This window comes from Camellia sinensis, chromosome 7, assembly GCF_055761805.1.
Source record: "Camellia sinensis isolate YWXY chromosome 7, ASM5576180v1, whole genome shotgun sequence".
In the NCBI taxonomy this organism is placed as follows: domain Eukaryota; kingdom Viridiplantae; phylum Streptophyta; class Magnoliopsida; order Ericales; family Theaceae; genus Camellia; species Camellia sinensis.
In genome coordinates this window covers 70722049-70866227 of record NC_138967.1, presented here as the reverse complement: position 1 = coordinate 70866227, position 144179 = coordinate 70722049, and the positions used below count along the sequence as shown (strand labels likewise).

General features: G+C 37.5%; 5 protein-coding genes across 7 annotated transcripts; 2 read left to right on the top strand and 3 right to left on the bottom strand.

Moving 5' to 3' along the window:
* The first annotated feature begins 6623 nt into the window (after positions 1-6623).
* Positions 6624-7145, top strand: LOC145795884 (uncharacterized). Its single transcript, XM_082880812.1, has one exon. The coding sequence runs from the start codon at positions 6624-6626 to the stop codon at positions 7143-7145; it is 522 nt and encodes a 173-aa protein (XP_082736938.1).
* Positions 7146-14387: 7242 nt separating this feature from the next.
* LOC114279077 (uncharacterized) lies at positions 14388-21947 on the bottom strand. Its single transcript, XM_028221254.2, has 3 exons — positions 21617-21947; positions 16156-17473; positions 14388-15253 (listed from the first exon to the last, which is right to left on the bottom strand). The coding sequence occupies exons 2-3, from the start codon at positions 17340-17342 to the stop codon at positions 15139-15141; spliced, it is 1302 nt and encodes a 433-aa protein (XP_028077055.2). The 5' UTR covers positions 17343-17473; positions 21617-21947; the 3' UTR covers positions 14388-15138.
* A 57983-nt stretch (positions 21948-79930) lies between these two features.
* LOC114318024 (protein ILITYHIA) lies at positions 79931-91353 on the bottom strand. 3 transcript variants are annotated; one of them, XR_014335483.1, is made up of 6 exons: positions 90521-91353; positions 86316-86404; positions 85906-86002; positions 85642-85824; positions 80423-81117; positions 79931-80306 (listed from the first exon to the last, which is right to left on the bottom strand). XR_014335483.1 is itself a non-coding variant. In XM_028264851.2 (5 exons), the coding sequence occupies exons 2-5, from the start codon at positions 86329-86331 to the stop codon at positions 80959-80961; spliced, it is 525 nt and encodes a 174-aa protein (XP_028120652.2). In that variant the 5' UTR covers positions 86332-86404; positions 90521-91335; the 3' UTR covers positions 79931-80958. The 3 variants fall into 3 exon arrangements, 1 of the variants encoding a protein (XP_028120652.2); XR_014335482.1 differs by having other exon boundaries at positions 86246-86404; positions 90521-91335; XM_028264851.2 differs by having other exon boundaries at positions 79931-81117; positions 86246-86404; positions 90521-91335.
* Positions 91354-93055: 1702 nt separating this feature from the next.
* LOC114318026 (DEA(D/H)-box RNA helicase family protein) lies at positions 93056-117877 on the top strand. Its single transcript, XM_028264854.2, has 8 exons — positions 93056-93274; positions 95780-96420; positions 97131-97325; positions 114631-114818; positions 115815-116028; positions 116796-116927; positions 117028-117203; positions 117335-117877. Exons 1-8 carry the CDS (start codon positions 93220-93222, stop codon positions 117561-117563), a joined length of 1830 nt encoding a protein of 609 aa, XP_028120655.2. The 5' UTR covers positions 93056-93219; the 3' UTR covers positions 117564-117877.
* A 4563-nt stretch (positions 117878-122440) lies between these two features.
* On the bottom strand, positions 122441-131054 carry LOC145795883 (uncharacterized). The gene is made up of 7 exons (XM_082880811.1): positions 130867-131054; positions 128346-128681; positions 125813-126141; positions 124974-124989; positions 123301-123646; positions 122601-122603; positions 122441-122461 (listed from the first exon to the last, which is right to left on the bottom strand). The coding sequence occupies exons 1-7, from the start codon at positions 131052-131054 to the stop codon at positions 122441-122443; spliced, it is 1239 nt and encodes a 412-aa protein (XP_082736937.1).
* Positions 131055-144179: the final 13125 nt, after the last annotated feature.

The following is a 144179-nucleotide window of genomic DNA, read 5'->3' as shown; positions in this document are numbered from 1 at the left end:
TCTCATATTCTGACTCTCTTCCAAAAACAACGATCAAGCCATTTTGCACTGTGATTTGTGTGGGTGATACTCATTTTGTAGTATCACTCCACTGCTGGGTTCGTTGACTGATCAGATTTTGGAAGCATGTGATTTACCCACGAGGTTGTGTCATTAAGGTATGATCCGAATTATTTTTATCCGCTGCGTTAATTTGTAATGCTTTATGATTTACACTTTTGAACTAAATTGTATGGGTCGAAACCCTCTTTTTATAACAAGGTTTTAAACCTTGAAAGTTGTAAGCTCATAGGACATTTTACTTGCTCTTTACATTGTTGTATTAGCTATTCACATACTATAGATTCAGGACAATGTATTAATGCATGTGGATCTTTTGGGAAATTCTCATATTTCAAATGATGAAATGGGGAGCTTCTATTTACACATCCACCTTCCCCTCTTTGCACACACTTCATAAAAATTATTTTTATTATAAATTTTTTTTCAAGTGAAATTACTATTATAGACATCAAATAAACACATTCGGAAGTTGAGTGTCGAAAAAATAATAAAAATTCGAAAGTCTACTTCCGAACCAATTGTTTATTTTCAGAAAGCAATTTCCGAACCAATTATTTATTTTCGAAAATCTACTTCCGAACCAATTATTTATTGAAAAAGATGTGTAAAGAGGGGAATGGGTGTGTGTAAATAGAAGCTCCCGATGAAATGTAATGGAGAAGAAGTTTATTTTGTTTGCAACGAAACTTGCTGAATGTTGAGTATTACATTGACTTTAGTATGTACATATATAATAAATATGTTGAAAAATGATGATTATGGACTTAATTAATGTTATTAAAGACCATGAAAACTGGGGCGTCATAGGTGAGGGGTTGTCAGTGGCTGCGGTAGCAAGGGTTGAAGAGAGATAGTGAGGTTTACAGGAGGGGAAGAGATGGCCATTAGCTGCCAATGATTTGCACTGCCAGTGAGTTAGGGCTTCGCTAGAGAAGATGAAGGGTGATTTGGTATTATTTGAAAAATTAGTGTATATTAAGACAAAATCAAAATTTTTAATTTAAATGTAGTGTGAATGGGAGTGTTTATACTTTTTAATTTTTTATTTAAAAAAATACCAAAAAAAATAATTGTATGTTTGAAATAATTTTTGATTTATTTTACAAAAAAAACATAATATAAAATAATGGGTAGAAATGTAAGATTACTATTACACCCGTACTTTTTGACCAACAAAGTTGCAAGATTTGTCATGAGACTTTAATTTTTTTTTCCTGCCACGGTTGAGCAGTTGCCACCTATTGCCATAATTGCACATCTTACAGTCATGACACGCAAGAAATTGTGAAGGCGCAATAAACAACCCTTTGTCTACTTGCACTCAGGAATCTCTGCCAATGGAGTACATCTTTGTTTTTTTTTTTTTTTTGCTTTTGATGTTGAAATTTTTGTTTTTTTTTTTTTTTTTTTTTTGTAGCGGCTTGTTTTATTTTGGAATCACCATTTTGATCAAAAAAAATTCGCAATTCTTTTCGAAACACATAACCAAACTAAAATTTTAAAATTCAAAAAATCTTTTAAGAACTAGTTTCAAAACTCCTAATCAAACTCTTTTGCAAAACACTTAAAAAAAAAATCATTTGTTTATTTTTTATTCTATAAAAAAAGAAATAATTAGAAAAATTTTATCTAAAATAACTAAATTATTTAAACATTTAACAAAAAAAAAAAAAAAAACCCAACACAAATTTTATCATTTGTACAGATCAAATTTTTTTTTTTTTTATGTTGAAAATATTTTTGTAGCGTTTAGGATGACGATTTTGATCACAAAATTTCACAATTCTTTTCAAAACTCATAAGCAAACCAAAGTTGTCAAATTCAAAAACTCTTTAAACAACATATTTTGAAAACTCATAATCAAACTCTTTTTGGATAGAAATAAATTTAACAAAGAATATTTCATGAAAAGCATAAATTTCACAACATGAAATAACTCCCAATTCAGAGCATACTTGTTTCTACAACCAACACCTCGACGTTGCACAGATATCGGCTACAAATGTATCATATATAAAGAGAGAAATAAACTAATCTACTTCAACAAGCAAAGGTGTACAAATACTGGCCCCCATCCACAAAGCTAGTGTGCTTGCGCGTGCTGCCAACGCGTATGCAATACTCACCATCAAATTCGCCATTTCAATGCCTTCATCTTCCGGCATCATTATATCTCTAATCATTGTCATGGGAGGATGATTGGGAAGTTTCGACGCTTCGTAATCCTCGATATTTTTTATATTTTGCACTACTTCATCAATCATGCTATTTCATCTTATGAAATTATGTAAGGACATTGATGCTGCAACTAGGGAAACTTGTACTGTCCGAAAATCAAAGTTCATCATCTTGCTCAAGATACCCCACCATGATTTATGCGCTCCAAACGTCCTCTCGATGCAACTACGCAACGATGAGTGCGCCCTGTTAAATCGTTCGTAACCATCCCATAGTTGTTGGTTGCGATAAGACGGTTGGTGATACTGATAACCCCTAAATGGTGCCAAAAACCATTTTTTATTATTATACCCACTGTCAACCAAGTAGTATTTACCTGCAAAAAATGTGTCATATAATGTCGCGCAACAAATTTATAAAACAAGAAATTTATACAAAAAATGTGTGCATTATATATGAAATAATTAATCGCAACAATTTTATCAAAAAGTATCATATATTACCCCATATACTTGGTTTTTTCCGAACTTAATTGTTTTTTCCAAAATTCATTTTTAGTATTGATATTAACAATAAACTTTTACCTAGTTTAGGATGAGGGAATTGATGCATGTCATTACTTGTAACGTAGTGCAAAACGCTACTATCGTGCATGCTTCCATCCCAGCCACGAGAAACAAATGTGAAGCATAAATCAAAGTAACAGACCACAATAATATTTTGTGTTGGAATTGTGACACCCAAATTTTTTTAATTTAATTCAATACCATGTTAATATCAATTAATCATGAGTAGAAGAAAAATATATATATTTATAATTAGTAAATAAATAGAAATCCCCATTATATCAAAAACGTGCATAGTGGAAGTTTATGGTTTAAAAAGTTAAAAATTTACTTTGGTTAAGGAGATAGATTGTGGGACACCGCACTTTTAGAATACTGAATATTTTAGTAAGTAGCAAGTGATATTTTATAGTTTGGTGATAATGTCTCTAAACCTAACTTATAATCATACATAATGTTAGGAATCATTACCTTTAGAATTGAAATAAAATAATAATAAATAAATAAAATAAAATAAATAAATAAAAAAGGCAAGTAAGATTTCTGTGAGCCCAAGGTTAATATGGCTCTTGGTGAATTCATGGGGATTAAAACCAAAGGTCAAAAACAGGTGGCAGAATGAGGGAGCTTTTACGTGTACATGTCTTAGCTTGGGCCTCACACATTGGGTAGGTATAAATAGTGAGAGTGCTCAAGTAGAATGGGGAAGCAACGAACGAAGTAAAGTGTAAGGAGGAGGAGCGCAACAAGAAGAGATTTGGAGCAAAGGGAAAATAGGGGTAACTTATTAATAAAAGTGGGTTATATTATATATTGAGTTATCATAAAATATTTTACATATATCTTGAGTTATTACAAGTTATTTTATGCCATTCATGTTTTATGCATTATATTAATATTTCAATTACGTTAATTATTTTCTGAACTCTATTTGCTTAAATTGAAACCCATGGATATGATTGTTTAAAATTTAGAAATTATTTGACAATAATTTTATAAATATTTATTTTTGTAAGTACTACCACGGGAGTCCCATGCCTTGAGGGACTTAAATAACCATTGACTTCTAATTGGTCACTTTGTGGCCTCTGTTTGTCATGGATCCATTGACCTATGTTCTGATTGTCACTTCAGTAACCTCTATTCCGTTCTATTTTGTACCGTGGCTATGATTATTTTTCTTATATAACTTCGGAATTAAAATTTTATAGTTTTAAGTGATTTATTTATTCAAACTAAATTGTTCACTATTTTGGCCTAAATAATTATCTATGGTGATTTATGTATCCTCATACTCACTGCATAATATTTCTCACTCTACCATGTACTTATAGTTGTTATCCCCTTTCAAGTGATAAGATTTAGTGGGATCAAGTTGGGAATAAATCGCAGTATTTTTTTTTATTTTACTAGCTGTAATTTTGATCGGACTTGTGTAATAAAATAGAGCCCAAATGACTATCTTCTTTTTAAATCAACTTTTTGGTACCCATTTATTTTATTTTGCTTTATTTGCTTGCGCTACTAATTCAGAAATTTTAGAATTATTTTATATTTTATTGTCTTGTTGCGACACCAAACTTTTGGGTATCGGGTTTGGGTCATGACAAAAGTGGTATCAGAGCAATGGTTTTTGGTTTACAAAAAAAAAAAAAAAAAAAAAAAAAAAAAAAAAAAAACCTTACTTTGTCTAACATGATTAAATCGTTTTATAAATATTTCTAGGCTAAGTTTTCCTATGTTGTAGGGAATGGCAAATCTGATGGAGTTATTCTGGTTCGAGCTCCCAGGAGCCCATCTTGTCCCGAATCTACTAGATGCTTGGGAAGATTTAGAGAGTCTTTTCAAGCAAGCCCACCCAACACTTGACCAGCTCATGGGGAGACCTATATACTTACAGGTTGATCCCGATGAGGATTTCTGGTTTTGAAGACTTAGCTGAGGCAGCACACGTGAGAGATACATTGGGCCGACCCACGTTGTTGGTCTTGCTCCGAATCTAGAACAGTTGCACTTTTTGGTTGCACCTTTGTCCATGGGCTTTGCTGAGAAGAGAGGACACGTGTACTCCAGCAGCCACATACACACCACAACACATTATCCATGTCCTAGCTGTAGATTTCACTGATAGTGCGTCATAGTTGGAGGTACCTGTACGGATTACCGGGTGGGAGTTCTAGGGATATGATCATGGTGTTTCTGCCTATATAGTCCAGATTGTATGGCGTTGTTTTGGAATAGAGCACAGCGGTTGGGAGTTTGAGTCCCTCATGCAAAGTGAGTTTGCAGGGTTGTTCCATGGCCCAATTTTTTAGAGCCAGTTCTCGTGGTAGCCTAACAGTCCATTTTAGACATTCGACTAGGAAATTTTTATGACCTGACCATGATTAGTCTGATCCTTATGTTTTGTATTAATAGAATTAGACACTAACTCTTGACTATTATCTAAGTATTTTGTACTAACATCTTTTCTCTTGCATAAGTAACACAAGTGACGTGTAAATTATATATGTGTTGTTACAGTAATATTGTGATGATTAAATACGTACTAATTGGTTCAAAAAAAGAAAAGAGACTATTTCACTAACTGTTTTCACCCTGTAGTAATGGCTAACGACGGAAATGGAACCGGATCGTCGGTTAACGATGTCGACCTAATAGAGCAAATCATGGAAAGAGCAGTTACCAATTTTCTATGAGCCCTACAAACCAACATGAATACTAGAATGCCCCGAACAGCGAGAAAAACCAGTTACAATAAAACAGTTCCAGGATTTGAAACCCACCACATTCACTAGCAGTTCAAACCCACTGGTAGTAGAAGCTTGGGTTAAAAACATGGAGAAGATTTTCCGTGCGTTACCATGTATAGAACGACAAAAGGTAACCTTCACCACATTCACCTTCAAAGACGATGCACAGGAATGGTGGCTTCTTACCTTGGAAAAAGAAGAAATCGTGACCTGGGCAAGATTCTTGAAAGTGTTTTACGAAAAATACTTCCCGGATTCGTTACGGGAACAAAAGGCGTCGAAATTCATACATCTAAAGTAAGGAACCATGACGATGGCCAAATACAAAAGCAAGTTCTCGCTCGATTTGTGACATATGTCATCCCCACCGAAGCCCGAAAAACAAAGAAATTCAAAGCATGATCGGATGCTGAAATCAAAGATAGGCTTGAGGTTTTGCAACTACCAACCTATGTGAAAGTGGTAGACCGAGCCTACATTGCGGAAAAATGGATTAAAGCCTCGCGCTCTGGGGAACTAAGCCAAAAAAAATGATTTGGGAAAAAGACAATAGAAGACTTAGTGTTGTGCCCCCAAAGAAGGTAAATACGGGCTCAACTAGTTCAGGCAATCAAGGTCCTACTAACCCCAGAGGTGGCACCATTCCAAATTGCCTTACTTGTGGGAGAACTCATTGGGGATGATGCCATCGAGACATGGGAGCATGCTTTAAATGCAGTCAAGTTGGCCACTTGCTGAGAGATTGTCCAAAGCTTACCAATCCTACAGCCGGCCCCTCTGGACCAGCCCCAAAACCCGCAGTACCTGGAGGAGTGAGGAAGGACCAAAAACACCAAGGAAGAGCTTTTGCCTTGGTACCTAGAAATCCTGGAAGTTACCGAGAACGTTGTGTCATGTACACTTTCTATCTGTGGTCACTTAGTTCATGTTCTCTTTGACTCTGGTTCCACTAATTCTTTTGTTGCACCACACTTTGCTTCTAAGTTCACATCAACCCCTGAACCCTTAGGATATATATTGTCTATGTCTTTTCCTTTTGGTAATTCTGCCCTTGGTACAAACATGTACAAATCTTGTACTATATCCTTAAAAGGCGAAAACTTACACGTAGCCTTGATTCCCCTCTGCATTAGTACCTTTGATGTGATCCTAGGAATTAATTGGTTGGCTGCCAACCACGCCTATATTGACTGTAAAGCCAAAAAGGTCTCCCTCTTGTCACCAAACCAGCTAGAGCTTGTCTTTGATGGAACTAGAGTATCCACCCCTCCATGTGTTATATCCTTCATAATAGCCCAACGACTTCTAAGAAAGGGTTGTTGTAGTTGTATTTGTTATGTGATCGATACTCAACAAGAGGCCCCCACACTTGATGCAATCCCTGTGGTTCGAGAATTCCTAGATGTATTTCCTAAAGACCTACCTAGTACCCTAGTTGATCGAGAAATCGAATTCACCATTGAAACTCAACCTGGTACACAACCAATATCCAAAGCTCCTTATCGCATGTCAATGACAGAATTGAAAGAACTAAAAACCCAACTCTTGGACAAGGGCTTCATCCGACCAAGTACCTCACCATAGGAGCTCCAGTACTGTTCGAAAAGAAAAAACATGGCACGATCAGGCTATGCGTTGATTATCGGGAGCTAAACAAAGTCACCATCAAGAATCGATACCATCTACCACGAATCAATGACTTGTTTGATCAACTTCAAGGCGCCCAAGTATTCTCGAACATCGACTTGCGTTTCGGCTATCATCAACTAAAAGTCAAAATGGAAAGCATCGAAAAGACTGCCTTCAGAACACGTTACAGGCACTACGAGTTCCTTGTCATGCCATTTGGCGTCACAAATGCTCTAGTAGCCTTTATGGACCTCATGAATCGAGTGTTGAAACCCTATCTTGATGGTTTCATCATTGTCTTTATTGACGACATTCTCATATATTCTAAATCACCAATGGACCACGAGCAACACTTGCGAACGGTTCTACAAACACTACGTGATCACAAACTTTATGCCAAGTTGAAGAAATGCAAATTTTGGATAACTAGTGTATACTTCCCCGGTCACGTCATTAACAAAGATGGCATCTCGGTTGACCCCCAAAAAGTTGCAGCAATCGTGGATTGGCCACGACCTACTAACGTGTTCGAGATTTGAAGCTTCTTGGGTTTAGCAGGCTATTACCGGTGCTTCGTGCAAGATTTCTCGAAAATAACATCACCCTTGACCCAACTAACTTAGAAGAACACACCCTTTGAATGAACGGACAAGTAGGAATGTTGCTTCCAAGAATTGAAAAACAGACTTATGACAGCTCCTATACTAGCACTCCCTGCGGGAATAGATAGGTTCATAATTTTTAATGATGTCTCATATAATGGTTTGGGTTGCGTTCTTATGCAAAACAGAAAAGTCATTGCTTATGCGTCACGCCAACTAAAGAATCATGAGAGAAATAACCCAACCCATCATCTAGAATTGGCTGCGGTGATCTTTGCCCTCAAGATCTGGCGTCATTATCTTTTATGGTGCAACCTGCGAGATTTACATTAATCACAAGAGCCTTAAATATCTGTTTACACAGAAGGAACTGAATATAAGGCAACGGCAGTAGCTAGAATTTATAAAAGATTATGATGTAAAGATCCATCACCATCCAGACAAAGCTAAGGTGGTGGCAGATGCACTGAGCCAAAAGATGACCAAGTTTGGCATGCACTCTCGTTACCTGCCAAATCAATGGATTGCTCACCAACATAACCGTGAAACCCACCTTGATTGAAGAAATTAGAACACGCCAATGTGAAGATAAACTTTTGAAGAAAAAGTATGAGGAGCAAAGAAGTCTGCCCGATCCTAACTTCACTCTAAGCAATAGGATACTAAAATTTTGAAATCGAATCTGCGTACCCGACCTTCCAGAACTCAAGAAGAAGATATTGGTAGAAACTTATAGCTCGAGGTTTGCGGTCCACCCTGGCAATACGAAGATGTATCACGATCTGAAGGAACACTACTGGTGGATAGGAATGAAAAGAGACATAGCAAGCCACATCTCCAAATGCATGCATTGTCAACGAGTTAAAGCAAAACATCAGAGATCGGCGGGAATGTTGCAACCACTCCCTATTCATGAATGGAAATAGGAGCACATTACTATGGACTTCGTGGTCGGGCTACTGCAATCAGTCTTGAAGAATGATGTAACATGGGTTATAGTAGATCGATTAACAAAGTCGGCGTATTTTCTACCAATTAGGATCACGTACTCCCTTACCAAGTTCACCACTCTATACATTAAGGAAATCATTTGCTTGTACGGTACCCTAGTTTCAATCATGTCTGACCCAGACCCCTGCTTCGTGTTTCACTTCTGGAACAAATTACAAGAAGGTTTGGGAACAACACTGAAGTTTAGCACTGCTTATCAGCCGTAAACCGATGGACAATTCGAAAGAACAATCTAGACTTTAAAGGATATATTAAGTGTCTGCGTGCTAGACCTCAAAGGCGATTGGGATGAGCACCTACCTTTAGTGGAATTCGCTTATAACAACAATTACTAAGCGAGCATTGGAATGGTACCATATGAAACGTTGTATGGAAGGAGATGTCGATCACCTCTATGTTGAACGGAAGTCGGAGATAGGAAATTATTAGGTCGTGAAATCGTGCAAATAACGAGTGATAAAATTCAACTCATCTAACAGCGAATTAGCATTGCCCAGAGCAGCCAGAAAAGCTATGCAGATACACGAAGATGGGACTTAGAATTTCAAATAGGAGATCATGTGTTCCTAAAGATCTTACCAACAAAAGGGGTTATTCGATTTGGAAATCGAGGAAGGTTAAACCCACGTTACATCGGGCCATTTGAGATACTAGAAAGGATTAGTCTTGTGACATATCGCCTTACACTGCCACTTGAATTGTCCAATGTCCACAATGCGTTTCACATTTTGATGCTTCAACGATATCTTCGAGATCCAGAGCATATTGTCGATTATGCGAACCTAGAAGTTCAAGAAGATCTCTCTTATGAAGAACAATCAGTGCAGATTCTTGATCATCGTGATCAAGTCCTCTGAAATAAGACTATACCCCTTGTAAAAGTTTTATAAAGAAATCATCGAGTTGAAGAAGCGAAATGAGAAACTAAAAGCCAAATGCGCATCAAATACCCACACCTCTTCGAAAACCAAGGTATGGCAAGTTTGAGGACAAACTTCTTTTAAGGAGGAGAGAAATGTGACACCTGAATTTTTTTTATTTAATTCAATACCATGTTAATATCAATTAATCATGAGTAGAAAAAAAAAAAATATATATATATATATGTTTATATATATAATTAGCAAATAAATAGAATTCCTCATTATATCAAAAACATGCATAGTGAAAGTTTATGGTTTAAAAAGTTAGAAATTTACTTTGGTTAAGGAGATATATTGTGAGCCACCGCACTTTTAGAATACTAAATATTTTAGTAAGCAATAAGTGATGCTTTATAGTTTGGTAGTAAGGTTTCTAAACCTAACTTATAATCATACATAATGTTAGGAATCATAATCTTTTGAATTAAAATAAAATAATAATAAACAAATAGAAAAAAAAAATGGAAGACGAAGAAGAAGAAGAAGCCAAGTAAGATTTCTATGAGTCAAGGGTTAATATGGCTCTTGGTGAATTCATGGGGATTAAAACCAAAAGTAAAAAACTGGTGGCAGAATGAGGGAGCTTTTACGTGTACATGTCTTAGCTTGGGCCTCACACATTGGGTAGGTATAAATAGTGAGGGTGTTGAAGTAGAATGGGGAAGCAACGAACGAATTAAGGGTGTGTTTGATTGGACGGACTGGATAGGATAAATGAACAAAAGATTATTTTACCCTTTTTCAATTGTTTATTATGTAATAGCAATATTAAACATATCTTTAATATTTTAATTATTTTTAGTAAACATTAAACATACTAATGGTTAAATTTTGTTTAAAGATATTTAAACATACTAATATTGATAAAAAAATTTGACTGGTATAGATTATTTTTATTTAAACAAATAAAAATTTATTTTTGAAATTAAACATACTAATGGTTAAATGTTTAAATTTTTATTTAAACAATTAACATTGAAATTATTTTGATGTACAGATTATGTTTAAACAATTAACAATTAACAATTAAATAAATGTTGATGTATAGATTATGTTTAAACAATTAACAAATGTTGATGTAATTAACAATTAACAAATGTAGATGTAATCAAATGTTGACGTATTAAAACATAATTTAATAGATGTTAAATAAATATACATGTTGATGTACAGATATTGAAATAATTTAATAAACATGTTGATGTACAAATGTTTAAATGTTTAAATAAAACATAATTTAAATAAATGAAATTATTTATTGTTGAAATTAAACATTTAATTGTTTAAATAAAACATCTATTAAAACATCTATTAAATTTAAACAATGAAATTAAATAAAACATAAACAAAATTTTAAAATAAAACATCAATAAAATATCTATAAAAAATTATTTTAAAAAATTAAATAAATAAAACATTAATAAAAAGTTAAATAAAATTATTTTATTTTTAAATTGAGACATTTAAATTTTATTGAATTTTATTAAATATAATACATAATTACATAGTAGAGGGTCAAAATGGTCATTTTCGCATATAATCCAAACAGTGATTAGTCCCCCACTTTCTGTCCCACCCCCCCCAGGACAGGATAGTCCCCCATATGGGGGACATGGAGTCCGGCCGGACATGGAGTCCGCCGGACTAAAAAAAAATCAAACGACGGATAAGGTGCACTATTTGGATTACAATCCAAATAGTGGATAGTCCCCCCTCCTAATCCCCCCAATCAAACACACCCTAGGGGTGTGTTTGATTGGACGGACTGGAAAATGGGGGATTAGAATCCATCGGACTTGAGTCCTGGGACTGTGAATCCCCCGGACTATTTGGTCGGATTGGATATGTATCCTGTGTTTGTTTTTTCATGGGATTAGATGTCTGGATAGGACTATTTTCAGTGAATCCAATGTTTGGTTGGACGGACTGGATAGGATAAATGAACAAAAGACTATTTTACCCTTTTCAATTGTTTACTAAGTAATAGCAATATTAAACATATCTTTAATATTTTAATTATTTTTAATTAAATAAATTCGTTTTTTTTAAATTAAATAAATAAATAAATAAAATATCAATAAAATTTGTTTATTTACACAATTAAACATTAAACATACTAATGGTTAAATTTTGTTTAAAGATATTTAAACATACTAATATTGATAAAAAAATTTGACTGGTATAGATTATTTTTATTTAAACAAATAAAAATTTATTGTTGAAATTAAACATACTAATGGTTAAATGTTTAAATTTTTATTTAAACAATTAACATTGAAATTATTTTGATGTACAGATTATGTTTAAACAATTAACAATTAACAATTAAATAAATGTTGATGTATAGATTATGTTTAAATAATTAACAAATGTTGATGTAATTAACAATTAACAAATGTAGATGTAATCAAATGTTGACGTATTAAAACATAATTTAATAGATGTTAAATAAACATGTTGATGTACAAATGTTTAAATGTTTAAATAAAACATAATTTAAATAAATGAAATTATTTATTGTTGAAATTAAACATTTAATTGTTTAAATAAAACATCTATTAAAACATCTATTAAATTTAAACAATGAAATTAAATAAAACATAAACAAAATTTTAAAATAAAACATCAATAAAATATCTATAAAAAATTATTTTAAAAAATTAAATAAATAAAACATTAATAAAAATTTAAATAAAATTATTTTATTTTTAAATTGAGACATTTAAATTTTATTGAATTTTATTAAATATAATACATAATTAAATAGTAGAGGGTCAAAATGGTCATTTTCGCACATAATCCAAACAGTGATTAGTCCCCCACTTTCTGTCCCACCCCCCCCCCAGGACAGGATAGTCCCCCATATGGGGGACATGGAGTCCGGCCGGACATGGAGTCCGCCGGACTAAAAAAAAATCAAACGACGGATAAGGTGCACTATTTGGATTACAATCCAAATAGTGGATAGTCCCCCCTCCTAATCCCCCCAATCAAACACACCAGTGTAAGGAGAAGGAGCACAGCAAGAGGAGGTTCCGAGCAGAGGGAGAACAGGGGTAACTTATTAATAAAAGTGAATTATATTATACCTTGAGTTATTATAAAATATTTTACGTATATATTGAGTTACCTATAATTTATTTTATGTCATTTATGTTTTATGCATTATATTAATATTTCAATTACGTTAATTATTTTCTGAACTATATTTTTTCAAATTGAAACCCATGGATATGATTGTTTAAATTTTAGAAATTATTTCACAATAGTTTTATAAATATTTATTTTTGTAAGTACCACCACGGGAGTCTCATGGGGGACTTAAATAACCATTGATTTCTGATTGGTCACTTTATAGCCCTTTGTTTATCATGGATTCATTGACCTCTATTCTGATTGTTACTTCAGTGACCTCTGTTCCGTTCTGTACCATGGCTATGATTATTTTGCTTATATAACTTCTGAATTAAAATTTTATAGTTTTAAGTAATTTATTTATTCAAATTGAATTGTTTACTATTTTGATCTAAATAATTATCTATGGTAATTTATGTATCCTCATACTCACTATATAATATTTCTCACCTTGTCATCTGCTTATAGCTGTTATCCCCTTTCAGATGATGATATTTAGCGGGATCAAGTTGGGAATAAATCGCGGTATTTTTTAAATTATTTTACTAGTTGTAATTCTGATCAAACTCGTATAATAAAATAAAGCCCAAATGACTATTTTCCTTTTAAATCAACTTTTTGGTACCCATTTATTTTATTTTATTTTATCCGCTTGCGCTACTAATTCAGAAATTTTAAAATTATTTTATATTTTATTGTTTTATTGCAACGCCAAACCTTTGAGTACTAAGTTTGGATCGTTCTAGAAATTCCTTTGCGGCCATAGTATAGACCTACGTCTAACTATTTGATTTGTGCTATGTGTGTGCCGTCTAAAGTACCAATGCAATCTTATTTGAAAAATGTTAGAGGTCCCAAATTTTCTACCAAATAAATGACCAAATGTCTCACATGGGTGTGGGGCCCACAAAATTGTGAACCCCACACCCATATGAAACATTTGACCATTTATTTAGTAGAAAATTTGATATCCCTAACATTACTCATCTTATTTTACACTTGTGTGGTAATAGCGAGTTATGTTACACATTTTTTGGAAATGTAAACTTATTTTAGTGCACGTGCTGAAGAAAAAAGATATTGATTGCACCTACAACGACAAATATTGCGCTTGCAAACGTACATATAGGTGGCGACAGTGATGCACAGCCATCGGGTCTAAATTTCTACTATGAACTGCAGTACACTTTATCTTTTTGAGGTTTCATCATCTTTTTATTTTTTCACATATATTTTTATAAAAAAATTAAAAAATATATTTATTTAAATCATACCAAAATCTAATTTATACTTTGATTCTTTAAATACTTATTTATGTTCGTTATATCATTGAAATGATGAATGACAATGTCAAAATGCTAAAATATTTGTATAGCATACTTTTCTCTTTCACAAACATATATAAAATACTAAAAATATTTATGGAAAAGAACTACTACACGTCATTACCAAAATAAAATTATATTGAAATAAGATTCCAATATTTTTTTTTTTTTTGGTACTCCGGAAAGGAAATAAGATTCCAATTGATGAATCTTTAAATGAGACATGTCTAATCATAATATGGGGAAAATTATTACATCCATAGTCATTGCTTTCATAGCTCTTACTAATAATAAATAAATAAATAAATTACATGAATATAACTTTGAGAGCCCAATTCCCTCTAGTTGGTAAAGTCAATTAAACTCTGAAATTTAACATCTTTTTCTATTGGTATTATTTTATTAAATACCAACCGTTGATGTCGTCAGGTCCAGGTAGCATTATATGGAGCTCATCTCACTGGATAATCCAGTAATCTCATTGCTTCTTTAAATATCAAGCAGTTGAGTAGAATCCATCCCATTGGCAGGTTCTACGTGACTTTTATCATCTCTTTTACGTTAAAATATATATTTTATAAAAAAATAATAATTCATTTAATCTGTCTTCAGACCATGCATTCCTTCCCATGCCATTTGGTACCTTTTAACCAATCATAAATTATCTAATCCCCTCATGTTCCCAAGTACCTAACATAAATATAATAGGTCCTACAATCTAAACTAATACAAATAAAGGAAGGCATCAAGTGGTACTGTCACGTTTCCTTTATTCTCATTAGTTTAGATTGTAAGACCTATTATATTTATGTTAGATACTTGAAAAACATATTACTATTACACATTAATAGGGCTAACAAAGTAAAAGCCTATATCCAATTAAAAAACAACATAGAGAAAGGAAGTTAAGGACTTCAATGGGTGCTTTGACAGCAAAAGAAACATTTTCGCTTCACCGAGAATCCCAATCCTTGAGCTTCTTGCTTCCTTTGGGTTTTGCTATAGGGGCGTTCATTCCTGCCATTTTAGCATTATACTTGGCCCGAAGAGGATCATTGTATGTCCACCTGTATAACCAACCAAGGAATAATTAAGAAAAAAAAGTTCGCATAAACATGATCCTACAAACAAAAATTTAACAGCATACCCCAAACATAAAAACAACCAAGAAGGCAACCTCGCTGATCAAGCCAAGCTGTGAATCAAAGTAGGTCTCTAATACCAAAATTGTGTAGAAACAAAGAATACAACAATTTCCTCATTTGTAGGACATTTTGTGCGAGATGATCTGATCTGATCTCATGAGTTGACACAGCAATTTCTAGTCATCTCACAATGCAGTTGTAATTTATAGTTATTATCATTTTTTTTCCTAAGGCTTGAAATTCCAAGTTAATCAGCTAGTTCAAATCAGAATTGATTTGATTTGAACCCTTAATCCAATGTAATTTTTGTTTATTTTACTACATGCATATTTATATAATTCACTCCATTATGCATAAATTTCCAAGATGTGAGCTGCTGTGTGATTTTTTCAAAGGTGCCAGCGGATTTTGGTGTTACATTACATATCAGTGTCCTCTACTACATAAAATTAGACAGCCTGAAAATACTCTGCCTATTTTGGGAATGCTACATTTTAGCCAAAAAAACACAACAAAAAAGTCAACTCTTCTTTCTACTTTTTTGCACAATTTTTTCATAAAAAAGCCAAAAAGCCACTAAAAAAAACAATTTCCAATACAACATACTAGAACAATTTTTGGGGTAAGGTACAACCAAAAAAAAAATCTAGAGCCAAATTAACTATCATAGAACCAACCAATATATAAACAAATCACGAAACTACTCTTAATCAGTAGGCCGGCAGATGAATATTTTTTTAAAAAGAGTAAATAATTAGAGAACAGCTATATTAAGTGAGAAAAAGAAGAAAAAAAAAAGGTAGTAACAGAAAAATTGTACTTACGGATTGTTCCAATCAGTTGTATCCTCGCCAACAAGATGGGTCCATTTCGTCCTCCCACTACGACCAAAGTGTTTGACTTGCATGACTTTAGGTAGTATGGTCTTGTCCATCTTATCTTCTCCAGTTGGAGCAGAGAAATCACGTCTGTATATATCATCTGACCCAGCAGTTGCAGCATGGTCATCCGCATCTGACTGAAAGAAAGCACCCTTATGGTAGTATTTCTGCATGAACCTCCACTTCTGCTTGGACTGGGGTGCAGGTTTTGGATTCTTCCTCTCCCACTCCCTCCTCTCTTCCTCGGTCATGTTCCTCACCTTTTCAATCTCTTCCTTCTCCTTCAACATTGCCTCTCGGGCCTCCCTATCCCTCTTGATCCTTGCAATCTCTCTGGCCTTCCACGCCTCATATTCCTCTGCCTCATTGACTTCATCATCAGTATCTACATCAGCAGCATTAGCCTCCAAATCCAAATTCTTCTGAATTTCTTCATCCTTTCGAATCTCCTCAACCACTATTTGCTTTGTCTCCACCCTTCTTTCTTCTAATCGCTTCTTAACTAATTCCTCAAGAGCTCGTTCTTCTGCCTCAAGCCTCTCACGCTCAGCTATGGTGTCTCTTTCTGATTTTGGAACGAAGACAGGCTTCACCAATGCCGGACCCGTTAGTTCATCCTCTGAATCAGTCTCGTATTCAGACTCCTCTTCCTCCTCATCCTCTATTTCATCCTCTTCTTCGTCTGGAAGAAGTGCAGCTTCTTCCTGCTGCCTCTGAAGCAACTTCTCCCTAAGTCTCCTCCTCCTTTCCTCCAAAGCATTTTCATCCTCTTCCTCTAAATCTAATCCTTCTTGTCTTTTGGTTTCCTCTTCTATTGTCGAAACAATCTCAGCTTGTCGAATGCGCCTATGGTCAGCTCTAATTTCTTCGCGATTATCTATCCTACTCTCAGCCAGACGACGCAGCCTAGGATCATCCCGCCTCACAGTGCCAGAATCTTCCTGACTAGGGAAAGCTTTCTCCAATGCAACTACCCTGGCCACTCTAATATCCCCATCTTCATCGACATCATCAGCCCATTCAGGAGCTTTACCAGGCCAATACCTTTTGACTTTTGTTTGGCCAATTTTTCCTCTAAGTTTATCCCTAATGGCAATAACAGTATCACTAACACCTGCTGTTACAGACATCCTTATAAGCAATATATATGCCCCTTTGAACAATGAGAGTGAAAGAAAGAAGCAAACCAACAAGTACTTCTGTACTGTAAACAGAGAGTTGTATTGTAGAAAAAGTCAACAACAGAATCACTGTTCAAACCCTGTAACCCAAAGAAAAGGATAGGTTATGAAGGATTTAGACAGACGTACTCATTTTGATCAATATCAATACAATACTACTGCAAAGCAAAGTGTCTCTAGAGATGTAAAACATTTTTAGGAAGTAAATAGTGACAACAACAGTATCCTCCATAGATCCGACACATTGCTATAAATGAAGATTAACAAATATTTCTAATTAACAGTTTTCACATATCATGATTATTCTGAAAATAAAGGGTACAATTTAATTCAATCTCATATAATTTGTTAGTGTGTTAGCTTTATGTTAGTGGTTTAGACTTTATGTATAGTGCAATGTTAATGTGTTAGCTTTATGTTAGTGGTTTAGACTTTATGTATACTGCAATGTTAGTGCTTTAGGTTTTCATCATTACAATTTGTAAATCGTCTCCTATATAAGGAGCCCCTAACCATATGAATAAATACAATCTATTCTACCTCTCTATACATTATTCTAACATGGTATTAAAGCTAGGTTAACAACCTAGTAATTTCGCTTCACCGGCGGGCGGCAACCTCGCCTTGGCCGCCCGCTTTTAGTTGATCGGGATCAAGATGTTGTAATACAGAGTGCTGTGCAGGACTCTATGGAGGATTCCTCCGGTTCAAGCAAAGTGGAATTGATCCATAAAGATGGTTCTGCACATGAAGCATCTGAAAATGAAGATTTTGGTTTGGATGATGACAGAGTTGTCCACTATTTTGGTAGTGGCAGTGGAGATGAATTGTCCAGGGAATTTTCAGAAGAGAATGTCAAAAGATCAAGCAGACATTTTCCCAAAAGGTGTTCCCAAGTAACAAATCCATCTAACCCAGTGTCAGTGGATTCAGATATTCATGGGAGTGATCGGATCTCTAACGTGAATGGGCATTTCCATCGAAAGGTAACTGGTTCTAGTTCCGTAGGAAATGCTGAAGCAATGGAAACTTCAAATAACATAGTGATTGTTCTCCGATGAGCGTCCATTGGACTGAGGCTGCGGCGGAGATGTGCAGAGGACAGTGGTGGTGGTGGTAGTTGTTGTTGAATCTGCAATGAAAGAAGAAATTAAGGAAATTTGGGTTTGTCCGGCGGGCAGCCAAGGCGAGGTTGCCTTGGCTTGCATCAGCATTTCCTACGGAACTAGAACCAGTAACCTTTCGATGGAAATGCCCATTCACGTCAGAGATCCGATCACTCCCATGAATATCTGAATCCACAGACACTGGATTAGATAGATTTGTTACTTGAGAACACCTTTTGGGATAAAGTCTGCCTGATCTTTTGACATTCTCTTCTGAAAAATACTTGGACAATTCATCTCCACTGCCACTACCAAAATGGTGGACAACTCTGTCATCATCCAAACCAAAATCTTCATTTTCAGATGCCTCATGTGCAGAACCATCTTTATGGGTCAATTCCACTTTGCCTGAGGAATCCTCCATAGAGTCCTGCACAGCACTCTGTATTACAATATCTGGATCCCGATCAACTAAACGCCTTACATCCATGGAGGGTTGTCATTCAAGAATGTTGTCTTCAACCCGAATTACTCTACCTTTGGGCACTTCAAGCTACTTCGTTTCTCTATAAGAAATTTTTTATGCTGGAGTAACAGCCCGTAGAGAGAGAGAGAGAGAGAGAGAGAGAGAGAGAAGATCGAGTCTGCCCATGGTGGAGGCACAGTCATGGACCACTTGCAAGGGCAGCAACCCGACGTTGGAATCATCTGCGGCCGACCAAGTCCTCGACATTCCGGCTACTCCCACTGGTGACCTACGCAACAATAACAACAACAACGCCATTGGATCAATTCTCTCTCCCAACGTATTAACGGCTGTGGTATCTCTCCAACATCGGTGTCCTCCTCCTCAACAAGTACCTCCTCAGCATCTACGGCTACCGTTACCCGATCTTCCTCACCATGCTCCACATGCTATCCTGCACCATCTACAGCTAATCCCCCCCCCCATAATTGTCTTCAGCACCCACCACTCCCACTCGACTTTCTTTTCTTTTTTTATATTTATTTTACTCCACCTTTTACATTCCCCACTCTCCCCTCTCTATCTTCCATCATCATTTTCTTTTCAATTATTCACCTGATACATACATGGGGGATACCACATTTATACAGCTACACACCATCCACCATATATATTTTTTTTTATTTATTTTTATTCTCATCTATTATAATATTTTCATTTTGGTTTGATTTGTGCTTTGCCTGCCCAGTTTGGGACTTGGTTATTTTTCTTTATCACCATACTCATCATCACCATACTCATCCTTTCATCAATTGAACACAAAAATCCCTCCACTGCCGCTGCATATATTTACATTGTCATTACAGTCCTTACATTTTTCAGTTCCACATTCCAAAAAAAAAAAAAAAACACCACCAACAACAACCCACAACCACCAAAAACACCGACCTTACTTTTTCGCCTCTGTCGCCAGTCTCTTCCTTTTGCCTTCCTCTTGGGCGCCTTTTGCCGGCCCTGCCTCCGTGCTTCCCAAGCCGCCAAGCAAGTTGCCTCCCCGCTGCTCCTCCCACGCAGCATATGGCGGACCTCCGAAACGGAACATGACAGTGGCCTTTCGTTTCAACTCCTTGTTTTCCGCCTTCAATACACATATCTCTGCTCAGGCATCCTTATACATGCGTTGGAGCAGAGCCAGTTGGGCATTTAACTGTTGTACTTCACTTGTCCCATTATGAAGCCGGTGCGACAAGTTCGTGACCGCCGTCATGGTCTCCACACATAATTTCAACGTATAATGGTTGGCCTCAATATCCGATTGCGCTGCCATTATTTGCTCCACTGACAGCATCGGAAAGTTCAACGGCGCAAAAACAGGGCGCTTGGTCCAGGGGCGCTTCAAGAGTGACAGAACCGGTTATCTCTATTGTGGACTCATTCAAGTTTGGAAAAAGGGTGAGCGGACCACAGGAAGAAGAGGCCATTTATTGTTAGGGGTTGCTGAGTGTTTCAGGGTTTGCAGCTCTCAGCGAACAACGAGGTTTCAGACTGGTTTGTTTTGCACAGCCTCAGCTTCACCCTCTCCCTCGGTTTAAATAGCCAATGCAGGGACGAAGAGTCCAAAACAGGATCACGCGCATCGCGTGCCGCTCGACGCCACAGTATTGGGCGCGACTTTTGAGGGCGCGATATATATATATATATGTATATCTTTTGGGCAACCTATATACACGATCTTATAGTGTATTTACCAACGATCTGACACGACCACACAGTGTCTGTTACATCGGTCCGGAATGACCTCGTAAACTGTCCCGTCATTGATTCTAGTTAGCTCCTACAACGGTACGACACGACCACACAGTGTCTTCACCAACGGTCTGACACGACCATACAGTGTTTGCTACAACAGTCTGACACGACCACACAGTGTCTTCTACAACGGTCTGACACGAGTATACAGTGTCTCCTATCCTATTTTATTTTGTTTGTAGTTTATTTTCCCGTTTTGTTACTCTCTCCAAACTCAAGTTGGTTAGTTCCTATCCTCCTTGAGTTTGAGAGGGGCTGTTAGTGTGTTGGCTTTATGTTAGTGGTTTAGACTTTATGTATAGTGCAATGTTAGTGCTTTAGATTTTCATCATTACAATTTGTAAATCGTCTCCTGTAAAAGGAGCCCCTAACCATATGAATAAATACAATCTATTCTCCCTCTCTATACATTATTCTAACATAATTAACTCCCCCAAAAATATAAAATATAAAAAATAAGAGCACTACTTTAACCAACAATCAACCGAGAAGCAGCACTACTTTAACCATTGTATTTTGCTTGCCATACCCCAGCAACATAGCATCAAAGTAAGCAAAAACACAGCAGCAACATTGCATCCAATAAAATTAAAAATAAAAACAGCTTATGAAGAACAGAGCAATGCATGAACTCTACCTCAACCAATTTATGTTACCAGGAAAAAAAAAAAAATTACAAGGACACATATGAAGAAGGACATCAGAGATAGAAATTTAATTAATAAATGAAACATATGAAGAAGGACAGTATCACAAACAAACAAGAACAAAGAAAATATTTTATCAATAATAAGAAAAGTAACGTAAGATTGAAGAAGAAAATTAAGGAATAGAAAACTTACCACAAAGGATTGAAGAGAAGATTTTATCTTCTGGCCAGAACAAAGAAAAAAACGTTGATAGATATTCAGCACACTACTTGGTTCGATTCGATTTTTGAACCCTAGCCCCAAAATCTGCCTATGGGGAGATGAGATGAGACCAAATCTCTTGAAATGGAAATGAAAAATAAGAAAACAAAGAACAAGGAAGGTGTAGCAGACAAGGGTTGTAGAACAACCCCTCTCTCTCTCTCCGTCTCTCTCTCTCTGTTATTCGAGTCAGGAAAAAAATTGAGTAGAGCAAAGATGATAAAATAAAAAATTATTGCAAAGGGTGTGAAGATAAAAGGTCAAAAAATTATTGCAAAGGGTGTGAAGATAAAAGGTAAACAAAATAAAGGCCAAGTTTGTTTATTACAAAATAATTTATCTTTTTATCTTTTTTTATCACATTATTTTTTTTATTTTTTTATATATCTTTTCGTAAAAAGACAAAAAATACACTTATTTAGGTCATTCCAAACAATTTCAAAATATATATTTTAGTATATAAGAGATAAAAATAATTATTTTATATACGTGATTAATGAATTATTAATAAAAATTGAGTGAAGTGTTATTTAAATTAAAATTTTAGAATAGTTCAATATACTTATATCAAATTTATGTAAGTTAATATATTTTAATATGTGTTTGCTTATGACTACTTGTGCTATTGTCTAAATGCATATCAACTTCAAATATTCACCAAACTAATTATTCAATAATTTTTTTATTTTATATAAATGTCTTTCGGGTTAATTCATTTTGGCATTCAATACTTATTCGATACGGTGAGTTTTCAGTTCACTGAAATAAAGTAGAATGGAATGATCAATTAAAATGTTAATTCTCATATATGATGAAAGATGTATTAAAAATGGATTCTTATTCATTATTATAAGGAAACGGTCATCCTATTTGAAGATTACTGAATGATCATTTAACTTTCATTAATTGCGATTTATGGTTTTGAAACTCACATGTCACCTCTTTAAATTTTTAATCGCATAACAAATAACTAATTTTATTAATTAACTAATAAGGCAGTTAATAATTTTGAATGATATCATAAATATATTTTAATTACCAGTTCTGATGATTTTATTATTGTATAGAAGAATAATTAGAAGTTTTATTTTTTCTGTTAAGTTTGATAATTGTTACACATCCAATGATATAAAACCTAACTCTCTCATCACATTGTTTGAAAATGTTTGAGACCTCCAAAAACTCACAAAATTCGATTTACAAGTATGTGGTATGATATGTATCATTTTTTGATTTATTATACGTGATGCACACTCCAATTCTATTATCATATTGTTAGTAAAAATTATGTTGGGGCTAGATCGACAGCAACCAAGCAATAATCTTAAACTAGACAATTAAACAGGAACAATCAAGCAATTGTGGTACTGGTTCGAATGCCTCAAAAGGATGAGGGCTTCTTTGAATCAATTGATGGTAACAAAGTAAACAAGAAGAAAACAAACTGCCTTATATCAACTGAAAGTTACAAAGTAAACAAAGCAAATAGCAAGTACTTCCAAGATGAAATTACTAAAGTTCAGAACAGTTTACAAGGATCCAAATTAGAGAAGAAACTACTCCTAAACTAAGAAAGCTACTCATAGATTATGCTAAGTCTAAAACTAAGTTGTTATGCTATTGATGATGTCCTCTCTCTTTGCAAATTTCTGGCCTTTATACTTCTTCTTTCCCACGCCTCCATGATCTCCTCAATCTGCAACTACAATTGTGTAACTGCTGCAACTACTTTTTGACTCCTAGGCTGTCAGACTTCTCCAATCTTTCACTTCTGTCTGTTGAAACACCTCTCCTTCATGTTGCCACATGTCCCTCAGTATTTTGGACCTTCCATCGACAGATAAAAACTTACATCCTGCACATGCCCTTTTTTGCAAATCACCCACTAAGTTCATGACCTGGCCTGATAACTGCCCCATCATTGGAGCCATCAAATGCATGTGATTAACCTCTCTAATGCCACTTGTCACTTTTTCACAACTGTTAAACCCTCACTTAATTTTGTCACATGTCGTATCCCAACTGGTCTACCTGTCAACAAAAACCAGCAAAAACGAGTGCAAACAATGCTCCCCTTGTTTAAGTTGAATAAATATCAAGTGTTTTCAACTTAAACAAACCTGCTTATTTGGGCCAAAAAATAAAAACCTGCTCTGCCTTTATATGAAATGTATTGCCTTATATGCACTTGTCAACTTCCTTTAAAAGTCACCCACATGGTTGGATAATATCTCTTAAGATACTTCCCATTTATGTTCCTTCTATGTGGTTGCCCCTCCAAAGATTTTAATTGATATGCACCTCCATTAAGGACCTTATGGATCCTAAAGGGGCCTTCCCAATTTAGTGACCACTTGCCAAACTCAGGGTCTTTTATTCCCAATGGCAAGATAGTTTTCCACACTAAATCACCTTCTCCAAAAAGTTTTAACTTGACTTTCTTGTTATAAACTCTCTCAACCTTGTATTTCTGAGCCATCATACAATCAAAGGCATCAATCCTTTTGCACTCTACATCTTGCAACTCCATAAACATGGCCTCTACATACTTATCAACAGGAGTATCATAATGCTTAGCCACCCTACTAGACTTTACTGCCACCTCTAAGGATAGAACTGTAGCATGACCATAAACTAACTCATAAGGAGATGCTTGAATGCTATCCCTCTTTGAATTCCTATAGGCCCACAAAACCTCAGATAATAACTCATGCCAATCCCTTGGATTGTCTCCTATCACTTTATTTAATGTTACTTTGATTATTTTGCTTGATGACTCTGCTTGCCCATTTGCTTGGGCATAATATGGAGAACATTTGAATGCCATACTCTTTGGCAAACCCCATCACTTCATCACCATTAAACACTGTCCCTTAATCAACAGTAATTGTTTGTGGCAAGCCAAACCTATGCACTATGTGCTTCTTGATAAAATCAATCACATGAGATTGATTCACCACTTTTAATGGGACTGCTTCTACCCATTTAGTAAAATAATCTATGCCTATTAACATGAATGCATGTTGTTTTGAGGATGGTGGAAATATCTAGCCAATTAAATCCATTGCACAACCCCTAAATGGCCAAGGTTTGACAATTGAATGCAAATCCCTAACTGGCACTTTTTGCACATTACCATGCCTTTGGCACTACTAGCATCCCTTTGCATAATCAATGCAATCTTTCCTTATAAAGGGCCAAAAATACCCATGTCTTTTGATCAACCACCTCATCTTCTCACATGCTTGGTGGGCACCACAAATGCCCTCATGGACTTCTGCCATGACTTGCATTTGTTCTAACCCTCCAATACATAACAATGTCAACCCATTTGGGTTCTTCTGAACAAGTCATCTCCCATAATGACATAATTCATAGCTTGATATTTTATCATTCTATCTACTTTTGTTTCTGGGTCACTCAAATTCTTGATCAAAGCTAACCTCCAATCATCCTCTAACACTTCCAAAGTCAATATTGACAAGCCTTACAACTGTTGACACCTAACACAAGGCATTGTTCTCTTCTAAATCCTAACTATTCTTTCCTAGAAACCCTCTGGAATTCTCAAACCAGAGGCTGCCTGGGCCATCTTATTGGCCTCCTTATTCTTAAGTCTAAACATGTGGTTGTAGACACGCTATTTTTGACCGTCCTTAAGCCTTGGACGTCACTGCTTGAACACTCGGTGATCATCCATGTTCGTGTTTGTTTTGAGTTCCCGGAGGTCTTGGCTATGCGCCTTGCCTCAGGATCTCTCAACTTGCTTGTTCTGTGCTTGGTTTTACACCAAGGACTTGTTTGTTTTTTGCACCTGAGGGTAGAGAGCAGCTTGCTAGCTACCCCTGATACCCACCAGCCATGGGTTGAGGCCACTGGCCATGTTTTGAGGCTACCGGTCATTGGTGAAATTTTCCATTGGCCGGTCGGCACTTGGTGTGGTCGGCCGACCATCTGTTTGGCCGATGGCCTCCTTTCTGGCCGATACCACCTTTTTGCCTTTTTTAGGCATAATGCATGCCGGCTGTGCCAGCTGGAATGCACGGACCCTACCCCCCATGCACGGGTGTGGCTGTTTTGAACCTTTGCACCCTTTTAGTCCAAGCTTCTTAAAGAAGATTGCACCCTTTGCTCAAGCTTCTTGAGGAAGCTTGACCCTCTGTCATAGCTTCCTCAAGAAGCTTGCACCCTTAGCTTAGCTTCCCTTGGAAGCCTTGACCCTTTTTGAATAGCTTCCCTTGAAAGCTTAGTCTTTGCATTGTCTATATAAGAGACCCCTCTTCTCCTTTGATTGGGTTGAGCAAAAAACCAGAGAAAAATACATATATATATATATATATATCTGATATACACTTTCTCTCTCTATATCTCCCTCTCTCTCTTCATTTGTGTGGGTTTGAGAGCCTAAATGTGTGCTTTGTTCTTACTTTTGCACTAAGACACACACCATTACACCATACTTCGACTTGGGAGGCCTTGAGGGTTTGTTCTTGAAGTTTTGGATCAGTTTTAATCAGAAGAAGAGGGTTGAGCTTGCTGTTCTTAGAGTGTTCTTCAAGGGTAACATTATTTACTTTATATTCCCCAATCTTGCACTAGTCTTTAGCCTATCCTGCTTACTGTTTTAGACTTTGTGTATAACTAAAAAAAGTCTTGTATTTGCATGCTTAAGATACTTCATTAAGGTTGTTTTGGTATTGGGGGTCAACCTCCTCCTCTTAGGCCTTGTTTGGCCCTTTTTGTGCTTTCTTTGTTGAGCCTTGGTTATCTCTGCGTATTGGCCTTCTCACCACTGAAAATCCGCTGGATTTCAGTGGTGAAGAAGAGGTTTTGAGGTCTTGTATAGGGGAGAGACACCCCTCTCCCATTGTCTCTCTTTTGTCCTTGTTTTTGGCTCATAAGGGTAGCATGCATGATTAGTTGTTCTTGACTTCATTTCAGAGGTTTTTGGGTGTTGTTAGGTCATATTATGCCTCTATTTTTGGTCGGATTAATGGCCCCTTTCATGTTCAATATACTTGCTTTGCATTCCTCTCTTTGGCCTAGAAGTGCATCATGCATTTAACCAACTATGCTCTCATGTTTTGGCCTAACTTTGTGAAGTTCTTAGCCATGTCTTACCATGCTTAAGGTCTGTTGGGAGCTTATTTGATCATATCTACCATGTTTGGTATAGCCCCTTTGTATTTTGGCTTGTGAGCCTTGAGGGTGTGAGTCATGAGCATGTTTTAGTTGGGTTGTTTCAATGATTTGAAGTCATTTCACATGCCATGTCAATCCCTAATCCATGTTCCTATGCTTGCATCCATCACCCTTTTCATGCCTTGAAGAGGTGTCCTTTTGTGCCTTGAAATGAGCATTGTGCATGCTTATGTATTTAAGTCTTTGGGGTTGCCATATCAGTGGGTTTTGGGGCATATTTTGATGCATAAAAACTCTGTTTTGGGTTGCTTAGCTCATGCCATGTTTGCTTGGGGTAGGTGTTGAGCAATGCTCTCTTTTGTGGCCTTGAATGCCTTCTATTTTGCATCCATTCCCTAGCATATCTTGGTGTCATCTTTTGCATGCTTTTCAGAGTTTAACATGAGTGTTTAATGTCCAAACATATTGCCTTTAAGTAGGCTTAGGGTTATCCCCTTTCATGCTTAGGTGATAGGCCTTGGTGTGTGCATGCTTGCATACATAAGTTGTGCCATTTTTTACTCTTTTGGCCACTGTTTTAGGATGTGGTTGAGGCCTCCCATTTCAGTCTAAGTCCATTCTTGTACATAGTTGTATGTTTGACTTGTTGCCTCTCGTTGCATGCTCGCATTGTACCATGTTTGCATCACATGTTAAATTGTATTGTATTGCCCCTCGCATGATTAGCACATTGCATGCTTGCATAATAGATTGCATTGCATTTGGCATGTTTTGCATCTTAGCCTCATGTTACATTCTCGAGCCATGTTCATATACATGCATTGCATTGCTTGGTTTGGGGTGTCAAACCAAGCATGAGGGTCGAGAGCGTTCGTACTCCAAGTGACGTAACACGTCTCAATCCTCGGTCGTCGACGCCCTTGATCTCAATATGATAGGGTGTTGGCATTCATCTCTTTTGTTGCACGCATTTTTACATTGAATGGCAAACTTGGCCTCTTAGGCCATCACGTATCAAAATGCATAATTGATGGCCCGAGGGTCGAGGGTCATGCTCCCTTGAGTCCATTGCACGATGGGGAGTGTGGTCATTCTCACATTTGCTTGAAAATTCCATGCCATACACTGCCTACCCTCTGCTGCTGTCAACTGCAGGATTTTGCAAGAAGAAATAGGCAGCCGGCTACTTCGAGTGCCGACCGACCAAATACAATTAGCCGGTGGCTCAACCAATGGTCGATGACCATTCCCTTCGGCCGGTGGTGTTCCCACTTGGTCGGTGATGCTCCCCAGTGTTCAGAGAAGCCTCCTTGGGACTTGTGCAATTTTCAGAGGAGCAGGGCAGTGTAAACAGAAGCAACAGTGCTATGGCAGCGAGTTTCCAAGCGGGGCGAGTCAAGCATGCATCATTCGCGCATTCTGAGGCAGAGCTGCGGTAGTCTCTTTAGCTTCACATTTAAATTATTTTTGTGATTAATTTGTTTATTAATTAAGAGGGTCTGTAATAATTAATTAGCTAGGATAGTTGATTCATTATTCGGACTGTATTATTCTTTCGGACCCTCCGAGCGAGGGCAACTGTGTAATAAGTGTGTGTGAGTGTGTGTATGTTTTCCAACCCCCACTTCTTTCTTCCCTTTTATTTACTAGCTTTCGATGGTTAGTATTAGGACATATTTAAATTAGCATACCTTATGTTATGCATGCGTGCATTCATACATTTGTCTTGCATGCACCGGGCTCGGTGCATCATACTAACTGCATTTGTATTTCAATTCTAAATTGAATACGTGTTAGCTGTAACATATCATTCTTAGAATAGTCGAGCCTATTTTTAGTTGCATTTTGCATTTATTGCATTAGCCATTCTAACATGAACTAGGATCATGCATGATTACTAACTAGTTTCTTGTTTTGGCTAGGAGTACTCGGTAAGCTTTTATGCTTTAGCATCCTTGCATGCGTGTGAGTGTTACCATGATAGCATGCTTTACCATGAGGCTATGTGCTTATATGATATATCTGCCTGAATGCCTGTGGGTGAAGGTTGTATTATCTGAATTGGAATAATACATTGACTGTGAGTTTTATGCCCACTGGATAGTGGCAAAACCATCTTTTCTAAGCCCACCTGAAGGTGGCAAAACCTGCATTTTTTAGCCTACTTATGAGTAGCAAACCGCTTTCAAAAACAAACATGAAATGTTTTTATTCCAATTCAGGTGATTCAGTCTATACTTGTATGTTGCGCGCATCACATAGTAAGTCTAGGCTAATAACCAGAATAAGAACGCATAATGTTTTCAAAACAAGATATCATGGTTAGTAGAGGCCGATCTTCGGATCGGGCGAGCGGGGGTGCTCATAGCTGATCTTCCCCAATCGTACCCAAGTTCCCGAGCCAAGGCAACTTTGGTAATGACGGACACGTGGCCTTAGGCAAACGAGTAAGGGTTTCCTAAATTTTCCCATAAAAAATATTTAGGTGGCGACTCTGTATCTGGCAAAGCAGTCCATGTTTGGCACTTCTTTCTAAAAATCTATTTTCTCAAAACGATTTGCCGGATTTGGACTCTTTGGTTCAGATTTAGAACCGTGACAATTTGAGAGTCCGAACTGTAGTGGGCCCAAATGAACAGAACGGGATTTTTCCTCCCGGGGCGTTCGGGGACGTCTACAGTTTCTAGCGACTCTGCTGAGGAGTTTAGAGAACTTGACTCGAACTCGTGATATCTTGTTTTGACTACACTTATGTGTTTCTTTGCATTGCATGTGCATTGGTGCGTCTAGGACACCGTGGTTGCCATTTGCTATTCCTGAGCGGTTTGCTGGAGGCTTGACTTTGTCAAAGCATGCCATAAGGCTAACCGGTTGCGGGCTCTGCCAGTATGGGAACACAAACCCCGATTTTACCGGGGCATCCTTTTTGACCATTCGACCTAGTGCATATTCGGAATCCATAGTGACCATTCCAAACTAGGAAAGGTTGCTTACCCGATATAGGTTGTTTGAAACCGCTGCGTGCGTAGTGAAACCCTAGCTCCTGACAAAATAGGACAGGGAAACCCTACCCCAACATAGGGGTGTTTTGGCTCTCACTTATCTGCTATGTGCTTTAGAGTGAGTCTCTACAGGAAGGCGTATATCAGTTTGCAAGTTTGGGCATCAGGCCTACAGGCATCAATGTTTTTCGGGAATCAGTTATCTGCTGGTATCAGATTCAGACTTGGGGGCAATGATTTGGAAACAGTGATCAGTGATTGAGGAACAGTGTATTCAGCTTATCAACAGTGTGTTGTGATACCCAATTGTATGTTGTGTGTTTATTTTACGCTGTTATGCTGTCCGATTGTCTGGTTATTTGTTTCCTTATTATTGTTTTATTTATCTTCTTACTAGGGATAGTTTAGCACAATTGGTTCCGACCCAGTAGATATTCCCCAAGCACTCTGGACTAGAGGTCGCCGACTCAATCGATCTGAGGATCTGGTCGACGGACAACCAGTGTTTTATTCCTTACCCCCGGTTATCAGACGGAGGTCAAGAAGACGCAGTGTGTCGGTACCGAGATTGCCAGATCAGTGGTCTTTGAACAGTCAGCTTGAGATTTCCGAACCTACTGCAGAGGCAGATACACCGGCAGTTCGGATAAATCAGGGTAGTATGTCAGGGGTGGAAGATATGGTGCGCCAACTCCAGGAAAGCATGAAAGCCATGCAAGAAGACGTTGTTTGTCAAGTAGAATTCGCCAAACAGCAAGCTATTGTGAATGGCCCAACAGGCAGAGCTAATTAGCCGGTTACAGCAGCAAACCGGGGCATCTACTTCACACCAGGTTCCTCCCCCAACAAGAGTCCCAATACCTGAAGAGACGACAAATATCCAGGATGCCCAAGAAGATACAGACATCCCAACGGGGTCGGCTCCGCCCCCGATTCTACCACAACTATCCAAGGCACCCACGCCTATCAATGCACCGGATTCTCCCTTTGAGTTCAAAGTGGATCCCACGGCATTAAAGCTGAGCAAGCTGGAAAAGATGTTTAAGAAATCCCAAGGAGTCAAGACCATCCCTGATATTGAGGACGGGTATACCGACGCAGCCGTGACGCTGCCGGACCGATTCAAGATGCCACACATTGACCAATTTGATGGGTCTGGGGACCCCATGGTGCACCTGAGGTTGTTTTCAGATATCTTAAGGCCGATGGGCCTCACCAGACTGCAGAAGCTATCTTTGTTCGGCCGGACCCTGTCGGGTGTGGCGGCCATCTGGTATGCAAAATTAGAAGATGATGTCAAGAGAAACTGGGATGAGATGGCCGAGGCATTCATTGCACAGTACTCTTATAATACGCAGATCGAGATTACGACCCGTGATCTTGAGACAACAAGACAGGAGCCTAAGGAGAGCTTTTCGGAGTTCATGACCAGATGGAGGGCCAAGGCCTCGATGATGACGCTAAGGCCCACAGATAAAGATCAGATCAGGATGATTGTGCGCAATCTCCAGCCTAAGCTGATGCAGAAAATGATCGTGCTCCTCTTCCTTGCCTTTTCAGATCTACATGAGATGGGAGTATAGATCGAGGATGCCTTGAAGCAGGGCTTAATTGATAATGACCGGGAGCAACCCAGAAGAACTTTTAATCGCAACAACAATGCAGGCCCGAGCGGCGCTACAATTACAAGAGCCTCCGAAGTGAGCATGGTCACCACCAACCCCCCTCCAAGACCCATGGCAGCTACGCCATTCTCCGGTGCGTCCGGAAGCCATACACAAACAGCCAAATACCCACCCAAAAACCAAAGAACCTTCACTCCACTGTATATGCCCCTGTCCAAAGCTCTGGGGGTTTTAATCAGAAAAGGGCACTTGAAGCCCCTAGAGCCGCGACCATTACCGGAAAGACTTCCCCCTACCTACAACCCAGCCAAATATTGCGCATTTCACCAACAGCACGGTCATGACATCGATCAATGCTTCCGATTACGTCATGAGGTTCAAGATCTCATCGATAACGGGGTGATTTTACCTCCCGAGAAACCCAATGTTACAACAAACCCTCTCCCACTGCACAACCAAGCTCCACCTCCCAAAAGAATCAACTTTATCCAGACTGGGGTCGTGGCTTACGATCCTAGCATATATATCACTCTTTCCCACCTACCTAAGCCGGAGGTGTTCCTACCTGACTGCACTGACTTGTGCATGTTGGACATCTCTAGAACCCAACTTGAACCAACGGTGGTGACTGTCGAAGACAGAACAAGGGAAGTTTCAGAGGAGAATGGGGTTGTTGAGCCAGAATTAGAAGAATCTGAGAGTTTCGTTGAAAAGGTATACAGTCCGAGTGACTACATTTTGTCAGTAGGCCAGGATAGATCAAGTGTGGAAATTCCGACAGGGGCAGAGCTGTGTGTGATCCAAGGGGATGGATTTGGACAGAGGACAGATGGTTTGACGGCTATGGAAGAGGACCTTGCCGGCCTACAGTTTTTCAATGACCAAGATCCAGGGGACGCAGCAGTCAACTGGTTTGATTATGAGGAATCAGCGGAGGCTACCGGGTGGTTGGATGATCAACCGGATGTTGTGGAAGAGTTCTAACCAGAACGAGGCCCGGTAGGGAGGAGAATGTCAGTGACGGCCGGAAGGGCCGAAAAGCAGAGTACATCGCCGGAGAGCGCCAGTGTCAACAATTCCGCTTAGGATTGGAGCATTTTGAATACAGGAATTATTGAACAGTCAACTGTACTGACACAGTTGGAACATGAAAGGTTTGAGGATTCTGAGAGAATCAGGAAAGCTAAAGCCCATGAGGGGACTGAAACTGCTATATACACAGAAACAGAGAATGTTGGGAGCATATGGATGGAGGGTACTGCGAGTATGAGAGCAATCATACCGGAGCCGGACAGGTGTCTGTCAGCTGCCGATGGAATATGGTGGGAAGATGACGATCTATATCTTGCCCACACGGATGAGGATTGGGGAAGTAACCAGCCAGACGACACCTGGTACATCGGTGAGGTCGATCATATGATAAGGAGTGGACGGTATTTCAAGCCTCCGCATCTAGATCAGCCAAAGGCGTCTGGGAAGGATAAGGAAGCTGAAAAATAGAAAGAGAAGCAACTCGAAGAAGAAGTTGTACTGAAGCAGCTGAAAAAGATACAAGCATACATCTCCATCTGGGGACTGCTTATGGCATTGCGGGTGCATCGACAAGCTGTCTTATCGGCCATAGACAAAGCCAAGCTCTCAATAGAAACCACGCCAGAGCAGCTGGTGGGATTAGTTTTTTCGGGAGGAGCTACCCCGATGCTGACTTTTTTCGACAAGGAATTGCCACCTGAGGGGGCGAACCACAAAAAGCCACTCTACGTTTCGATGGAATGTAGAAACAAATGGATCCCGGTGGTTCTTGTTGATACCGGATCCGCCATCAACGTCTGCCCGGCAAGGACAACGTATGCAATCGGTTTAAAAATCGCAGACTTTGTGCCGACAACCCAGGTGATTCGGGCATATGACAACACGAGCAGAGAAGTCATGGGGATAGTGAAATTCAGACCAAGGTTAGGCCGGGACAGCATGAGATAGATTTCCATGTCTTAGAGGTTCCTGCAGCTTTCAACCTGCTTTTGGGGCGGCCGTGGCTGCATCAGGTGAAGGCAGTATCATCCACCTTGCATCAGATGGTGAAATACCCCCATGGGAAGGGAGTAGCCATTATTTTTTAGAATTCGTCGATCCATCCACCACCAGAAGTATCCACGCTAGTTTTGGAAATTGTGCACGGTATGGAGGATGTGTTCATGTCAGGTTTTACCTTAGCTGAGGCTCAAGTTGTGCGAAATATCATGGCGGCTAATGAGGAGGTGTATGTCAGTGCTCAAGCAGTATACCTCATGAACAAGCTCCAACACATCCCCGGGATGGGATTGGAAAAGAGTGGCCGGAAGGGCGCCGCAGCATTGGCCGAAGTGCCACACAACCCACATACCTTTGGCTTGGGTTATCTACCCACCAAAGAGGATTGGATAAGGAAAGGCAAGGAGATGGCTGGGAGAGCCAGAGCAAAGCAGGCAGGGAAGCCTTTTGAGTTAATGCACCGGCCCATCCAGGGTACCCTAAACGGACGCTTCGTCCGGGAGGGAGAGGACTTTTCATTTTGTGGCTTCCCAGAGCCATGGTTGAACGCGGAGAGGAAGCGCGTGCCGGGGTTTGAGATCTTCTTCGACCTACAGTTATCTGGGGATGACGTTGCCGAAGAGCAGATGGACCCATTAGCTGAGGCTGAGTAGAGCAAGAAAGTGGAGTCTGAGGACTTTGAAATTGAAATGGGGGTAGCGTTGGCTTGTTTACTTTCAGATCCTCCGATCGAACAGAAGTGCTTGGGGGATAACTTCTCGGTGTCCATGATCGGGAATGAAACGGCAGCGGGCCTACCAGCAAACATTTTGGATGCCTCCATCGCACCCTCCCTCATTTGGTAGTACGAGGAGGGATTTTTGTCAAGCAGCACCGAGTCAGGTAGTGAGCCGGAATCTGATTCCACCGAGTCTTGTGAGTCGGAATCAGGTTCCAGCTTGACTGAGTCTGAGTTCGGTATTCCTGGGGTTGATAACCTGGATGCCACAGTCCTGTCTAGGTCGTCTTTTTCTTTTTCTTTCGAGTCTGTTGTAACAGAAGAATCGGACGGTTTGGATGTGCTTAATGAGAATGATATGGATGTGATTTCTGAGTACCTTTTTGTACCTTTGATTTATTGTCTGAATCAGGACTTTCAAAATTTTGATGAAAACGACGAGGAAGAAATTTCTGTGGTTTTGCAACGCTTAATTGAACAAGAGCAAGAAAGATTTGTTAAACCTTTAGTTGATAAAATCACTACTGTAAATGTTGGTACTGAGAAGGACCCGCGGCTAGTCCAGATCGGGTCCACGTTGTCTTCGGAGGAACGCGAGCGCTTAGTCGCTTTATTAAAAGATTTCAAAGATGTTTTCGCGTGGTCCTACGAAGACATGCCTAGAATCGATCCTGAGATTGTACAGCACCGGATCCCTCTTGACCCCGAGGCCTGACCCATCAAGCAGAAACTCAGAAAGATCCACCCGGACTGGGCCCTCAAGATTAAGGAAGAGGTCACCAAGCAAATCGACACAGGCTTCCTGCTGGTTTCCGAATACCCGACTTGGTTGGCCAACATCGTTCCGATGCCGAAGAAGGATGGCAGGATCAGTGTATGCGTGGATTTCAGGGATTTGAACAGAGCTAGTCCGAAGGACGACTTTCCCTTACAGCATATCGATGAGTTGGTGGACTTCACAGCAGGTTTGCTTTCGTTCATGGATGGCTTCTCAGGCTACAATCAGATAGTGATGGCACCTGAAGATCGAGAGAAGACTGCTTTCACTACCCCGTGGGGGACATACTACTACAGAGTAATGCCGTTTGGGTTGAAGAATACTGGAGCTACATATCAACGGGCCGCGACCACGATATTACATGACATGATCCACAAAGAGGTTGAGGTGTACGTGGACGACATGATTGTCAAGTCCAAAGAAAGAGAGGGCCACTACACCGCCTTACAAAAGTTCTTGCAATGGATCAGAGAATTTCGGTTGCGGCTGAATCCTCAAACGTGTACATTTGGTGTTACAGCGAGAAAAATGTTGGGGTTTCTGATTACACAGAGAGGTATCAAAGTCGACCCTTCCAAAATCAAGGCCATCTTAGAAATGCCACCACCAAGGACTGAAAAGGAGGTGCGAGGCTTTCTGGATAAAGTGCAATTCATAAGACGGTTTATCTCAAAATTAACCTTGACTTGTGAACCACTTTTTGGCCTCCTGAAGAAAGGAAAGAAATTCCAATGGGACGGCCGATGCCAAGCTGCTTTTGAACAGATCAAGAAATACTTACAGAACCCACCCGTGTTGTCACCACCAGAGCCGGGGAGACCGTTGATTTTGTATCTTTTAGTAACTAAGACTACAATGGGTTGTATACTCGCGCAAGAATTAGAGGACAATGTGGAGAAGGCTGTCTACTATCTGAGCAAGAAGATGCTAGAGTATGAGACTCGCTACACACCGTTGGAAAAGGCTTGCTTAGCCTTGGTATAGGCTACCAGGAAGCTGCGGCACTGCCTGTTAGCTCATTCTGTAATGTTGGTTTCAATATTAGATCCCATCAAATATCTTTTCGAGAAACCGGCACTTACAGGTAGGCTAGCTCGTTGGTTGCTGTTGCTCTCTGAATTCGATCTAAAATATGTGACACGCAAGTCAGTCAAGGGAAGAGCAATAGCAGAATTCTTAGCCGATCGTCCAGTGGAAGGGGGTGAAGCAGTTGAGTACTTATTCCCAGATGAGGTCATTTTGCATATTGACGATGAAACTTGGACGATGTACTTTGACGGAGCGTCAAACCAGTACGGGTATGGGATAGGGGTGTTGCTGATAGCACCCGACAATTCTCGTATCCCTCTAGCCTTCAAACTCCGATTCAAAGTCTCAAAAAACAAAGCAGAATATGAGGCGTGCATTGCCGGTCTAAAAGTAGCCCTGGAACTAGGGGCAAAACGGTTGGACATTATCGAGGACTCGAACCTTGTTGTGTCTCAAGCAAAAGGAGATTGGAAAGTCAAAGAAAAAAAGATGATAATGTACCACCAGACCTTGGACTTGTTGATTTCTCGGTTTGAGAAGTTAAACTTTGCTCATCTAGTAAGAGAGAACAACAGGTTCGCAGACTCACTAGCAACTCTATCTTTCATGATAGACATCCCGTTTGGAGTCTGGATGCGTCCAGTTATTATTGACCAGAAATTTGCGCCAGCCTACGAGTCGATTGCTGCTATAGATAAGGTTCAGGACGAGAACCCCTGGTATTACAACATTTGGAACTTCTTGGAGAAGGAGGCGTATCCACCAGGGGCAAATGCCAAAGATAAAAGGGCAATCAGAAGAATGGCCGTTCAATTCATCATTTATGGGGGTAAGCTGTATAAGAGAGGTCATCTGGGAATGCATAAGCTGTGCGTTGAAGCCGAAGAATTGAAGCGCTTGATGGGGGCCATCCATAGAGGGGAATGCGGTGCACATATGAACGGGGTAATGCTAGCCAGGAAGATCCTCAGACAGGGTTACTACTGGTCCACCATGGAGGAAGATTGTATCGGCTTTGTTCGGCGATGCCACAAATGTCAGATCCATGCAAACCGCATGAACATCCCGCCGTCAAAGCTGTACAACATAACTTCGCCGTGGCCATTTTCAGTTTGGGGAAACGATGTGATCGGGGCTGTCACCCCGAAGGGGTCAAACGGGCATGAGTTCATCCTGGTTGCGATAGATTACTTTACAAAGTGGGTTGAGGCCTAATCCTATGCGGTGTTGAAGGCCTCACATGTTGCGAAGTTCATCAGAAACAACATCATCTGTCGCTATGGGGTCCCGAACGAGATTATTTCAGACAATGGTTCCCACTTCAAGAAGGAGGTGATTGATTTGTTGGAGAAGTACAACGTGGCTTTTCATAAGTCATCCACGTATCGGCCGCAGACCAACGGAGCAGTTGAGGCCGCCAACAAGAATATCAAACACATTTTACAGAAGATAGTGGAAACCTACCGGGATTGGCCAGATAAGCTGTCGTTCGCTCTATGGGGCTACCGGACTTCAATTAGAACTTCTACAGGGGTGACTCTGTACTCATTGGTTTATGGGATGTAGGCTGTTCTACCTGTTGAAATTGAGGTTCCGTCTTTGAGAGTGCTGGCTGAGTGTCAGATAGCCGAGGCAGATTGACAGCAGAGCAGATTTGAAGAACTCATGCTCTTTGATGAGAGAAGACTGAAAGCACTGTACCATGTTCAAGGTTATCAGCGTAGAATTGTTCGGGCTTTTAACAAGAAAGTTAAGTCCAGGAATCTAAAATAAGGAGATTTGGTGCTCAAGGACAACCGAGCTCCCATCCATGACCCGAGAGGCAAGTTCAGGCCCAATTGGACTGGTCCCTACATCATTAAGTCGATCTGGTAAAGTGGGGTTGTGGTTCTGATGGATCTAGATGGCCTAGAGTTCTCGCAACCGATCAACATGGACAAGTTGAAGAAATATTATCTCTGAGAGGCTCGCTAGGCCGAAAACCCAGAAGGACGACCTGGGCAAAAGTTAGAGCACAAAAAATTAGAAAATATAAAAACTGAGCTCGCAAGGTTGAAAACCCGCAAAGGGCGGCCTTGGCAAAAGTTAGAGCGCAAAAGAAGAGTGAAAATACTCGAGTGAACCCAAGCCTGAACTACATAAGGCTTGATTCCCATCTTTGGGATACGTAGGCAACTTCATCCTAAAGTTCAGTCATAAACTTTTCCCCGATCAACTTTGTCCATTTGATCATCTCGGTCATCTTTGTCTATTCAGCATTCAAGAGTTCGGTTATGATCTTCGATACAGTGCTTCTCAGACTAGGGGAAACTTTTCGTTGTTGTGCAGTGCCGCAGTACTATTTAGACTAGGGGCAACTTTCCAGTTGCTGGGATCTGGGGTTGTGCATCTCAGTGACGGATCTCAGGCGTGTCCAGTTCCGATCCATATCGAAAATGGTTTTGAACAGTTTTGATAAAAGTTGACTTTGTTCAAATTAATCTTTTTACAACTTAGACCATTTTTTGACCAAAGTAGAAAATTTTCAGTACCCACAACCTTCAATTTCATTGATTTCAATACAGAGTTCTCATGCTCTTGCATACAAATTGAAGTTGCTTTTTATTACAATCATAAAGAAAACTTGAAAGTACGAATAAAGCAATAAATCTGGGGCATAGCTAAGTCAGGTGTTCCTGCGCCCCCTCCCAGAGCTGATCGAAGCCTCTGATACCAAAGTGGGCCTGACCTGTGCCTCTTCATTAAGTCAATCCAAGCACTCATCAGACAAAGTGCAACTAAAAGTGGAAGCGGGGGCCAGGAGTTCTCTCATCCTCCATGACGTGGCATACCGGGCTCTATCCCCTCTCGTGGACAAGTTTGATCATGACCGAACTGGCGTCGGATCCGAAACGAAAAATAGAAGACACAGTGTGTCATGCCAATCAATTGAATCCCAGGTCGACGGGTCATGCTGTAGCTCATCACCGGTAGGTTGAGCCAAGGGCACCGCCAAGCAATGCGGTCTGCGGACAAGCTGCACATCCAATCAAACCACCATCCCTCATCAAGGGCATCAATTAGGTGTTACCGAAAGAAGTAGCCGCGAGCTGAGTATGCTGGGCAAGAGTCCACAACCTGCAACTTGTCCATCAACCACACCTGGGAAGGGATTAAAAATGAAAGAATAAAGAATAGAGAGATGTACGACGTGAGAAAAGTGAGAAAAGGGTTTTGTGAGAAAAATCGAGCTTGAGGGCCGAGTGGTGTAAGCAATACAAATGTGAGATTGGGTGGGAAATATTACCTGCAGCAGTAGTGGACTCCCCGCAAATCTGGTTGTCTCTCGGCGATAAAAGGCATCCAAGCCCATCAACGTCTCAGCCAGAGTCATGGCAATGCAGCCCTTGCCCTCCTTCAAGCCTTGGGCAACCTCAATCAACCGAACGTTAGATCCTCCGAAGCCCGAGGCAAACAAGAAATGGGATAGCATGCACAAACAAAGAGCATGTCGTCGGAAGCCTTGCCAATGATGGTCACCGCGGTCACCGGCATCAGAAAATCGGCAAATTAAACTCAGAACATCCAACGTCCCATCACAAATCAAAAAACAAGCGTCGGGTATTGAAAGCCCACACATTTGTCCTAAGGCTTGGGTGTGGCCGAAGTGAAGTTGGGGCAAGATTTCCTCGCCGCGCTCAGACTCCATTAAAGCTTGGAAATCTTCGAAGGTAGGACATACCTCTTGCCCGCTAAAGCTAAAGACATGTGTTACCGGATTCCAAAACCTTGCCGCGGCGTGAAGAAACAGAAAGTGCAGCGGAGTGCGACTCAGAGTAAATAGTGCATTTATGCCGAAATCCCGGAAGTTCAGCTTTCTGAGCCGTCCAAGTTGGCAATCCAAGCTGTGAGATTTTGGGCAAGAAACTCTTCCATTTGAAGCAAATCAGCGTGGAATTGAGAAAAACTACGAAGCTGAAGCCTTTTGTAGGGGATAAGGTTGAGTGGAGGACAGATGTCAGCATTTTGCTGGTCTCTGCCATTTATGGTCGGCTGGCCAAATATAGTGCCGACCGACCACCACTTTTGGCCGATTGATCAGATCTGCTGGCCGATGGCCATTTCATGAGGCCGAAGGATTTCTCTGGTGGACGATCGTCTTCCTTCTTGTTCCCTAAGCTGTTTATATAATTGAACATGCTGAGAATTTGGGGAATGCCACCACTTCCAATGCCCTCCGATGATGATTTTTGCAACGTCACGCCTATTTGCTTATCGAGTTGTTGTAAATTTGCTTATCGAGTTGTATTTCACTCTCTTTAAGTCTTTGATTCTTTTATCGAGTTGTTCTCGCACTTGGTTAGCTTATCGAGTTTCTTTGTTTTGCTTATCGAGTTGTTAGTTGGTTCACTACCTGATTATTACGATGCAAATGCTTAATTTTCAAACGAATGTCAATTTCATTCACATTGTTATGTGATACCACGCAATGCGATGCATAGAACGTACAAATATAACACCTTTTTGAACAAACTGGCTGTTTCATTCCCGTCATATATTTTGCAAAGAGTACACAGTTTTGAAAAAGAAAAAGTAAAACCTGCCTGAGGCAGTGCAATGTGCTTAAACTACAAGTAAAAAGAAAAGTAAAGTAAAAGAATAGCAGGGCAGTAGAGTATCGGAATTGATACCGGTAACCTCCCCTTGCGGTCAATGCACCTCCCGCGCCCTTGTTCGAGTTAACTATGTTGTTCGGCTCCATCATTACTCGAGACAGTGAAAGGAAGTGCACTTTTGGAACATTAGTAGACCTTCGAGTTGACCTCAGGCCATGACTTCTGTGAGCGATGCCCGGTGCGTGCGAAGAGCACCCCTCCCCGTATCCTTTTTGTCTCTTGCGAATTCCGCAAGTCGCTTCAATTATACTGTGTTGCAGTGCTTTGCATTTCAACATCATGAATACCATGTCTTTACCATGCTTCAAGCTGAATCTGCCCCTCTTTTCCTTCCTACACATTGCATACGTTGTCGCGTTATGCTTTACTTACATGTGTTCAAGTTCCTTTTACACACATTGCATGCGTTGTCGCGTTATGCTTTACTTATATGTGTTCAAGTTCTTTTTTACACACATTGCTTGCGTTGTCGCGTTATGCTTTACTTACATGTGTTCAAGTTCCTTTTTATACACATTGCATGCATACGTGCATTGCTTTACTTACATGTGTTCAAGTTCTTCTTATACACATTGCATGCGTACTTGCATTGCTTTACTTACATGTGTTCAAGTTCCTTTTATACATATTGCATATGTTGTCGCGTTATGCTTTACTTACATGTGTTCAAGTTCTTCTTATACACATTGCATGCGTACTCGCATTGCTTTACTTACATGTGTTCAAGTTCCTTTTATACACATTGCATACGTTGTTGCGTTATGCTTTACTTACATGTGTTCAAGTTCCTTTTACACACATTGCATGCGTTCTCGCGTTATGCTTTACTTACATGTGTTCAAGTTCCTTTTACACACACTGCATGCGTTGTCGCGTTATGCTTTACTTACATGTGTTCAAGTTCTTTTTTACACACATTGTTTGCGTTGTCGCGTTATGCTTTACTTACATGTGTTCAAGTTCCTTTTTATACACATTGCATGCATTGTCGCGTTATGCTTTACTTACATGTGTTCAAGTTCTTCTTATACACATTGCATCCGTACTCGCATTGCTTTACTTACATGTGTTCAAGTTCCTTTTACACACATTGCATGCGTTGTCGCGTTATGCTTTACTTACATGTGTTCAAGTTCTTTTTTACACACATTGCTTGCATTGTCGCATTATGCTTTACTTACATGTGTTCAAGTTCCTTTTTATACACATTGCATGCGTTGTCGCGTTATGCTTTACTTACATGTGTTCAAGTTCTTCTTATACACATTGCATGCGTACTCGCATTGCTTTACTTACATGTGTTCAAGTTCTTTCTATACACATTGCATGCGTTGTTGCGTTATGCTTTACTTACATGTGTTTACCTTCATAGCATTGTTATGCTTGTTTCAAATCGTATTGTCGTGCGTTCTATTCGACTTGCGTTGTCATGCACTTTCAATTGCATTGTTATGCATATTGCTAACGATATTGTACCTGTTAAGTTTTCTTTCTCTTTCAAGCACGATATTGTATGTACGGTTCATTTGAGGCTGGTGCAACCAGACGAATCGGGCAGGTATTGTATTCTCCGAGTGAGACGTATCGAGAATTACATAATTCTCTTACATCCTTTCTGCATTGTAATGTAGTTGAATTTGTGTTTGATTGCTTAAAACTGTCGCATGATATGCTTCGTTACAGCTTTCTTTGCATGATCATAAGTTATGTTCGGCTTCTTGCGTTGTCAGTTGCATTTTGCCCCTGCCCTCGGGCGCATATCTTATCTATAGCTTGTATGTTTGTCTCAGTCTTCGGCCTTGTCAAAAATGGGTCGTCTCTGAGCTTTGACACTCACTCCCGTCATTGTTATGACTTTTGAGTTCTGTCAAAGAGGGGCAACTGTAGACACCCCATTTTTGACCATCCTCAAGACTTGGACGTCACCGCTTGAACACTCGGTGATCATCCATGTTCGTGTTTGTTTTGAGTTCCCGGAGGTCTTGGCTATGCGCCTTGCCTCAGGATCTCTCGACTTGCTTGTTCTGTGCTTGGTTTTACACCAAGGACTTGTTTGTTTTTTGCACTTGAGGGTAGAGAGTAGCTTGCTAGCTACCCCTCATAGCCACCGGCCATGGCTTGAGGCCACCGGCCGTGTTTTGAGGCTACCGGTCATTGGTGAAATTATCCATTGGCCGGTCGGCACTTGGTGTGGTCGGCCGACCATCTGTTTGGCTGATGGCCTCCTTTCTGGCCGATACCGCCTTTTTTCCTTTTTTAGGCATAATGCATGCCAGCTGTGCCAGCTGGAATGTACGGACCCTGCCCCCCATGCACGGGTGTGGCTGTTTTGAATCTTTGTACTCTTTTGGTCCAAGCTTCTTAAAGAAGATTGCACCCTTTGCTCAAGCTTCTTGAGGAAGCTTGACCCTTTGTCATAGCTTCCTCAAGAAGCTTGCACCCTTAGCTTAGCTTCCCTTGGAAGCCTTGACCCTTTTTGAATAGCTTCCCTTGGAAGCTTAGTCTTTGCATTGTCTATATAAGAGACCCCTCTTCTCCTTTGATTGGGTTGAGCAAAAAACTAGAGAAAAATGCATATATATATATATATATATATATATCTGATATACACTTTCTCTCTCTAGTCTTTAGCCTATCTTTCTTACTGTTTTAGACTTTGTGTATAATTAAAAAAAGTCTTGTATTTGCATGCTTAAGATACTTCATTAAGGTTATTTTTGTATTGGGGGTTGACCTCCCCCTCTTAGGCCTTGTTTGGCCCTTTTTGTGCTTTCTTTGTTGAGCCTTGGTTATCTCTGCGTATTGGCCTTCTCACCACTGAAATCTAGCGAATTTTCAGTGGTGAAGAAGAGGTTTTGAGGTCTTGTATAGGGGAGAGACACCCCTCTCCCATTGTCTCTCTTTTGTCCTTGTTTTTGGCTCATAAGGGTAGCATGCATGATTAGTTGTTCTTGACTTCATTTCAGAGGTTTTTGGGTGTTGTTGGATCATATTATGCCTCTGTTTTTGGTCGGATTAATGGCCCCTTTCATGTTCAATTTACTTGCTTTGCATTCCTCTCTTTGGCCTAAAAGTGCATCATGCATTTAACCTACTATGCTCTCATGTTTTGGCCTAACTTTGTGAAGTTCTTAGCCATGTCTTACCATGCTTAAGGTCTGTTGGGAGCTTATTTGATCATATCTACCATGTTTGGTATAGCCCCTTTGTATTTTGGCTTGTGAGCCTTGAGGGTGTGAGCCATGAGCATGTTTTAGTTGGGTTGTTTCAATGATTTGGAGTCATTTCACATGCCATGTCAATCCCTAATCCATGTTCCTATGCTTGCATCCATCACCCTTTTCATGCCTTGAAGAGGTGTCCTTTTGTGCCTTGAAATGAGCATTGTGCATGCTTATGTATTTAAGTCTTTGGGGCTGCCATATCAGTGGGTTTTGGGGCATATTTTGATGCATAAAAACTCTGTTTTGGGTTGCTTAGCTCATGCCATGTTTGCTTGGGGTAAGTGTTAAGCAATGCTCTCTTTTGTGGCCTTGAATGCCTTCTATTTTGCATCCATTCCCTAGCATATCTTGGTGTCATCTTTTGCATGCTTTTTGGTGTGTGCATGCTTGCATGCATAAGTTGTGCCATTTTTTACTCTTTTGGCCACTGTTTTAGGGTGTGGCTGAGGCCTCCCATTTCAGTCTAAGTCCATTCTTGTACATAGTTGTATGTTTGACTTGTTGCCTCTCGTTGCATGCTCGCATTGTACCATGTTTGCATCACATGTTAAATTGCATTGTATTGCCCCTCGCATGATTAGCACATTGCATGCTTGCATAATAGATTGCATTGCATTTGGCATGTTTTGCATCTTAGCCTTATGTTGCATTCTCGAGCCATGTTCGTATACATGCATTACATTGCTTGGTTTGGGGTGTCAAACCAAGCATGAGGGTCGAGAGCGTTCGTACTCCAAGTGACGTAACACGTCTCAATCCTCGGTCGCCGACGCCCTTGATCTCAATATGATAGGGTGTTGGCATTCATCTCTTTTGTTGCATGCATTTTTACATTGAATGGAAAACTTGGCCTCTTAGGCCATCACGCATCAAAATGCATAATTGATGGCCCGAGGGTCGAGGGTCATGCTCCCTTGAGTCCATTGCACGATGGGGAGTGTGGTCATTCTCACATTTGCTTGAAAATTCCATGTCATACACTACATACCCTCTGCTGCTGTCAACTGCAGGATTTTGCAGGAAGAAATAGGCGGCCGGCTACTTGGAGTGCCGACCGACCAAATACAATTAGCTGGTGGCTCAACCAATGGTCGATGACCATTCCCTTCGGCCGGTGGTGTTCCCACTTGGTCGGTGATGCTCCCCATTGTTCAGAGAAGCCTCCTTGGGACTTGTGTAATTTTCAGAGGAGCAAGGCAGTGTAAACAGAAGCAACAGTGCTATGGCAGCGAGTTTCCGAGCGGGGCGAGTCAAGCATGCATCATTCGCGCATTCCGAGACAGAGCTGCGGCAGTCTCTTTAGCTTCACATTTAAATTATTTTTGTGATTAATTTGTTGATTAATTAAGAGGGTCTAAAATAATTAATTAGCTAGGATAGTTGATTCATTATTCGGACTGTATTATTCTTTCGGCCCCTCCGAGCGAGGGCAACTGTGTAATAAGTGTGTGTGAGTGTGTGTATGTTTTCCAACCCCCACTTCTTTCTTCCCTTTTATTTACTAGCTTTCGATGGTTAGTATTAGGACATATTTAAATTAGCATACCTTATGTTATGCATGCGTGCATTCATACATTTGTCTTGCATGCACCGGGCTCGGCGCATCATACTAACTGCATTTGTATTTCAATTCTAAATTGAATACGTGTTAGCTGTAGCATATCATTCTTAGAATAGCCGAGCCTATTTCTAGTTGCATTTTGCATGTGTTGCATTAGCCATTCTAACATGAACTAGGATCATGCATGATTACTAACTAGTTTCTTGTTTTGGCTCGGAGTACTCGGTAAGCTTTTATGCTTTAGCATCCTTGCATGCGTGTGAGTGTTGCCATGATAGCATGCTTTATCATGAGGCTATGTGCTTATATGATATATCTGCTTGAATGCCTGTGGGTAAAGGTTGGATTATCTGAATTGGAATAATGCATTGACTGTTAGTTTTAAGCCCACGGGATAGTGGCAAAACCATCTTTTAAGCTCACCTGAAGGTGGCAAAACCTGCATTTTTTAGCCTACTTACGAGTAGCAAACCGCTTTCAAAAACAAACATGAAATGTTTTTATTCCAATTCAGGCGACTCAGTCTATACTTGTATGCTGCGCGCATCACATGGTAAATCTAGGCTAATAATCGGAATAAGAACGCATGTTTTCAAATCAAGATATCATGGTTAGTAGAGGCCGATCTTCGGATCGGGCGAGCGGGGGTGCTCATAGTTGACCTTCCCCAATCGTACCCAAGTTCCCGAGCCAAGGCAACTTTGGTGATGACGGACACGTGGCCTTAGGCAAACGAGTCAGGGTTTCCTAAATTCCTCCATAAAAAATATTTAGGTGGCGACTCTGTATCTGGCAAAGCAGTCCATGTTTGGCACTTCTTTCTAAAAATCTGTTTTCTCAAAACGATTTGCCGGATTTGGACTCTTTGGTTCAGATTTAGAACCGTGACAATTTGAGAGTCCGAACTGTAGTGGGCCCAAATGAACAGAACGGGATTTTCCCTCCCGGGGCATTCGGGGACGTCTATAGTGTTCAAACTCTACTATCTCAAAACCTTTGACCAGTTATAATACCTACCCCAAATACTCTCTTAGTATTGCACTGTTGCATTTGTACTGGCCTATCACCAGCCTTATCACCAATTGTGAATCCCCAAACACTTTTAAGTGTGGAATTCTTAGTCTTCTGGCCAACTCTAGGCCAATAATCAAGGCTTCATATTCTGCCTGATTATTTGACAACACCTAAATTTCATCTAACTAGTATGAGGACTAAAATACCTGTCTTTGGGGTGAAACCAACACCACTCCAGCACCAACACCTTCTTCAGTCTTTGAGCCATCAAACATTAGCCTCCATGGATTTTTTTTTTCAACCAAAAATACCTCATACAAATCTACCTCAACAGGGCTACATGGATGCTCAGCCAAGAAATCTGTTAGTGCCTGGCCTTTCATATCTTTCCGAGGTATATACTTAAAGCAATATTCAATCAAAGCCAACAACCATTTTCCCTGCCTCCCTCTCAAAACTGGCCTAGATAACATATATTTTACCACATCAGTCTAAGTAATCACATTAACCTCTATAGGCAACATGTAATGCCTCAACTTAATGGTTGCAAATATAAGGCCAAACATAACTTTTCAACATAACTATATCTAATCTTTGCCTTATTCAACTTCCTACTCAAGTAGTAAACAGCTTGTTCACACCCCTCCTCATTATCCTGAGCCAATAAACACACAATCGACTGTTCTCCTGCTGAAATATATAACTTTAAGGGTTTCCCTTTAATAGGTGGCATCAGGACTGGAGGTTTAGACAAATAGTCCTTAATTGCATCAAATGCCCTTTGATGCTCACTTTCCCATCTAAAGTCTTTATCAGACCTCAATTTTAACAAAAGGGAGAAAGCTAAAGTCTTCCCTACTAAATTGGCAATGAATCTCCTTAAAAATTTTATTTGCCCAAGGAAACTTTGCAACTCCTTCTTGTTGGATGGAGGTTGAGCTGCTTTAATAGCTTTAGCCTTGTTTATGTCCACCTCTATCCCCTTCTGACGAACCAAAAAACTCAAAAATTTACCAGCATACACCCCAAAAACACACTTTAAGGGGTTCATTTTCAGCTAGTACTTCCTCATCCTTTGGAACACCTGTCGAAGATTTTCTAAATGCTTTTTAAACTCATCAGACTTGATTGCCACATAATCAATATACACCTCTAAAAATTTTCCAATCAGATCATGAAAGATAAAATTCATAGCCATCTGATAGGTGGTCCCTGCATTCTTAAGCCCAAAAGGCATCACCACCCACTCAAAGGCTCCTAAGGTCCTTGGGCACCTGAATGCAGTCTTATAAGCATCATCTGGGCTAAGAAAGATCGGATTGTATCTAGTATAGCCATCTATGAATGATAAAATCTTATGCCTTGCAGCTGAATCTACTAACAAGTTTGCAACTGGCATGGGATACTCATCATTAGGTGTGCCCAAATTTAAATTCCTAAAATCAATACATACTCTAATCTTTCCATGCTGTTTAAGAACGAAAACTATATTTGACAGCCACTCCACATACCTGGCTGTTCTAATGAAACCGGCGTTTAACAACCCTTCAATTTCATCTTTTACCATAAGAGTGACCTCATTTGTTATCCTCCTTAGAGGTTGCTTATGTGGCACATAATTTGACTTTATTGGCAATTTATGCTGAACCAAGGACCTATCTAGTCCTGGCATTTGACATAACTCTATGCAAAATAATTAGAATAATTTGAAATCAAGCCAACTAGTTTGAATTTACATTTATCAGATAATAAAACATTTACATAAATAGCCCTCTTACAGGCCTCATCTCCTATATTAAACTTGTAACAACCTCAATCTGTAATTAAATACTAATCCATAATTATGAATGCTAACTAAGTGCTTAGAATGGAATTATGTGTTTATTGTGTATTTTGCATGCTATTTGGTTTTCTATCTGTTACTTGTAGAAATATCTGTCTGGAATTCTGCTTTGATCTAAAAATTGAAAGCCTTATTGGCATCCGAAACCGAAATTGGTTACATTAATATGTTATTTGAAATTTTTAGAACACTTTGGAAAGTTTAATTAAAAATTGATTCAGTTTGATTAATTAAGTTTCGTTTGACAAGCTTAATGTTCTAATTATTGTAATAAGCTATTCTACTTGTATATTTGAGCCTTAGGTTCATTTGAGCTCATTTCTTGAACCATACTTGAGAGCAAAAATTTGAGTTTTTACATTCTAGAGAGAGAGAGAGAGACTCCTTTTTAGAGAGAGAAAGTGTAGATTCAAGGTAGAATCTGAAGATTTTGCTAGAGTTCATCAATATAGTGCAAGAATCTAGCTAATTCAAGACCTTTGGTGAGAATTAATCTGTTCAGAGACCTTTGGTAATCCCAAGATTACTGGCCGGTTACGATGCTAAACCTATAGGGGTGGGTTTGGGTCGTGATAGAGTGATATCAGAGCATGAGATACCGCACACACGAGTCTATATAAGCTACAAGATATCCTAGAAAAGAAATAGGGACATTGCATTATCATATGTGAGTGTGTGAACTATTATGAACATATCTTAAATGAAAAGAAAATGAAAATGAAACCTATGAGCATGAATAAAGAAGCTATGTGGAATAACAAGTAATGCTGATTTTGATATTGAATGTGTAATTCATGTGAACATGAACATATGAACGTGAAAGACTACGTAACCTATGTGAATATATTTGAATTGAAACAAAATGACGAACGTGTTTGATATGAAATGAAAATGAAAAATGAAATCAGTGAGAATCTTTCCTATGTTAATAATTACCCTGTTTATGTATAAACAAATGGAAAGGACAAGTAATGTGGACGAATCTGAAACTTCCGATGCTAGAATTAATAGGCTAGAAAGAATGGTTAAAGCCCTAACTGAATCTGTGAGGCAACAACAACAACAAAGGCAAATACCTATACCTCTTCCGTCATCCCCGGTACAACGTGAACCAGTTAATAATGATATGATAACTCTGACACAAAAATATAATAAGATAAAGCCACCAGAATTTGTGAGGAGTATTGAACCATTAAAAGCCGAGGCTTGGGTTTTAGAGACTGAGAAAATTTTTGAAGTATTTTCGTATACTAAGGCATAAAAAGAAGAAGCTAGGAGATGGTGGATGTTAGTTGTAGACACCCCATTTTTTACCGCGTTTAAGACTTGGACACCACTAATTGATCTCCTAATGATGAATGTGCACGCCTATCCAAATGCTTAAATTCCTCAGCAAGAAACGTCAGTTTTGAGCCTAAAAAACCTACAAGCCTTGTGCCTTGTTTTTTGACCAAAACAGTAGTTTTTCAAGCCTGACCATCCCAGTGGCCTGCTGTCCACTATTGGTGGTCGGCCACCCATTATTAGTGGTCGGCCGCCCACTTGTGTAAAATTTCAAATCTTTTTGCCAGCTATGCCAACTGTGTCTATATGGATATTTCTGAGATGGTCTGATATATTTCTATATATAGAGGACTCTCTCTAAAAAATTAGGGTTAGAAAAAATTGGAGAAACAAAAATTTTGGAAAATATTTCTCTTTTGCAACTTCCATACCCTTTGCCTAGACACTCCAAACCAAATCTTGAGGGTTCTTTGCTAAGGTATTTGAGCTTGCATTTTAAGCTCTTGAGGGTGTGAAATTAGTGGTTTGTGATTCAAAGGGTCATTCATCTTCAAGAGGTATAATTCCAAGCTTCTTTTCCTTACTCATTTACCATCATTTATTGCTGTTTTTGTACTGTTTTTCACCTGTATTTATGGGCTGAAACTTGTGGTTTAAGGCCATTAAGGGTAGAGGAGTGGACCACCCCTCTTTGACCGTTGCTTTCTAGGCCTTTACCCTTATGTTTCCCACCTTGTCATCAACATTTTTTGAGCTTTTTACCACTGATTTTCAGAGGTTTTCAGAGGCTAAAAAAAGTGGTTTTGAAGTCCCAAAAATGGAGGGGTTAGCCACCCCTCCCTTGGCTTGTTTACTAGCTTGATTGCTTCATTATTTTAGCTTACTCTTCTAGCTGTTTTTACTTTAATTCCAACACTGTTTTGAGCTAATATAGAAATGTTTTTATGTGTGAGTTTCATTTGTGCTTTGTATCATGCTTGTAGTGTAATAGTCCTCATAGGTTTGGTGTTTTAGGCATTAGACAACAACATATTTGAGTTGATAACATTTCTTTTGTGTTTTTCATACTTATGTTCACCTCTAATCACTTCTGCAACTTCCCTCATTTCTTGGCTTTTTACCTTTTTTTGAGAGTTGTTTCAAACCAATTGTTTGTTTAAGCTTGGGATAGAGATTGGTGTGCTTAATGGTTTAATCTCTTCAGAGATTCATTACCAATGGCATGGCATCTCTCTCATGCCCAAAACAACCTTTGGTTTGACACTCCTCTCCATTAGTGGACTTAATGTTCATTCTTGGAATAAAATGACTAATGAAGGGAAAGGTAATTAAAAGAGGCAATAAAACTTGGACTAAAATGGAACAAGATAATAAAATGGTTTGGGGTTCAATCGGATGTTAATTGAACCCATTGAGTCTTGAGCCGTTTCATACTTGTTAGTGATGCAAACGGTTCAAGAGTCGATGTCAACCACTTCCCTTGATCAATATCATGATAGGGAGGAGGTTCATAAGTCTTTCATTATGCATTTATTGAAATTATATCCCTTGATTCATAGGCCATCATGCAATGAATTTTTATTGATTGATGGCTTGTGAATCGAGTCTACCCCTCCTTTGAGCTATTTGATGATAAGGAGAGGTAGGGTGGACAAACATCCCCTGAGAATACTCTATTTGTGCTCTATTTGTTTTCTGTTGCAGTAGGAGAAACCCAACATTAGTGGCCAGCAGGCCACCTTTGCTGGGCGACAGGCTACTATTAGTGGGCGGCCGGCCACCACTTTTGCCCTGCCGGCCACTTTTTTTTAGCCAGGCAGTTTCCTTTTTCCTGCAGAACAGAGGTGAAAAATAGTGCAATTCTCTAACTGCCAAACAGAAGCATTTTGGCAGCCAAACGGAGGCATTTTCGAGTGGGAATCCGTGTTCATGCATGAGCCATCCCTAGCATTTTTGGCTCAGGACCTGTTACATTTGTTTCTAGTGGTATGTTGTACTTAAAGTAATGAACTTGTAATTAATTACTTAGTTAATTAATTCCGTAATAGTTTAATTAGTTAATTTGTATTAATTAGTTAGAGTGTATTATAATTATTTAATTAGCTAGGATAGTTAGTTAAATTCTGGTACGTTTATTCGGACCCTCTTGCATGAGGGTAAACATGTAATATCATGTATGTCTTCTAATCCTACGTCTTTCTCCATTTTATTTACTTGCTTATAATAGATAGTTTAGAACATCATGTTTCTTTTAGCATTTTCCATGTTTGCATCCATTTGTCTTGCATGAATCGAGGCTCGGTTCGTCATTCTAACAAGCATTGTTGTTTATTACTTCGTTGAATACATGTTTAAACCACATGCTATCAAATTGATTCACATATCATAATTAATGGCCGAGTCTATTAATTGCATTTTTGCATGTGTTGCATTAGGCATTTTTTATTAGTTAGGATCATGCATTTTTCTAACTAGTTTCTCTTTTGGCTCGCCTCGGGAATTAGGGTAAGCTTTTATTTGCTTTAGCATATCGCATGCGTGTGATTGTTGCCATGACAAGCATGATTACCATGAGGCTAAGTGCTTATTTGATATATCTCTTGAATACTTGTGGATGAAGGCTAAATCGCTTAAGTTGGGATGATTTGAATAAATGTACATATGAGATCTCCTTTTTCAAGTGGTACATATTCAAAAACTTTTCAAAACAAACATGAAACCAAAGCGTTTTAACTTTTGTGAATTAGTCTATACTTGTGTGCATCACCTAGTAAAAATAGCATAATAATCGGAACAAGAGCATATATTGTACCTAAAATTCACATCATGATTAGTAGAGGCCGATCTTTGATCGGGCGAGTGGGGTGCTTAATTCATGACCTTTCCCTCTCGTACCTAAGTTCTCGAGCCGAGACATTTTGGTGATGATAGATAAGTGGTATTTGGCACGAGTCTCGAGTTTCCTATATTTCTCAAAAAAAATTAGTTGGCGACTCTGTATCTGGAAAAGCAGTCTATTTTTCGCATTTTGATTCAAAATCGATTTTCCAAAAGATTTGCCAGATTTGGACTCTTTTGTATTTATCTATTTCACATTGCACTTGTGAAATCAGATTCAAAACCACAGGAGTCTGAACTGTAGAGCTGTCGTATCCGAAAGGAGCACGAAAAGCCAGCTACATTAGTACGAAATGATAAAGAGGGTATGACATGGGATAGATTTAAAGAACTCTTCTATGAAAAATATTTTCCCCAATGCATCCGAGATAGGAAGGTATTTAAATTTGAACAACTAAAACAAGGCGATATGACTGTGGCCAAATATAAAGCAAAATTTACTGAACTAACCCAATATGCACCACACATGATAGACACTAACTACAAAAAGGCAAGAAAATTTGAAAGTGGGCTTGACTTTGATGTGTTTGACCGAGTTGGTGTTTTAAAATTGTCAAAGTATGTAGGCGCTCTTGATAGGGCCTTAATGTCTGAGGCAAATATAGCAGCCTTGAAAATATCAAAGTCATCATCATCAACTGAATAGGAGAGTAAGAAACAAAAGAAACAAAAACTTGAACTGACTAGTAATTCGATGACCTCAGTGAATGAAAAATCTAAGGCAAAACTTTTGACAATGTAAGTCAAGGAAGTAATGTAAACAATGATATACCTATCTGTAAAGAATGTAGGAAATAACATTGGGGCATTTGCCGTCTATCTGGAGCCTATTTTAAATGCAGAAAGAAATGACACTTGGCTAAATCGTGCCCACAAGCTCATCCGAACAACAATAGGCCTAATGCTAGTATGGCTGGTTCTATTCCTATACCCAAAACAAATGCAACTTCTATTCCTGATGGGAGCAATCTTAAGCAAGGAAGGGTTTACACCCTAGTTCTAGAAAATGCTGGGAATACTGAAACGACTGACTACTATTTTGATTACGTGTAAATGTATGTGTGAAAAATTAATTTGGGAATTCGTAGAACCTTTGGCATAAGATGAATTGTTAATATGTTGACTGAACCAACTGAATTATTAGAATCATAAGCCTATGCTTCATGCCCTAATTTTTACTGATGTGTGAAATGCTATTAGAACCGATGGGATAAAACTCTAATTATTTAACATTATTGAAACTCTATGGATTTAACAAATTACCTATGCTATAAAAAATGTTTGGACTTGTATATATTGTGGGGGCCGAGAAGAGGGAGTCGTAGAGATTCCGGATAATCGAATCTCGGAGAGTCGAGATTCAAAGCACTCGGCAATTGGCTCGCATGTTCAAATCCAACCCTATTCGGTCAAACAGCCGATTAGGCAATGGGCCGAGTGAGAGTCGGTCTATTATAAGATGTGCCGAATATGAGTTAGAAATGGACCTAATCCCAAGGCCCATGGAAGAAAAGATATAAATAGAAGAACATCAGCCAGAAAGAGGTATATGAGAATTGTAGTGCTTAACTTAGAATATAAGTATTCCTGAGTGTGGTTTCTGACTTGTCCGTCGGAGTGCTAATTTCGACACCCCCGCCGGAGTGTTTTATTCTTTTTCAGGTGACCGGAAGAGGATCACGAGCATTCCCCAGGATCAGAAGAGTATTTCCAAACCACTTCTCCATATATATATATATATATATATGTACATACCTTTGCTTGGAACGTTAATTGATTCAAACTCAACACACTCTTTTGTATCTACTGTATCATGAAATCATTGCCTTAACTATTGTATATGGGGAGATTGTTTTGTGTTCATTCGTACATCGAACTTGTGAATCCGTACTGGGAGTGTTATTAGATTCTAGACATGCACATATATGACTATACTTTTGCTCCGAATGATTTGTCATGCTATTTGTTTTGTTGACTAGACCATCGAGACTATGACTCTAGGATTAGGTAACTAAGGTAGGCACTCCAAATGATGAACTCTATATTCTGTGAGACTGTGTACTATGATTGCTAAAAAATTGACTATACTACTTGACTAGACTAGTGAGCCTATGCTTTAGTGACTGTATGATTGATTTGGAACTTCTACATAATAACTCGCTATTATGTGCCACCGAGGAACTTTGTATGATACATTACTGCGTATCGTATGCCTACATGAAAGACTTATTTGGAAATTGCTATATTGACTATGATACTTACCTCTTGATATGAACAACTGTATGTCTGTGCACCTACATGTGAACTTATTTGGAGAATGCCACATTGTATATGATCTGAAACACTTCGATATGAACTATTATCATACATGACTTTGATATGATTCAAGAACTGATGAACTCAGAACAACTGTGGAACTATTGATTATGCACCTAAGCGAATAGAGTATGAACTATGGAACCACATGTACTTCGTTTGAAAATGATGGAGATAGAACTTTTATCTGATCTAATCTGACAGAACTTTGGTTTGATGAGACCTTTGTTTGAACTGATAGAACTTTCATTTAATGACACGCTCTGAACTTTTGTTTGATCTAGCCGAATAGAACTTTCATCTGATGTGATCCGATAAGACTTTCATTTGATTTGATCTGAAAAGACTTTTACCTAATTGAGAACCCTTATATGATTTGATTACGTTATGGGGGATTATGAATTGCTTATGACCGAATGACCAGATTGTGTTGCTATGGGAACTAATCGACTGAGAACTTGAATCAATTTTGAACACTTATGAAGAATGTGAACTATCAATAGCAGACTATGTGATTATAAATAGCTTTTAACCATATGCCTATAACTGATTGGGAGCACACGTGAATGGGATTATAGAATTTTGTAACTTATACTCTGGCAATATTTAAATACTGTATGTATGATATGTGATTAATTGCTCCGGTATTACCTTTACTACCATGAGATTGTTTGATTTAGAGAATGGTTGTTTTCATGTTACTGTACTTGGAATTTGATGCTATGGGATTGGTTAACAGTAGACTAGTTTGACTGTAAACCCTGACTACTTGGAAGTATATGTAATCAGTATGTTCTGTGAATGACTACTTCTGTATTAACGTGTAATACAATTGAATCTGTGGGAACTGACATTGATGAACAGTATGTGAATGATTACTTTAGAATTGCGTTCACTCCTATGGGGTTAATACATTAATGTGCCTTGTATGCCTGACAACTTTTGAATGACTTTGAATAATTGTGAAGGATTGTTGAATCGGATACCAAATTGAAATGTAAATCATTGTGTGACTAGGAAATGAATCAAATCTCTGTAACAAGCTGAATGGAGAGAAAACCAATCTGATCAGTATCTGATATATGTGGTAATTAAGGTGGGGAGACTATAACAAACCTGATCCGTAATTAACTACTAATCTGTAATTAAGAATGCTAACTAAGTGCTTAGAATGGAATTATGTGTTTATTGTGTATTTTGTATGCTATTTGGCTTTCTATCTGTTACTTGTAGACATATCTGTCAGGAATTTTGCTTTGATCTGAAAATTGAAAGCCTTATTGGCATTCGAAAACGAAATTGGTTACATGAATATGTTATTTGGAATTTTTAGAACACTTTGAAAAATTTAATTAAAAATTGATTCAGTTTGATTAATTAAGTTTCGTTTGGCAAGCTTAATGTTCTAATTATTGTAATAAGATATTCTACTTATATATTTGAGCCTTAGGTCTATTTGAGCTCATTTCTTGAACCATACTTGAGAGCAAAAATTTGTGTTTTTACATTCTAAAGAGAGAGAGAGAGAGACTCTTTTTTAGAGAGAGAAAGTGTAGATTCAAGGTAGAAGTTAAAGATTTTGCTAGAATTCATTAATATAGTGCAAGAATCTAGCTAATTCAAGACCTTTGGTGAGAATCTAACATTTAATCCTTGAAGATTATATGTTTTTATGATGAATTCATGAGCTATATGTAATCAATTGCATGTTTTTAGTTTAAGGAAGCCAAGAAGATAAAGAAACCATACATGCATGTATAGTTTTGTCATGATACATCACTTTTGATCATGAATATGTTGTTTAAGTTGAGTTTTGAAACTAGCTTATACATGCATTCAAGAATTGAGTTGATTGGTACATGCATGTTTGAATTATCATGTTTTGAACCTCAATTTCATGTTTTGGAAAATAATTTCTTACATGCATGGAGCTTATGAGCTCAAATTTGTTAAATTCATGAGTTTTGAAAAAAAGAGCTTGAACGGTTTTACATGCAGAAGTGTTTGAGTTCAATTTGAGTTAAAACAAAGAGATTTTGAGCAAATGGTTTTCAAGGAGTCATATATACATGTTTTATAAAGTAAATCTATGTTTTTTATCAAGCCATGCATGACCCTAAGTTTTGAATTGCATGTTTGGAGCTCAAATTCTGTTATGGAGAACCCAGAAATTCGTAAACCGCTCGAGCGAAGAACGCAAGCTCCCAGAAGTTTTGCAGACATAAACACTACGCTCGAGCGACACAATTTGCGCTCGAGTGACCACCCATATTTTCGATCCTCCACTCAAGCGTAGGAAATTGTGCTCAAGCGTAAAATGAGAGCTCCCAGAAGTTTTACAAAATTTTGCAGACCGCTCGAGCGACCAAAGTTGCGCTCGAGCGAATACACTGTTTTCAGAAATTTTGTTAAGTGTTTCAACTTACATTTTGGCATCCTCATTGTATCCTAGGCGTTCCTAAGCCTTAATTGAACCACAATAATGAGGATATGAATTAGACACACACTAAGAAAAAAATGTAATAAGTTAAAAGATTACAAAGAGTGTGTTTCAATGTCTATGAGCGTGTGATAAAAAAGAATAAGAAGCTAATGTAAAGAAAGCTTAACTATAACGGCCATATGGATGTGTTATGATGAAATATGTTTTGTGATATGTACATTTGTGTTTGTAGGCCAAGGCTCGAAGACTGACCAACCATTTCTGGAAGCCCACTGTGAATAACGTTATTGTAAAGATATGTTCATATGAATTATGTTCCAAACATGATTTGATAAGTTATGATTTCTGAAATGATATTTGTTTATGTAAACGAATGTCCTATGTTTGAAATCTATTATGGTATCCATAGATAATCCCAAGTCATGGGAGGCGACATGTTAATGTGGGTCCATAACATATATGTGATTACGACATCTCTTTAACCACTTGTCAAAGTGGTGATGTGTTTAATCGGTATCCGGAACCAATTACTCTAGTCGGATGACGATGTGATATGTTCTATTGGATGTACCATTATTATGTTCGGATATGAGAATTGATTTAGTTATGATCTATTTTATGAATATGATATGTTCGGAATTCGTTCACTAACCTCTTTACATTAATGTTATTCACTGGGCTTTAGCTCACTGTTTGTATATATATGTAGTGTGTGTGTGCAGGACCAAGCCTAAGGGCTTCTGTTTTGTCAAGCCAACCATCATGCCTCACATGGAGGTTCCTGAAAGTTAATGTGATCCAGATGTTTTGTGATCAAGTTTTAAGCTCTCAATTTATTTTGTTTATTTTGTTTACAGGACTAAGTTTCTTTTTGTTATATCTACATTTGGTTGGCGTAATGATGATGTTATGATATATGTATGTAAATGTTTATAGTTTTCTGTCTCATATAAGTCAGCATAGCTCATTGGACAATTACATTTTTGTATTTGCTTTCGTTAGCCCCTTAATTTTGTTTAATCTGTTCAGAGGCCTTTGGTAATCCCAGGATTACTGGCCGGTTACAATGCTAAACCTATAGGGGCGGGTTTAGGTCATGACAAAACTCCTCTAAAGGGTCTTACACATCAGCCTTGAGATCATCATGCTTTGCAGGAGTTGCCTTCAGATTTTCATATTGCACCTTTTTATAGTCTAGAGGGCTATTATCTACAACACATCCTGCCCAAAAACAATGGGGCAACAAACAACCCAACCTTCTTTCTAAAAAGAAATTAAAAAATGCCTACCAAAAGTATTTCTAATTACATCAGAACTAAATTCACCCTCACTCTTCTTCATTTTCATTGGTAATGTCTTCAATCAGCACTTCATCTGTAATGCCCCAAATTTCTAGGCCAAATGATAATACAACAATCATAGATCTTTCAAAGAAAATCGAATATAAATCTCTAAACTTACATTACATGATACAATAGTTCTTCATGCAACAATACATTAATCCAACAACAAGTAAATAAACAAATAAATACCCCCAAGGGTTTACAAGTTTCCAAGGCTAGAGTCTGGTTACACAAAACGGTTATTCAAACCCACACAAACACAGCCCTTGCCTTACACACCGAGTCACAGTAAAATGAGAGCATTGTACTCCTAACACACATACTTCCACGCCCCTAGTTGGGTGGGATCACCACATCTTTTCCTGTACAAAAATCCTGTAGGGTGAGCACAAAGCCCAGTAAGAAGTTCTTAACAAAGTATATCCATTTTATACAAGTCTCAAGAGATGAAATGCATATGCCATGCTATGCCCTTTTTGAAGATAAATCACATTTTTATCTTTTGAAAATCATCATACTCAATGATATCATGCAATTTCAGCTGTTCAAAAATTAACAATTTATTTCAAGGGCGATAAATACGACTCTAGTAATCCCTAGGTCGGTGTCTGCAAGTAGACTATACAAGTACTACCAAATTGTCATTTTTATCGATATTAACCAGAAGGCTCGACACCTATCCGCGCGGGTTTTCGGTCTTTCACCCCAGACATTCAAGCCAATTTATTCAATATCATCTACACCACCTATTAAGACTTACCAACGTATTTATCCCAAAACCGTTCCATGATTGTTTCTCAACATTCTTTTCTCAATGCAAGTTTTCAAATCAATTTTCAAAGTTTGATCTAATCAAATGATTTGGATATGCCAATTTCACAAGATGAATACAAATACTTTTATTCCAATTCATCATGCAAGAAATAACACAATGTCCTCTTCTCAAGTATCCTCAACAATTAGTTATTTCAAGACTATTTCAACGTTTTGAACAATAATTTCCAAAATGAACAACAATCCTCATATTCTCTGAAATTCATCATTTATATAAATATAAATAAGAAATTTTTCAAACATCCATTTATTTTGACACACAAAATAAATATAACAATTTTATTCATGAATTTTCAGTCTTTTTTTAAAAAATCCCCAAATTCTAGGTTTTCTCACCAAAACTATACAACTCAAATATTTTGAAAGAAAACTTTCCAAAATCATCTTTTCTTTAATCAATGAAGATCAAAACCCATAAGATCATTTTAAAAGAACAAGAGACAAACCCACTTTCAAAATCGCTCAACTTCTCAAATCAACAATCAATTTTCAAAGCTATCGAAAGATGATTTCAAAAATCATATAGATCTTGCAAAAATATATATATATAACTCTAAGAAAATTCCTACCTCAAGTTTTGAAGAAGAAATGAGATAAAACCCCCAAAATCAACGGTGTCGAAACTCGATCTTCACCGCACATAACGAAGCCCTCGAGAAGTTAACCAACTTTGATAAAGAACTTATGGCAGAACTCTAATGGATCTTGAGAAATCAAGGTTTTGATCCAATTTGGCATAAGGAAATGCAGAGAGAAGGGAGAAGAAAGGGTTTTCAGAGAGAGAGAGGGAGATATACAAAAGTGATCTAAAATATAAGATTCACGAACTGATATAACATTGTCCGCTCGAGCGTCAAATACACTTTCTCAGTACTTTTGCAGACAGGTCAAACTTCTGAAACCAAAAATTCTCCGCTCGAGCGGATAAGCAACTTCGAATGCATTTTGTATTTTTGCTTCGGGGGCGCTGCTCCTCAACCTTGCCAGGGCGTTGCCCTAGGACCCGCAAAGGGGCGTTGCCCCCGGGACCCCCGCGAGCTGACCGGCAGGTCGATCCCCGCCAGGGCGCTGCCCTTGGACCCCCGCGAGCTAACCAGGTAGCTCGATCCCTGACATGTTCAGCGAAGTGGCAAAACTGGGATCGCTACAACTAGCATGGCATGTGCATTTCATCTCTTGGGACTTGTATAAAATGTATATACTTTGTTAAGAATTTTTTACTGGGCTTTATACTCACCCTACGAGATTTTTGTGCAGGAAAATATGTGGTGATCCTACCCAACTAGGGGCGTGGAAGTATGTGTGTTGGGAGTACAATGCTCTCATTTTGCTGTGACTCTGTGTGTAATTCAAGGGCTGTGTTTGTGTGGGTTTGAATAACCGTTTTGTGTAACCAGGCTCTAGCCTTGGAAACTTGTAACCCGTTGGGGGTATTTATTTGTTTATTTACTTGTAACCCGGTATAATGTATATTGTTGCTTGAAGAACTATTTTATCATGTAATGTAAGTTTGGAGATTTATATTCGGTTTTTCTTAAAAGAGCCATGATTGTTGTATTATCATTTAGGCTAGAAATTTGGGGCGTTATAACTTGGTATCAAAGCTATCAGGTTTGAATACTTGGAGCTCCTGGGAAGTGGTTGTTTAACCACAATGGGTTCATTTAGCATGCTTGGGAAGTGTTACGCATTTTGTGGCTATGTGATAACATGTTTATGTGACTAAATGGGTATGGGATTAGACTTTTGGGATGTTGTTTGCGCTTGTTAAATTCTTTGAGGTCTTATTAAAAGGGTACTTGATCAATTCTCATTCTACTAAGAATTCTTGATTTTTCGTGGGACGAATCTCATCATAAGAGTATAATCTGTATGTGTTTACATGACTAAGTGCTTATGTGGAGTGAAATTGAATTGTGTATATGGTAGAGAAACATATGGAATTGTTGTAGTCGAACGTGTGAGTCAAGTTACGAGCACATATGAGTTAATGTGCTAAATTATTTCTCTTGTGTCCTTTATTAGGATGTCAAAAAGGGGTCAAGTCCATGGTGGTAGAGGCAGGAGGCATGATAGGGCTTGCCGAGGTGTGCATGAGGTACCGGTCCATAGGGCTCCGGTGCAAAAAGAAGGGTTTGCCCAAGCTAATATGGCCGAGCAAGCAGGCCAAGCTAATATGGCCGAGCAGGTGGGACAAGCTAGTCAAACCGCAATGGGGACCCTAGCTCAAGAAATGACAGGGGCTTTAAGAGAGTCTATGAACTTGTTGAGGGTGGAGAATCAGCCCGAGAGAACATCGTGGAGTCAAGGGCGAGTTTCCTTACTAGAGAGTTCTTGCGGGCCAAACCGGATGAGTTCTATGGTGGTCCCGAGCCCAAGAATGCGGATGAGTGGCTCGAACAAACTGTGAAGACATTTGAGATGCTTCACATTGAAGATAGTGAACTAAGAGTGACTCTAACGAGTTACTACCTTCAGGGAGACGCGTGTCAATGGCGGAAATATGCCAAGGGTAGAGTGGAGCCGACATGGGAAGCCTTTGTTGTTGTGTTCCAAGATAAGTACATACCTCCCACTGCTAGGGAGAGATTGAGGCAAGAGTTTAAAGACCTCAAACAACTCGACATGGCCATGGCAGAGTTTGAGGCGGTCTTCTCTAGTTTGTCCAGATTTGCACCAGAGTTGGTGGCAACGGAAGAGCACTGTTGCATTGAATTAGAAAAGAAATTGAAAACAAAAATCATGTTCAAGCTTGTCGGAAATATGATTCGGGAATATGACCGTCTTGTGGAGACGGCGACACACGTAGAAATTTCCATACAAGCCGAGGAGGAGAGGCTTCGGTGTTCGAGGTCTAAGGGCCAAGAGTCTCAAGGAGACTATAGGCAGAACAAGAAGAGCAAGAACACCTATCCATCCCAGTCCCAACCACAGCAGTCTAGATCCACTTTTCCTTTGCCTAGTGCGGGTCCGGGAAAAAGTGCATCGAGTAGCTTCTCGTATTTTAAGTGTGGCCAACCAGGTCACAAAGTGGGAGGCGCATCTGGCGCATTAGGGTCAAGGCAGACTCAGAGCCACCAGTAAGCTCAATCAGTCCAAGCTTCACGAGTTAATCAGGGAGCCACTTCGGCTCAGTCAGTACAATAGGCCTATGCTCCGAGAGGGGGGCAAGTTAATCAGGGGCCACTGGGGGCGCGTGTATGCTGTTACCGTGCCAGAGCAGTTGCCAGAATTCTCAGTTGTGAGAGGTATTTTTGTTGTATGTAATTCTTTGGCTAATGTATTGATAGACACGGGTGCGTCTCATTCATTTATATCTACTGCATTTGCTTCGGCATTGGGGTTAGAGGTAGCACAGTTAGTGCTTCAACTCAGAGTAGAGTCACTTGTTGGGGGTACAATTGATTTAGATCGGGGTTGTCGTGATTGTGAAATAGTAGTTGTCGGGCGTCGACTTCCATTTGCTTTTGTGTTGCTAAATATGTTGAGTTTTGATGTCATTTTAGGCATGGACTAGTTGTGTTCTTATCAAGCTGTGATTGATTGTTACTGTCAGAGAGTTACAGTGTACACTTTGGGTAGTGATCGTTTCTATTTTCTAGGGAACCAAGTTGATAGAGCCTTGTCGCCAGTTGTTGACCCTCGTAATAGGAGCAAGCTTAGTGGCCTTCTCGCAACTCTCTTGGACAGTGAGAGTGACGGGGCTCGTGTTGAGTTACCAAGGGTAGTTTGTGAATACCCGAATGTCTTTCCAGAAAATCTTACTAGTTTACCACCTCACCGGGAGATCGAGTTCTCCATTGAATTAGTGCCTAGCACAGCACCGATTTCCATGTCACCGTATAGATTTACACCCACCGAATTACATAGGTTGAAGATTCAACTCCAAGAGCTTTTAAATAAGGGCTTCATTCGCCCTAGTACATCGCCTTGGGGAGCTCTGGCTCTCTTTGCGAAGAAGAAGGATGGGTCATTGCGGTTGTGTATTGATTACCGCAAGTTGAATAGAGTTACAGTTAAGAACAAGTATCCTCTACCCAGAATAGATGATTTGTTTAACCAACTTAGAGGGTCTCGTTGCTTCTCAAAAATAGATTTGAGGTCGAGGTACCATCAGTTGAGAGTCCAGGAGGAGGACATTTAGAAGACGGCCTTTCGTACTCGTTATGGCCACTATGAATTCCTTGTAATGCCTTTTGGGTTGACCAATGCACCGGCTTCCTTTATGGATTTGATGAACATAATTTTTCAGGAATACTTGGACCGTTTTTGTGGTCGTCTTTGTGGACGACATCTTGATTTATTCAATCGCTGAAGAGGAACATGGGACTCACTTGCGGGTAGTGCTGGGTTTACTTAGTAAGCACCAATTGTATGCCAAATTTGAGAAATGTGAGTTTTGGTTAATAGAGGTGAAGTTTTGGGGGCATGTAGTGTCTAGAGAGAGAGTAACTGTGGACTCCTCAAAGATAGATGCCGTACAGGATTGGGAACAACTCAAGAATATTTTTAAAATCTGGAGTTTCTTGGGATTAGCAGGGTATTATCGATGTTTTGTAAGGGACTTCTCTAGACTAGCTACACCTTTGACTAGGTTGACTAGAAAGGGTATCAAATTTATATGTAGTGAGGCTTGTGAAAAGTCATTCCAAGAGCTTAAGACTAGATTGACTACCGTACCGGTTTTGATAATTCCAGAACGGGGTTTGAATTACATTGTCTATTGTGATGCGTCCGGGGATGGACTTGGTTGTATCTTGATGCAAGAGGGAAAAGTTGTGGCCTACGGTTCACGACAATTAAAAACTCATGAGAAAAATTACCCCACCCATGATCTAGAATTAGTAGCGGTGATTTTTGCATTGAAAATTTGGAGGCATTATGTCACGACCCAAACCCGCCCCTATGGGTTTAGCATCGTAACTGGCCAGTAATCCGTGATTACCAAAGGCCTGCTTGACAGTAATAACAATAGTACAGAGTAAGGGGCTGGCGGAAGCCAAACAGTAAATAGAAGATGTCCAATGAGCTGTGAAAATCTGAGTGGAAAAAGACTTTTATGGACTAGTCCACATCATAACCACAAACATATATACATATCAGATACACGTATCATACAGGATAGGGATCCAATCCCTTCACCATAACTGTACAGTCAAAAGTCTTAAACATTCGTTACAAAACAGAGACAAAAGGGTGAATCTGAGACACCCCAAAACAGCCTTGGCTTGAACAGACTTGGAACCTCGAAGTGAGGCACAATGGTTGGCTTGACAAAACGAGAGCTTAACTTGTCGCTCCTAGCTTCGGTCCGGTGCCTGGCCACCTACATATATATATATATATATATAAACAGTGAGGTAAAGCCCAGTGAATAACAACTGTGTAAAGGGGTTAAGAATGAATGTCCTTTCAGTAATTAAAATAGTCATTTACATCAGTAGATCAGTTATTCAATCAGTGGCTCATATTTCATGCCATATCAGTCGATTAGAAATCATAACAATCATATGTTGTACATCCAATAACAAAACAGTACAATAGGTCTTAATAGACCGAGCAGTCAGTTGATGGCCATCAGACAGTAAACAGTAGTAGTTCCAAACATTGGAACTGACAGAGATCTCTGTAACAGTAGCAGTAACAGTAACAGTAATAGTAGCAGTCAGTTGCTATGGATGCCACAAGTACAGTTCATAAAATAAGACAAACATTCATTCAGTAAACAATATCATTTCAGAAAACAGTACAGTTAATCGTTCAGAAAATAATCATGATTGAACGTAGCTTTACAGCATTGTTATTCACAGATCACTGGGCTATAGACAAGCTAGTCAGCGTCCTTGGGTGCCAACCTTACACAATTGCAGAATGAACACACACTAAGTTACACACTTGGGATTAATAACTTAGCGCCTATTTGGCTTGGTATGGTTCTATAACATTATCCTCATTAAGATGCCTTAAACATGGCCTAGGAATGCCTAGGATAGGATGAGGATGCAAAAATGTACTTTAAAACACTTTTCAAAATTTGCTGAAACTAGGGGTCTCGCTCGAGCGTGGCTTTCTCCGCTTAAGCGAGCTTACCAAAACAGAGGGGTCGCTCGAGCGTAGACTCCCTCGCTCGAGCGGTCTGTAAAAATGCAAAAAGTACTGGTTGCTGAAATTCTCTGCTCGATGCTCGCTCGAGCGTGAGACACAATTCCTCGATCGAGCGTGGGTCTCGTCACTCGAGCGTGCGTCTGCACATGCAAAAACCTGAGAGCTTGCAATCTATGCTCGAGCCAGCATTCCGTCGCTCGAGCGGAGCTCTGAACACAAAGGTGGTCGCTCGAGCGTGGAAGCCAAAATCTGGGTTTTTCATATTTGCTTCCAAAGCTCAAACCAAGAATCAAACATATCAAAACTCAACCTTTTGGGCCAATTTTCTGGAAAACACTTAGAAACCCATAATACAACATGTTTCAAAGATCATTTTATAAAATCAAGCCCAAAGGTGCGACAATAGAACACAATCTTTAATGGAACTTGAAGAACAATGCAAGAACATAATATGCAAGAGTTCTCATGGACTCTAATGCTCCAAAACATGATCAAATGCAAGATTGAACTCTAAAACATGGTGAATTCTTGAACCACAACTAAAATATGAACATGCATGTAGGATTTTCATAAAAACAACCTCAAAATGGACATGCATGCATGAATTCACTCTCAAATCAACACTTTAAGCAAATTCTTGACTCTAATCACCAATTGAACATATTTTCAATGAAACCCTCATGAACAATGCATGTAAGAACTTCAATTCATGGTTAAGGGGATGAATTTCCTACCTTAAGTCTTAGATTCCAAGTATGGTAGCCTAATTCCTCAAGTCTCCTTCAAATTCTTCTAAATTTCAAGCCAAACTCTTGTTGAATCTATTTTCCTTCCAACTCTCTCTCTCTCTCTCACGGTTTTGGTCTAGAGAATGAGAAGAGATGATGAAATGATAGTGCCAAACATATGAATCAAGACTAAATAAATGGTCTAGAAATAAACCACTCAATGACAATTATGTAATAACTCAAGCTAATGTAATTTAACATTATTTAATCATTCCAAATCAAATTTTAATTAAACCTACCATAAAATTCCATAAATCCTAATTAGCATATAACACTAATCAATTTCTGAATCAGTCGCCGATAAGGCTTTCAATTCGCAATTCAAAATTAAAACACGAACAGATCATTCAGTAACAAACAGATAGAGATGCATTTAAAACAACACACTCATGGAATCAATTCAGGATTTCATCTTAATCGATTACTTATCATGCTTAATCATAATTTAACGCTAATCAGAGGTGAGGGTTGTCACACATTACTTGTACGGTGAGAAATTTGAAGTCTTTTCTGATCATAAAAGTCTAAAGTATTTGTTTTATCAAAAAAACTTGAATTTACGACAACGGAGGTGGATGGAATTTATGGAGGATTATGACTTTGAGTTACACTATCATCCAGGGAAGGCTAATGTGGTAGCAAATGCTTTGAGTCGAAAATCTGTGAGTAGTTTGGCAAGTGTGGCCATTCGGGAATGGGATATGCTAGATGTTATTGGCAAGTTTGATTTGCACTTGGGTGAGTTTGGAGAGAGTGCTACCTTGTTTACTTTGAATGCTTAACCTACCTTGGTTAGTAAGGTCATAGAGGCACAATGAGGAGACCGTGGTGTGGAATCAATCCATGTTAAGATTTTCAATGGGAAGGAAGAGAAAGGTTTGAACGTTCACTCAGATCTCAGTGTATGTTACCTAGACCGTTTGTTTGTACCAAAATCTTGTAGAGAGGAAATACTTCGGGAGTTCCATCACTCATGCCTTGCGATACACCCGAGAGGCACTAAAATGTATCATGATCTTAGTCGTCAGTTTTAGTGGAGGGGTATGAAATGGGATGTCGCTTTATTTGTATCGAAGTGCCTTACTTGTCAACAAGTGAAAGCCGAACACCAAAGACCAGCGGGTTTGTTACAACCCTTACCGATAGCCGAGTGGAAATGGGAGCGTGTTACCATGGATTTTGTAGTTAGGCTTCCTAGAACACAACAAGGCAATGATGCCGTTTGGGTGATTGTTGATAGGTTGACTAAGTTTACACATTTCATTCCGATGTGCACCAGCGACTTAGTTGAACGCTTGGCAGAGTTGTACATTAGAGAGATAGTTCGACTTGATGGAGTCCTTGTGACTATTGTGTTGGATAGGAATCCTCGTTTTACTGTCCGGTTATGGCAAAGCCTTCAAGAAGCGTTGGAAATAAGTTGACTCTTAACACCGCTTATCATCCTCAAACCGATGGACAGTCGGAAAGTACCATTCAGATTTTGGAGGACATGCTTAGAGCTTGTGTCCTTGATTTTAAGGGGCCTTAGGAAAGGCACTTACCATTGATTGAGTTTGCTTATAACAATAGTTACCAAGCTAGTATTGGGATTGCACCATTTGAGGCCTTGTATGGCCGACCTTGTAGATCACTGGTTTGTTGGGCCGAAGTGGGTGATGCACCATTATTGGGTCCAAAAATTGTTAGAGAGACAACCGAGAAAGTTGTTCTCATTCGGAAGAGATTAACTACGGCCCAAAGCTGACAAAAGAGTTATGCCGATAAGAGGAGACGACCTTTATTTTTTGAAGTTTGTGACCATGTGTTTCTAAAAATCTCACCAAGGCAGGGTTTAATGAGATTTAGTAAGAGTGGTAAATTATCTCCAAGGTTCATTGGGCCTTTTGAGATCTTAGAGCGAATTGGGGAAGTGGCATACCGGTTAGCTTTACTGCCACAACTTTCGGGAGTTCACAACGTATTTCATGTAGCTATACTTAGGAAGTATGAACCCGACCTTTCTCATGTACTTGATTGGGCTGACTTGGAGGTAGATGAGGATGCCTCTTACAAAGAATGACCAGTTCAAATATTAGATACCCGGGAGCAAGTGCTACGGGGCAAAACTATACCGTTGGTAAAGGTGCTGTGGAGACACCATGGGATTGAACAAGCGACGTGGGAACAAGAGGCGGAAGTCCGCTCCAAATATCCGGATTTGTTTGAAAATGCTTAAGTTGCTTTTCTTTGTAATATTCCCTAGTGTTGAGGGAAACGTATTTAAAGTTGTTAACCACATGTTGATATGTGCGTTGTTGTTTTAAGCATAAGGTTGTTGAGAGTTGCCATTACTTTTTGGGAAATTTCATATTTATGCATATTTGGGAGGTTGTTGTTAATGAGATAACCATGGTGGAAATGGTGGAATTTGGTTGAGAGTTAGTATTGTGATTTGAAAATGAAATAGCGTGGTTTTGATCGCTAGAAACCCTTTGTTTGGGTAGTTTGATTTGAAATTTCAGGGATGAAATTCTTGAAGGGGGGAAGGTTGTAGTGATCCCAATTTTGCCACTTCACTAAACATGTCGGGGATCAAGCTGCCCGATCAGCTCGCGGGGGTCCAGGGGGCAACGCCCTTTCGCAGGTCCTAGGGCAGCGCCCTGGCGAGGTTGAAGGGCAGCGCCCTCGAAGCAAAAATGCAAAATGCATTCGAAGTTGCTTATCCGCTCGAGCAGCCGTTTTTGCGCTCAAGCGGAGAATGCTTGGTTTCAGAAGTTTGACCTGTCTGCAAAAGTACTGGGAAAGTGTATTTGACGCTCGAGCGAACCATGTTATATCAGTTCGTGAATCTGATATTTCAGATCACTTTTGTATATCTCTCTCTCTAAAAACCCTTTCCTCTCCATTCTCTCTACATTTCCCTACGCCAAATTGGATCAAAACCTTGATTCTCAAGATCCATTAGAGTTCTGCCATAAGTTCTTCATCAAAGTTGGTTAACTTCTTGAGGGCTTCGTTGTGTGCGGGGAAGATCGAGTTTCGACACCGTTGATTTTGGGGGTTTCATCTCATTTCTTCTTCAAAACTTGAGGTAGGATTTTCTTGGAGTTATATATATATATATATATATTTACAAGATCTATATGATTTTCGAAATCATCTTTCAATAGCTTTGAAAATTGATTGTTGATTCGAGAAGTTGAGCGATTTTGAAATTGGGTTTATCTTTTATTCTTTTAAAATGATCTTATGGGTTTTGATTTTCGTTGATTGAAGAAAAGATAATTTTGGAAAGTTTTCTTTCCAAAGATTTAAGTTGTATAGTTTTAGTGAGAAAACCTAGAATTTGTGGATTTTTTTAAAAGAAACTGAAAATTCATGAATGATATTGTTATATTTATTTTGTGTGTCAAAATAAATGGATGTTTGAAAATTTTCTTATTTATATTTATATAAATGATGAATTTCAGGGAATATGAGGATTGTTGTTCATTTTGGAAATTATTGTTCAAAATGTTGAAATAGTCTTGAAGTAACTAATTATTAAGGATATTTGAGAAGAGGACATTGTGTTATTCCTTGAATGATGAATTGGAATAAAAGTATTTGTATTCATCTTGTGAAATTGGCATATCAAATCATTTGATTAGATCAAACTTTGAAAATTGATTTGAAAACTTGCATTGAGAAAAGAATGTTGAGAAACAATCATGGAATGGTTTTGGGGTAAATACGTTTGTAAGTCTTGATAGGTGGTGTAGATGATATTGAATAAGTTGGCCTGAGAGTCCGGGGTGAAAGACCGAAAACCCGCGCGGATAGGTGTTAAGCCTTCTGGTTAATACCGGTAAAAATGACAATTTGGTAGTACTTGTATAGTCTACTTGCAGACACCGACCTAGGGATTACCAGAGTCGTATTTACCGCCTTTGAAATAAATTGTTAAGTTTTGAACAATTGAAATTGCATGATATCATTGAGCATGATGGTTTTCAAAAGATAAAAATGTGATTTATCTTCAAAAAGGGCATAGCATGGCATGTGCATTTCATCTCTTGAGACTTGTATAAAATGGATATACTTTGTTAAGAATTTTCTACTGGGCTTTATGCTGACCCTACGGGATTTTTGTGCAGGAAAAGATGTGGTGATCCCACCCAACTAGGGGCGTGGAAGTATGTGTGTTGGGAATACAATGCTCTCATTTTGCTGTGACTCTGTGTATAAGCCAAGGGCTGTGTTTGTGTGGGTTTGAATAACCGTTTTGTGTAACCAAGCTCTAGCCTTGGAAACTTGTAAACCCTTGGGAGTATTTATTTGTTTATTTACTTATTGTTGGATTAATGTATTGTTGCATGAAGAACTATTATATCATGTAATGTAAGTTTGGAGATTTATATTCGGTTTTCCTTGAAAGAGCCATGATTGTTGTATTATCATTTGGGCTAGAAATTTGGGACATTACATCATCTATAGGCTTGGTCTGCAAGACACTTGGCATGGCCACTCCCTGGCTCATCTATCGAAAACCTTCCTCAACAAATTTCTGGAACTGGCCATAAGTCAGTCCAATTTCCCTTGACTTCAACTCCTTATTTTCCAACACAAAAGGGCTAAATTCTTCATCATACATCATGGCCTCCACATTGTGGATGTCAGCCTTGAATGGATTTGCTCTGCCTAAAAAACCTTCATACCTTGCCCTTCATGGCCCTCTATTGTCAAGAAAATCAGGGCTTGATGAAGAGATGAAGGTACACAACCATTGGAATGAATTCAAACCTTTCCAAGCAACAAATTATAATTTGAGGTGGAATCAATCACAAAAAATGTTGCCCCCATCACTCTATCTCCAACCTGCAGTTGCAAGGCAATCACTCCCCTTGTGTCAGATGGACCTCTTGAAAAATCACTTATAGATACATCATAAGGGATTAAATCATCAACTGTTTTCCCAGTAACACTCAGAATGCTGGTGGGAAAAATATTCACAATAGCCCCATTATCAATCAACATCTTAGTTAGAGGACATCCATTCAAATGAGCACTCACATACAAAGGCCTTAAATGCCTTATCACTTCTAATTCGGGTGACTAGAGCACCACCTTCTCACTACTACTAGTTTTAACCACCTGAATGGATTTGCCAGCCTTCTCTTTGGGCTCACTCACCTCTATCATCATCACAGCAGGCTTTGACAGGTCTTTTACATCACCTTCTAATTGTTTTAACTGCTTAGGTTTTGCCTCAAACCTTTTTGGAAAAACCAAAATCATATTACAATCAGAGTTTGTAGGCAAAGAACCAAACCTACTTGCATCCAATCTTTCACCAAAGTCCCCAGAACTTTCAGACTTTGTATCTTCTTTTGTGTCTTCCTTGTTGTCGACAGGAACCTCTTCTGATTTTCTTGGCACCACTGCATTCCCATCAATCATCACCCCATCTTCCCCACTCTCCTCATCAGAAAAGAGAGCTTTAGATATTTCCTCTAGTTATCTCCTAAAGAGAACCTTTTTAGATATTTTATCCACTAACTTCTCTGTCTTGCTTAACTCACCCGTTTCTTCTTTCTCTTTCTCTCTTACCCAAATCAAATTTTTTTGATCATCTCTCTTTGGATTATCACCCTCCTTTGTTGAGAACATAGCATGAAACTTTCTCTGCTCTCTTCTCACTTGAGTCCTAGTTGGACCTATAGGCTTCCACCTTGACAAAGGAAACTTTGGATATATCACACCCTGCCAACCAATATGGTTAGGCACTAGTGGCTTCACCATCCTTGGTTACACTGGTAGATAAGCCTGTGGAAATCTCACACATTGCCCTGGCCTGAAAAACCTCTGACCCTGGCCAATAAATGGCTTTTGAAATGGTCTTGGCACAAATGCTGGTCTCTGAACATGACTAGGGCCACTAGATGGCCTCTGATCTTTTAACTACGTTACTTTAACTGTGATCCCTTCTGCTCTATGAACATAGATTGTCGTCTTAATAAAAATGGACCATCCTCCTCACCATATGACTTATCGACAGGCCCAACGATCCCAGGGTCTTGCCTATCAAACAACAATTTCTCTCCATTGAAAATTTGAAGGTCATCTCCACCTAAGGTATTAAACCTCAAGCCATGATCCTTCACAGTCTTCCTCATCTATCACTTTCTTGAGCACACAAACTTATCCTCATTTATCACTTTCTTTCCCTTTTCTTGCTTCTCCTGGTGAATCCTCTCCAAGTCAGACAACAAAATAGTTGGGTTTGGTGCCTTCCTTTTAATCCTAGCTGACACCATATGGATTGGTGCCATTTGTGGAAAGGGATTACTGTCTACTTCCATAACTCTTTTCTCATTTTCTGCATATTTCAGCAACCCTTTCTATATCAAGTCCTACACACAATTTCTAAAAGTTACACAATTGTTGGTAGAATGTCTAAAGTATTATGCCATTTACAATACTCTTTTCCTACTCTGTTTTGTTCCTTTGGAATTACATGTCCATGAGACAATGTTAAAAATTTATTATCCAATAATTCATCAAAAATGGTATCAGCTTTAGACAAATCAAAAGAATACTACCTAAATATAGGGTTTGTATTTCTTTTGGCCGGCTGAGTTGCTGACATGTTCACTAGTTTGTCCACTTTTCTCAAAGTCCCAAAACCACTGGTGTTTTGCTAACTACTTGAGCCACATAAACATCAACTTCTGCTTCTACATCAACCTCTTGGAAATAAGTCCCAAGGGATTTGCACATTCCTATGCCTTTCCTCTCTAAGTATTGATTCATACAGTGTTGCCCTAGATGACAAATCAAACAAATCTCTAAACTCCATCCCTTCAAACTTCTTTCTCAATTCAAACTCTAACCCATTCTAGGCCATTCTCACAATCTCAACTTCAAGCATGTATATTCGATGCCTGTTTTACACCCTTTTAAATCTATCAATGAATTGCTCTGCACTCTCAGAAAATTCCTGCCTCCTTTCAGACAGATCAACCAAGGTTACCTCAGGCTCAGTCATATAGAACTGGGCATGAAACTGGTTTCCACCTCTACCCAAGTATGGATTGAATTAGCAGGCAGGTTAATGAACTATGTAAAAGCAATTCTAGACAAGGAATATGAAAACAACCTCATTTTAAGTATATCATTATTTCCTACTTCTCCACATTGTAAAGTAAACATCCCTATGTGTTCAATTGTTGATTGATTTTCCTCACCATGAAACAAAGAAAACTCAGGCACTCTATAATTTCTAGGAAAATGTTCCTTATCTACCCACTGTGGGTATGGCTTCCTAAATCTAGGCCTTTCAGGCCTTCTCATCCCTAGACCATAAAGGTCTTGAACAATTTGGATAATCAGGTCCCTTTGATCAACATGGTTAAAAGCATTTTGCCTCCCATGCCCATAGTTATTTTCATAAGGCTCATGCCTGTCGACATGTAAAGGGGGTACTGGACTTCTTGGCCTTGGGCCATTACCAAATGGTTCATGGTACATGTCAAGCCTATGCCCTTCAGAATATGCACCCATATTTCCAAAATTATTGATTCCTTGCATAACCCACATTAGGAACTTCTCTATACCCAACATTTTCAGACCCTTGATTATAATTTTCAAAACCACATTAGTTCTTGGCCTCATATTAGGATAACCATTAAATTCTATGTTAAACAAATTTCTGTTTTCTACTGCTTTTTAGCCATGTAGTGGGTTAGAAAAAACATTTGACCCAAGTTGCCCCTAGGCCAGTTTCCTTGAATTTTAACATTTGGGGCTTGGAATACCTCATACATTCTTTTTTCAGCAGTTGGGTCCCTGTAAAAGGATGTTAGCTCACCAACAGACTGATGTGGCATACTAGTCGGTGGTAGCATATATGCACCCCTTGCCTTTGAAGACACCTTCTGTGCCTTTACTTCACTCTGACTTATATACTCCATCGATGGAGCTTTCAACACACTCCTCACTTCTCCCAGAAGGATTTGGTTCTCCTCCAATGATTGGTTTGCCAGTGCATCCCTTATCTGAGCCACTAGGACTCCTGTGAGAATTCTAGCATGGCCATTTGTTTGGCCTTCTGTATTCACTGTTTGGCCACTCATCTGGCCTTTCTGGGCCGGTACTTGGCCTACATGTTGAACACCACCATCATCAGCCAAGACCAAGTCCTGGTCCACCTCATTCTCTTCCAACTCAGCAGGCTTCTTCTCAACATGCTTATCAACTTGTTTCTTTGCCTTCATCATTTTTTGATCCAAATTATGCAATAATGTCCCACTGGGCGTGCCAAAAATTGTTAGTAAAAATTATGCTGGGGCTAGATCAACAGCAACCAAGTAATAATCTTAAACTAGACAATTAAACAGGAACAATCAAGCAATTATGGTGCTGGTTCAAATGCCTCAAAAGGATGAGGACTTCTTTAGATCAACTGATTGTAACAAAGCAAACAAGAAGAAAACAAACTGCCTTATATCAACTGAAAGTTACAAAGCAAACAACAAGTAATTCCAAGATGAAATTACTAAAGTCACCACAATTTACAAGGATCCGAATTAGAGAAGAAACTACTCCTAAACAAAGAAAACTACTCCTAGATTATGCTAAGTCTAAAACTAAGTTGTTATGTTGTTGATGATGTCCTCTCTCGCTGCAAATTTCTGATCTTTATACTTCTTCTTTCCCACGCCCCCATGATCTCCTCAATCTACAACTATTGTTGTGTAACTGCTGCAACTGCTTCCTGACTTCTAGGCTGTCAGACTTCTCCAATCCTTCACTTCTGTCTATCAAAACACCTCTCCTTCATGTTGCCACATGTCCCTTAGTACTTTGGACCTTTCATCGACAGAGAAAAACTTTCATCCTACACATGTCATTTTTTGCAACTCGCTCACTAAGTTCATGACCTGGCCTGATAACTATCTCATCATCTGAGCCATCCAATGCATGCGATCAACCTCTCTAATGCCACTTGTCCCTTTTTCACAACTGCTGAACCTTCACTTCATTTTGCAATATGTCGTATCCCAACTGGTCCACCTGTCGACAAGAACTAGCAAAAATAGGTGCAAACAAATATCATTTTGGGTGAATTTATGAGTCTTTCACATTTCTTCCGAATTTAAAAAAATAAATAAATAAAATTATGGTACGTAGACAGATAAATATAAAACAAATACTAAGATAATTCCCCATCTAAAAAAAAAAAAACTACTAAGATAATTTGCTGAACTAATAAAGAAGCAGAAGAAAATACATATATATATATACAAATGACCAGTTTTATTAATAAATAAATCATATTCGCATAACAAATGACTAATTTTATTAATAAGTAAATCATTAAGTAAATTAATAATTTTTAATGATATGAAAAATATTTTTTAGTTAACCATTTTGTTAATAAATAAAGCATTAAGTAAATTAACAATTTTAATGATATGAAAAATATTTTTCAATAAATAATTTTGATAATTTATTATGGGACACTTTTTCATAAATCTCTTTTCACCTACTTATGTTCCATTTAGTCCACAGTATTTTCTTTTGTTCCAATAAGTCCTATGGGTGACATAGTTACCAAAATACCCCTAATAATATTCACATTTACAATGTGAATGTTCCATGATGTAAAAGTTCACAACATCAATGTGAATGTTAACATGTCAATGTGAATATTCACATTGTAAAATATGAATGTTCACATCACCAAATTGCTAACCATTCAAAAAATATTTGTAAGGGTAGAAACGTCTATAAAATACCTTAAATATGATAATTAGGATTTGGTAGATCAAATGTCCAGATAATAGGACTTATTAGAATATAAGAATATCTTATGAACTAATTGAGATACAAACTCTTTAAAAATGATTTTTAAATAAATTTCCCATTTATTATTGCATAGGAGAATGGTTTTTTTTCTTCTTGATTATTGTGTTAAATTAAAATTTATGACAAATGATAGTTGTAATTTCTATTGTTATAGGACCAATTCATATTTTAAACAAACTTTATGGGTATATTTGTAATTTGGTAAAAATTAAAAGATTTATGTTTTATAATTAACCAAGAATGTTTGCGTAATTACAAAAAAAAAAAATCTTAACTTAATATATATGCCACCATTAGTAAATTATTGAAAATAGAAGGGCAAAATAAGGAGCAAAAAAAAGACCAGCCATAAGCAGGATAGAGCTTCTTATATATATAAATATGTAGGCTCGCGAGTATGGCTAAACTTGTGCTTGGCTCGTTAAGAAAACGGGCTTAACATTCTGGCTCGAGCTCATTTATTAAGCAACCGAGTCGAGCTCGAGCTTAAGCCTGATCGAGCCTGTTTGCGAATAGTTCGATTCATTTATAACCCTCACCATTATAATTAGTAGAGCTTTGAATTAACTACTCAAGACCAATTAAAATTAATTTCAATTTTTTGTTGATTTTTTATTAAGTAATGCCATACATAAACAAAATTTTCACTAACTTTTCTAATCGCTAAAACAAAAGCTTGAATCCCACTCGTATTTATAGGGTAACATTCACCATTTATCTTTATTTATTTATTCTCAATGTAAATTTCTACACATTCCTACAAAATTCTTACAATTTCATGTGAGTCATTTCTTTACAATAAGGCTCCGATTGTTTCGACGTAAAATCTTTTACAAGAAAATTTCTTTTACAAAAAAAAATAATTTTCTTATAAATTGACTTTTACACAGGAAAAAAATGTATTTGTTTTTATTTTTCGGTATTTGATTGATATTTGAAACAAAAATATTTTATTGCCTAAAAAAAAATTTTTGAATCAATAAAGTATCATTTATAACTTTTTAATGAGTTAAGATATTTATTTAAAAAGATTAAAATGTGTTGAAAATGTATGTGTTTGGTAACGTTTACGTTTTCAGTTTATATTTACAAAAATTTTATAAACTGATTTTTGTTTATTTTTAGAAAAACATAAACTACAAACGCGTTTGGTAATTGACAAAATGTTTTAAAAAAAATTTAAAATAAAAAAAGAGTGAGAAATGGCGAGTGGTGACAAGTGACGGCGGAAGACGGTGGTGGAAAGTGGTGACGATGGGTGGTGGGTAACTGGTGGAAGTGGGTGGTGGTGGTGGGTGGGTGGGTGGGTGATGGTGGTGGATGGTAGCGAGTGGGTGGTGGTGGTGGTGGCGGCGGCGGGTGGTGGGTGGTGGTGGCGGCGGCGGGTGGTGGGTGGTGGTGGCGGCGGCGGGTGGTGGGTGGTGGTGGCGGGTAGGTGGCGGGTGGTGATGGCGAGTGGATGGGTGACGGTGGCGGGTGGTAGCAAGTGGGTGGTGGTGGCAGGTGGTGGCGGGTGGTGGATGGTGGTGGCAGGTGGGTGGCGGATGGCGTGTGGTGGTGGGTGGTGGCGGTGGGTGGGTGGGTGGGTGACGGTGGCGGGTGGTGGTGGTGGTGGTGGTGGTGGTGGCGACGGGTGGTGGGTGGCGGTGGCAGGTGGGTGGCGGATGGCGGGTGGTGGCGGGTGGTGGCGGGTAGGTGGCGGATGGTGGTGGTGGTGGGTGGTGGCGGGTAGGTGGCGGATGGTGGTGGTGGTGGGTGGGTGGGTAGGTAACGGTGGCAGGTGATAGGTGGTAACGAGTGGGTGGTTGTGGCGGGTGGCTGGTGGTGGTGGCAGGTGGCTGCTGGTGGTGGTGGTGGTGGGTGGTAGGTGGTGGTGGCGGGTGAGTGGCAAGTGGCTGGTGGTGGTGGGTGGTTGGTGGTGGCAGGTGGTGGATGGTGGTGGTGGCAGGTGGGTGGTGAGTGGTGGTGGCAAGTAGGTGGTGGTGGCGAGCGATGGATGGTAGTGGCGAGTGGTGGGTGGTGGCGGTTGGATGGCAGGTGGGTGGTGGGTGGTGGGTAGTGGTGGTGGTGGTGGTGGTGGTGGTGGTGGGGGTGGGTGGTGGTGGCGGAGGCGGAGGACGGTGGTGGAAAATGGTGGCAGGTGGTGACTAGTGTTGGGTGGTAAAAAAAAAAAAAAACTAAAAACTCAAAATGGAAACACATTTTTTGTGTTTTCATTTTTTGGCCAAATTTATAAACTGAGACTACTGATTTATAAATCAAAAATTTTACCAAACAAGTTTTTGAGTTTTTAAAATTTTTGTAAATATAAACAGAAAACTGAAAACGTAAGTGTTACCAAACGGTAGTAATGAGAATCAACTTTGTAAAAATTGACTTACGAAAATTTTAAAAGTAAGTTAATTTTGAAAAAAAAATGATACAAAAATATTTTTCTTATTTTACTTGTTTTTTGTTCAACTAAATAACCAAAAAAAAAAAAATTAAAAATATTTTTGACAAAAACATAAAAACAAACAGAACCAAAATCAACAATTTGACAAAATCAAATTGTAACATGTGGTTGATTTTGATGCCTCAAACATGGGGTTCGGTTGGATGCTAAATTTTTCCTCAATTCAAGCCAAATCAAACTGCTTACATCCTTACAATTCAAACATATACTGACATATACTGAAGACGAGCCGTTCTCTTTTTCATTCACAAATTGTTGATGGGTCGGCTCAAGGAATCATACAAAAATTAGAAATGAGAATTTGCTTATAGGCCATCACTTTTGCTAAATAAAAAATAAAAATGTGAAAATCTTTACTCATTAAAACAAACTCATGGTGATTTTGCTCTTTATTTGCAAGTTTCCTGTAATCTAACAGCATCCGACAAAAATCATACAAAAATTAGACAGTTTTTCGCATATCAAATATATTTATTCTTATTCCAATATAACAATTACATTGACATTAAATGGAAGACCCAGTAAGAAAAATTGGGAATAATCCACTTCCATCCTTGTACAACACCTTGTCTTATAAAGTAGACAAAAAACTACCACAAAAAAAATTTGGCGGCGAAATCTTGAGCATTTTCAACTGAAGAAAAATTTTGTGCTGGTGGAAGAAAGCAAAACGGGTACCCATCACGGAACCACCAATTTATCAGCCACTCGACAAGTCATCTTCACTGTTGTCAAACAATGAATCCACAAAGAATTGCTATGTGAACATGCAAACAAACAAGAGTTATGATATACAAACAAAATTTCAAAGCAAAATTAAAATACTCTTTCTCATAATTTTAAAAATACCATTAGCACGTGTGGATGTGTTTTTTATATGACCTTCAATTTACAAATACCAAGTGATGATCTTAGGAAGCAGAACGATGGCTATATAGCCTTGTGATTGAAAAGGGTTGGGATTTGCTTGTGTTTAGTTTAGATGTAGTAGTCCACTGGATTTGCAAAGACTCAGGACTGGAATGCTCCAGACAAACTATTCAAGGATTGTGAGACTTTAATTCAAGGGCCAGAAGGTAAAAAGGATCAATCATAGCACAAAAGGGTAAGGGTTTGGTGATGAAAAAAGGACTGTTCAAAAAGGCTGAGAGCAATAATTGGTGAATGTTAACCTTGCTGGTTTTTGTGCAAAAGAAAGTGAAGAAGAAGAATTTTGAAGGGCTTTAACCTTGGATGGTGGAAAATTTGTGCAAACACAATATCAAAATACTGTTAACTAAACTCTCATTGAGTAGTAAAATTTTACAAATTTGTAAGGGTTGTGGAAAAATTCCGTTTCTTTTTTTTTCTTTTTTTTTTTTGAAGAGTAGCTCCAAATTCCAATGGCCATTTTTTAGTTTCATATCAATACTATAAAATAATTTTTATTAGAACCATGAACCAAAAACACAATGAGATGCCTGTGCTGTATATAAATTATATACTAAACAACCTGAACAGAACATCTAATGGGCAAGAAAAAAGGAAACATGGAAAGCCAAGTAAATACTGGTAACATCTGATGTTTTTGGCAATTAAAAAGCATTTAAAGCAAGAAAATTAATACGAAGGAAATGCTTGATGATGTACCTGTGTTCAGGAAACTTTGATATTCATCTGGCATCCAAGTCAGTGATGAATTTCTGTGTAGCTTGAATGTTTTCTATTGGTGGAAATTGACATGGTCAAATCAATAGTTAAAAAGTTCATATTAATGTAGACAATAAATAGGAGTTGACATAAAAATGAAAATAAAAAAACGACAGCGAAAGTAAATACCCCTAGTTAATTGAAAGCAGTGCAATGCACATCTTTCTCCAGCAAGTCTCACAGGAGTACTTCCATCCTTCAAACATTCAGCAAGTGCTGGCCCGAATATTGCAAAATTGTTCATAACAACTGTAGGATTTTCTTGCCCATATAACTTCATTGTTAAAACTAGCTCTTAATTTTTTAATGAGACTAAAAATAAAAAAAAAATAAAAAAGGGGTATATTATTATATACGGAAAATGCAAATGGTCAAGAATGTACTTTTGCAACTACTTTTAGAGTAGATAATGCTCTTCTTCTAACTTACTAGAGTCATCGTACATGACTGATACCAAGGATGTAAGAGTTTCCAAATGTGCAGTGGTGTTTAAGGGTTCATTCTTAATTTGATGAAGTAGAAGCCTCCCTAACGCTTTTGTTGATGTTTCACAAACAGGGAACTATATGAGAAAGGCTGTCAGAACCCAATTAATACTAAGAAAACAAAAAAATATTTTTTTTTTTGTAAAGAGTGTAATACCTTCTCATCTTTTAAGGGAGATTTCAATAGTTGAGAACATTGGAGGTGCACAACTTATTGAAGGAATTATGCCTGAGCATGGAAGAGGTTGCAAGTGCTGAACCTTGCATAGCAAACCAGCTAGAAGAGACTAAACTTAAGAGTTCCTCAAGTTGCTCAGAGATTTGACCATCTTCCATGTACTGCAATATCATGAATTTAGAGTTCCGTTTGAAACAAAAGAAAGCCAAACCAAAAAAATAGTTAAAACCATTGTTAATCATATTGTTTAATTTTGATGATGTCTAAAATATTATTTGAAAAAATTGGATTTTTTTAATATACATATTATTTGACAAATTTGATATTGATTAATTGTATTATTTTGATAATTTTGATATTGATGAGTTGTCTTCTTTTGACAAAAGTGATATATCCACATCGAGTGGTAGGTTATGCTTAGTTTAAAATCTCTACAAAAATTTAAAAACGGTATATATGTTCATATCTATTATAAATATTACTTAAAGAGATTTTGCTATATATGCAAATATTTGTTTAGAATATTATATACAATGCATATAATTTGAATAGAATACATCATGTGAGCAATTAGATTTTTTCACTACATTGATTATATCATATATATATGGAGTAAATCATTCCATATACGTAAAAAAGCTGCTCGGATCCCTTATGAAAATGAATCCTACTTTGAATCGTTTAAATGCTAGGTCGTTCCCCTCAAGTGACGCGTTGCGCCTGCCTCCGGGTGTTTCGAAAAGTGAGCAAGGGGCGCCGCATCGACGCCTGGGTGCGGTGAAAAATGGGCAAAGGTTTTCGCTTTTTTCTGGACGAGCGCGGGTAAAGAAGCTAGTCCAAGACTATAGGTTTAGGATAGCCACTTGGAACATAGGAACCTTAACTGGTAGGACGATGGAATTGGTAGATGTTATGATTAGGAGGAGAGTTAGTATAGCTTGCATACAAGAAACTAAGTGGACGGGAGAGAAAGCTAGGGAAATTGAGGATACTGGTTTTAAACTTTATTATAGTGGTAAGGATAGACGCAAGAATGGGGTAGGAATCATAATTGCCAAGGGTCTTGTGGAAAGTGTGGTGGCGGTCACTAGGAAAGGAGATAGGATTATGCTAATTAAACTAGTTATTGGAGGAAATATAGTGAATATTATTAGCGCTTACGCCCCTCAAGTAGGGTTAGATGATCAGACTAAGAGGGATTTTTGGGAGCAAATGGATGATATCTTACAGGAGATACCCGTAGGAGAGAACCTGGTTATAGGTGGAGATTTTAATGGCCATGTGGGCATAGATAAAGTAGGTTATGAAAAGGTGCATGGTGGATACGGTTTTGGTGACAGAAATGAGGCTGGAGAGAGAATCTTAGATTTTGCGTTGGCTTCTGACCTGGTGGTGGCCAATACTATGTATAAGAAGAGGGATGAGCATTTGATAATCTTTAAGAGTGGATTAGTTAAGAGCCAAATAGATTATTTCTTAGTGAGAAAAGTGGACTGCCTAAAATGCAATGATTGTAAGGTGATTCCTGGTGAGAGTCTGGTCTCTCAACATAGGATTTTGGTACTAGATTTATGTTTTAGAGGGCAATACCAAGTTAGGAAGGATGGTGGACGTCGTAGGACAAGATGGTGGGACTTAAAAGGGGATAAACTGGGGATAAGGAAGGTACTTGGGACTTAGAAGGTGATGCTAACACTATGTGGAATTCGATGGCCAATTGTATGAGGAGAATCTCAAGGGAAGTGCTTGGAGAGTCGAAAGGAACGGGACCCAGCTCTAGGGAAACTTGGTGGTAGAGGGAAGAGGTCCAAGCGGTAGTTAAGACAAAAAAAGAGTGCTTTAAAAAGTGGCAGAAGGATAGAACTGAGGAAAACCTTAAGAGCTATAGATTGGCTAATAAGGAGGTCAAGAAAGTCGTGAGAGAGACTAAGTTGAAAGTTTATGATGACCTATACACTAGACTAGATAGTAAGGAGGGAGAGAAGAGGGTATACAAACTTGCTAAGATACGGGAGAGGAAAACAAGAGATTTTAATCAAGTAAAGTGCATCAAGAGTGAGGATTCTAAGGTATTGGTGAAGGATGATGAGATTAAGGAAAGATGGAAGAATTATTTTGAGAAATTGTTAAATGAGGAACAAGGAAGTATGACAATAGGGGAAGAAATAATCAGTAATATGATAAACCAAGACTATAGGTTCTATCGCAGGATTAGGAACTTTGAAGTAGAGATTGCACTTAAGAAGATGAAATCAAATAAGGCTTTAGGACCTGATGATATCCCTATTGAAGCTTGGAAGTGTTTGGGTAAAAAGGGAGTTACTTGGTTGACTAGGTTGTTTAGCAAAATTTTGTTGACTAGGAACATGCCAGATGAGTGGAGGAAGAGTATTTTAGTGCCAATCTATAAGAATAAAGGTGATGTCCAGAATTGTAACAACTATAGAGGAATTAAGCTAATGTGTCATATAATGAAAGTGTGGGAAAGGGTGATGGAACGCCGATTGCGAGACATAACAGAGGTGTTAGAGAATCAATTTGGGTTTATGCCTGGTAGGTCAACAATGGAAGCGATCTATCTTTTGAGGAGAGTTATAGAAAAGTATAAAGAAAAGAAAAGAGACATTCATATGGTGTTTATCGACCTTGAGAAAGCATATGACAGAGTGTCCCGAGATATAATATGGTGGGCGTTAGAGAAGAAAGGGGTGACGAAAGGCTACATTGACGTGATTAGGGACATGCATGAAGGAGTGGTGACCACTATTAGATCGCCAGCTGGAGAAACAAATGAATTTCCTATCACTGTAGGGTTACACCAAGGATCTACCTTAAGTCCTTATCTTTTTGCTTTAGTTATGGACGAGTTGACGATAAATATTCAGGATGACGTGCCATGGTGTATGCTTTTTGCAGACGATATTGTGTTAGTGGATGAGACTAGAGAAAGAGTTAACACAAAGTTGGAGATTTGGAGAAAAGCTCTTGAATCTAAAGGATTTCGGATAAGCAGAACTAAGACAGAGTACATGGAGTGTAAATTTAGTAACAGTAACAATGAAAGCAGAGGAGAAGTGAAGATTGAGAACCAAGAATTGTCTAAAAGTGAACATTTTCGTTATTTAGGGTTGATTATCACAACAGCGGGAGAGATTGATGCAGATGTGGCCCATAGGATTAAGGCGGGATGGTGTAAGTGGAGAAGTGCGTCTGGGGTATTGTGCGATAAACGAATACCCACTAGACTAAAAGGTAAGTTCTATAGAACGACTATTAGACCAGCTATGTTGTATGGGAAGGAGTGTTGGGCAACCAAGAAACAACATGTAGATAAGATGAGTGTGGCTGAGATGAGGATGCTAAGGTGGATGTGTGGTAAGACTAGACAGGACAGGATTAGGAATGAGTGTATTCGGGAATGGGTAGGAGTAGCACCGATAGAAGATAAGTTGAGAGAGAATCGTTTGAGATGGTTTGGTCATATTCAACGGAGACCAACAGAGGCAGTAGTGAAGAGATGCGATGCTGTAACGATAGATGGAAGTGTTAGGGGACGGGGTAAGCCTAGATTAACGTTGACTAGCGTTATAAATAGAGATATGAATCTACTTAATTTGACTAATGAAATGGCCTTTGATAGGGCTGCGTGGAGAAGAAGGATTCATGTAGCTGACCCCATTTGATGGGACTTAAGGCTTGGTTTGGTTTGGTTTGGTTTATTATCTATAATGTTCGCATTGCCTACAAAAGAAAAATAAAAAACGGTGACTCCATGTTTGAAAAAAAGGAAAAAGATGGTTTTACTTTTATCATTTTTTTTCAAACGTTATCATTTGCTGTCTATTTGATCAAGGAGCATGCCCATGTAATCCATGACGTCAACAAGGAGTGCCCTACTTCCAACGGGCATATTTTTGTGTATAAATAGAAGTGTTGTACGTGGAGAAAAATAAAAAACTTGAAGAGAAAAAATTTCTGTGTTCCAAAATTTTGAGTATATTGTGTTATGCTCTTTCACTTTCAGGTCTAAGTGTAACCTTTGTCTTACACTTTCATATTTACTCTTTGTAAGAGAATTATTGTAAAAGAGGGTTTAAGTACCACTTTTTTTTATTCATTATTTTTGTGAGAGACTTTTGTAAGGGTAAGGCATTTATTGTTGAGTAAGGCTCAATAGATAAGAGTAAATCCTGTGCAAAATCCACAAGCTTGGTGAATACTTAGTTGTGTATTAATTCATTTTGATAGTAAAGAAATTCTCAAGGGGGTTCATTGGGGAGTGGACGTAGGCCTGAAATGCCGAACCATTATAAATCTCAGTATCTAATTTTCTTTTTCTATTTCTCTTACTTTTATATTGATAATTATTATTCTGTTTTTTATTTGTTAAAATTCTGAATATTGTGTTTATAAATTTTAATATCGTAAATTTTTTTAATAACCCAATTCACCCCTCTCTTGGGTTGCCTACCTGGGATAACAACCATATTCTCCAATATAAATTTGAATGAGGCGCTGGGATCATGAAAATGCAATTGATCTCAGGAAGCGTTCTTATTGGTAATATTTAATTCATAGCTAAGCATAGGAACAATACAACAAGTAAATATGTGAACCTTGTACTAGAACCAAAGTCAGAACATAGTCACAGTGAACATACATAAAGTTCTTTGCAATTTACTGACCTGTAAAATGATGCCAAATATACTTGAAGCAGAAGCTCGAATTTGGTCATCATCATGATATATTAAGTCCTTGAGAAGAGTGTAGACGCGAGTTCTAACGGTACTGCTCACACTTTTACCAGCATGCTTGAGTACACCCTTTAAAGCAGTCAAAATGGCCTCGCGGACCCCACCATCCGATACCTGATAGTTGATATCTGAATAGTTAAAATATCCAGCTAAAAATCAAAATAGCAACAAATGATGCAAGATAACAAGTATCACCTGCAAACTCGTGATAAGATCACCGACTAAAGGGTCAACCCTAGTACTGAGTGCACTAAGCTTCCCAAGTGCAAGGGCAGCACTTGAGCGAACAGACCTGTTTTAGTTCCATATCTCATAAGAATAGGAGGTAAAAGAGCATGCAAGCTGTGCTACTTACAAACAACTAACTACTAATACAAGCTGGTCAAATAAACCAATTAAAAAAACAAAAGTTATCATGAGCAGTCTAAAAATAACGAATTTAACAATTTTATGTTTAATAAGATAATTGTTTACAACACATTAAAGTCCCTTCCGATTGTCCAAATATAGGTTGGAAAGAAAAATTCAAATCAACCTTGTATTATCCTGTAAACACTTGATAAATGTTGTTTGAAGCTGCGGAAGAAAAGGTTTCAGGGCCATACCACCCTTCCGTATCATGATGGTCAAAGTTGACAAAATTGCACTCTTCACCTACCAAGGGAACCGATAACCTATTATCCAGATCAAAGGCCTGTAATAAAAGAAAACATCAACACCAAAGTCAGCATGGATAAGCAATTGAAAAGAATTCCAAGGATCAACAATTTTTTCATTTTTATTTTCAAATCTTCTGATTCAGTGTCATTTTTTATAGTATGTGCCAAATTCACGGGTGGCTTGGGTTATGCGCCAGAGAGGGCGGCTTAAGATATGCACCAGAGGAGGCGGCTTGGGTTGTGTGTCAAAGGGGGCGACTTGGATTGTGCGCTAGAGAGGGTGGCTTGGATTGTGCACCAAAGAGGGCAACTTCGATTGTGTGCCAGAGGGGGCAGCTTGAGGAGTGCGCCAAAGGAGGCGGCTTAGGAGTGCACCAAGGGGGTGGCTTAGTTGGTGAGCCAAGGAGGGCGGCATGGGTGGTGCACCAAGGAGGGCGACTTAGGTAGCGCGCCAAGGGAGCAACTTGGGTGGTTTGCATGGTAAGCATGCTCACTATGAAATAGGTATAATACCCCCCTCAAACTCAAATAAGTTTGAAGACAGAAACCTATTTGAGGTTGAAGCAAAGGGAAAGACAGAGTGGAGCAGAAACACACAAAAAAAAAGGATTGCGAGTAAAAAAATATGATAGAGATATTTAGGGTAGAAATAAATTAGCGGACAGAGTAAGAGATCACCACGAAGCGATACTGAGAAAAATATGGCAGTGGAACGGGTTGAGGTCTAGCGGGTTGCCAAAGTAAGGCTGCTTCCCGCTGGTGAAGCAAAATTACTAGGTACTTAACCTAGTTCTGATACCATATTATAATATCTGTGAGAGAGAGAGAGAGAGAATATTATATTATGTGTATATTCAATGAATAATTATGTAATAGTATATACAAGATTCTTTTATATGGGAGGAGAGAAACCTAAGTATGGTAATCCTAAATATAGTAATGAATATAATATGGTATCTATGATAGATACAATATATAGTTACTATATTTAACAATACCCATGAGCTGTTTGAAAATTACCTGTGAGAAGTGGTGAGCAACCTAATATGCTTGGTGCTCTTGTTCGGATGGATTTTATGTTGATTTTCTCATTTACAAATTATTTTATATTGTCGTGGCTTTCTTGGTGAACTGATTCTATAATACTGCTTGTATTCTTTTTGATTTGATGTTGTTTTTATGTGTTATTATTAGTTAATTTGTTTTGTTTAAATATCAAGTATGAGGTAGAGGGTTAAATTTTGAGTTTTGGAGTGGTGTGGAACTTTGGGTGTGAAAAGAGAATGCATCAGAATAAGTTTGGAAGACTAATCTTTCAGGGAATGTTATATAACAGCAGCAGAAAATAGTGACCACCCAAGTTATTTTCCTTGGTTTTTTTTTTTTTTTTTTTGGGGGGGGGGGGGGGGGGGGGTGGGTGTGGAGGGAAAAGAAAATTAACTGTCTACATGCCTACTCTCTCCCAAATCTGACTGTAAGCAGGAGCCACAGTCATCGTATGACCTTAATTTCATAAGGCACTACCATAAACAATTTAAGGGGGCTGACAGAATTTGAGATGGTTTGTTCCACTAAGGCTTTGTTCAGAGCTTGGAATTGCTAGGAGAAAAAGAAAACCCATTTACCTTCATGTTTACACCCCGACTTTGTAAAACAACGTATTAAAACCAATTCTATGAAATCATGAAAAAGAGAAGGAGAAATGATATCTAAAAAGAAATAAAACATTTCCACAAACTGCAATCATATTTTCTATTCACCATCAGTTCTACGGTAACCAAACCAAAAATAAAGAATTCCTTTGCATTTGCTTTTCTATTTACCTCAACAAATGCATAAACCAAATGAAGTATAAATGTGGGGCTATCTATCAAGAGATATAGGTTGAAGTTTTAAAGCTTATTCAGTTATATATACACCTTACTCTTTTTCCATTTCTCTATGCATTTCTCTCAATTTTCCATGCCGTGCTTTCTCAAACATCTCGTACTAAAATTATTTAGTGATATTATTCAATTTTCCTACTAACTGCAGCAGGGATACTTTGATGAACATAGCAAAGCACTATGAAACTGGATTTCAATATTGAGTCTACATTTTAGGTAGGCATGAGTATTATTTTACCCACCTCCATGTGATGATGATGTACAAGTTTATCTTACAAAAAAAGGTTAAGCAAGTTTACGGAGAATGAGCTATTTTGCTAAATAAAGTGTATTTGTCTGCTATTTCTTTATTCTAATGAAGTGTTTCTGTTGAATTTGGTTATGTGTCTGTGGAGAGGCCGTATTTGTTTACATGGTAGAAATTATATTTCTTTGTCATCCTATTATTTTTTGGTAGTTGAGATTTCCATGTGTTGATCTGGAGCTGCATAGCAAGTATGTTCCTCCTGGTGGTTCAGAATCAATCTATGATGTTGGTCAGAAGGATAATAAAAGAACACAAGTGATCCCTCCAATGCCAGAGGACAAGTGTTTCCCTCCCCCCCACCCCAGTTTTAGCCATATGTTTGCAGGTTCGATCTTTTAATTTAATTTTGTGTCTATCAGCAATATATCTAATGCTAGTTGCTCATGCTATTTCACTGTTCACTGACACTGCCAATGAGTAATCTTCACAGCAATGTTTAGTTTTCACTTGTATTGTCTAAAGGCAGACCCTTCTACTTGAAAGCATCATGAAATTAACTCACTGACCTTGCTTAAGTTTAGATGTCATAGAATTGAAACAACAGTACCTCTAACTAAGTTTTCAACTTCAACAAATAAGACCAAATGAATCTTTTCTTTTTTAGGGGAGGATATGGTTTCAAAATATTCTTGGAAGTGATAAAAGTTTCTGCCAAGGGAATCAACTTCAACTGAGATATAAACATTACTGCTCATCATATAAGACTTGTCATACCGTACAATAAACATTTGATAAGGAGAGAGCTGAGGGAATAGGAATTAATCACACACACACACACACAGACAGACGAAACAATATTTCAGTAACAAAGCACAGTCAATGAGAATGAAAATCATCAAAATTCCATCTAAATGCGTGATCTACCCTATCCAAAAGTGATCTTATTTACTACATTTAGTATCCTACCACCTTCAACCTCCAATATAACTATCATCCACCAGGCAATCAAGTCACACCAATAATAAGCAATAAGTGAAAGGAAAATGCCAGGTACTCGAAATTGGAGGGGGCTCGAATGCCCCGAATCCTAGTAGTGCCAAAACGATGTCGTTTTGGCACTTTTTTTTTCCCTTTCTATTTCCTTCTTCCTTCCCCGTCTCTTTCTCTCTGAAACTGGTTTGAGAGAAAGAGAGAGAAACAGAGAGGCGAGAGAAAGAAAGAAGGCGGAAGATAGGAGAAGAAAAAAAAAGAGAGGGGGAACAGAGGAACCAGGTCGCGAACCACTCGAACAACCACAACCCAACCCACCGCCATGGACGGAGAGGCCGAAGCTAGATCTTCGGCTGTGGCTGTGGGTTTGGTTTTGATTTTGGGATTTGATTTTGGATTTGGATTTGGATTTTGATTTTAGGTTTTGATTTTGATTATGAGTTTGGATTCAGAAAAGAACAGAGGAAGAAGAGGAAGGAAAAAGAGAAGGGGAAGGAAGAAGAGAGGGGCAAGGACCAAACCCAAAAAAAAAAGAAAAAGAAAAATTATTTTGATTCTGAATTTGGATTCAGAAAGAACAAAGGAAGAAGAGGAAGGAAAAAGAGAGGAGGAAGGAAGAAGAGGAAGAAGAGAGGGGGAAGGAAAAAGAAAAGGAAAAAAAAAAAAAGTGTCAAAACAACGTCGTTTTGGCACATTCGAGCCATTCGGGCTACTTTACTTTCGAGCTACCCAGCATTGTTGTAAATGGAATATCATCTTGGCATACTAAGTAGCATCACATAGAACAAATGAACAATGAAATAAAGCTCTACGAAGAAAACTGCGGGGATAGAAAAGCTAAATTATATTTTGAAGGAAGTTTTCTTATAGGATTCAACGTTTAATTCTCTCTCCAAACACACAGTAAAGGAATGAATACATTTGGATACAAAATTTATTTTTCATAACAGTATTACTACAGTACAAGTCTATAATTAATGAGTGTCGTAAAGAATAACATGGCAAACTCAGGTTGAAGGGGGATTTACATTTCAGCATGTTGCAATTGGTCTGCTGCGAATTTTTCATTTAGGCATTGCATCAAACAGTTGGTGAGCAGAAGGTGTAACTGGCAGCAGAAATTCATGACAAACCACACATGTATCAGCACAAACCAAACTAAAAAACAGAGAGGCAAAGACAATTACCCATCAAGCAAACATAGGACCATTTCCCACTGATGTTAGATCTAACACTATTTGGGAACCTAAGAGAGAAAAGAAAAGAAAGGATTACTTAAGTAATAAGAGAAAAGAAAAGAAAAGAAATGATTGTGATTTCTCTCCTTTTTGTTTGGATAAGGAAGAAATAAAAGAAAAGAAATGATTGTGATTTCTCTCATTCTTGTTTAGTTAGGTTTCATTAAGAGAAAAGAAAAAAAATTATTTTATGTTATATTATCAAAATAACCTTTTTATATTTTCAATCATTTTATTTCTTTTATTTTTATAGGGATAAAATTGGTATTATGAAAATAGTGGTTTCTTTTCTCTCCCAATCTCTCCACTTTTGGGAAGATTGAAAATGAGGCTTATAAGAGAAATGAGTTTTTCTCCATTTCTTCCTATTTCTCTCTACTTAAGTTATCCAAACAAATAAAAGAAATACATATCACTCTATTTCTTTTCTTTTCTCTCCAAATTACTCAATCCAAACATAGCGTAAGTTTTGCTGTTTTTATAGGACGTTATAGAAACGGGTGTACACCTATATTTTTCTCTAAATTTGGTCTGTATATATTATGAGATAACATGTTATCTTAGAATCTGGGGTGCTGCTGTGCACCCAGCACAGCACGCACTGTTACACAGCCTTATGAGCTCATTTCGGAATTTGATTCAATAATTCGAATCGTTCACATTTTAGAGTCCAGCAAGTAAAACATATTTATAAAAAATTAAATTACTCAGATATCGTTAATCCTTTCATCGACTCACATTTATATTTATAAAAATAAATAACATTGTGATTTAAAATATTAAAATAAATAACAATGTAAATAGATGAAAGGATTAACGATATCCGATTAATTTGATTTTTTATAAGTATATTTTACTTAATGTACTTTAAAATGTGAATGCTTCAAATCATCAAATCGAACCTTGAAATAATCTCATAAAATCGTACAATAGTGCATCCGTTATCTTATGTCATATTTTTTCTCTTATTTGACGTTTATTTAGTTATTTGGGAATAATAAATACTTTACCACCTGCAATGAGTTTCTCGCCATACCCATCTTGTGGCCTCAATCTGAACCTGTATGCATGATCGGGATAAGTTTTATAGTAAAAAATATCTATACAAAAACTCAGTTTTATTGTATAACTACAAATACAAAAATAAATTACATTTTATGTTATAGAATAGATAATTTTAATTTATAATTATATTTGTCATTTATTCTATAAAATAAAATATAATTTGCTTCTATATTTATAGAGGTTCAATAAAATTGATTTTTTATGCTGATAACTTTTATTTTAAAGTCTACAAAATAGGCGGTCTATATCATTGATGCAGGTCTAAATTGAAGGAAATATTATGATACACACATATGTAAGTTATGTGATTTGTGAGTATTATTCAATATTATGAAAATCATAATTAAAAAAAAAAATTGAGTTATAACTAAATATGTACGACCAAACACCTTTGGAATAATAATCAAAATTTTATCATAACTAATATCAGAAATATGTCATAACTAATTAACTTAAAAATCGTAACCAAAATGCATATGATGGAATTTCCCCAAATTGAAACCCACAAAAAAATATTCAGTGTGTTTGGTTTCAATTTTTTAAATTTAATTTTTTGAAAATTAAGTTTTTTTATTTTTCGTGTTTTTTATTTTTAGTGAATATTTTTAAAATTTTAAGTATTTTTTTAAAACTTTGTTAGCTGCATTCAGATGTATCTAAAAAGTAAAATATTTTAAAAAACTAATAAATATACAAGAATACAAAAAATATACTAAATTCTTATATATTTTTTTTTTTATGTATTTTTAATATTTAGTGAATTTTCTATTTTTTTTTTACAAACATTATACTCTTTAAATATATTTATATTAGGTGTATTTAAAAATTAAAAAAATTACTTAAAATATTAAAAAAAATTCAAAAAAAAAAAAAACACAAAAGCAAATAAAAAATGTGTTTGGTTTGTGTTTGTAGAGTAATTTTTGAGATAAAAAGTACAAAAACTTGTTTGATTTGCTTTTTTTCAGAAATGGTTTTGAAAAATTGTTTTGGAAAGAGAGTTTTAAAAAAAGTGATTGATTTGATTTGTATGAGAGAGAGAGAGTGATTTTAGAAAGTAGATAATCAAAGAAAATTTTGAGATTTTTTTTGAAAAAATTTATTTGATTTAATTACTCTTAAAAATTTATTTGTAAAAATTTTTTCTCAAAAATTTTTCTGACAAACAAACCAAACAAGACCTTTAATTTTCTGAAAAATAAACCCTCAAAAGTCCAAAAAAAAATGAAAAAAAAAATTGAAGGTACCTCATCACAAAACAGTCCCCTTATGTGCTTTTGTTTTTGTTTCTCTGTCTCTCTCTCTCTATCTCTCTCTCTGTTGATCTATCTCCTCCATTGCAGAAGCTCATATCTTCACTGCTACTTCTCAGTTTTCTCCTTTCAACAGTGCCGCGGAGCTTCCAAAATCTAACGTTTCTCATAATGTTAGGGTTCAAAAGTTTACGCTTCAATTCTTCCACAACAGTTCTTCCCTCAGGTTTCTCCCTCTATGTACCTACCCATCTATATATACGTTTTCTATGATATATTCCTATATTTTATCTGATTCATTGCATGTATATAACTGTTCTCTAACGAAAATTTTCATATAATCTTATCTGATTCATACTTCTGTGGTACCATATCTTAGAGAAATAATAACCCTATTTTTTATTTTTATTTTTATTTTTTTTTTGTTGGGGGGGGGGGGGGGGTTAATAAAAATCATACAATTGGTAATTTATAACTCCCTTGTGATTTATGGGTTTGGAATTATGTTACAAACCTGAATAAGGGTAGCATGTCAGTTAGCTTATAATAGTGCTGATGATGTAGCATAAGATTGGAGGTTTGTTAATAATATAGGAGTAGACTTCAATTGTAATTCTGTTTCAATAACCTTGTATAAACAGGCTAAGAAGATTGATGAAAAGAGACATCAATGATTGTAAAGAATTTCCGAAAGATCAAATTCTTCCTTAAGAAAACAAGATGTTAATTGTTTATTGTTGAAGTTTTTATTACACAAATTATTGGACCCAACTGAATTTTTTGTGCTTATGTACCAGAAAGAGAACTGTTTTAATAACGTTGCATATAAATAGGTTAAGAAGATTGCTGATAAACATTGTTGATTGTAATCCATTTTATTGTCAAGAAAATAATTTTCGAAAGTTCGAGTTCTTCATTAAGAAAACAAGACGTTAATTGTTTATTCTTGAAATTTTTGTTACAAAAATTATTGGATCCTAGTAGATTTTTGTGCTTATGTACTACAAAGAGAACTTATTTTTGATGAAGAAGAATTTAATAATTTACACTGGAAACTTGGCTGTTGCGTTTCATCCATGCAAGAGAATTTTAGTAGTAGGAGATTTAACTTGGAGGATATTAATTTGGAAGGATTTTGACTAGAGAGCGTTCACTGGAAGTGACAAAACTAGTATTTGCGGGATTGATGAACAATGAGAATGAAAGGTTTGGGGTGAGGAGAAATGATAATATTGAATCCTGCACCACATGGCAAAGACATTCTATTGAAGTGAAACTTTTCTTTTTTGATGGAACTTATCTAAATTTAGGTGGCAAAGGAGTTTTTATTGTTTGGCCGATAGAGACAGGGAAGAAGAAATTTCTAATGCCTATTGGATCTCTATTTTATAAATTTTCCAGATGATCAAATTCATCTCCTGAAAATGCCTTCAATAAAGATCTAGAAGTTTATTTCTAGGATCAAGCTTCCTTGTTCAGTTCCAGAGATTTGCAAAGGGTAAGGTAGTGGATTTGTCTTTGATTATACTGCCGCGTCAGTTGCTGTACATGTGAAGAACTATTGCATTCAATTCTCCAGCTTATTTGTTGATTGTGAAATTTTGGAGGTTCAAGTCTATAAAAGAAACCAACAAGCAGGTGATGAATTCAAACTGATGGCTACTTTAGAGGTCCTCTCTCTCGATGGTTTTGTCAGGAGTAGTGTTGAATTGGGTTTCTAGATTGTTAGTCTTGAGTTTTGGACATGTGGATTGCAGAATAAAGAATTCAACTTATCCACCGTCTTATATGAGCCACACATGGACGCTGGTATTTTTCAGCTATTGCTTTCCATCCGACATGTCATATGGCTGTTAGAAGCTCCTATTCTTGAAACTTTCATCCCAAAGTCTACGACCTCACAGCTCAAGTAATCCAATACCTACACTACACTCAAATGATGTTCTTTTAACAGTCAACATCTATCCATTCCGTAGCTTGTATGGCAATACTTACTTTCTCTTTGACATTCTTTGAGTGGAAATGGAATCTTTACTAGAAAAGACTGCATGGGTATATCAAGGATTGAAAGCCTTGAGGACAAGGCTTGTTCCATGGGGGTGGAATGTTACAAACCTGAATTGTAGCTAGTCAGTTAGCTTATATGGTTAAATAGTGCTGATGTTGCATAAGGTTAGAAGTTAGTAAGTCAGTTGCAAGATTAGAGGTATTATGTTGTGCTTTGTTTTCATGAATAGCAATATAGTGGACTCTAATTGTAATTATGTTTAAATAGACTTATATAGGCTAAGAAGATTGCTGAGAGACATTGATAATTGTAATTCATTTTTCTTGTCAAGAAATAGATATAAAACTCTTAATCTTCAATTTGTTATTGAAGAAAATATGTGAGCTTTTCTTCTTTAGCTAGGGTTGTAACAGAATAATTAAGGACAAAAAGAATTTCTTTAATATGTTTAAATGTTTAGTTTTTGTGTACAATTTTTTTTTTTCTTTTTTGTGTCATATAGCTAATTAATCATTTTTTCAAACATTTTCTATCCTTAGTATAGCATGTGAAGCTCTCAGTGATGTCACATACACTTGCACACATGCACGCCATAGAGTTCCCAATTTGTGTAACCAAAGCTGGAAGATGCATTTTCCTTGTCATCATGTATCAGTTTTGTTATTTGAGATTCTAGTGTTGCATTCTATTTGATAAGTCATGCAGTGCTTTTTTGTTCTGCAGGCACGATACCATTGGCAGCAGTTATGTGTGCTGATTATCCGACAGCAGGTAATAATGGATCTGCAGTAAGTTTTGAAAGATTGAAAGCCCAGAGAGTAAGGCTTGTTGCCAAAAAAATTGCCAGGATGAAGCAAGATACCAATAACTATGATGACATAATTGTCGAAGATGCACTTCTCAGTGTATCTTGTAGTAAACAGTCTGAACCTGCATTCCTGGGGGAACATGAGACATTACATGATATCAGATGTAGAAGTGTATCAGGAGAATCTAAATCACCAGAAACCAGAGACACAATGCAAAGTGTGAGGACAAGTGAAGACATGGACCATTCAGAGATAGCTGTTAAATCTGGTGGTAGACAACTCTCAAAGCGTCAACTTACGCCAAAAAAATCTAAGGAATTTGACAAACAAGATGTTTCAGGTCCTAGAGTTACTGTTGCCTCCTTAAGAGGATGGGGTAATGGAGGGTCCACTTATAATGACGAATATATATCCACAGACAATGTAAAGCACTCACGAAAATTGCCTGCTGATGGTGCTTTTTTCAGTCGAAAGTCATTTAGAGAATTGGGATGCAATGATAATTTGATTGAGTCTCTAAGGGGTCAGCATATCGTACGCCCTTCACGCATTCAGGTACGTTAACACAGTGTTCTAATAGATCATTATCATCTCAACCAATATTTTTATTATTTGGTGGTGGAGGGATTATTCATCAATGTTCTCTGATGATAATTTTAATATGTCTGTATGATAGAATTGGTTTGGTTTATCAAATTTATATTGGCAGACATTGTTCACTTGCTGGGTGGTATGTTCTTTGGACCACTGGGAACCTGTAATGTAACTTTTGCTTAACTGAATACACTTGTGATCAAGTCTATGGACCTTATTTTGCTTCATTGTGGGTTTTTAGGTTCTATTGATAGGGGATTTTTTACCTGTAAAAAGAGACTCAGATTTTGAATGACAAATTGTTGATTGTGTTAAGTGTCTGCTGATAATAGTATTGCATTACAGGTCTACTGGTTGGTACATTATCAACTTTCAAGTAGCACTTCTGTTAGGCTGAGCCTCTCCTTTTGTATTAGGTTTATAATGTCCTAACGCATAATGTTCAGTCTATAATATATTAATAGACATGTAAATTTATTTATTTTTTTACCAAAAAAAAAGAAAAAAAGAAACTAATTGTGTAAGGAAATTCCTTCAAATTGGGTTTTATGATTAAAGCTCATGTATATTTGTTGAATCTATTACAAAACACATTGCTTCCATTGCATATCTTTATTTGGGTTTTAGTGAGCACCAACAATGTCTGTTAAAACTATCTTTAATAACTGCAGTCCTTGGCATTTGCACCTGTTATTGGAGGAAAGAGCTGCATTATAGCTGATCAAAGTGGCTCTGGAAAAACTTTAGCATATCTTCTACCAGTAATTCAGCGTCTTAGGCAAGAAGAGCTCCAAGGACTTGGAAAGTCCTTACCACAAAATCCTAGAGTTGTTATATTGGTACCAACTGCTGAGTTGGCTTGTCAGGTCTGTACCATTGTTCTATCTCATTTCTTTGTTGTTGGTGTTCTTTGTAGTTTTTTTCTTTATGAGATATATATATGCATACTTGTATGTGTATAATATGTTAGCTTGCTTGTTTCTTTCTCCTTTTTGTTTCTTGCGAATTTACTAATTGAATTCCACTACTACATATTTGACCTTGTTTCTCAGTGCATGAAAGATATAATATTGTCTTTTAGGTTCTTCAAAATTGATGTAATATTTATCCTTTGGATTAGTTATTGTTACTTCTGGAGTCCATTAGAAGCTCAATAAAACCGGATTCAAAGGTGAGATATCTTAAAGCGGGGTTCAATTTGAAGGCTGATCCACTTCCTGCTTTACCATTAATGTTTTGCGTCAGCCCCAATCTTATTTTAATATTTGTCCTGAGTTAATAAGCTGGAGGCACGGATATGGATATGAGAAACGGATACAACGATACGATAAAACTTTTAAAAAAATAAGATATGGATACGGCTAAAATACGTTTGTAAAAAAAATATATTTTTTAAAAATTATTAGTAGTAAGCTACACGCAAGCTCAAGAATGTTGAGAAACCATTGTAATTTTATAATGCGAAATACTAACCTTTAAGAATTAGGTATTAATTTAAGCCACTAGCTTGTTTACTTTTTAAATTTTCAATAGGTCTTGCAAATATTTCATTTCAATATCAAGTCTAATATGTTTATGTTACAATAGTAGAACATTCCACAAATTGTTCTCGTGTTTTTCCCTTTGGCACAAGTAACAAATGTTATATTCAAGTTTACTTTCTTATTTATTTATTGATATTTAATTTTACTATTACTATATTTTCTTGTTAATCCTTGCTTTCTATGTAGTTATAGGGGACCTGCATGAAGCAATAATGATATATCAATATGACAAATTCTATTACTTTAACTTACTATGTTCTTCTCTTTAAAGAACTAAACCAACTATTAGAAAAATATTATTGTATTTGTCCTTGTAATTATATTATATTGTAATGCTATGCAAAAAATGACAATTATAATTTCGTAAAAGAACTAATACGTGACTTGGCGTATCCAATACTTCAAAATTAATGAAAATTTAATTAAGAAGTATTTGATACTTTTAATAATTATCTTATACGTATCCACAAGTATCCAACAGTATTGGTATCCGATGTGGATACAATATGGATACATCTCCCTTTTTGAAGTATTTGTGCTTCATAGACTAGGGATGGAGGTCTAGATTGGTTCCCAATTGATGCTGCCAAGTCGGGATGGATGGAAAGGCCTTTTGATGAAACAAAAAATTTAGTAGTTGTCTTTGATTGAGAGGGACAAGTCTCCAGGTCCTCCTGGGTTTTCTGTTGTTGTATTTCGATATTATAGGAATATTGTTAAGCATGATTTGTTGAAAGTTTTTACAAGTTTTGTGAGAATGGAATCGTGAATGCTTGTACCAATGCCTCTTGTATATGTCTGGTTCCAAAGAAGGAGAATTTCCATAAAGATTAGTGATTTTAGGCCAATTAGTTTAGTTACCTCTTTATATAATTTTTTTGGGAAAGTTTTAGTAAAAAAATTGAGGGCAGTTGTTGGGGAGACTATTTCTTTGTCTCAGGGTGCATTTGTTGATGGTCGATAGATTTTGGATGTTGCTTTGGTAGCAAATGAGTTAGTGGAGGATTGTAGAAATTTAGGTAAGGAGGGTGTATATTTAAAGTGGATTTTGAGAAAACTTATGATCATGTGGATTGGGTTTCTTGGAATAGTCATTCAAATGAAGGGTTTTAGAGCGAGATAAAAGAGATGGATACAGGGTTGTTTTTCTTCTTGTAGTATGTCAGTCATTCTTAATGGAAAGGTAGGTGATTGGTGAACTTTTCTCCCCGTTTCTCTTTACTTTGGTAATTGATGTCTTGGGAAGGATGGTTGATGGGGCTAAGGAGAGATAGACTTAGTGGAAGGCTTCGTGATAGATGGGATAACAACAATTCTGTATTTCATTTACAGTTTGCAGATGATACCATTTTATTTTCCTAGAGGAACCTAGGAAGGAATCTAAAGTGATTAATTTGCTTTTTGTGTTGAGAATCTTTGGATTAGATTCAAGGGTTAGGGTGCTTATGAATACAAGTAGCATAGTAGCCATTACTATACAACTAGATAGATTGCATAGGCTGGTGGTGATAGGTTGTTCCATTAAGTGTTTGTCATTGAAGGATTTCAGTCTTTCTTTAGGGGGTAAACCTTGGGTTTTTATCTTTTTGGGCTCTAGTGATTGAGAAGATTGGTAAACAAGGAAGCACGGGTGCGGGTACGAGTGCGGGTACGCCGATTTGGCAAAACTCAAAAAAAGTATGATACGGGTATGGCTGCGGTACGCCGATATATATATATATATATATATTTTATATAATTATGGTTAAAGGATCCATCCTACAAATTAAAATTAAATATCAAAACTAAAAAGAGAACTACTCATTTTCCTTTAATTTAAAACCATTAAGTGTTAAAAATAATATTTGTGAAATCTCTCACTTTGACATGTTATGCACTGTGAATTTGCTATCATAATTTATTTTTAAAATCTTTCTTTTTGCTCATCAATTTACTATTTTTATAGGGTGAGACCAAAGAAATAACAAGAGACTAAAGAAAGATTTAAAGTTAATTGCCAACAATAAAGGAAAAGAAATTCTCGATTAAGGCATGTTGTCAATTGCAATTTGCATAATACATAAAATTACATCATTCCCAACCACTACTAATCAATTAATACCGTATCAATTTTTAATGTTTTGTGCATAAACTATAATAGTTTGTTATGATTAAAGATTTTATAAAGAAATTCTAGGAGGATCTGAAGCAAAAGCATAATGCATAGTCATACATAGAACTGCCCTTTATAGGCCTCGTTTTTTTTTTGGTTCAAATTGCTTTTTAAAAACATCAAAATCATTTGCTGATATGCTTATACAATTCATACAAATAGGCAGGACAACAGAGAAACATCAAAATTGCTGATCTGCAAGGGCACCAAAAAAAAAAAAAAAAAAAAAAGAAGAGGAGGAAAAGGCCCCGGTGTACCCATGCCGTACCCGAATGAACCAACCGTACTGGACCCCTTTTTGCCGTACCCAGTACGCGTACCCATGGCGTACCCACGCCGTATCCGAATGAACCAAATGTACCGGACCCCCTTTTGCCATACCCGGTGCACGTACCTGCACCCGGTAAGTACCCGATACTCGTACGACACTATTTTTGGAGTACCCGCGCTTCATAGTTGGTAAGCAATTGAAGGGGTGGAAGAAAACAATTTAACTCCCCCATTCAGGGTTTTCTGATATGAGAGAAGGCACCTAGAGTGTATGTACTCATCTTACACTCTCAAAAACACCTTTTCTATTGTAGTTCCAACCATTGGAGAGTGAGTATACCCTTCATTCCATCAACACAAGTTTTCCAAGAGCTTGCTCCACGGGAGTCTCAAAGTTCTTTGCTTTTGGATGGTATAAATTTCTTCCTATAATTATGATATCTATATTATAAACTATCACACACCACTATTGTCTTTATATAGAGAACTCTTGGGCTTGAAGGTGTTGGTTTATTTATTGAATTCCAAGTTCTAGATTTTTTTATCCAGTGAAGTGTTTAGGATTGTGGTTATGGGAGAGCCTAAATCCATTTGTGCTTTATGTGGAAGAGGTTTGAGGGTGGATGCTAGTGAAAACCAAAGTGTGGTTGTAAATATTTTGGGTGATCTTAGTGGAATCCCCTATGTGATTGATTAGTCGATTAACACTGGTAAGGGAGGCCGGGAGAGGATGTAGGAAAGTAGCTGAACCAGTGTAAAAATCTTCCTGTTCATCTCTATATATTTGTGCTTTTAATTTGCTATATCTATTCATATGCCATTGAGATGAATGTGATCCATGTATGAGCTTGTTATGAATGTTTATACATATTAAATACATAATTCACTAGATTTACTCTTTTATTAAAAGTGAGATTATGTGATTGAGTACAAATTTAGATGCAAAAATTAACTAGCCATAATTGAGCCTTAGAGAGTCAAGAGATTGAATTGAAGAATACACATATTAAGCATTAAACTGTGGTGGTTATAAACTCAAACTAAGATAACCAATTGTTGTACCCAACTAAAACCTTAAGTTGCATAAGGAAATTAAAATATCAAGGTTGACTTAGTATATGTTTAATTTGAAAGAGGCTCGATATAAGATAATTGAGGAGTTGAGGAAATAGGATTGAATTAATTCATTAAAATCTAGTTTGCCCTATTCATCCCCATTCTTTAGGACACTATCAGGTTGTATCTTAATACATAAGTGTTATATGATAATGTGATAGAAAACCAATATGTGAAGCAATGCCCATTTCATAAATGCAGGATGCTTTTGATTGAAAACTTAGTTAGGAACTAAGTATTGTATTATTTCATTGAACCAGAAAGGAATTACAAGAGTAAAATACGAACTAAGTATCGTATTATATGATAATGTCATAAGTCAACTATGCTAACCCTAATTGCTAACAATGACTAAACTACCCTTAAGAATAAAATACAATGACTAAACTACCTTTAAGAATAAAATACACATATGCTTAACCCCCCCCCCCCCCCCCCCCCCCCCCCGGCAAACTCAGGATGTGACAGCAGGAAGCATCGAGAGTTTGTCAAGCAGAAAACAAAAGTGCAAGATAGTATGAGACTTAGTGAAGAAATCAACGATCTGCATAGTAGAGGAGACAAAGGGCAAAGACAACGTGTGAAGCTGCAAGTGATGGCGCACAAAGTGGCAGTCAATCTCAATATGTTTAATCCGCTCATGAAAAACAGAATTATGAGCAATCTGAATGACACTGGTATTATCGCAATACATAGGAGTAGGACTAGAGACTGAGACACCAATGTCTGACAACAACCAACGCAGCCAAACAATTTCAGCAGTGGTAGTAACTTTAGCACGATACTTAGCCTCAGCAGAAGAAGAAGCAACTACAATTTGCTTTTTGCTCTTCCAAGAAATAAGAGAACTTCCCAGAAAAACACAAAAACCCATAGTAGACTTACGGTCCATAGCATCACCAGCCCAATCAGCATCAGAAAAGGCACGAAGATCCAAAGAAGTAGCAGAAAACAATAAATTCTGATCCAATGACCCACGAAGATAGTGCAAAATACGAAGAACAGCAGTCCAATGAACAGTAATTGGGGTAGAAACAAATTGACCGACAATATGGACAGCATAGGCAATGCCGGGCTGAATAATGGTAAGATAGACAAGGATACCCACTAGAACCCAATATAAGGTAGGAACAGGCAAAGGGACACCATCAGTGGAAGTATGGTGGACATTAAGTTTGAGAGGAGTGTCAACAGTGCGGGAGTCAGTCAACTTGGCCCGCTGAATAACATCAGCTGCATACTTGGACTGAGATAGAAGATAACCTCGAGGCGAAGAAGCCACCTCAATGCCCAAAAAATAACGAAGCAAATCAAGATCTTTCATCTCAAAATGATGATGCAAGTGAGCCTTGAGAGCAGAGATACCATCAAGATGATTGCCAGTGATCACCATGTCGTCAACATATAACAAAAGAATAATGTTCCCCGTAGAAGTGGAGCGAAGAAAGAGAGCCGAATCATGATCACAGGTGTGAAAACCCAAGTCACAAACCACAGTAGCAAATTTCTCAAACCAAGCCTGAGGAGCTTGTTTGAGACCATATAAAGCTTTGCGAAGGTGGCAAACTTCACCACGAGCATGAGGAAGCCTAGGAAGAGGGACTATAAAGACTTCCTTAGCTAAGTCACCGTTGAGAAAGGCATTCTTGACATCCATTTGAGAGATGCCAGTGATGCACAGTAGCAACGACAATCAAGGTACGAACAGTGGTCATCTTGGCAATCGAAGCAAAGGTCTCTCATAATCAAGACCATATTCTTGAGCAAATCCTTTAGCCACCAATCGGGCTTTATAGCGTGCCAAAGAACCATCATCTTTGGTTTTAATCTTATACACCCACCGATAACCAACAATATGTTTATCAGAAGGTAAAGCAACAAGATCCGAAGTACCAGTCTTATGTAAAGCAGAAAGTTTCTCATTCATAGCTTGTTGCCAAAGAAGGTCAGAAACAACCTCCTTAGACGAGGTAGGCTTAGAAAGAGAGTGAATAGAGGATAAGAATGTACAAAATTCAGAAGAGTAACAAGAGTTAGAATACCCATAATGATAGGACACGTATGTACCTATTGAGGATACTGAGAAATAGGAGCCTCATTAGCAATAGGTAACGGAGACATAGCCGGAGGAGGAAGGAGAGGTGTACCTGTAGGCAAAACACGTCGTTTCTTACTAGCATAAGTATGAATAATAGGAGGGGAGACTGGAGAAACAGGTGGGGAGGAAGAAGATGAGGGAATATCAAAAGGAGACAAATCTTGGACATAAGAATCAGAAGAAATAGCATAAGGAAAAAGATCTAGATAAATAAGATTAGATTTAGTGAAAGGAGCAGAGGCAGAGGGAATAGAAAAGATGGGGATATGTTCTAGAAAAACAACATGGCGAAAAACATAGAGACGTTGAGTTGTGGGATCATGATATCGATAACCCTTTTGACCTTCACCATACCCAAGAAAAACATGGTAGAATGAGCAGACAGCTTAGTACGGGCTACACGAGGTAGAAGAACAAAACAAGTACATCCAAAAATACAAAGAGAGAAATAGTCAGGAGATGTACCATGTAAACGTTCAAATGGGGAAATGCCACAAGTCACTTGTGAGGGTATGCAGTTAATAATATGGACAATAGTAGGAAGAGCCTTTCCCCAAAATGAACTAGGAACAGAAGAAGAGATCAACAAAGAACGAGCCATTTCCATGATGTGATGGTGCTTGCGTTCAGTCACACCATTTTGCTTAGGAGTTTCAGCACAGGAAGACTGTTGAAGAGTACCATCTGATTACAATAAGTGAAGAAAATCCTTATCACGATATTTCCCACCTAAATCACACCGAAAACATTTAATAACAAAAGAGTATTAGGTTTGAATCATGGCACAAAAGGCAATATAGATAGAGTAAAATTGAGACCGGTGCTTCATTAGATAAATCCAATAGTGATGAGTATAATCATCAATAAAAGAGACATAATATTGGGAACCCCTTTTAGTGGGAATGGGTGCAGGACCCCCACACATCAAAGTGTATTAGATCAAAAGGTTTAGAAGAAAAAGTGAAACTTTTATTAAATGGTAAAGCAGTAAACTTTGCAAATTTGCATCCACTACAATTGGAAATATTATGACTATTCAAAGAACGTAAGACACCAGTATAAACTAAATACTGTAAACGAGAGCTAGACACATGATCAAGGTGAGAATGCTACAAATAAAAAACAGATGACTTAGGACTCAAACGAAAAGAAGACAAATCAACTGAAGATGCAGTAATAGGAGGAACACGTTGCGTCTACAGAACATATAATCCTCCCAACCTACGGCTGGTCCCAATCAGCTGCTTGGAATGAGGATCTTGCACAACACAACCAGAGGAAAAGAAGTATACACAATAATCAATGGCACAAAGTTGACTGATGGAAATAAGATTCAAAGTTAACTCAGGATTACAATAAACATTCGAAAGAGAGAGAGTATCAGTCAAAATGGACCCAACCTCGGCCAAAGATGTAGGAGTGCCATTGGCAGCCATAACAGTAGTAGTAGAAGGAGTAGAAAAGATAGACAATAAGAGGGAGGAATCTTGTGTCCTATGATGCATAGCACCAGAATCGAAAACCCATGTGGAACGAGATATACCTGGAGGAGATGACGAGAAAGAAGACAAACCAAGAGGAGAGGAGAGCTAAGGCATTTGGCGTATGAGTAGAGAGGAGTTTCTGTAGTTGTTCAGCAATAACAGCCAAAGATGGACATAAATCATCCACGGAAGAAGTCGTGGCAGTTGTATGTTTGTCTCCACCCTTTTTTCAAGGGGATGATTGTCTAGAATGCCTATTAGAATTCTTTCTCTAAGTCGGTGATTGCCCAAACGGTGGACAGCCCAAAAGCCGAGGGCACTGAGCCTTCCAGTGACCTTTTTTAGACAGAAGTTGCATTCATCCAAAGGAGCACGAGAGTAGGGTTTGTTGGAAGTAGTAGAAGGACCAGTAGGAACGGCCAGAACTGTCTGAGTTGGCAAAGGAAGCAATCCTTTGCCAGGATCTGCTTTGAAACGACGTTCTTTAGCCAATAACTCATTAACCACAAAATCAACAGAAGGGAGAGGACTCCGATGCAGAATAGTACCGCGAAGCCTCTCAAAATCAGCCCTAAGGGCCATCAAGAACTGAACCAGCCACTACTCCTCTCGATAAGTACAATATGCCGCATGAGTGCTCGGTGACTTAGGCTTAGTAAAAGCTAATTGTAGAATTTAATGTACAAAGAGAAATAGAGAGAGAATAAATTGTATTATTGATTGTTGTATGTTGATATTTTCTGTCTATTACAAATCTATTACAAAATGGTTCCTTATATAGATGTAGGTGTAGTGGATGGTGTGTAGTGGATGGTGATAGTGGTGTAGTGGGTTAGGTTTAGTGGAGTAGGTGAGGTGGTAGTGGTGTAGTGGGTTAGGTTTAGTGGAGTAGGTGAGGTGGTAGTGGTGGTAGGTGATGGTAAATTCTAACAGCCCCCCGCAAACTCAAGGAGGATAGAAACTAACCAACTTGAGTTTGAAGAGAGGAACAAAACAAGAAAATACATAAAAAAAGGATAGGAGACACTGTATGGTCGTGTCAGACCGTTGGTGAAGACACTGCATGGTGGTGTCATAACGTTGTAGAGGACACTGTATGGTGGTGTCAGACCGATTTAGAAGACAGTTTATGGGGTCATGTCGGACCGTTGTAGAAGACAGTTTATGGGGTCATGTCGGACCGTTGTAGAAGGCAGTTTATGGGGTCATGTCGGACCGTTGTAACAGACAATTTTGTGACAGTTGTTGTGACAGTTTACGGAGTCTTGCTGGACCCTTGTAGAAACTAACCGGAATCAATGTCGGGACAGTTTACAGAGTCTTGTCGGACCCTTGTAGAAACTAACCGGAATCTATGTCGGGACAGTTTACAGAGTCTTGTCGGACCCTTGTAGAAACTAACCGGAATCTATGTCGGGACAGTTTACAGAGTCTTGTCGGACCCATAAAGGAGCTAACCGGAATCAATGTCGGGACAGTTTACAGAGTCTTGTCGGACCCATGTAAAAGTCGCACCCTCAAAAGGTGTGCCCAATTTTTCAAAAGGCGTGCCATCAAAAGCTGCGCCCTCAAAAGGCGCGCCCACTTCATCAAAAGTCGTGCCCGACAGAAAGCGTCGAGCCATCAAAAGGTGAGCCGGAGACGCGGCGGGGCACGTGAGCGACAGAGCGGCGTGTCGGCCGCGTCGTCAGTGTCAATATAAACCAATGCGGAGGCGGAGGAAACCAAACCAGACTGAAACCTCTGAACTGGTCATTCTGAAACAATCTGTAAATACTCTGTATCCAACCCTTCTCGGAAACACTCAGCAACCCAAAAAACATGGCCTCTTCTTCCCGTTCAGCTACCTAGAACATGGCCTCATCTTCCCGTGGTCTGCTCACTCTCTTTCCCGACCTCAACGAGTCAACAGGAGAGATAACAGGTGCGGTGGCCCGTGAACCTCAACCAAACACCTCTGGTTTTGCTCCGTTGAACTTTCCGATGCGGTCGGTGGAGCAAAAAATGGCAGTGCAATCGGATGTGGAAGCCAATCAGTATACATTGAAGTCATGTGTGGAAACCATGACTGCGGTTACAAACTTGTCGAACCGGCTGCAGAGTAGGGCAATTGAGGTGCAGCAGTTAAACGCCCAACTGGCTCTGCTCCAGCGCATGTATAAGGATGCGCGAGCAGAGATAAGTGTACTAAAGGCGGAAAATAAGGAGCTGAAGCGGAAGGCCACCGTTATGTTCCGATTTGGAGGTCCGCCATATGCTGTAGTGGAGGAGCAGGGTGGAGTGATCGTGCCCAGTGGAGTGGGAAACACGGAGGCAACACCGTCAAGGGCCGCCCAGGACGGAGGCAAGAAGAAGAGACCTGCAGCAGAGTAGAGAAGACAAATCCCACTGTGGGTGTGGGTGTGGGTGTGTGTGAAACGCACTGAAATCGGGAAAAAAAAAACTGGTGAATCTGTAGGAGGGACAACAAACTCCATAGATCCACTACGGTTTGAGTTATCAATGAGAAGTATGGACCATGCCAAAATAGAATATCTGGAGTCATACCTCCATTCACCGTCAATCTGCCTGACACTTGGTGCCTCTCTAAGAGCTGGAAGAGGTACTGAAATCACAACATTCTGCAAATCAAACATTGAAGAAGCTTCGTACTCGATACTGACATAAGTTTCATTTCCAGAAACAGAAGGCCAGCAGTTGATCGTCAATGGGACAACTGACTCATCTACACTTTGCATTCTCCACTTCAACAGGCCAACACCATCAGTAGATTGACCAGTAGGAAATGGCCTGTTAGAATCTTTGAGGCCTAAAATATTTTCATTGGAAAACAATGGGAAGGTATGTGTAGAAAATAAACGGAATAGGTTGAGGTCTGGCGGGCGGCGAAGGTGAGGTTGCCGCCCGCCGGGGAAGCGAAAATAGTAGGTTCTAAACCTGCTCTGATACCATGTAGAATTTAATGTACAAAGAGAAATAGAGAGAGAATAAATTGTATTATTGATTGTTGTATGTTGATATTTTCTGTCTATTACAAATCTATTACAAAATGGTTCCTTATATAGATGTAGGTGTAGTGGATGGTGTGTAGTGGATGGTGATAGTGGTGTAGTGGGTTAGGTTTAGTGGAGTAGGTGAGGTGGTAGTGGTGTAGTGGGTTAGGTTTAGTGGAGTAGGTGAGGTGGTAGTGGTGGTAGGTGATGGTAAATTCTAACACTAATTGATCCCACAAACTAGTCATGATAGAATAAAATTTCTGGATGCTCTTATCACCTTGTTGAGTAGCACAAATCTCGTGTTCTAACTGATAACGTTTAGCAAAATTTGATTGAACATACAACCGAGAGAGATGATCCCAAATTTGCTTCACAGTAATACTTCGAAAATATGAGGAAGAAAAACTCTGAAAATATGAGGAAGAAGGAATATATTTCTGTTATATTTAAAACTTCTTATCTTACAAGACCAAATGACACTCCTTATATAGGAGATATTACAAACATCATTATAACCCATTATATGCCACTTACATATTATATATTACCACTATCTACCACTATCATATTCTATACATGCCACTATCTTCACCAACACCACTATCATATTCTATACATGCCACTATCTTCACCAACACCACTATCATATTCTATACATGCCACTATCTTATTATATACATTAACACAAATTTCCAGCACTCCCCCTCAAACTGGTTTGAAGATATCTTCCATAGCCAGCTTGCTAGTCAGCTTATCAAATTGCTTCTTGTGTAGTCCCTTCGTTAGCACATCAGCTAATTGTTCACCTGTTGGAAGGTAGGTCATACAGATTATGCCAGCATTGATTTTCTCCTTGATGAAATGTTTATCCACTTCTATATGTTTTGTGCAATCATGTAGAACTGGATTATGAGCTATAGATATAGCTGCTTTGTTGTCACAATAGACCTTCATAGGTGTCGGGTGAGAAAGCTTTAATTCTTCAAGAATTCTTTTAATCCACATTACTTCACAGATTCCATGGGCAACAGCTCTGAACTCTGCTTCTGCACTACTTCTAGCTACCACATTTTGTTTTTTACTCCGCCATGTAACTAGGTTCCCACCTACAAAGGAGCAGTATCCGGATGTTGATCTCCTGTCTGTAACACTTCCTGCCCAGTCTGCATCTGTGTATACTTCAACTTGAAGATGTCTATGTTTCTTGAACAGTAAGCCTCTCCTGGAGTTCCTTTCAAATATCTTAAGATCTTATAAACGGCCTCAAAGTGCTCTGCCCCTGGTGAGTGCATGAACTGACTTACCATGCTGACTGCAAAGGCAATATCAGGCCGCGTATGAGACAAGTAAATCAATTTCCCTACAAATCGCTGATATTGTTCCCTCTCTTTGACTTCTTCAGCCTTAGCAGCTTGTAACTTCAAGTTAGGCTCGATCGGAGTCTCCACCATCTTACAACCAAGCATACCTGTTTCTCCAAGGAGATCAAGAACATATTTTCTCTGATTAACGAATATACCTTCCTTGGATCTTGCAAATTCCATTCCAAGGAAATACTTAAGGGCTCCCAGATCCTTAATGTGAAATTCTTTTGCGAGTTTCTCTTTGAGGGCTGCTAACTCTGCTTCATCATTACCAGTTAAAATGATGTCATCAACATAAACAATCAAAATTGCAATTTTACTGTCTTTTGAATGTTTATAAAATATTGTGTGATCTGCTTGACTCTGCGAGAAGCCACAACTGATAACTGCCTTCCCAAAGTGTTCAAACCACGCTCTTGGTGATTGTTTGAGTCCGTATAATGACTTGTTCAATCTGCATACTCTGTCGCTTCCAAGTCTCTGCTCAAATCCCGACGGTAGGCTCATGAACACCTCCTCTTCAAGATCACCATTGAGAAATGCATTTTTAATGTCAAGTTGATGTAGAGGCCAATCTGAATTTACTGCAAGAGATAACAGTACTCTGATGGAATTTATTTTAGCAACAGGAGCAAACGTCTCCTGATAGTCGATCCCATAAGTTTGAGTGAAGCCTTTAGCCACCAGTCTCGCCTTGTATCTCTCAACGCTTCCATCTGCGTTACATTTTATCGTAAACACCCATTTACACCCAACTGTTTTCTTGTCTTTGGGTAGATCAACTATCTCCCAAGTACCACTTCTCCTTAAAGCATTCACCTCCTCTATGACTGCTAATTTCCAATTCGGATCATCCAATGCTTCTTGTATATTCCTTGGAACAAACAAGTGTGAAATCCTAGATGTGAAAGCTCTATGGTTTTTAGACAGTCTTTGATAGGAGAGGTAATTTGTAATAGGATGTTTAATGCAATTTCGGACACCTTTCCTAATTGCTATAGGAACATCAAGGTCGGAAATAGAAGGAATAGGATTACCTAAAATTTCGATGCCAGAACTCGGGTGGACATTCGGGTCATTAGGATGGACATTCAGGTCATTATTCCTCAGATGAAATCGCTTCCTAGTATAAACCTGAAGCTCAGAATTTAGATCATTTTGTAGTACTTCTCCCTCTAAACAAGAATCTTCTTGACTAGGCACCATAGAACTTGGTTCTCCTAAGTGATCATTATCAGACAGATGTGGTTTTTGTGTAGGATAAATGACATTAGGGAGCGGGATAGAAATATCCCAAAAATGGGCTTCTACTCCACTTGTCTCCCCCTGAAGAGAAGTGTTAGGGAAATAGGATTTTGTTTCCACAAATGACACATCCATACTCACATGAAATTTCTTGGTTTGAGGATCGAAATACTTATACCCCTTTTTGTTTGAGGAATAATCCAAAAAAACACATTTTATAGCACGGGGGTCAAGTTTTGAACGAAATTGACTGGGAACATGAACATAGGCAGTACATCCAAAAATTTTGGCGGTTAAATCAGAAAACAACCTCGTGTCAGGAAAAAAAGTTTTGAGACAATCAAAAGGTGTTTTGTATATTAACACCTTTGTAGGCATCCTGTTTATCAAATAAGAGGCTGTTAAAATTGCTTCACCCCATAAATATTTAGGAACATGCATGTAAAACATTATAGCACGTGCTACTTCAAGTAAATGTTTATTTTTTCGTTCTGCAATGCCATTTTGTTGAGGGGTATCCCGACATGTAGATTGATGAAAAATCCCCTTTTTTTTCCAAAAACTCACCCAACTGCTCATTGAAATATTCTGTTCCATTATCAGAATGTAAAATACCAATTTTGGTTTGAAATTAGTTTTCAATCATATTGTAAAAATTTGTGAATAAATTTTTCACGTCAGATTTTTTATTCATCAAATAAATCCAACATAAGCGGGTATGGTCATCAATAAATGTAACAAACCATCTTTTACCAGAAAGAGTAGTGATTTTAGAAGGGCCCCAAACATCACTATGAATCAAATAAAAAGGTTTGGAAGCCTGGTAAGGTTTTGGCAAATAAGTAGAGCGATGAAATTTTGCAAAAATGCAACTTTCACAATGAAAAGAAAAACAATCAATCCCTTTAAATAATTCTGGAAATAAATGTTTCAGATAAAGAAAACTAGGATGTCCTAGCCTATAGTGCTATAGCATTATTTTTTCTCGAACAGAGATTGAACTAGTACTATTAAAGCTCTGAGCTTTTTTATTACTAACAGGTACTTCATCAAAGTAGTAAAGACCTTCAAGCATCCTAGCACGCCCAATCATCATCCCCGAGTTCTGGTCCTGAAATTCACAATGGGATTCAAAAAATGTAACACGACAATTAGAATCCTTAGATAGTTTACTGACAGACAAAAGGTTACAGGCTAAGTTGGGGACGTGAAGAACAGCATTGAGATTAATTTTCTCAGTTAGTTTAATAAATCCTTTTCCTGCAATAGGTGAAAAACTACCATCGGCTATTCTGATTTTGTCATGACCAGAACAAGGGAAATAGGTACTAAATAAATGGGAAAAACTAGTCATGTGATCGGAGACACCGGAATCTATGATCCACGGAGAGAAGTTTAGGCAAGAGAAGGCTTTAGGATTTCTACCTGTTTGTGCCAACAAAACACTAGGAGTACCGGATAAGGAGTTGGATTTTATCAGCTTTAAGAGTTGATCAATTTGCTCTTTGTTGAAGGGACCTGAATCGGCTTCATTAACGGTAGGAAAGCCACGATTCTTCTCTCCTTGTTTGCTGCTTAACTTACCGGTAATTTGCAGCCTTGTTGGCCGCAGCATTGCTAATTAAAGCAGAAATTTCAATTGATTCACCAGTACCTTTTTTCTTAAGCATGACGCTCCTTCGGCTCTCTTCCCTTCTGACTTCGGCAAATACTTCGCCAATGGATGGGAGAGGAGGTCTGCCAATAATTCTTCCTCGCACTTCATCGAACTCAATGTTGAGGCCGACAAGAAACTTGTAAATACGGCTGTCTTCCACAGTTTTCTTGTGGTGGTTGCAGTCGTCAACCGATTTCCATTCGTATGTGTTGAAGATGTCAAGATCCTGCCACAACCTTTTCAACGAATTGAAATATTTGGTGACGGGATCATCTCCTTGACGAATCTCTCCCAACTTCAAAGTTAATTCGAAAACTTGAGATTGATTTCCTAGGTCAGAATACATCTGACTAACATTATCCCACAACTCTTGTGCAGTAGTATAGCACATGTAATTAGAGCTTATATCCTCCTCCATGGAATTGACCAACCATGTCATAACCATGGAATTTTCAACGTCCCAACTGTCAAACAGCGGATCATTAACAGCAGGAGCCTTCTTGTCACCAGTGATGTAACCGATCTTTCCTTGCCCACGGATATACATCCGGACAGATTGTGACCAGCGGAGAAAATTATCACCATTTAGGCGGATGGTGGTGATTTGGACAGAGTGAGAGTTGGACGTTTTCACCGGAATGGCAGCGGCAGGGGTTGAAGTGGTTTCGGACGTGACTTCCGACATGGCTATGACGGTTTTAGGGCTGCTGTGTTTTTTGTTGCTCTGATACCAACTTAGAAAATATGAGGAAGAAAAACTCTGAAAATATGAGGAAGAAAGAATATATTTCTGTTATATTTAAAACTTCTTATCTTGCAAGACCAAATGACACTCCTTATATAGGAGATATTACAAACATCATTATAACCCATTATATGCCACTTACATATTATATATTACCACTATCTACCACTATCATATTCTATACATGCCACTATCTTCACCAACACCACTATCATATTCTATACATGCCACTATCTTCACCAACACCACTATCATATTCTATACATGCCACTATCTTATTCTATACATTAACACAAATTTCCAGCAGTAATGAACTTGGCAAAATGAACTCCAATAGACTGATCTGCATAATTATTAATCCAAGTAATAATCTTGGCATTAGTAACCTGCCAAGTAGAGAGCAATTCTTGAGATTTTTCAACATTGGCATTAGTGGGCATAGGAGAATCACCAGGAATAACATCCCAAACATTTTTACCCGAAACAAAATTTTTCATGACATAGGCCCAATAAACATAATTATCCCCCAGTAACTTCACACTAATGGCTTGAAGTGAATCTGACATTCCACTAGACATGATATCAAGAATACAATTAGTAAAGAACATCACAGGGCAAATCTAAAGTTCAGCAACAGCCCCAACAATTTGCAATTACCAAAGCAAGTCACAAGACCAAAGAAAATTCTCGACAAGGTTTGCAATTAGGAAGTAAGTCACAAGACCACAAAGAAGTCACAAGAGACAGCAACACAAAGAAAAAGGGAAGCTAAAGCAGAGTACCGGTTGCAAGAGCCACACCTTCAAACCAAAACGAGCCAATATCAGTTGCGACTAGAAGAACCAAACGCGACTATGATATGAGAGGGAGAGTCGCGACTTCGCGAGGCACAAACGCAATTGTGAGACGAGAGAGAAAGTTGTGACTTTGTGAGGCACAGACGAGCCCACTCGACTTCGATGCAGGAGTGTATAGTGGCAAACAAAGAGAAGAAACCACAAGCCTGCCTTCAGTTCATACTCCAATAGCATCTCCAACACCAATGGGATCCTTCTAGGTTAGCTATGAAAACCTGACTCTGGTACCATGAAAACTTAGTTAGGAACTAAGTATCATATTATTTCGTTGAACCAAAAAGGAATTACAAGAGAAATATATATAAGTCAACTATGTTAACCCTAATTGCTAACAATGACTAAACTACACTTAAAATACAATGACTAAACTACCCTTAAGAATAAAATACACATATGCTTAACATTGATCACCCTCCATATTTTGTTAAACCTGACTTGTATGGCAATTAATGTGGGATGGCTACCCCATGATGTGTGGCCCACTTGTTTATAAACAAATAAATTAGATTCCTTTTGCAACAAATTAAAAAATAAATGCAGAACAATGATGATTTGTTTTAAAGTGATTCAGTCTTATTTGCACCCCTGGGGATTGACATCGTTTTGTACAACTGTTGTTTTGATGCAAATGTAACGTTCTCAGGTTTTAAGGAATTGCAGATCAATTTCAAAATTTGGGTTTCCATTCAAGTCTATGGTTGCCACTGGTGGTTTTCGACAGAGAACTCAATCGGAAAGTCTTCAACAGAACTTAGATGTGTTGATAGCTACGCCTGGTCGTTTTATGTTTCTAATTAGAGAAGGCTTATTGCAGTTGACAAATCTTAGATGGTAACTATTTTCCCCTTGAAATTGATGTGTTTGCTTTCTCATACATAGGCATGAATAATGAACTCAAATTGTGTAGCTTGCATTTTTCTGGATTTTTAAGCAACGGGATCCTGTCTTCACCTACATTATTTTTATTGTTTTATGTTTATTTTTGTGTGCTTTTCTAGTTTTTTCTCATCCCAAAGGTTTGTCAAAGCCAGCAACTCTGTTCTCATTCTTGTCATTATCATAATCATGGTTAATATTGTCCCTCTAAGGACCCTAGCAGCTTAGGTAGCATTCCCTCAATAAAGAGATTCAACTTTGAGTCTCCTTGACTTACCTGTAAAGCAATAATCATGGTTTATATTGTGATGGCGTTATGGTTGTTAAGGCTAAAGAAATCCTCTTTTGCAGTTCAAATAAATAAAAAAGAGTAAAATAAGATTTAAAAAATGGTGTTAGGATGTAGAAGTTGGAATTTGAAGTCCAGGCTGAATGAGAGATAAGCACCACCAGGCAGGAAAACTCGTGGATAGATCCTGAATTCTTATGGTTGGGGAAGCTATACCATAAACTTATACATGTATTGTCCTTGTGTAGCCATAGTAGCATTGCAATGTCCCCAACTGACACCGATTCACCTTGTGTTGTCAGATATGGTTGTGTCATTTAAAGCAAGCTTATTTTAATACATGTAATATTCAGGACATTTGTACACTGCACACAAATTTTCTGCACTGGTAGATTTGTGAAGTTTCATTAATTTGCAGATTTAACCACCCACTTGTGGATATTCCAATATGTTGATTTGAATTAAGCTTTCTAATCATGATTTTCCTCCTGGTCAGATTTTGGTTTCCAAAACCCGTCATGATGGCCTCAACTGCTTCTCTCCCTCAACTGCACTACTACATACTACATCCCCCCCCCCCCCCCCTGCGCGGCTACTTTTAGTGATAGATGTCATCTGTTAGTATCTTTGTTGTCAATATTAATTTAAAACTCATGTTGCAGTGCCGTGTTGGATGAAGTAGATATACTCTTGAACAATGAGGAATATGAGCCAGCATTGCAAAGTTTAATTAAATCTTCACCTGTTACCACTCAATATCTGTTTGTGACTGCCACTTTACCAACCGACATATACAACAAGCTAGTTGAAGTTTTTCCTGATTGTGAAGTGATCATGGGACCCAGTATGCACCGTACAAGCCCTAACCTTGAGGAGGTTGGTTTTCTATTTTGTTTTTGGAATTATTGTCAAGGTCAAGGTTGATTGGTATTTTGATTAGGGATTGTCCTCCCCAAGTGATTGTAGTGTGTTTGTGACTTCTTATTTTGTAATTTTTTTAACAATAAAATATTTCTTACCTATCAAAAAAAAAAAAAAATAGAGAGAGAGAGAGAGAGAGAGAGAGAGAGAGAGAGAGAGAAAGAGTAAAGGAAAAATAAAAAGAGCAATTACTTTGTTTGGTTTTGAGTTTTCAAAAACAGTTTATGAGTTTTTTGTTTTTCATGTTTTGTTGTCTTTAGTGAACTTTATTTATTTATTTTATATTTTAGTGATTTTTTTAATTTAATTTTTTAGATGCACCTAATTTAAATGTACTTAAAAAGTAAAATATTTGTGAAAAAATCTTAAAAAATTTCACTAAATACAAAAGAACACAAAAATTACCTTTTGAATGTATCTAAAAAAGTAAAAATTTTGATTAAAATATTTTTAAAAATTCAGTAAATACCAAAAAAATATAAATTGAAAACTTGAAAATTGTTTTTGAAAACTCTTAAGTATCTTGGCACACCAGTACCTTAGGTGGGACTATATGTGAACTTTAATTTCACAATGTTGCACAAGGAAAGTTCGCCTACATTGACTATTTTGGCAGTGTGTCCAACAGAAGTTCTTCATGTTGTTGGCATGATAATTTTTTTTTGATAATAGACATTAGAGCACGTGACTCGGGTACCAACATGTTCAGGTTGTTTGTTCAGATTCTTGTAGATTGCAGTGGAGATTATGGAATAGAAAAGACTCCAGATACAGCATTTCAGAATAAGAAATTGGCTCTTCTGCGGCTTGTGGAGGAAAGTCCAGTGACCAAAACGATTATTTTTTGTAACAAGGTAAATTTGCACCAACTAAACTGAATGAAATTTTAACATTTCTTTTTTGATCTTTTGAATACTATTGCTCTATATTAGTATTGGCATCTTCTATATGCAGATTGAGACATGCAGAAAGGTTGAAAATGCATTGAATCGAGTTGATAGAAAAGGGATCCAGAGTAGAGTTTTGCCATTTCATGCTGCTTTGGCACAGGAAGCACGACTTGCAAATATGGAAGAGTTCTGCACTTCTAAATCGAAGGACAACTCTCTGTTTTTGGTTTGCACTGATAGGTATATATGCTCTTTTTTTAAAAGAAAGCTTATATTTTGTGCTTTTATTCATCTCGAGTGTTGCTGGGTGTGGAGATTTGGAGCGGTGATTACCCTTTACCATAACAAGATTTTTCTGAAATTGATTACAGAGCATCAAGGGGTATTGACTTCACCAGTGTTGATCATGTTGTACTGTTTGATTTTCCACGGGATCCAAGTGAATACGTACGCCGTGTTGGAAGAACTGCTAGAGGCTCTGAAGGAAAGGGAAAGGCATTCATATTTGTGGTAGGCAAGCAAATTTCTCTTGCACGAAGGATAATTGAAAGAAATAGAAAAGGCCATCCGTTGCATGATGTGCCGCTTGCATTCGTATGAATTAGTTTTAGAATGTGCTGTACTTTGCATGTAAAAAAGATAAATTGATTGAGCTTAAGCTTGTTAAGCTTATAATTTTGAATTAAACGAAGGTAGTCCCATGTAATTGGCCCATATTTCCTTTCACTGTTTTGAATTTGTTTTGTGCTCATTTTGCTCCCACATAACTTGCTTCTTCTTCTTTGGCTTTTGTTTTTAATTCGCTGTTCTTTCTATTGATGAGTCTAATGTTGAATTCCATTTGGAAATTTGAAATTTCATGTTCTGTCATTTACATGTAAATGCCATCTGATAATATAATGCACCATTCTTTATTTTCTTTGTGGTTTAAATTGTATTGGAGTCTGCTTCTTTTGATGGCCTAAATTAATAATATTACTATTAGATCTGAATTTCTGTTGGAAACTAGTCTTCATTTGCAAATGAGCTGTAATATGGATTTTAGTTCCCCCCCCTACATAAATTCTTGATTCATGAGAGTTCAACATTCTTAATTCCTACCTCAACACAACCACTACATTGCTGCCGCTGTAATCACCACCACCACTGTCATTATGGACCGTGCCACATTAATGTATGTGGTGTCAATCGACACCATTGGATTTTGGATTGCCATTGAAAAAAGATTAGTGTTATATTTATAGTTAAAAGTGAAGTCGTGTCATGGACAGAACCACATTGATGTATGTGGTGTCAATCGACACGATTGAATTTTGGATTGCCACTGAAAAACGATTTATTTATATTTATAGTTAAAATTGATAGTATCACTTCACTGCAAAGAGTTCAAACAAAAAATTTTAACGTTTCAATCTATTTGGTTATGAAGTTAGTTTTTCTTTCAAGTTATGTTTAGATCTTAAATTTTGGTAGATATGTATAAAAGGAAAAGAAAAATGAAGGGAAATATGCAAAAATAAATTAGCTCGTGTTTCATTCACTTATTCATTTTATTTATTTTTCTCTCTTACAAATCTCTTCCTAAATCCAATATTAGACATCTTTAAGTTACGAAGAGTGTTTGAATGTTGATCATGTGGCAATAAGCGTGTTTGCATTAGGGAAGATTGGTAAAAAAAAATCTTGTTCACATCATTTAGTAATATAAAAAGATATGTAATATCTTTCCACTATACCAACAAAATATATATTGATCAATACATAAAAATTTAACATAAAGTTTAACTGGTAATTTTGTTAATAGTGAAAGTATTAACAATTCATGAGATTAGTCTAGGATTAATTATCCAGTTAGATTAATAAGATAAATAATTTTGTTTTTTCTACGTTTTATTTTGCAATGGATATGAAAGTATATCATTCTAATTATATATTTGTTTTGCATTATTAGTTATAAAATTAAAAATATATATATTATTTACACAGAGACCCCTAAACTATTGAAAAGTATCACTTTGATTCTAAACTAAATAGACGTGCAAATAGACCCTGTCTAAAATGTTGACATGTTTCAATTTAACCTCCTACACTATAAAAGTGTACAAATAGTTTAACTCATGGCGCAGTAATGAAAATGGTCAAATTGAAACATGTCAATACTTTAGGAGTCTATTTGCATACTTTTATAGTTTAGGGGTCAAAGTGATACTTCTCAATAATTTATAAGCTCTATTTATACGTTTTTATAATTTAGAAATCAAATTGATATTTCTCAATAATTTTTGAGGTTTCTGTATAAATAATCCTTTAAAAAAATCTGCAAATTTCTTAATATAAAATGTCCATCAAAATGTAATCTAAATAACAAAATTTACAATCAAACAATAAAATATGAGTCTTATAAATTAATAATCCTAATCCTATACTATAATCAACGTAATCAAACACACCTTATGAGTCCTACACATTAGTAGTCTCAATCTTATAATATAATTCGCCGAAACTTATAAGTTGGTTTTTAAACTTTTTTTTAGCATTTTTTGAAAAAACGTATAACAATGTGAGAGATGATATTACTCAAAATAAGTTAAAAGTCAAAAAATGACTTTTAACTATCTTTCAAAAATAGCCTAAACCTAACTCAACTAGGATTTGGGGTGTCTGCTGCGCCCCCTCACAACAGGCACTGTTGTGCGGCCCTATGGGCTTATTTCAGGATTCGTTTTAATAATCCAAACCGTTCACATTTTAGAATGCATCGAGTAGAACATACCTGCAACAAATTAAGTTAATCGGATACCGTTAACTTTTTCATCCAGTCACATTTGTATCTTCAAAAATAAATGATATTGTGATTTAAAGTATTAAAATGAATACAAATGTGAGTGGATGAAAGGGTTAACGATATCCAATTAACTTAATTTTTTATAGGTATATTCTACTCGATGCACTCTAAAATGTGAACGGTTCGGATTATCAAAACAAACTCCGAAATAAGTCCATAAGGCCGCACAGTAGTGCACAGCATAGCAGGCACCTTAAATCCACTCAACTCCAGGCACTAAATCAATAGAGAACTCAATCTCTCGGAGAGGTGGTAAACTAGTAAGATCTTCGGGAAAAACATCAGGGTATTTACAAACCATCCTTGGCAACTCAACTTGGACTTCATCACCCTTACCACTCAAGAAGCTCGCAAGGACGCAACTAAGTTCACTCCGTCCACGCGAATCATATACCGGTGATAAGACTCTATCCACCCAATCCCCTAAGAAGTAGAAACATTCTCCGCTTAGGGTGCATACAGTAACGCTTTGACGGTAGCAATCTATAATAGCCTGATATGACAATAACCAGTCCATACCCAAAATAACATCAAAACTAGACATATCTATCAACACAAATGCAAAAAGAAGTCGGTGACCGGCAACCTCTATGTCAGAAACCCGACACCCCTGCTTCAAAATAACCTCACTACCAATAGGTGACTTTACACAGATAAGAGATACTAACTAAGCCAACTCTAACTCTAAGATCGACACGAATGCAGACGAGCTAAATGAATGGGATGCACCCATATCAATCAACACATTAGCAACTGAATTGCAAAAGAAGAAAGTACCTCTCACAACAAAAGGCGCTGGTACTAGATCCGGCACAGTAACAGCATACACACGCCCGTAGGTCTCTGCTCAACTTGCTCACCCCTCGGAGCATAAACCTGATGTACTGACTGAGCCGAAGAGGCTTCCTGATTGGCCCTCGAGCCCTGTGCTGACTGTGTAGGCTGGTGGCTCTGTGCCTACCTTGAACCAGACGCACCGGGTGTGCCACCCAACTGTGGGCAAAATCTCTTCAAATGCCCTGCCTGCCCATACTGATAACAAGTGAGCGGTTGCCCTCTCTCCTGACTCTGGCCCTGTGAACGAGCCGAAGACTATGTAGACCGTTACCCTTCCCTTCTCTGCGGGCAAGTTGGAGACTTATGGCCCAGCTGACCACACTTGTAACCTGTAACATCTTCCTGACGACTCCTCCCAGAATCTAGACTCGGTACTGGAAAAGTAGACCTCGACTGAGTTTCCTGGGACGACTGGGGGTTAGAACCCCTCTATCTTTTATCGTCCCCCTGACTGTCCTAACTCCTCCTGAAACTCCTCATTCTTTCCTCCTCCATCTGCATAATGGTCTCAAGATGGGCCGCCGCCTCCAAAAGGCGCCCATAATCTCTAATCATGGATTCAGCCACTTTGAACAATGCTCAATGCAATGGATGATAAATTAGTTTCAATTCTCCTAATTCTCATGCATTTTCTACAACAATCATAGCTATCCTTCACCGATAGCCCAAAACAAATATCTCTAAATAGATAAATAATTTTCATAAAGACAAACTTTCTGAAAATTTCAACATGGGAGTGATAATACATATCCAACTCCACCATCCTCATCAACATCAATCCAATTCCATATTTCCAACATCAATTCTTATTTGTCATTACCAAAATCAACATTTGAAATTCTTAGGGAAAAACCCACTTTTCTTTATAATTCAATCCCAAGGGTAAAATCATGTAACGCCCCAAATAAATACAATGAATCCCAACTCATAAGCGGAAGAATAATAAAAGCAATATACTTTCATTCATCAGAGTCCGTATACAAAAGGTGACACATGCAATATACATTCATAAATGGCTAATCCTAAATCTATAGCATGTGTTACAAGTGATAAAGAAACGAAAGTTAATAGATCTACACATGCCCTAATGGCTTACATTTTTCCAAGGCCGTGCTTGGTTGCAACAAAATGGATATAAATCCAATACATATAAAGCCTTTGGCTAGAATTAAAACAATTAGCACGATACAAAAAGAGAAGCCTTCAGCTCCTTTCCCTCCTAAGCTATTGCCTTGGCGGAGGCATCTCACCAGCACCTAAAAATGATTTTTCCCAAGTAGGATGGGCCAAAGCTTAGTAGAAACAATCTAACACAATATATGAGCCTTAACAAAGGTATAAGTACAATGTGCATATACAATGCCTGTAACAAATTATTCATATTTCCACAAGATCATAAAGTACAAAATTTTATATCTCAATCCATTATTCTTCAATCCATTTCAAGTCAATTCATTTCATCTCAACTCATGAGCCAATTTTATTATTTTCCAAACTCAACCGAGACTACAACTCAGTGGTTCTCTAATCAACACAACAATCACACAAACACTTCAATTTGCCATTTTAAGTAAATTTCATCAGTGAGAATCGGCACCCATGTATACACGCGGTTTCAGGATTTTCACCCTAGACACACAGGCCAACTTAATTTAATGGAGTTCATCCCCTTTCTCTTCCCTAAACATGGAGTATATCCCCTTTCTCCTCTCAAATGCCATACATATACAATGTACTCAAATCACAGTCATATTCAATGACAACTAACAAGAAATTAATTTCAATTGAAAAAGACTCATGTCATCTCATAGTAAACCTATTTCATATTCATATAAATGAAATCAAAACCATAAAGAAACACAAACAATTACGCCCAACTTCTCTGCACTACTCATTCAGTTGTCCATAAAGAAATTGAAGGGAAAAAAAATTCAATCAACACTATATAAACAAACCTGCTATAAGAAATGAGTAAATTTAACAATATTAGAAATGAGTAAATTTATTTCAGTAACTTACAAATAAAGAAATTAAATTTAAAAAAATTTCACAAACTAAAAACAGATTGAACAATTTAATTCCCAATGGAAGCCAAGCATCCTATTAAAGAATTAGGATACCTTTAATGGGTTAACATGGTGTCTGGGCAAATGACTTCTTCATATCAGCACCGCTCTTGTATTTTCATTAATTTTTTTTCTTTTTCTTTTCTCTTTGAACAGTCAATCGTGGAGCTGGTATAGAATGTTTGAATTTGTCTGTAAATACATACACACATATAGACCATCTCTTCTGGCAAAAAAACCACCTATTTCCACTGTATTCATCATGGGTACACTAATTCTTATGTTACTTTTCCTTTCTTCTTCTTCCCTTCCACATCGGTTCCTGCGTTCTACGTGTTTGGAGATTCAATTGTTGATGCAGGAAACAGCAACAACATTGAAGATGATATCAAGGCAAACTTTTACCATTATGGTGTCGACTACAACAATCAATCCACCGGCCGTTTTACAAACGGATTAACTGCCGCCGATTTCATGGGTAACTACTATTTTCAAATTTCTTTGAGTTTTGACTTTTGTTCGACTAAAACACCAATACACAACCTTCGTAGCAAAAACAAAACTCGAACCCCCCAAAACTCAAAAAAACTTGAAAATAGTAGTTACCCATGAAATCAGTGGCAGTTAATCCGTTGGTAAAACGGTCGGTGGATTGATTGTTGTACTCGACGCCATAGGGGTAAAAGTTTGCCTTGATACCATCTTCAATGTTGTTGTTGTTTCCTACATCAACAGTTGAATCTCCAAACACGTAGAACGCAGGAACCGACGTGGATGCTTGAGTCATGAGCGGAAGGGAAGAAGAAGAAAGGAAAAGTAACACAAGAATTAGTGTACCCATGATGAATATAGTGGGAATAGGTGATTTTTTTGTCAGAAGAGATGGTCTGTATTTATAGACAAATTCTAACATTCTATACCAGCTCCACGACTGACTGTTAAAAGAGAAAAGAGAAAGAAAAAGAAAAAAATTTAATGAAAATACAAGAGCAGAGTTGATAGGAAGAAGTCATTTGCCAAGACTATATTGTAATTCTGATAGGTGAAAGTGAATGGGAGATCGGTTGTGATGTGATTGGCACTGCATGCCTTAAAGTGCTTTGCTGCTAATTGACACCCTCACCCATCAAGATGGGTAATTTGGTTCACATTTTAATTGATACTCTTACAGGGGATCAAGGTGGCAGCTGGACTGGTCACTAGTGACTAAACTAGGCATACAAACATATGATAGTTTGTTTTATAAAATGAACATTGTAGTTTAAAATTATATTTACCACTCATTTTATAAAATAAAATATGATTAAATAGTGTCTATCAATGTTCAATCAAACTAATTTTTTGGTATATATATACATATATTTTCGAGACCGACGAGATGAACGATTTAGATTATTGTTGTAAGCCCAATGGGACTCACAAAGTGGACGATGATGGAGTCTTGAGGGAAGCTTCTCTCAGTATATATATGTATGTGTGCGTGCGAGTTTGCAAAGAAACCATTAATGGAATCAGACATAGGTAAATCTCGTAATGTGTGGGGCACATTTTTTTTGAGAGTTGTGTTCAATTCTACGCAGCAGAATAGTACTCTTTCTGTCTAGAGCAATCACAGTAGCCATCAAAACAAATTCTTAATTTTCACAGCATGTAAAATGAAACAATAGATAAGCAACAAATTATTAACAAATCCATTAATGGAAGGGAGACCAATTACCTAATCAACCATTGTAGCAAACAAAATCGCAACAACTTTTTATGAGCTAACCAAACACTACTTCAAGCCAATGCATATGAACCTGAAACAAAAGGAAGAATAGAAAATATAAGTAACCAAGCTCCATTATCCAAAATCAACCCCCTAAAAATTGCCCACTGTTTGTTATTAAAAATAAGATAAAACTCCCACTGTTTGATTCACCAATTTGAATATACCTGTTTCATAAAGGGGCGAATTTGAGAGAGAATAGACAAATGCATGCTCTTTACAACTATCAATTAGTAACCAAACAAATGTGACATTTCAATCCACAAATGTGAGTGCCCAAAAGCATGAAAAATCATTTCTATGAACATATGAAGAAGCAAACCAAGCTGAAGGTAATAAATAGCAATTAAGCACAATCACTGTTTCAACTTTCCATATTGAGTGACAATTTTGAACATGAAAGATCCATTCATAGAAAAAGACCTATCTCATCTTAGAGCAGAAAAACAAATAGAAGTCACCCATAGAAACTCATTTCATTGAAAAAGACTTACGTCATCTCATAGTAACCTATTTCACATTCTTATAAATGAAATCAAAACCACAAAGAAACACAAGCAATTATGCCCAACTTCTCTGCACTCCTCTTTCAGTTGTTCATAAAGAAATTGAAGGAAAAAAAATTCAATCAACACTACATAAACAAACCTGCTATAAGAAATGAGTAAATTTATTTCAGTACCAAAATTAAATTTAAAAAAATTTCGCAAACTAAAAACAGATTGAACAATTTAATTCTCAATGGAAGCCAAGCATCCTATTAAAGAATTAGGATACCTTTAATGGGTTAACATGGTGTCTTGGCAAATAATTTCTTCCTATCAACTCTGCTCTTGTATTTTCATTAAATTTTTTTCATTTCCTTTTCTCTTTTAACAGTCAGTTGTGGAGCTGGTATAGAATGTTAGAATTTGTCTACAAATACATACAGACCACCTCTTCTAGCAAAAAAACCACCTATTTCCACTGTATTCATCATGGGTACACTAATTCTTGTGTTACTTTTCCTTTCTTCTTCTTCCCTTCCGCTCATGACTCAAGCATCCACATCGGTTCTTGCGTTCTACGTGTTTGGAGATTCAACTGTTGATGCAGGAAACAACAACAACATTGAAGATGGTATCAAGGCAAACTTTTACCCTTATGGTGTCGACTACAACAATCAATCCACCGGCCGTTTTACAAACGGATTAACTGTCGCTGATTTCATGAGCAACTACTATTTTCAAGTTTCTTTGAGTTTTGTTCGACTAAGACACCAATACACAACCTTCATAGCAAAAACAAAACTCGAACCCCCCAAAACTCAAAGAAACTTGAAAATAGTAGTTACCCATGAAATCAGCGGCAGTTAATCCTTTGGTAAAACGGTCGGTGGATTGATTGTTGTGGTCGACGCCATAAGGGTAAAAGTTTGCCTTGATACCATCTTCAATGTTGTTGTTGTTTCCTACATCAAAAGTAAAAACTCCAAACACGTAGAACGCAGGAACCGACATGGATGCTTGAGTCATGAGCGGAAGGGAAGAAGAAGAAAGGAAAAGTAATACAACAATTAGTGTACCCATGATGAATATAGTGGGAATAGGTGATTTTTTTGTCAGAAGAGATGGTCTGTATTTATAGACAAATTCTAACATTCTATACCAGCTCCACGACTGACTGTTAAAAGAGAAAAGAGAAAGAAAAAGAAAAAAATTTAATGAAAATACAAAAGCAGAGTTGATAGGAAGAAGTCATTTGCCAAGACTATATTGTAATTCTGAAAGGTGAAAGTGAATGGGAGATCGGTTGTGATGTGATTGGCACTGCATGCCTTAAAGTGCTTTGCTGCTAATTGATACCCTCACCCATCAAGATGCGTAATTTGGTTCACATTTTAATTGATACTCTTACAGGGGATCAAGGTGGCAGCTGGACTGGTCACTAGTGACTAAATTAGGCATACAAACATATGATAGTTTGTTTTATAAAATGGACATTGTAGTTTAAAATTATATTTACCGCTCATTTTATAAAATAAAATATGATTAATTAGTGTCTATCAATGTTCAATCAAACTAATTTTTTTGTATATATATGCATATATTTTCGACACCGACGAGATGAACGATTTAGATTATTGTCGTAAGCCCAATGGGACTCACAAAGTGGTGGATGATGGAGTCTTGAGGGAAACTTCTCTCAGTATATATATATATATATATATGTATGTGTGCGTGCGAGTTTGCAAAGAAACCATTAATGGAATTAGACATAGGTGAATCTCGTAATGTGTGGGGCACATTTTTTTTGAGAGTTATGTGTTCAATTCTACGCAGCAGAATAGTACTCTTTATGTCTAGAGCAATCACAGTAGCCATCAAAACAGATTCTTAATTTTCACATGTAAAATCAAACAATAGATAAGTAACAAATTATTGACAAATTCATCAATGGAAGGGAGACCAATTACCTAATCAACCATTGCAGCAAACAAAATCGCAACAACTTTTTATGAGCTAATCAAATACTATTTCAGGCCAATGCATATGTACCTGAAGCAAAAGGAAGAATAGAAAATATAAGCAAGCAAGCTCCATTATCCAAAATCAACCCCCTAAAAATTGCCCACTGTTTGTTATTAAAAATAAGATAAAACTCCCACTGTTTGATTCACCAATTTGAATATACGTGTTTCATAGAGGGGCCAATTTGAGAGAGAATAGACAAATGCATGCTCTTTACAACTATCAATTAGTAACCAAACAAATGTGACATTTCAATCCACAAATGTGAGTGCCAAAAAGCATGAAAAATAATTTCTATGAACATATGAAGAAGCAAACCTAGCTTAAGGTAATAAATAGCAATTAAGCACAATCACTGTTTCAACTTTCCATATTGAGTGACAATTTTTGAACATGAAAGATCCATTCATAGAAAAAGACCTATCTCATATTAGAGCAGAAAAACAAATAGAAGTCACCCATAGAAACTCATTTCATTGAAAAAGACTTATGTCATCTCATAGTAACCTATTTCACATTCTTATAAATGAAATCAAAACCATAAAGAAACACAAGCAATTATGCCCAACTTCTCTGCACTCCTCTTTCAGTTGTTCATAAAGAAATTGAAGGAAAAAAAATTCAATCAACACTACATAAACAAACCTGCTATAAGAAATGAGTAAATTTGACAATATTAGAAATAAGTAAATTTATTTCAGTACCAAAATTAAATTTAAAAAAATTTCGCAAACTGAAAACAGATTGAACAATTTAATTCTCAATGGAAGCCAAGCATCCTATTAAAGAATTAGGATACCTTTAATGGGTTAACATGGTGTCATGGCAAATAATTTCTTCCTATCAGCTCTGCTCTTGTATTTTCATTAAATTTTTTTCATTTCCTTTTCTCTTTTAACAGTCAGTTGTGGAGCTGGTATAGAATGTTAGAATTTGTCTACAAATACATACATACATACAGACCACCTCTTCTGGCAAAAAAACCACCTATTTCCCCTATATTCATCATGGGTACACTAATTCTTGTGTTACTTTTTCTTTCTTCTTCTTCCCTTCTGCTCATGACTCAAGCATCCACATCGGTTCTTGCGTTCTACGTGTTTGGAGATTCAACTGTTGATGCAGGAAACAACAACAACATTGAAGATGGTATCAAGGCAAACTTTTACCCTTATGGCGTCGACTACAACAATCAATCCACCGGCCGTTTTACAAACGGATTAACTGTCGCTGATTTCATGGGTAACTACTATTTTCAAGTTTCTTTGAGTTTTGTTCGACTAAAACACCAATACACAACCTTCATAGCAAAAACAAAACTCGAACCCCCCAAAACTCAAAGAAACTTGAAAATACTAGTTACTCATGAAATCAGCGGCAGTTAATCCGTTGGTAAAACGGTCGGTGGATAGATTGTTGTGGTCGACGCCATAAGGGTAAAAGTTTGCCTTGATACCATCTTCAATGTTGTTGTTGTTTCCTACATCAACAGTTAAATCTCCAAACACGTAGAACGCAGGAACCGACGTGGATGCTTGAGTCATGAGCAGAAGGGAAGAAGAAGAAAGGAAAAGTAACACAAGAATTAGTGTACCCATGATGAATATAGTGGGAATATGTGGTTTTTTTGTCAGAAGAGATGGTCTATATTTATAGACAAATTCTAACATTCTATACCAGCTCCACGACTGACTGTTAAAAGAGAAAAGAGAAAGAAAAAGAAAAAAATTTAATGAAAATACACGAGCAGAGTTGATAGGAAGAAGTCATTTGCCAAGACTATATTGTAATTCTGATAGGTGAAAGTGAATGGGAGATCGGTTGTGATGTGGTTGGCACTGCATGCCTTAAAGTGCTTTGCTGCTAATTGATACCCTCACCCATCAAGATGGGTAATTTGGTTCACATTTTAATTGATACTCTTACAGGGGATCAAGGTGGCAGCTGGACTGGTCACTAGTGACTAAATTAGGCATACAAACAAATGATAGTTTGTCTTATAAAATGGACATTGTAGTTTAAAATTATATTTACCACTCATTTTATAAAATAAAATATGATTAATTAGTGTCTATCAATGTTCAATCAAACTAATTTTTTGGTATATATATACATATATTTTCGAGACCGACGAGATGAACGATTTAGATTATTGTCGTAAGCCCAATGGGACTCACAAAGTGGACGATGAAGGAGTCTTGAGGGAAGCTTCTCTCAGTATATATATATATATGTATGTGTGCGTGCGAGTTTGCAAAGAAACCATTAATGGAATCAGACATAGGTAAATCTCGTAATGTGTGGGGCACATTTTTTTTGAGAGTTATGTGTTCAATTCTACGCAGCAGAATAGTACTCTTTCTGTCTAGAGCAATCACAGTAGCCATCAAAACAGATTCTTAATTTTCACAGCATGTAAAATGAAACAATAGATAAGCAAAAAATTATTGACAAATCCATTAATGGAAGGGAGACCAATTACCTAATCAACCATTGTATTGTAGCAAACAAAATCGCAACAACTTTTTATGAGCTAACCAAACACTACTTCAAGCCAATGCATATGAACTTGAAACAAAAGGAAGAATAGAAAATATAAGTAACCAAGCTCCATTATCCAAAATCAACCCCCTAAAAATTGCCCACTGTTTGTTATTAAAAATAAGATAAAACTCCCACTGTTTGATTCACCAATTTGACTATGCCTGTTTCATAGAGGGGCGAATTTGAGAGAGAATAGACAAATGCATGCTCTTTACAACTATCAATTAGTAACCAAACAAATGTGACATTTCAATCCACAAATGTGAGTGCCAAAAAGCATGAAAAATCATTTCTATGAACATATGAAGAAGCAAACCAAGCTGAAGGTAATAAATAGCAATTAAGCACAATCACTGTTTCAACTTTCCATATTGAATAACAATTTTTGAACATGAAAGATCCATTCATAGAAAAAGACCTATCTCATCTTAGAGCAGAAAAACAAATAGAAGTCACCCATAGAAACTCATTTCATTGAAAAAGACTTATGTCATCTCATAGTAACCTATTTCACATTCTTATAAATGAAATCAAAACCATAAAGAAACACAAGCAATTATGCCCAACTTCTCTGCACTCCTCTTTCAGTTGTTCATAAAGAAATTAAAGGAAAAAAAATTCAATCAACACTACATAAACAAACCTGCTATAAGAAATGAGTAAATTTATTTCAGTACCAAAATTAAATTTAAAAAAATTTCGCAAACTAAAAACAAATTGAACAATTTAATTCTCAATGGAAGCCAAGCATCCTATTAAAGAATTAGGATACCTTTAATGGGTTAACATGGTGTCTTGGCAAATAATTTCTTCCAATCAGCTCTGCTCTTGTATTTTCGTTAAATTTTTTTCATTTCCTTTCTCTTTTAACAGCCAGTCGTGGAGCTGGTATAGAATGTTAGAATTTGTCTACAAATACATACATACAAACAGACCACCTCTTCTGGCAAAAAAAACCACCTATTTCCACTGTATTCATCATGGGTACACTAATTCTTGTGTTACTTTTCCTTTCTTCTTCATCCCTTCCGCTCATGACTCAAGCATCCACATCGGTTCCTGCGTTCTACGTGTTTGGAGATTCAACTGTTGATGCAGGAAACAACAACATTGAAGATGGTATCAAGGCAAACTTTTACCCTTATGGTGTGGACTACAACAATCAATCCACTAGCCGTTTTACAAACAGATTAACTGCCGCTGATTTCATGTGTAACTACTATTTTCAAGTTTCTTTGAATTTTGAGTTTTGTTCGACTAAAACACCAATACACAACCTTCATAGCAAAAACAAAACTCGAACCCCCCAAAACTCAAAGAAACTTGAAAATACTAGTTACCCATGAGATCAGCGGCAGTTAATCCGTTGGTAAAACGGTCGGTGGATTGATTGTTGTAGTCGACGCCATAAGGGTAAAAGTTTGCCTTGATACCATCTTCAATGTTGTTGTTGTTTCCTACATCAACAGTTGAATCTCCAAACACGTAGAACGCAGGAACTGACGTGGATGCTTGAGTCATGAGCGGAAGGGAAGAAGAAGAAAGGAAAAGTAACACAAGAATTAGTGTGCCCATGATGAATATAGTGGGAATAGGTGGTTTTTTTGTCAGAAGAGATGGTCTATATTTATAGACAAATTCTAACATTCTATACCAGCTCCACGACTGACTGTTAAAAGAGAAAAGAGAAAGAAAAAGAAAAAAATTTAATGAAAATACACGAGCAGAGTTGATAGGAAGAAGTCATTTGCCAAGACTATATTGTAATTCTGATAGGTGAAAGTGAATGGGAGATCGGTTGTGATGTGGTTGGCACTGCATGCCTTAAAGTGCTTTGCTGCTAATTGATACCCTCACCCATCAAGATGGGTAATTTGGTTCACATTTGAATTGATACTCTTACAGGAGATCAAGGTGGCAGCTGGACTGGTCACTAGTGACTAAATTAGGCATACAAACATATGATAGTTTGTTTTATAAAATGGACATTGTAGTTTAAAATTATATTTACCACTCATTTTATAAAATAAAATATGATTAATTAGTGTCTATCAATGTTCAATCAAACTAATTTTTTTTGTATATATATACATATATTTTCGAGACCGACGAGATGAACGATTTAGATTATTGTCGTAAGCCCAATGGGACTCACAAAGTGCTGTTGGAGTCTTGAGGGAAGCTTCTCTCAGTATATATATATATATATGTATGTGTGCGTGCGAGTTTGCAAAGAAACCATTAATGGAATCAAACATAGGTAAATCTCGTAATGTGTGGGGCACATTTTTTTTGAGAATTATGTGTTCAATTCTACGCAGCAGAATAGTACTCTTTCTGTCTAGAGCAATCACAGTAGCCATCAAAACAGATTCTTAATTTTCACAGCATGAAAAATGAAACAATAGATAAGCAACAAATTATTGACAAATCCATTAATGGAAGGGAGACCAATTACCTAATCAACCATTGCAGCAAACAAAATCGCAACAACTTTTTATGAGCTAATCAAACATTACTTCAAGCCAATGCATATGTACCTGAAACAAAAGGAAGAATAGAAAATATAAGTAAGCAAGCTCCATTATCCAAAATCAACCCCCTAAAAATTGCCCATTGTTTGTTATTAAAAATAAGATAAAACTCCCACTGTTTGATTCACCAATTTGAGTATACCTGTTTCATAGAGGGGGCAATTTGAGAGAGAATAGACAAATGCATCCTCTTTACAACTATCTGTTAAAATCCACCTACTCTCCACCTACTTCACCCACTTAAACCTACTCCACTAAACCTAACCCACTACACCACTACCACCTCACCTACTCCACTAAACCTAACCCACTACACCACTACCACCATCCACTACACCTACATCTATATAAGGAACCATTTGTAATAGACAGAAAATCAAGATACAAACAATCAATAATACTATCAATTTATTTTTACATCTCTCTATCAATTTATCTTACATGGTATCAGAGCAAGGTTAAAGATCTTGGTGTTCTTCGCCTTCCGGCGGGCGGCAACCTTGCCTTGACCGCCCGCCGGATCTCACCCAATTCAAACCTCCTCCCTGCTCCGTTGGTATCAACGAGTTTCTCTTTAGGTAACAATATCACAGGGAACAGTTTGATCTTCCCCTCTTCAGCAACAACGACTGGATCTGTGTGTTCCAGATGCCTTTGGCCATTTGGAAATTTTCCAAGCCATTTACGCTCGTACTCTTGGCGGATCTTCTTCTACGGAGACGGAGATCTCGTTGGCCGTCTCTGCGGCTTCTTGGCGGATGAATCTGACCATCTGCTGGATCTGCTTGGAGACATCTGCGTCGTTCATTTTTGGAACTGAGTTTAGAGATTGGATCTTCTCTTTACCGAAGTAAATGGCTTCCGCTCCCCCACCATGTTCTCCTTGGGCAGCCATTTCAACCACCATGTCACGCTTCTTGATTGGCATATCATTCAAGGACTCAGCCGCAGCATCAGTATCATCCTCAGAGAAAACATTAAGCCTCACAGCCTAACTCTCCGATGTCGATCTCGTCGTCGATGACTGTCTCACTTTCTTCACATTCATCACTGCCAACACACAAGCCTCATGTGCTACAGACGGTTTCTCTCTCACTATTTCTGATTTTTGTTGTTATGTTTACCCACTGTCACTCTCTCTCTTTAATAATCACCCCACATGCCCAACACACACACACCCACGGGCTTGACAGACCCACTTTAATCATTTCTCTCATTTGCCTTAATTTATTCCACCCACTTTGCATCCACCGCCACTTTCCCCACTTTCTTTATTTTATATATATATATATCTCTTTTATATATTAAAAAAAAAAAAAAAAAAAAAAACATCATCTCTTCTCCGTTTGATTTCACACTCCATTATTTTTATTTCTTTTCTCCAACCCACTTTCCTTATTTCCCCCATCTTTCCTTTTTTATTTCAAATATATTTTTATTATTTCTTTTCTTTATTTTTCTTTCCCATTATTTTTAATCTCTTTCCAATTCCATTCATCCCATATAGCTTTGCATACCAACCATATTTTATTCATCTCTGGGATCAACCCCGATCACAATTTTACACCAAACACAAAAAAAAAAAAAAAAAAAAAAAAAAAAAAAAACGACGAACAAACCAAACAACCACATCCACAGGCGAGATTTTTCTCTACTCTGCTGCAGGTCTCTTCTTCTTGCCTCCATCCTGGGCGGCTCTTGACGGTGCTACCTCGGAACTTCCTTGTCCACCGAGCATGTTCACCCCCTCGTACTCCTCCACTGCAGCATATGGCGGACCTCCAAATCGGAACATCACGGTGGCCTTCCGCTTCAGCTCCTTATTCTCTGTCTTTAGCACACTGATCTCTGCTCGCGCATCCTTATACATGCGTTGGAGCAGAGCCAGCTGGGAATTTAAATGCTGCACCTCATTTGTCCTATTCTGCAGCCGGTTCGACAAATTTGTGACCGCCGTCATGGTTTCCACGCATGACTTCAGAGTATACTGATTAGCCTCAATATCAGTTTGCACTGCCATTTTTTGCTCCACCGACTGCATCGGAAAGTTCAACGGAGCAAACTCCGGGGCACTTGGTTGCGGTTCCAGTGTCACTGCATCAGTTTTCTCTCTTGTTGACTCGTTGAGGTCTGGAAAGAGAGTGAGCAGACTCCGGGAAGACGAGGCCATTTTCTGGGCAACAGAGTATTACAGACTATCTCTCGCAACAGAGTGTTACAGACTCTCTCTCTCAGTACAACGAAGAGTTTTTCAGAGGTTTCTCTCAGTTTCTTGTCTCAGCCTCTGCCTCGGCCTCAGCTCCGTCTTGGTTAAATAGCCGAGGTAGCCACGCGCATCGCGCGCCTCTTGAAGCCGACAACTTGGGCGCGCCTTTTGATGGCACGTCTTTTGATGGCACGCCTTTTGATGGCACGCCTTTTTATGAATTGGGCACACCTTTTGAGGGTGCGACTTTTTAAGGGTCCGACAAGACTCTGTAAACTGTCCCGACATTGATTCCGGTTAGCTCCTTTATGGGTCCGACAAGACTCTGTAAACTGTCCCGACATTAATTTCGGTTAGCTCCTTTATGGGTCCGACAAGACTCTGTAAACTGTCCCGACATTGATTCCGGTTAGTTTCTACAAGGGTCCAGCAAAACTCCGTAAACTGTCACCACAACTGTCACAACATTGTCTTCTACAACGGTCCGACATGACCCCGTAAACTGTCTTCTACAACGGTCCGACATGACCCCATAAACTGTCTTCTACATCGGTCTGACACCACCATACAGTGTCCTCACCAACGGTCTGACACGACCATACAGTGTCTCCTATCCTCTTTTATTTTTATGTATTTTCTTGTTTTATTACTCTTTTCAAACTCAAGTTGGTTAGTTCTTATCCCCCTTGAGTTTGCGGGGGGCTGTTAAAATCCACCTACTCTCCACCTACTTCACCCACTTAAACCTACTCCACTAAACCTAACCCACTACACCACTACCACCTCACCTACTCCACTAAACCTAACCCACTACACCACTACCACCATCCACTACACCTACATCTATATAAGGAACCATTTGTAATAGACAGAAAATCAAGATACAAACAATCAATAATACTATCAATTTATTTTTACATCTCTCTATCAATTTATCTTACACTATCAATTAGTAACCAAACAAATGTGACATTTCAATCCACAAATGTGAGTGCCAAAAAGCATGAAAAATCATTTCTATGAACATATGAAGAAGCAAACCAAGCTGAAGGTAATAAATAGCAATTAAGCACAATCACTGTTTCAACCTTCCATACTGAGTGACAATTTTTGAACATGAAAGATCTATTCATAGAAAAAGACCTATCTCATCTTAGAGCAGAAAAACAAATAGAAGTCACCTATTCATAGAAACTCATTTCATTGAAAAAGACTTATGTCATCTCATAGTAACCTATTTCACATTCATATAAATGAAATCAAAACCATAAAGAAACACAAGCAATTATGCCCAACTTCTCTGCACTCATCTTTCAGTTATTCATAAAGAAATTGAAGGAAAAAAAATTCAATCAACACTTCATAAACAAACCTGTTATAAGAAATGAGTAAATTTATTTCAGTAACTTACAAATACCAAAATTAAATTTAAAAAAATTTCGCAAACTAAAAACAAATTGAACAATTTAATTCTCAATGGAAGCCAAGCATCCTATTAAAGAATTAGGATACTTTTAATGGGTTAACATGGTGCACTGAAATGCTAAGAACAGCAGCTACAAAATAAATAAATAAAACAATCAAATAGCTCAAACTATTGAAATCCACCCACAAGCAAACTATGAAACCAACCTTTTGAATCCATTTAATTTGCTCATGGGAAGCCAACCCATTGCCACTACCAAAAAAAAAAAACAAAATTTAGATTAAAAAAAAAAAATTGATTCCCAGTAGAAGCCATCGAAACCATCACATACTGTCAAAGACACACACTCACACACAACATCACATAACATAACAGATTCCTGGGCAAAGACACACACACACACACACACACACACACACATCACATAATATAACATAACATAACATATAATATTGTCAAATTTTAGTTCCAAAACTGAATCTAAATTCATCAGGTGGACTACGACCTCTTCCCTGAGAAGAGCAGCTGCAAAAAAAATAAAAAATAAATAAGTAAATAAATAAAACAATCAAATAGCTCAAACTATTCAAATCCACCCATAAGAAAAATATGAAACCAAACTGCAATGCCTTTAATCAAAAGAAATTTAAATGAAAAAAAATATTATAACAGGAACCACTGCAATCAAAAGCAACACTATTAAACATCATTATACTATTTAATCAAAAATAAAACCAACCAACATCATTATACTATTAATCATTATACTATTATTTTATTTTTTAAAAATCCCTGTTTCTACACCAAGAAAATGACATAGGCAAACAACCATTGTTGAGCTTTGGTGACCCACCCTGAAACAAACTCAGAAGCATCTATCTAGCTATATATTGTATAAGCAAAAACGAGTTTTCGTGAGGAGTTTTGTGAAAACTCCAAAATTTTATAATAAATTTGTGAATTTATCAAATTAAAAAATAGTGTTGGGATTACAATTATATTCTAATCCTAACATTATTTACACTGTGCCTTCAGGCACAGGCGTACGCTAGTCTATATATAAATCAACAACCAACATACGCTAGTCTGAAATGCCTGTCTATATACAGTGAAGGTGAGAATAAGGAATGCTTGATCATAGGAGATAGCTTCCAAGCTTCCAATTTTACTTGATGAGTTGCTTCTCTAAAGTTATGGTCCAAAATGAATAAAAATCAATCATTTTTTTTTTTCTTTTTAAAGAGTATGGAGTGAATTCACAGGAAGGAAAAAAAATTCCTAAATGAAGACATGAAACTTACACCAATTTATTAGTAACCCAAATAAACTTAAAAAAGTTGTTTATTTAAACAGAGCATTGATTCCACTAAAAAACCCTTAATTTTGCCAACAACCCCACTCAAAAACTTCATAGTAAAACAATCCAATTCCAACCCCAAAATCATGAAATTGAACAAAGAATCATATCTGAAAGAATTCAGCGAACCATAACATGCAAATCAAAATATCATGAAAATGTACTTGAAAGAAGTCAGCGAACTTGAACATTAACATGCAAACATTTATGTAAACATAGCTATTGCTGAAGAGAACGTGTTCATACTCAATACTCAAAGTGAGAAAGGGAGAGAAACCTGGTGGTTGTGTTGATTGAACAGCGGTACAGCGATGATGTGGTTGGATGAGAGCACACAAACAGAAAAATGGAGAGAAGTATTGGATGAGAGCACACAAACACAAAAGTTGGGAATCCAACTGCAAAAGATGCTATAAACCACAATAACAAAAGATGAGAACACACAATAACAGATCATCAAAAAAATTCTGCTCATATAAACGGTTTATATAACCACAGCCAACTGCAAAAGATGCTGTAACCACAATAACAAAAGATGAGAGCACACAGTAACATATCATCAAAAAAATTCTGCTCATATAAACAATTTTTTATAACCACAACCAACTGCAAAAGATGCTGTAAACCACAATAACAAAAGATGAGAGCACACAATAACAGATCATCAACAAAATTTTGCTCATATGATTCTGCGCAAAAAAATTCTGCTCATATAAACTATTTTTATAACCACAACCAACTGCAAAAGATGCTGTAAACCACAATAACAAAAGATGAGAGCACACAATAACAGAGGAGAGTACACCGAAGATGCTGTAAACCACAACCATCTTCCTCAAAACAGTCAATGATGATAATTGCAAAGGTACCGGGCAATTAGGCTTTTCTTATGCTATGTTTGGATCTTGATAATTGCAATAGAGTACCGAGCACAAAGATTAGCAGTCAGGAAATTTTTTCTGGGTAATTTAGCAGTCAGGAAATTACCTATGCAATCAGATTGGTTAAGAATAGTCACAAATTTTACTCAACAACACTACTACAGTGAGCAAGAAATTGGGTACCGACACACATTGTGTATGAACACATTGAGAGGCAGAAATCGCACCTTGCTGTCGATGCTGAATTGGGTTTTTGCTCTTTGTTGATCTTCCTCTTCAATGGTAGCAGTAGACTGACGATGATGATGAGCAGCGGCGGTGCAGTAGAATTTTGTAAAAATAAAAATTGGTCTACTGGAATGCAATCAAGAAATTAATTAAAAGAAGTAATAAATAGATTCTATTTATTGGTGTTGGCACACACTAAACTGATCTACGAAAGAGAAAGGAAGTCGAACCTTGCGAAGAAAATCCCTGTCACTAGGGCGAAAATCAAAACCTCAAATCCACTGAGAGAGAACGTGTAGAGAGGGAGTTGAACACAGGTGTTTGGGCAGAAGTGGGAGAGAGAGAGAGAGAGAGAGAGCAGAGAGGGTTTTGGAGAGACACTTGGCTCCAAGCAATATATATAGGGATTGAGTGGGTGTTTGGGTGAAAAAAGAGTAAGAAAGTTCCGATTGCCAATTTCCTAAAACAGTCAAATATTCACCAATAATTTTTTTTAGCAACTTTTCAAATATGGCAATAATTTTTTAGCTTCTAAAGAAAATTAAAAAGTTATTAAAAATATCAATCTCAAACAATGATTAATATAATACTACAAGCACAAATTGTATATACAAATATACGCCATAACACCGTATGCAGCCTTACAAAAAATAACGTAAATTTTTATAAACTTATATAAGTGATCTTACAAATCACAAATTTGTGAAATTTCTCTGTGATAAACTGAAGGTAGCGTTTGGTAGAGTTTTCTAAATATGATTTGAGAATAGGAGTTGTATTTTGAGTTTGTGAGTTTTGGAATTATGATTTGAGTGTGAAAAATTTATTTGGTGAATGAGTTTTGAAAAGAGTTTTGAATTGAGTGGGGAATTTTTGATGTGACATACAATATTTGATACAAAAACTTACAACTCATAACCAAACACACAACTCAAAATTCTATTAAAGCTCACAATTTTTTTTTAAATTCGGAAAATATATTTTTTTGAATATATAAAAATTAACACGTGTCAATTGCAAAAAAATATAAAAAAAATAAAATAATTTGCACGGTTCTGGTCAATCGGCCGGATGACCGGTTAGGCCAAATTTCAAATTTTTTTTTTTTGAAAATCGCGCCTGATAAAGAGTTTTCTGTTTGTTGTGGAAATATAATTTGAAACCCCTATCCAAACATGATATTAGAATGTGTGGGTAGAATTATAGTTTGAAAATCCTTCCAAACATAACCGAAATTTCTATAATAATATTATTGAGGAATCTTAACTGATAAGAAAAATCATATTGGATCCCTCTTACTACCAGAAATTAGAGAGTGATGTTCTACTAATTTTTCTATATAGTAAATATTGATTTTTACTACTTCAAAATAAAATTAAAAAAAAATAGTAAAAAGTTCACTGATTGATCTTATGCCATATAAAGTGCCTTGGAAGGTGTTGACTAGATTTGCCTTCCATAATAAATCTAATTCCGTATGTAACCTTAGTTTTTAAAAATATTTCCTACTATTTTTTATGTTGATTTTAACCCTGTATATTTCATTTACAACTATTGACATATTCCCACAGATTTTACAACCGATTGGGTAACCTTTTTATTTTTTTTATAGAAAAAATGAAATTATTATTGGTAAAACAAAAAGTGAATATCTATACTATATATTAACTAAAAGTGATCATTTGGGTACTCCAATATTTTTAACTAAATATCTAAATTTTTGAATTAAAAATTAGTTTTTTAAAAAAGCTACGGACTAACCCATTAAACCAATAATTATAAAAAATATATATCAATTATCTCATTAGTTTTGATTTTTAAAATAAAAAATAAAAAATTCCTTTCTTGATTTTCCTAAATCTATTCTCTCTAAAAAATTTAAAAGGAAAATTTGAGATATCTCCAAAATATTAATTTAAAACTTTTAATTTTATGATTTTTGAAAATTGAGAAATATACATATAACAAAACATTACAACTATAGATAATGGTTTCCATATATTTTTACAGATTTTACAATCGATTTGGTCAGCGTAATCTTTTTTTTTTCTTTTCAATTTTTTAATATGGAAAATGAAATCATTACTAGCGTTAGGTCCAATTTAAAAAGAGTATAAGATATTAGATTCAGTGGACATTTTTTGTTGGTGAGAGATTCATCATTTTGGTGAGAAATAGGGTTGCAAACGAACCGAGTCGAGTCAAACTTTGCTGAGCTTGAGCTCCGCTCGTTTACTTATCGAGCTCGTTTATTGAGCTTGAGCTCGGCTCGGCTCAGCTCGTTAATATCAATGAAACTCGAACTTGGCTCGATAATTTTTTTTTAATATTATTTATATGATTTAAGTAAAAATATTATTTATATTATTTAATATATAAATAATGTATTTATACTATTATTTATATATTTGTATATTATTTAATATATGAATAATATATTTATTATATAATTTAAATAAAGATAAACGAGCCGAACTTGATGAGCCAAGCTTATGTGAGCTCGAGCTCGGCTCGTTTACAAAACAAGCCTAATATTCAAGCTTGAGCTTAGCTCGTTTACTAAACGAACTGAGCCGAATCGAGCTCTTAATAAGCCGAGCTGAGCTTGTTCATGAACAATTCTGTTCATTTGCAGCCCCAGTGAGAAGTCCTTTTGTTATTTAGGAGGACAGTTTATTTCTAATTTTATCCTTTATCTATTTGTTGAATTTTTTTTGCTATTAGTTTAACTTTTTTGACTATCTATTCAACTATTTATATATATTATCTTTTTAATTTTTTGACTATCTATTTAATTTATTTTCCTTATCTGTTCAAATATCTGTGATGTCCCGGGTCTTAGACTTGACTGGTATTGCGTAATCTAATAGTTTGTTTTACTTACGGCGTTTTGATTATCGTATTGGGTCGTTGAGAAGTCCTTTTGTTATTTGGGAGGACATTTTATTTCTAATTTTATCCCTTATTTATCTGTTGAATTTTTTTTGCTATTTGTTTAACTTTTTTGACTATCTATTCAACAATATATATATACATATATATATATACATTTTATCTTTTTAATTTTTTTGACTATCTATTTAATTTATTTTCCTTATCTATTCAAATATCTGTGATGTCTCGAGTCTTAGACTTGACTGGTATTGCGTAATCTGATAGTCTGTTTTACTTACGGCGTTTTGATTATCATATTGGGTCGTTGAGATTTCAATTACTCTTACTTAACATCTCTTAACGTTTCCAAGTTAAGATTTTGAGTTTTGTTGGAACTTGTTTTGGAGTGTGAAATCAATATTTTGGAGCCCAATTATTGTGTTTTACAAACGGATTAACTGCCGTTGATTTCATGGGTAACTACTATTTTCAAGTTTCTTTGAGTTTTGAGTTTTGTTCAACTAAAACACCAATACACAACCTTCATAAACTCAAAGAAACTTGAAAATAGTAGTTACCCATTAATCCGTTGGTAAAACGACCGGTGCATTGATTGTTGTAGTTGACGCCATAAGGGTAAAAGTTTGCCTTGATACCATCTTCAATGTTGCTGTTGTTTCCTGCATCAATAGTTGAATCTCCAAACACGTAAAATGCAGGAACCGACGTGGATGCATGAGTTGTGAGCGGAAGGGAAGAAGAAGAAGAAGAAGAAGAAAAAGAAGAAGTAACACAAGAATTAGTGTACCCATGATGAATACAGTGGGAATAGGTGGTTTTTTTGCCAGAAGAGATGGTCTGTATGTATGTCTGTATTTATAGACAAATTCTAACATTCTATACCAGCTCCACGACTGACTGTTAAAAGAGAAAAGAAAAAGAAAAAAAAAATTAATGAAAATACAAGAGCAGAGCTGATAGAAAGAAGTCATTTGCCAAGACTATATTGTAATTCTGATATGTGAAAGTGAATGGGAGATCGGTTGCGATGTGATTGGCACTGCATGCCTTAAAGTGCTTTGCTGCTAATTGATACCCTCACCCGTCAAGATCAGTAATTTGGTTCTCATTTTAATTGATACTCTTACAGGGGATCAAGGTGGCAGCTAGACTGGTGACTAGTGACTAAATTTGGCATACAAACTTATGATAGTTTATTTTATAAAATGGAGATTATAGTTTAAAATTATATTTACCACTCATTTTATAAAATAAAACATGATTAATTAGTGTCTATCAATGTTCTATCAAACTAATTTTTTTGTATATATATATTTTTGAGACCGACAAGATGAACGATTTAGATTATTGTTGTAAGCCCAATTTCACATATCAAAATTACAATATAGTCTTGGCAAATGACTTCTTCCTATCAGCTCTGCTCTTGTATTTTCATTAAATTCTTTTATTTTTCTTTTCTCTTTTAGCAGTCAGTCGTGGAGCTGGTATAGAATGTTAGAATTTGTCTATAAATACATACATACATATAGACCATCTCTTATGGCAAAAAAAACCACCTATTTCCACTATATTCATCGTGGGCACACTAATTCTTGTGTTACTTTTCCTTTCTTCTTCTTCTTCTTCTTTCTTTCTGCTCATGACTCAAGCATCTACGTCGGTTCCTGCATTCTACGTGTTTGGAGATTCAACTATTGATGCAGGAAACAACAACATTAAAGATGGTATCAAGGCAAACTTTTACCCTTATGGCGTCGACTACAACAATCAATCCACCGACAGTTTTACAAACGGATTAATTGCCGCTAATTTCATGGGTAACTACTATTTTCAAGTTTCTTTGAGTTTTGAGTTTTGTTCGACTAAAACACCAATACACAACCTTCGTAGCAAAAACGAAACTCGAACCCCCAAAAACTCAAAAAAACTTGAAAATAGTAGTTACCAAATAGTGCCTTGGTGTAATGTGGGCCATATATGTAAGATAAATCTAATCCATATATTTAAATTTTAAATATTTTATGAATATATTTTTCCAATTATGTAAGATTACATTACTAAAAGGGAAAAAAATTTAAATTCGAATTATGATGTCTAGATTACGAAAGAATTGAATATTCAAATTATGAAATAAAATTAATTCTTAAATATTAGACTGTTGCCATATTGGTCTGTTTACCCGTAAAATGATGTCTTACTTGTGGGCTAAGTTTGATAGCTTTCTTCTGATGGGTCAGGCTAACATGTTTGGTACATAGACGGACAAACAGTTTGACATTCGAGCCTTACATGATGAGAGACATATAGACACAAACCGGTTAGTTGCGAAAACCCCTGCATTTTTACAAATTGCGTCTCATGATCCAACCGTTGTGTCATTTTGCCAAGTGGATAGGCACCTCATCAGCACTATATATACATGTCCACAATCATTGTCCTATCGTATCAGATACAACATACATACGACTTGCCCGACCAATATACATAACAAAACCATTGTCGGACAACTGCACGTTCGTTTTCGAGATCCAAACTAGTTTCTGCAAAATGAGTAGGAGGGGAGAGCAGCATGGATGCGGAGTCAAACAAGTGACATTGATACTGGTGGTGGTTGTTTGCGTCATCTTTTTTCGGTATGGGTTCGGGGCCACTGGGGCCACCGCCAATGTACGTGATCCTCCTCTTCCCCGTGGTGGCTACTGTGATCTTCATTTTCCTTTCTCAAGCCCCCAAATGATCCTCTCATTATATTATATGTAAATAAACTAACATATAATAATATAATATTGAATAATTAATCTGGTGGTATGGCTACCATAATGGATTCAATAGTTAATTGTGGGTTAAATTTTTTGTTTTGCTGTCAATTTTCAAATTTAGTCAGGTAATATCCTTCTAATCCATTATCAGTATACTTAATTAATTTCCTTATGTTATATAGTCCCAGATTAATCCAAACAAGAGTTTTTACCATTACAACAAAATTTAATAAGAGTTTGTACTTGATGAACGTGTTTTGGATTTTAGATTTGGATAGAGATGTATAGGGAATAAAAAAAAAAGGAAAACATAAGAAAATTTGAAAAAAAAAATCTTAAATTTCATTTACACTTCCCTTT

Coding starts and splice junctions, on each gene's coding strand:
- LOC145795884 (XM_082880812.1), top strand. CDS start 6,624: ATGTACAAATCTTGTACTATATCCTTAAAAGGCGAAAACTTACACGTA.
- LOC114279077 (XM_028221254.2), bottom strand. CDS start 17,342: ATGTCTGTAACAGCAGGTGTTAGTGATACTGTTATTGCCATTAGGGAT. Junction 15,254..16,155: donor ACAACTGATTGGAACAATCC/GTAAGTACAATT, acceptor TTGGTTATACAG/GTGGACATACAATGATCCTC.
- LOC114318024 (XM_028264851.2), bottom strand. CDS start 86,331: ATGATACGGAAGGGTGGTATGGCCCTGAAACCTTTTCTTCCGCAGCTT. Junction 85,825..85,905: donor ATCTTATCACGAGTTTGCAG/GTGATACTTGTT, acceptor ATCAACTATCAG/GTATCGGATGGTGGGGTCCG. Junction 81,118..85,641: donor TATTTGGCATCATTTTACAG/GTCAGTAAATTG, acceptor ATGATATTGCAG/TACATGGAAGATGGTCAAAT.
- LOC114318026 (XM_028264854.2), top strand. CDS start 93,220: ATGTTAGGGTTCAAAAGTTTACGCTTCAATTCTTCCACAACAGTTCTT. Junction 97,326..114,630: donor CTGCTGAGTTGGCTTGTCAG/GTCTGTACCATT, acceptor TAACGTTCTCAG/GTTTTAAGGAATTGCAGATC. Junction 116,928..117,027: donor CGATTATTTTTTGTAACAAG/GTAAATTTGCAC, acceptor TTCTATATGCAG/ATTGAGACATGCAGAAAGGT.
- LOC145795883 (XM_082880811.1), bottom strand. CDS start 131,054: ATGACTCAAGCATCCACGTCAGTTCCTGCGTTCTACGTGTTTGGAGAT. Junction 128,682..130,866: donor GCTGATCTCATGGGTAACTA/GTATTTTCAAGT, acceptor CTCTTTTAACAG/TCAGTCGTGGAGCTGGTATA. Junction 126,142..128,345: donor GCTGATTTCATGAGTAACTA/GTATTTTCAAGT, acceptor CTCTTTTAACAG/TCAGTCGTGGAGCTGGTATA.